Source organism: Centroberyx gerrardi, chromosome 8, assembly GCF_048128805.1.
Source record: "Centroberyx gerrardi isolate f3 chromosome 8, fCenGer3.hap1.cur.20231027, whole genome shotgun sequence".
Taxonomy (NCBI): domain Eukaryota; kingdom Metazoa; phylum Chordata; class Actinopteri; order Beryciformes; family Berycidae; genus Centroberyx; species Centroberyx gerrardi.
In genome coordinates, this window is record NC_136004.1 from 24931956 (window position 1) to 25064832 (window position 132877).

At 42.1% G+C, this 132877-nt stretch overlaps 10 protein-coding genes across 14 annotated transcripts in view; 6 read left to right on the top strand and 4 right to left on the bottom strand.

Annotated features, from left to right (window-relative positions):
- The window catches only part of pcsk5b (proprotein convertase subtilisin/kexin type 5b), a 91449-nt gene extending 78989 nt beyond the window's left edge, over positions 1-12460 (bottom strand). For both annotated transcript variants that reach the window (XM_078285110.1, XM_071920368.2), the window contains exons 1-2: positions 11835-12460; positions 5778-5882 (exon numbers count right to left, since the gene is read on the bottom strand). In XM_078285110.1, the coding sequence (XP_078141236.1) occupies positions 5778-5882; positions 11835-12014 (285 nt within the window). In that variant the 5' untranslated portion in view covers positions 12015-12460. The remainder of the gene's footprint in view (positions 1-5777; positions 5883-11834) is intronic.
- Positions 12461-21562: 9102 nt separating this feature from the next.
- Positions 21563-42170, bottom strand: LOC139928042 (ubiquitin-associated protein 2-like). Of its 3 annotated transcripts, none has more exons than XM_071920385.2 (29): positions 42118-42170; positions 40268-40405; positions 39501-39578; positions 39216-39326; positions 38660-38819; positions 37385-37462; positions 36279-36342; positions 35914-36002; positions 35443-35492; positions 35058-35119; positions 34659-34890; positions 33163-33421; positions 32539-32676; positions 31982-32118; positions 31278-31510; positions 30566-30818; positions 30380-30419; positions 29912-30041; positions 29594-29651; positions 28858-29092; positions 28582-28673; positions 27607-27657; positions 27141-27219; positions 26594-26794; positions 26064-26234; positions 24677-24781; positions 24136-24209; positions 23268-23459; positions 21563-22473 (listed from the first exon to the last, which is right to left on the bottom strand). In XM_071920385.2, exons 2-29 carry the CDS (start codon positions 40361-40363, stop codon positions 22378-22380), a joined length of 3564 nt encoding a protein of 1187 aa, XP_071776486.2. In that variant the 5' UTR covers positions 40364-40405; positions 42118-42170; the 3' UTR covers positions 21563-22377. The 3 variants fall into 3 exon arrangements, with proteins under 3 accessions (XP_071776486.2, XP_071776488.2, XP_071776489.2); XM_071920387.2 differs by having other exon boundaries at positions 42102-42121; XM_071920388.2 differs by lacking the exon at positions 24677-24781.
- Positions 42171-59543: 17373 nt separating this feature from the next.
- LOC139928052 (Rieske domain-containing protein) lies at positions 59544-62612 on the top strand. The gene is made up of 4 exons (XM_071920405.2): positions 59544-59806; positions 60362-60589; positions 60893-60927; positions 61456-62612. The coding sequence occupies exons 2-4, from the start codon at positions 60379-60381 to the stop codon at positions 61744-61746; spliced, it is 537 nt and encodes a 178-aa protein (XP_071776506.2). The 5' UTR covers positions 59544-59806; positions 60362-60378; the 3' UTR covers positions 61747-62612.
- Positions 62613-63351: 739 nt separating this feature from the next.
- Positions 63352-68340, top strand: gtf2h3 (general transcription factor IIH, polypeptide 3). The gene is made up of 13 exons (XM_071920389.2): positions 63352-63639; positions 63765-63844; positions 64427-64533; positions 64645-64787; positions 65210-65272; positions 65512-65541; positions 65659-65687; positions 65783-65857; positions 65964-66017; positions 66397-66465; positions 67059-67194; positions 67308-67344; positions 67563-68340. The coding sequence occupies exons 1-13, from the start codon at positions 63630-63632 to the stop codon at positions 67630-67632; spliced, it is 903 nt and encodes a 300-aa protein (XP_071776490.1). The 5' UTR covers positions 63352-63629; the 3' UTR covers positions 67633-68340.
- Positions 68341-69189: 849 nt separating this feature from the next.
- Positions 69190-71510, bottom strand: psmd9 (proteasome 26S subunit, non-ATPase 9). The gene is made up of 6 exons (XM_071920401.2): positions 71357-71510; positions 71088-71187; positions 70328-70521; positions 70074-70175; positions 69884-69972; positions 69190-69442 (listed from the first exon to the last, which is right to left on the bottom strand). The coding sequence occupies exons 1-6, from the start codon at positions 71480-71482 to the stop codon at positions 69415-69417; spliced, it is 639 nt and encodes a 212-aa protein (XP_071776502.1). The 5' UTR covers positions 71483-71510; the 3' UTR covers positions 69190-69414.
- A 547-nt stretch (positions 71511-72057) lies between these two features.
- LOC139928026 (rab5 GDP/GTP exchange factor-like) lies at positions 72058-77145 on the bottom strand. The gene is made up of 9 exons (XM_071920370.2): positions 76960-77145; positions 75886-76080; positions 75259-75386; positions 74677-74828; positions 74482-74551; positions 74256-74391; positions 74049-74143; positions 73648-73904; positions 72058-73533 (listed from the first exon to the last, which is right to left on the bottom strand). The coding sequence occupies exons 2-9, from the start codon at positions 76041-76043 to the stop codon at positions 73108-73110; spliced, it is 1422 nt and encodes a 473-aa protein (XP_071776471.1). The 5' UTR covers positions 76044-76080; positions 76960-77145; the 3' UTR covers positions 72058-73107.
- On the top strand, positions 76721-80776 carry LOC139928027 (uncharacterized). Its single transcript, XM_071920371.2, has 3 exons — positions 76721-76889; positions 78118-78177; positions 78833-80776. The coding sequence occupies exon 3, from the start codon at positions 78833-78835 to the stop codon at positions 80069-80071; it is 1239 nt and encodes a 412-aa protein (XP_071776472.1). The 5' UTR covers positions 76721-76889; positions 78118-78177; the 3' UTR covers positions 80072-80776.
- Positions 80777-81620: 844 nt separating this feature from the next.
- cfap251 (cilia and flagella associated protein 251) lies at positions 81621-89575 on the top strand. The gene is made up of 21 exons (XM_071920382.2): positions 81621-81676; positions 81761-81896; positions 82075-82215; positions 82408-82517; positions 82613-82721; positions 83405-83485; positions 83586-83663; positions 83758-83802; positions 84000-84202; positions 84300-84488; positions 84616-84866; positions 84975-85126; positions 85631-85804; positions 85922-86106; positions 86210-86324; positions 87143-87306; positions 87413-87503; positions 88041-88184; positions 88393-88621; positions 89202-89291; positions 89426-89575. Exons 1-21 carry the CDS (start codon positions 81621-81623, stop codon positions 89542-89544), a joined length of 2862 nt encoding a protein of 953 aa, XP_071776483.2. The 3' UTR covers positions 89545-89575.
- Positions 89576-90834: 1259 nt separating this feature from the next.
- Positions 90835-112093, top strand: mlxip (MLX interacting protein). Of its 2 annotated transcripts, none has more exons than XM_071920390.2 (17): positions 90835-91400; positions 95443-95549; positions 96360-96445; positions 96715-96804; positions 96921-96962; positions 99458-99698; positions 101139-101228; positions 101405-101499; positions 102365-102911; positions 103350-103453; positions 105458-105569; positions 105988-106115; positions 106487-106594; positions 106983-107110; positions 107215-107338; positions 108056-108185; positions 109465-112093. In XM_071920390.2, exons 1-17 carry the CDS (start codon positions 91084-91086, stop codon positions 109584-109586), a joined length of 2571 nt encoding a protein of 856 aa, XP_071776491.2. In that variant the 5' UTR covers positions 90835-91083; the 3' UTR covers positions 109587-112093. The 2 variants fall into 2 exon arrangements, with proteins under 2 accessions (XP_071776491.2, XP_071776492.2); XM_071920391.2 differs by having other exon boundaries at positions 96927-96962.
- Positions 112094-129581: 17488 nt separating this feature from the next.
- Positions 129582-132877, top strand: part of LOC139928038 (leucine-rich repeat-containing protein 43-like) — a 10814-nt gene continuing 7518 nt past the window's right edge. The window contains exons 1-4 of the mRNA XM_071920381.2: positions 129582-129668; positions 130554-130811; positions 131513-131623; positions 131890-132029. Of these exons, the coding sequence (XP_071776482.2) occupies positions 129582-129668; positions 130554-130811; positions 131513-131623; positions 131890-132029 (596 nt within the window). The remainder of the gene's footprint in view (positions 129669-130553; positions 130812-131512; positions 131624-131889; positions 132030-132877) is intronic.

A 132877-nucleotide genomic window follows, 5' to 3' on the forward strand; every position in this document is an offset into this window, starting at 1 on the left:
CAAAAGACAATATTGCCCTTTACTCTTGCCTCAAACACTTGTACCCATGTATCATTGCCTTTGCCTCAGCGCCAATTCACTGGCAGGCTTTGAGGCATGACGATTGGATCTGCTCCATTCTTTTAACTCCAGATGGGATGAACAGAGGAATGATCTGCCAACACCTGTACCTCTCTGTCACCCTCCTTCTCCCCGCTCTCTCACTTTGACTCGCTCTCCTATCTGCCTCTCTCGCTTTTCTCATCTCTCTCGCTCTCACTCATCTGCTTCCCTCTCTCTCTCTCTGTACGTCAGGTCTTTCTCTCTCTCTGCGGATGCCCATTTCTCTCAGTGATTGCCTGTCTCCCTCTTTCACTCTCTTTCTCACTCCCACTCCAACCCCCTCCCTCTCTCTCTCCCTCTCTCTCTCTCTCTCTCTCCCTCTCTCCCTCTGTGTATAAGGGTTTGCAGGTGGCTCTTACTGGCTGGGTCAGTAACCAGGGGAAACTGGGGAAGAGTTCACTTCAATAGAACAAATGAGAACAAATTGATCCACTTTCACTGCCGTTTTGTTGACGCCGTTTAAATTGCGGTCAAAGAACTGAAAGCTGGTAGTTTAAAAAAGGTCAAAGGCTAGTGTAGCAGCACAGCCGTTAACAACCCTTGGACTGACACGGGAAGCCGGTTATTCTACTCTTAAGTGCAATTCAGAGTCTCAGTCCCGACACGTCACACAGTTACAGGACTTTTCACGGACGGTTTGAGCCCCGCGGTGCCACGCTGCCCGCTGTAGGCGCTCGACTCTGGGCTTCAACTCTGCAATAGTTCAACTATTAAACGCAAAGCGAAAACAGAATCAGGAGGCTACACTAGAATTTCACTCATGCGATCAGGCATCCTGGCTTTATGTCAGTCTGTAGCTTGGGCTGGGTGGGCATGTGAGAATTAACCTTAAGGCCCCCGACAGGTACGCAAGCTCCGTCTGCTTCGTCTCCTCGATATTAAGAGTCTCTTTGGTCTGCACACATCCAGACCAAATGAGAGCAATGTGGGTTTTTTTTACGTTTTGGCTCTGTATTCTTATTATCTGGGATGTGAAATGATACTATGAGCCATAATGGATAAATATTCAGCAGAGCTAGAACACCTTCACTGATTTAATGGTGCAAAAAGAATTCATACAGATTAAGATTATATTCAAAACTTGATGTGACTTCTACAAGCCTGCAACCCATATATAATCATAAAACACTGATATCTCGTTTTCTCTTCACAGCCATTTTGCATTTGGTGTATCCTTCTGAGAATTCAGCTGTGGGCTACACCTGGCTCTCAATTATCCTGGTGCAGCATGGAGCACATGGCTGGCTAAACGGCTACACATAAACAAGGGTTTCGCTAAGTAAAACCAGACTGGGAACATCGTGCTCCTGCGACAGAACTTAAGAAAGGCATGGAGAAGTTTAGCAGTCGTTCCTCCCTACTAATCTCTGCATGGACTTCAAACGGACATGTACAAAGCAGAAACAACTGCCGAGTACTGTAATTCTTGTTTACAGCTAAACTGTTGATCTGGAATTGCAGAAAATACCTTTGAATTAAAGCAGACCGACTATACTTCAACTCATTTCACGCCAAAAACTAATAATAGTGCAGAGCCACAACAAAAAAAAAAGTCTGTTGCTGTCCAAACTGTGTTGGAGCTCCCTGTCTTCATGACTCATGGGCAGACGTCAGCATAGTTGTGCAGGGTTATGGCTCATGCTCAAAACTTCAAGATGATTAATTTATTCAATTAAAACCACAATCTGGAGGTTAGTGCTGCCAATGGTACTAAGATCGCCTCACTAATGGGTTTATTTATGTTCACTTCATTGGCTTCATGGCATTTTTTTTTACTTTGTCACTCTTAAATTGATTGACTGAGCTCATGATATAAGGAATGGTGTAATGTAATGTTTAACTTCGACTCAGTTTCAAGAAAAAGGCACCAGTTGGAAAAGTGCAGCTATCAAGATAAGGTCACAAACTGTTCCCGGGCCAATGGCCTTAGGCGAGTCGTTCACCAGCACCAGCCAGGAAAAATGAGCGGTCTTTGACCTGGGTGGCAAGTGACACGCCAGTTAGCCGGGTGCCATAAAGTGGTAATCAGTGCTGTGCTGCATCACCATGGAAACATGCGTGCCAATGAGTACTGTGGATGGCAGGGTGCGCCTTTCATGGCACCGCTACACCCATCTGACTCACTCACACACAAACACACACAGCTGTCATTATTACAAAACCCGATTGCAAAACATCATTAGCTGCATGCCAGACTGCGCCGGTGCCAAACTAGCCATCATGTTGATCCCAAACCCACAAGGAGAAACGACAGGTCCGCAGATTACGCTGTTAGCATAGCGGGTTGGGGGAAAACACTGACAGCAAGGGCCCTCTGCTCTCAGCTCCTCTCCACCCTTCCTTTATTTGGTTTCTCTAATCCATCCTCCCCTCTTCCCTTCTCCCTTCAGCGTCTCTCCACTCCCCTTCTGGTGTAACAGCTCCTCTCGTCTGCTCCCCTCTCTCCTTTAACCTCTCCTCTCCCATCTTGCCTTCTCAAAACCGCTCAGCCAGCTGGCATCAGGACACAAACCTACTTCTACTGTGGAACACTGTCAGGCCTGAAAGAGAGACTGAGAGAGAGACAGAGAAAGAGAAAGAGAGAGAGAGAGAAAAGGGGGAGGGAAGGATGCAAGAAAGCAGAAAGCAACAGTGAGAGAAGGAGGCAGGAGAAAGAGAGAGAGAATAGTGTTGACAGGTAAGGACAGCAGATGGACAGAATAAGCTGCGCAAACCGCAAAAAAGTACTGAAGAGAAGGAAAGAAAAGAAACGGAGAGAGAGACAGAGGACAGTGAGAAACACTAGATAGAGGAGGGTTGACGGCAGGCACTGTCTTATCTGTACTTTCTCCTTTTGCTTCCTCTCTTCCTGTTCTTTCTCTCCTTCCTCTTACATTATTTCCTCCTACAATCATTATGAACTAATGACCCCTTATCTATAAAACTGACGCATCATCATCGCTCAGCAGTCAGCATGAATTCATGTGCATGCACAGATACAAATGTACATATACACACTTGAATCCACTCCACAACACACACACACAGATTCCTTAGCAGGCACAGACACACTAACACAGATGTAGGCTCATTTGGATTCCACTGCGTGTACACACACACACACACACACACACACACACACACACAAGGCCGCTGCTATTGGATGAAAACGTTACATCTCCAAAAAGTCAATTTTTCAAGACTGACAAAAACCTTTATTTTCAGTTTGATGGTAATAGTTTTTGGGGGTTTCAATTGATTCTCAGAGGCATATGGGTCATCAAACCGACTCAGAACATCCGCAGGCAGGCAAGCTTCAATTCAAGTATAAATATGACAAAAACAAATATACCGGGAGACATGAGCATTTCACGTAACAGGAACGAGACATTCCTGAAAACTCTGTCTTTTACCTCGGAACCCATCTGAACCCATCCACTTTTCAGCGCTCCCCACACTCAGGCGCACAGTAAAAAACGAAACAAGACATTAGTCAAGACAGGGCTTGTCAAACCGTCTCCACCACCGGCCCCTGTGGAAGATGCCCCGCGTTTCATTTTTGCAACTCCTTCGGCTGTTGATCATGACACACCAAAATAATGGAATGAATTCCCCAAAACGGAAGGGGGCCAGGCTTCAACAGCCGGTCGTACACAGTGGTCAATTTGTTCCGGGGAGATAGAAGGCGGGTAGTTTTCCGCTTATCCCCAGATTGAACCGAAGATCTAAGTATTCGGTTGGTGCTGACAAGGGGAGCGAGTGCTATCCCTTCTTCACTTTGCACCTCACTGCAGTAATGTGCATATTTCATTCTGTTTCCGTTATGTCAGTCTGTGCATTTTGATCAGCGTCTCGCCGGGCCCTGTGCCCCGTGTATCAGCCCTGTGTGCACCATCAAAACGAACCCGGTCACCAGGCAGTGTGGTGTGAGGTTCTGGCTTCATCAATAATGCAGCCGGGGTTTGATGACCTGGTACGGCGATGTGAGGTGCGTCGATGGAGCAGAGAGGAACGGTTTACTTTAGGTCAAACTAAAGCTAGGCAATATGGCCTAAAATGTTATCATGATACATTTTGTCATCATCAGTCAACAGCAATAATTATCACAATATACATCATTATTACCAATATATTTTAGAAGACTGCTTGCGACTGCAGGGTGCGTGCACAATCAGGTGTCTTACAGAACAAAGCATTATCAGTGAGGAAGAAATAGCAGATATTGGAGGTAAATATTGGACTTTTGGACCCATAGTGCAATCGTTTGGCTACAAAACACTTGGATTGTGCTTCACGAGCTGGTTGGAGAAATTTGATGGTCATTTTATGCTTTTTTGGGGGGCTGTAAAGAGATGGCCCCGGAGGCTGAGATGCAACTTCGGCGCTAACTCACTGTGTGTCTGGTGGTCCTACGAACGTCACTGGAGTTTCGACTGACATAGGGGCAGGTAGATAATGACTTAATCTTCATTTTGGGGTGAACTATTCCTTTAAGCATTGTGGCTGCGGGGATGTTTCTTTCTTTGCTGTCGCTTGAACTTCAATTGTCCATCTTCGTCACTAGCAACTACTGTGGTGGTTGTGTACCTCTTTTAACGGTGCAACCTACCTTGTGTGATAATTAGCTTTATTCTAACCTCACAATGGACTCACTCAAACTTTTAGCACACTTTTTTCTATTTATATCAAGGAAAATTATATTTAGATAAATACTGTTAATGTTTTATCACCTACCCCTTTGATAAACACTGTAAAAGCTAACGTTGTTGGGTCTGAGAAGAAAAGGCTGGCAGAAAAGGCTCATTTATCACTATTTATCCATCAGAGCTGTGTTCAGGATGATGCAAAATGGCAGGGAAACAAGGCTCTCCAGTAAAAATGAATGAGTGCTGGGAGTAACAGGTCCACACCAGCTTGCTGAGTGTTGGCATTTTTGATAGATGTGATGCAACATGCAATGTAACAGTTTCTATCCCCATAAATTTGTGTCCCTGCAACAGCCCACTTGTGTGCAGATGCCCACACAAGCAATGTGGGTTGGAGAACAAGACAGAAGAGTCAACGAGTCTGAGCGTAAAAGTGTATTCCAAGCATCGTCCAGTCCCGCATGCCGTATACAGCGGGGAATTTGTTGTAATCTTCGGGATTGCACTACAACTTTTAGAACAAGTAATGAATTTAATTTGGTTACCGACATCTAATAAGTCATCACATTGAACAAATAATAATTTCTTAGCAGTAATCAGTAATTGCTCCATTTGTCGACAGAAATTTAGTTCATGTAAGCGGGCTTGAAAGTTTTGGGACTTAGCTTAGGGTTTAGTGAATTGACCCCCCAGGCTCAATTATTATTGCCATTACTAAACAAATAATGAATTTACTTCGGAAATTGGAAATGGCATTATTAAACAAATGTACAATTATTAATCAAATGACTATATATAGTGAATAAATATGCGGTCGCTGTCAAAAAAGTGGTCTAAGGAAAATACTTGTGTCCAAAACACCGGTCTGCAAGACAAGAAGTCTACCAACGAGCCCCATCGACATGTTGGAGAAATTCGGCAAGTTGCCTTGGCAACCACCTGGGGTCTCATTTAAGCTGCATTCATATGTGTTGATGCACAAAAAACACGCCTGCAGTGGCCCATTTTGGGTCCCAACCTATAATTTAAGAAATGGTACAATAGGCTTACCTTGGGCTCCATGGAGATGAAACTATGGCGACCGCGGCTGGACAAAGTGGACCTCTTGATGGTCCGACTGTGGAAGAAGTGGTAGTGGTCTCTCAGATCCCCGATCTGCAACACACACACACACACACACACACACACACACACACAGACTTACATTGTTATACATGTGAGAACACTGCATTTAGTCACAGTCATTCCCTAACCCATTACACTGTCAGTATAACCTTACAGTAACTTCAAGTCTAACCGTAAAAGTAATGGCTTTTTCCAAACAAGTTCCCCGAAAATGGTCATCACGAGTGGCCACTTCTCTGAGATTTATAATCTTGTTTGCATTCCGCAGTGAAACCAGATACCAAACACACACACACACACGTTATTACAGTTCATTACAGATTCATTAATGGACAGTTATTGGAAGATGCTCTCATCCCGAAAGACTTAAGTAAGGACAGGAGTGACTGTCTTCAAAAAAACAGACGAAAAAAACATGTGAATAGGGAGGCTGAAGGTAGGAAAGTGACATGGTTTTCTTTTTTTTGAGAGAGAGATTTGTTGTAGGTAAGTTGATAAAGTTTAGTTGGGCTCTTACAAGAACGCCAGGCGAACAGACAAAAAGAGATGGACTGAAAGAGGCAGACAGACAGACAGGCAGACAGGCAGACAGACCGATAAACAGACAATGACACAAAACAACAGAAAGGGCAGGCAGAGTGAAAAATCAGACAAATGTACAGACACACACACACACAGACAAACAAAGACTTTGAGTGGCGGGGAGATGAAGAGGAGAGAGAGGATACGCAGGCAGACAGTGACAGACAGCCAGCAAGCTGTTGGACGGTGATTACTTTAAATAATTGATAAAGACCATACAATCCCTCAGATGATCAAACTGTCATGGCTGCCAAGGGTCCTGTGGCGCGTCACTGATCCATGGCTGAGCTCCACCACCACAGGCCCCGTTAGATCAGCTTTCAGCTCAACGTTCACCCACGTACGCAAACACACACACACACACACACACGCACACAAACACACACACACACATTCTCTAACTTACTAATATAAAAGGAGAGCCAACCAGTGCCAGCCGGCCTAGCTGGATCACCTTTCAGCACACGCAAATCATTGGTTTAACACGCAGCCCACACCAGAGGAGGCTGGGTAATCTGGTTATAAGGCGCTCTACATATTGCGTGTGCGCTTCCGTGATAGGCGGCTGCCACCCTGGATGTTTGTCATAGCGTTAAACAAGTCGGTCCCTAACACACTGTGCTTCCACTGTGTCCTCAGTCTAATAAAACATCTGCACTGCCAGTCTCAGGACGCTCTGCCCTCTGGGCGGGGGTCTGGAAATACGTGGCGGCTGGCAAAGCTTTAGACAGTATTAAAAAAAAAAGCAAACTCCAGTCTGCACTCTCTCTCTGTTGAAGAGACATGGAGGAGAAGTGGCGCAACAGTCTCGGAATTCAAAAAAATTTAATCATCCACTTATTACAGTGTGACATTTTCACGTTCACAACCTTTGTCCGATGGTCTACTCGAGGTACAAAGACCCGAAACACTGGTTTTATTACCTCTTCAAGTTGTCCTGCGTCTCCCATTCAATGTGCAGCTCAACCCACTTTCATTCTAGCCAACTCATTCTAAACTCTAGCCTACTGACATGTGGTGACAACACTGGGTCAGAGGGACATGCAGGGGTCACCGAATTACAGTCCACAGCACTTCCCTCCCATGAATCACACTCAGCACAATCTTTGATTGCGTTACAGGGTTACTTGGGGTTATTATGTTGTAACCAGTTTGTGAGGTGCAACCGCTTGCACTTTAGTGACGCATAATGATGTCATGCATCTCCAACACTTTTTCACTGCCAGCAAGTACTAAACTTCAACTTCACCTGCACCTGATACAAACCACAGATCCAACCCGACTCAGAAATGCAATCAGGAAAAGCAGAAGAGGACATTTTTTTCTATGGAAATTCTGAAAAAAAAACTGAAATAAATAGCACTATTGATTATTTTTACTAATCATTATAGACTGTGATGATTAGTTTGGATAAAAATGACTGAGGTACAGTTGTGTTTTCTTCATAAGAGAGATATTTGTGAAAAAAGAAAACCGGTACCGGTATCTCTTAATATTGGATTTTAGTATTGGGGAAATTCTCCAATATACAATACCCTATTTGTCCAATAACTGATGTAGCATCAGTATATCTCTTATTGATAATGTCATAACTTAAAGTGACAATGAAACTGCATATTGAGAGCATCTTGCTTCCTTAATGTGATGTATTTCCTGTTGAAACAGGATGTTGGGGCGGGGCTTAACGCAGGGAGGGATCATTCAAAAGTGTGAACCAATGGGGTATCAGTTAGGAAGAGAAACGCAGTTTGATTTGATGGGAGCGGCGGAGGGGCGGGACTGTTCAAAAATATGTGATGGTTTTATTGGTTGGAATTTGTATGTATGCCTCCTGGTACACTATGACGTCATTACTAAAGATTTTCTGTTTTCCGGGAAGTAAAAGTAATGAGATTTTTTATATAGAAACACAATAAAATAACATTTTTGTAATTTTTTGGGCATAAATTGACAAATAGGTGCATGGTATGATAGTTAGAAGTTATTTTTCATTTGAGTGTGACTTTAAACATGTTGCTGTCCGCCTCTGTCCTGAGATCCTTTCTACAGCACAGAGTCTTCTCCCATCTCTCCAAAAAACACCAGTCTGAACAGATATCCACGTCTGCGGCCTTGTCAGCTGATTTAGACTCAATTTGGGCCAGTGTCTTAGTCTGGGAAGGGGGCTCCATGGTTAAGAGGATTACCCAGAATTCCCGAACGAGGTGCTCTCTCACTCCATGCCAACTCTTTTCATCCATCCATCCATCCATCCTCCCTTCCTTCCTTCGCTCTCTCCTCCTTCCTCCGTCCATCTCCCAGTGTGTGGTTATCTTTGTCTCTTCTCCTCTTTCCACCCCTGTCAACTAGACTATATTGTCCCTCTGTCACACGTTCTCCCGACCCATCCCCCTCTTTCTCTCCTCGCCGCTTTGCTTCCCTTCACCCTTTAAAACCTCTTCTCATTTAGCAGCCACATATTCCCCAAATCATTTACAGTGACGCGGGGACGGAGTGCACCCCACATTTTTGAAGGGGCACAAATTCACACATTCCTAGAAATGTTGCCATTTTTCGCCATTCACCTATTTATCATCTAGTTACAGTCACTTATTACTGATTACTGAAACACAGAGAAAGAGAGTATCTGCATAAGTGGTACATATGTACTGAATGAACTGAATACTTTTTATACTACATTTCCATTATTTAAATTGTATACGTTCATGTCAATTTTGTTTTCACTTTGATGGTATTATCACTTTGTATAGATATGAGACTATAAATGCCAAATAACTGCATTTTAGAATAACTTTAACAGCATAACTCAAGTGTGAAAAAAGTGAAGGGGGTTGAACATTTTCACGGCACTAAACATAAAAACAGTTACATCTACCCTGAAAAGAAACACATGAAGCTTCATTGCATCACAGGGAATTTCTACAATATTAGCTTTCGCAGGTTTCACAACCAATAAAACTCACATTTCCATTTGTTCTGTTGCCACTAAATATTTGGCGACTACACTCTACTTGCTTCCCAAAACACTACATCTTACATTTGTTAATCCTCATTACGATATAATCTCTCTGATCTTTGCCTCTTGCCTCACACTGATGAGTCACTGCAGTAGCATCAAGTTGTCTAGAATAGTCAAATGGAGGATACAAAGTTGACTGGGCGAGACGCCAATGGCTTCAAGCTGGTATAAACTGCAAAGGATGTTACAAGTGTATTTTTACTTCAAATAAACTTGTTAGGACTGTTCATGAGGACTGATGAGTAGCTTTTCTTTTAATCGATGCATTTTGTTTTATATCAGAATTGGACTGCTTGTGATACTTGATTCAAACTGCCAAACCACAGCAAGCGGTAACTAATCTACCTGTAAGTGTGAATCTTATATCCTTGTTATTTCACTTAGCGGTATGTATCCATTTATTTGTGTTTTTAATTTACGAGCACCTGTGTAGGTACAGTCTGTAATTTCCCACTTAATAACATTCTCAGTGCCTGTGCGAATGGCGACTGAAGGCCATAATAGTCGATTTAAGAGGGGTGGGGGGGGTGGGGGGTGATGATGGTGGGGGAGGTCAAAGTTCACATTAGGAGACCAGAGTGTGCTGTTATCGCTCCCACGGGAGCGTCTTTCAGCTGACCCCAAAACCAGGAAGTGAAGTAAACCTCTTGTCTATGAGGTGTCAAAGTCCAATGAACGCTCCATATTGAGATGGAAATGAGGGCGAAGGGCGGGGGTTGGGGGCAACGCCGCGCTCCACAGGGGAATTCCTATGGGGGTTGGTATGGGGGGAGGAGGAGGGGTGGGGGGGGGGGTAAACTGCACTACACATTAGTTCCCGTAAAAGAGAGGGGATAAACGGGGCCATTAAGGCCTACTCTCTGGGGAGTATAGTGGGTGGGCGGGCTGGATGAGGCGCGAGGGGGAGGGGGGAGAGAGAGGGGGGGGGGGGGTTCAATAGCTGTTGACTAGGCTACCCCACAACAACCTGTCAGAATGCCCCCCTCCGCTCCACGCTGCCTTCATGTTGAGTGCTGGCAAGTGCGGGCTTGAACTAGCCACCTATCTCGGTCAGCGTACTCCGGAGTGTGTGTGGGGTCCGGGGCTGCGCGGCGGCTTTCTTTTGTCCACAAAGGGCAGAAGGATTTCTCTTTAAACTTTTTCCAACAACACTGCTGAGTGAGTAGCCTACAGCCCTGCTCCTGAACTTGCACAGGCCTCTGTTGATAAATAAAATGACATGATTTCAAGAGAGCCATACAAGTCTCACGCCAGTGTTTTCCATAAATACATATATATTTTTTACAGCAGTGGTGGTTGGGATTAATTTTAGGCTTGGCTAAGGATCGGTTCCTGCTTCTGGCCTCAGTGTCAGATCAAGCTCTTCGACTGTTCTTTGTAGATATGCATATGCTTGATGATTTAAGCACCAATTGTAAAATATTGGCCCAATTTTATTTGTTGGTGAAAAGCAATGCGCTTGTTTTATTTAACATTTTCTTTATCAGTGGTAGCAGTTTTCTGGCTGTGGCGCCCCATCACTGCTGAATGAAAACAGGAGAAACAAAGCCTCACCCTATCTCTCTGTTAAATAGACATAGGAGAAAAAATGAGCATCAACCAAACAGCAGAACTAATCCTATACATGCAGGCTGAACTCCAGTGTTGTTTTGCAGCAGCTGACACTGCGGGCCTCGCTGTGGATGGAGGTGAGATGAAATCAAAAGGAGAATACTGTGGCAGCTTGGCACAGGGATTCAGTGTGAAATACTCAAGTCTCTGTCTCTCCCTCCCTGTAATGTTATAAGCATATTGCCAGATTATTCACTTTAAAAGTCAATGATGCCAAGCAAAGCAGGGCCATAACAGTCAGGGGGCGCAGGATAAAGGCCCCCCCCCCCGCCCCCCCAAAACTGCAATAACGAAGTGTTTCATTATGGCAAAAACACACTGGAGTGTTAAAAAGAGACAAGTGGGCTCCATAAGAGACTGTTTGACTGCAGACCTTTTGTTGTCAATTCCCCTAAACAAAATAGTGTGTGGCAAAAGGACCAAGAACAGGAGACTGTTTGGCTGTGAGACTTTGATAGTGAACTCCCTCTGGATCTCAAACTGGACATGAGCTGTGGAAACACAGAGGAGGCACCTGTTGTGCCATCGGCCTACTCTTGGTCTTCTGTCTTTGTTCACTGCAGACTATGTGTGTGTGTCTGAGTGTGTGTGTATCATTCATAGAGAAGGTATATGCCTCAGGCTTGGAGGGAGGCTCCGACCTTGAACCCCATATCGCCAGACTGTCTTTGGTAACCAAAAACAGATAAAAACGCCTGCCCTTGGTTTGTTTTTATGTGTTGGCACAAACAAGAAAACAAAAACTTGTGATGGAGCCACAGACAACCTACCTGTCCCATGTTCCTATAGCCATATTTTTCCGCTATCCGGTCGGCCAGATCGGGTCCCCCGGCTATCCTGACCGCCCAGTGGTTGGTGTAAATCCGAGCTTTGCACGGCGGGGACGCAAAGCCGAGACAGAGCACCAGGACGCACAGCAAGCCTCTTCTCCAAGCGGCGTTGCGGACCATCTTCCCCCCACTTTTAACCCGACTCTTCTCCTCCTCCTCCTCCTCGGCACGACCAGGCAAACAACCAAACTTCTCTTCTCGCCGAGCAAGACTCTCATAGAAACCCAACTGTCCGGGAAAAAAACACAGAGAGAGAGGGAGAGAGAGAGAGAGAGAGAGAAGGGGGGGAAGGAACGGAGCGCCGGATAGGAGAGGAAAAAAATATACCTTATCCTCAAGCCTCTGCTTTCCACATGGGAGAGAGTTGGAAGTTTGCGTTGTGTGCTCGCTCTCTCTCTCTCTCTCTCTCTCTCTCTCTCTCTCCCTCTCTCTCTCTCTTTTTCCACGGAGGAGGAGGAAGTGTGTGTGTGTGAGTGTGTGTGCGCGCGCGCGCGTGTTTGTGTGTGTGTGTCTGTGAGGAGCTCAAAGCTGATTTCTCTTCTCCCCCGAACAACTCGGATGTTGGTCGTTCAGCTCATCGGGCTTTCATGTGGCGAAATGGCTACAGCGCCTCCCCCCAAATAACTAGCTGACACTCCGGAGAGTAGAAACAACTAAAGCCGCGGGGTTTCCCTGCCGAGCTCCGCTGGGTCTTAAAGACACCCGGCTTGGATCACCATGAAGGAGGCTCCGGCAAGTGTGAGGCTCAAACGGAGGGTCCCGGAACCAGCTGGGGTCCCGTCAGGGGAGTCCTCCAGCAAAATGAAGAATCGTTGATCTAGAAATTAGCCCAGTTAGAGAGTGTTCAACTTTCTGTGGATAGTCCAGTGTGAATACTCAGCTAACTAATGAGGTGACAGAAGTAGATGTTCTGCAAAGTGTCACTTGCCTATATGGTGCATCTCTACCAGAGTTGGGGTCAATTAATGAATAAACTCATCAATTTTAATTAAAATGGGGGATTGGAATCGGAATTTGAAAAAAAAAAAAAAAACCTACAGGGAACTGAATTAGAATTGAATTGGAATTTCAGTAAGTTGAATTTAATTCAATAAAATTTTGTGAAATTCTATGTTTTTGTGTTTTTTCTTACCACATATCCGAGATTACAGGTAGTGTTATGTATTATCAATACTGAATATCATAAAATGTTCCCTTCAGGTGGTATTTGATGCATACCATGTAATTGTAATACATACATTATGATTGGATGTATTTGATTTGTTTAACTGTCTTTTATTTGATTCATAATGTTTGATTTATAATGTTTAGCAAGTCAAGACAAACTCTCTTAGATGTGGAATTTCATGGAATTTCACGGAATTCAATTCTATTCCAATTCCAATTCAATTCACATTCTGTTTCCTTGGAGCTGAGTGACATTCCAATTCCAACTCCAGGAATTGAACTGGAATTTACCATGCATTCTAAATTCAGTTCATGAATGGCACCAACCCTGATCTCTATAGCCCCCTTTCCACTGAAGGCCAAAAGCCCAAGAACTTTGGCCCAGGAACTCTAGCCTGGAACTTAAGCACTGGGCTAAACTTGTTAAAGTGTTTCCACTGACCAACCTGGTCCCTGCGTAACCATGACAACTAACTTACACAACTGCTTGTCATCAAACATGGCAGACAATGCTGCTGTCAAATGTACCATATAATCGTTAACATTAGTTTTAATTACTTTGTGGGAAGTTTTAAAAAAGAAGAAGGTTGCAGGATGAGGCTAACATCATTCACATTAAAAAAAACAAAGTGTCATTGCTGGGCAGTGATTTAAACGCCTACTGAAGGCATTAAAGTAAAAAAAAACTGCCTTGCCTGCGTAAGCAAAGGCAATTTTTTTCCCTTTAACATTAGTCCTTTACTACTGTGTGTGTCAAACTTGGAAAGCGAGTGATAGTAATTGGGATATTTTCTAGACAGCTAAATAAGACCAATGTTGGTTTTAATATACGGTATCAGGCTAAAAAGTTGTTTCCAACCCATAACAGTCTTATTTTTCTGTGTAGCAAGATGGGGTTTTTTTGGGTTTTTTTTTTTTTGGGGGGGGGGGGGGGGTCTAAGATAGCAGCTGAAAGTAATGTAGATTTAAGAATTAACATATCTAGTTTCGAACAGGTAGATGCTCATTAATGTAGGAATGGCTGCACTCAGTTACAGATGTTACTAAGCAACACCCCCTATTTGAAAAAATATAGAATGTGATGATGTATAAGAATCAGGGCTAACAGCTTTGGCCCTGAGGATTTGGAAGGCCCAAGTAGTGGGGCTTGAGTTCCTGGACTAGCCCTGTTTTGGCCTAGGCCAACCCAGTGGAAAGGGGTCAGGAACTCTGGAACTAAGTTCAAGCACCAGGTTTGGCCCTCAGTGGAAAGGGGGCTTATGTAACCCTAACCCTGACCTTAGCCTAACCCTAACCCTAACCTCTGACCCTGACCCTATTTCTTAACCCCATTTAACCCCAACCCAGACACTGAATATCTATAGACTGCTTTTCACAGTATTGTGAGTATCAGTTGAAACTCAGTAGGACTTTTTAGTGACACATTATAGTCACGTATAAGTGTAGAGTATCGGCATCAGACTATCCAAATAAAGTGTGACCAACTCTTATAATCACAGGTTTCGCTTTCATCACTGTTATCTCCCCATGTAAAGCGTAGACACTTCAATTCTAAAATCAACAGCAACCGAAAAAAGATGGGGTTCCCTGGGACAAAATCTTATGAATTGGTGGTCTGGTCTAACGTTTGTCTATTTTGGGGTCCATGGCTTGAAAACGACTATGGATGAAAAAATCCCTGCATCAATTTGCCACAAAAAACTAAGAAACCCAGTTACATCGTCTACATTTCTGGGGACAAAGTGCAGCAATGACTGCTGACTGACAAGATATTATTTGGTGAATATGATCAGTTATAAGATGTAGGTCACCAAGCGCACACTGCTTAGAGAGAAAACTGGTCCTGATTTTTTTTTAGATGTGTCTTCCAAATAGATTCATGCAATTAGCTATTTTTGCTTGGTCTTAGCTCTCCAGAAAACTTAACGCAACAAAGTGACTCTTTACCCAATTGATGCCCTGAGTACCCCCTGATACACACTGGACCCTCTGCAGGCCCTACTGACATCTCTCTCTCTCTCCCTCTCTCTCTCTCTCTCTCATGACTGCTCATGAAAACCAAAGCAGTATATGTATTGGCAAAGCAGTATAAAAATGTGTTTAAATTTAAAAGAGAAGCAAACAACAAACCACAGTTTATACATTAAACATATTGAGATGAATATTTGGTTTGAAAACATGTATCATATCATAGTAGACCTACACTCTCAAAAAGGTTGTGTCATTTTCAACACATCCATATGTCCAGTTTGGAACAATTTGTGTTACTTTTCAATATACGATTTGGTAATAATATAGGCTATATGACAATGGTGTCATATAGCCAACGTGTGTAGTCCCAATCTAGACTCACAGATGTGTTCAAAATGACAGCTCCTTTCTAAAAACTGGGCAGTACTGATTCTCTCTCTCTCTCTCTCTCTCTCTCTCTCTCCCTCCCACTGTGTGTGTCTGTGTGTGTGTGTGTGTGTGTGTGTGTGTGTGTGTGTAAATCAATAAATCAAGGCTCTTATTCTATAGCCTACAGAAGAGCTTATATTTTCAGTGCTTTGGAATGGACAGTCGTGCTGCTTTCTAACTTTTCTATACATCAACAGTTGTACTAATCTGTAGTGAGTGACTGACTACAGACATATTTGTGTCATATTTTGACATGTTGATACAAAGTAGTGCACAGGGATGGCAGTGGTGTTTTTTTTGCCCTGTTATTTCCACCAAGGCCTTCAGCTGACAAGGGGATGCATTACATTTTGGATACTTACCCCCAACCCCCCACACACACCCCTTCATGCGCCTCGACATCAGGTCTTGAATGCAAGCCTTGTCAGTCTCTGGGCTATATTTATATAGGCAGAGCGATGTAAAACGTTGGGTAAACTATGACCTCCACCTGTGGACATCATAAGGAAAACAACCACAAAAATATAAACAAAATCAAATACATATTCAGAAAAGCATGAATATATGCGTTTTCCCCCTTTAAAAGACCCAATCCTCATTCAACTTTCAGCAGTTGGATGCTACTTACACTTTGAAATTATGATTTATGGGTAACAATATGGGTTAACTCTAACAAAAATGTGGGTAAACGTGTTTAGGTGGACATGAGCTAAGCCTATATGTGTTTTTTTTAAATGATGAACCACCCTCACTGCTAACCTTACTGTACTATACCTTGGACTGCAGCCCACCTCTTCAAACTGGCTCACTACCACTATTTCCCATTAATCAATAAAGCTCCGCGTGGCTTGCCCCGCATCCCAGCACCGGTCACACTAGACTAAACGCTGTCATTATGGAATGCGCCCGGTATTATTTGCGGTTGAGCCTTTCATTCACGGCTTTTGTTGATTGATGGGTTTTTGTTTTCTGGCAGTTTCCCGGAGTAACACGGTGCATGTGGATGTGTATGCCGCACAGCGAAAACCCTGTTCTGCATGGGACACAAGCGCGAATCAGCATAATTGCACTAATTGCGGCCAATTTCTCGGTGAATGGACCCCGCTGTCAAATCTCACAACAAGCGGGGGGACAAGAACATCTCACGGTCCCCCAGAAGGAGATGAAAGGGGGTAAAAAAAAAAAAAAACACAAAAAAAAACCAACACAAAACAAAAAAAACACCCAGTGACCGTCCTGCATTCAGCGGGATGGACGGGCTTGTAATTTAAAGACTTTGGGGGAAAAGGGGGGGGGGGGGGGGGGTGCAACACAGGAGAAATTGATTTGAGTGCCCAAATCAAGCACCCAGGTCACGAGCCTGCACGGAGCACCAGGAGGGCCCCCCGCTCCATTCAGCGTGAAATGTCGCGATATCCCGCGTGACCGCCTCGCAGCTCCCCCGAGTTTCTCCAGTGAACCGAGTGAACCCCAACAAAACGTCTTTGTCAACATCTGAGAGCGGAGCGGTCGCGAGTGTCAACAAACACTCGGACATTCCTGCGTACATTCCTGCCCCTCTTCAATGAAATAATAGGGCGCATCGTGTGTTTAGGCCAAGCACAAGTTGGGGAAAACTCAACACAAACCTCCATGATACAGGACAATGGAAAGTCCCATCATCATACACCAAGGAGACGGCTAATTTGTTCATTCAACACCAAGGAACAAACGTAGAGTCCTCGCGCGCAAAAAAAAAACAAAACTCTATTGTTTATTTTTGGTGCGTCGGCTAATATGGACAATCTTGAAATAAAGATAGCTCGCACTCTGTTTCTTCTTATTTTATTTTTCTTTCTCTTTTGGCACGGACGTTTCGGCTGTTTTTATAATGACATCAGCATGAGTCATTGCCATAAGTGATTGCTTCAATCACATGTTATTACAACCAACATTATCAGTGTCACAATGTCGATGCTTTATTTACAAATTATTTTTATAGAAAACAAGTCAACTCAAACTCCTCATTTAAAACAATACCAATAAGACCAAGCCATGCTACCCCCAACTCATCTTTTCCATCGCTTAAAGAAGAAATTCCCGTATGATTTTCTTGTAGCATCGTCAGGAGAATGATCAATTTGTGCTCCTCTTGTGTTTTTCTAAGCATGCGAGCTGTCTGCCATTCGCTGCTGCTTGCTGTCTTTGCCCTTTCCTCCACTCCTCTCAATCTATCCATCCATCCACCGTACTTTCCTTGGCCTGCTGGCCTCCTTAAGGCGTAGTTATGTCATCTTCACCTTAACTGTCTCCTTACTCCTTTCTCCCTCCATCTCTAATCATCCCAGCCATTCCCTCTCTTAAATTTCTCCTCCTTCCCCTTTTACGTTCATTTCATTTCCTTTCCTTTCCCTATCTGCTTTCGTTCTTTTTCTCTGACACTGCGATGTCTGCATCCCTTCGTTCTTCCTCGTTTTACCTATATGTTCTGTTTTTCTTTTTCCTTTGACCTGCTTTGTATCTCTTCTTCCCTCTCCCTTGCGTTCCTGCACCTTTCTGTTCCCTCGTTCGTTTCCTTGGGCCCGGCCCTCCCTCCATCCCTCCTTTCTCCCCCCCATGACTCTCTCTGGGTGGGCTTCCAGGGAGCCAGGTTTGACCTTTCAACTTCACTTTGACCCTTGACCTTGTTGCTGTAGGCTCCTGCACTTTGGCCACAATAGCACCTGCCACTCACCGACTCTCCCTCCACTCTGCCACCCCCCCATCCCATTCTCTCTCTTCTTCTCTCCCCCTCTCCTTTCTCAGCCACATACCATTCATTCAGAGTAGAGAGAGATGTGATGTATGGGAGAGGTGAGAGAGAGAGAGAGAGAGAGAGAGAGAGAGAGAGAGAGAGAAAGATAGATGTCTAACTTACAGAGTAATATGGTTACTAATTTGTACCCAGAGTATTCATGGGAGTCAATTTGGAGGCACTTATTTATTCATTGCTTATTTATTTGGGTTATCACTTGGGTCAATAACATGAAACACACACACACACACACACACACACCACACACACACACACGCACGCACGCACACACACTAAAGTCAAAAGAAACACTCTGAAGTCAAATAATGTGGAAAAAAATGTGTGTCTGGGACGGCTTGGCATTTCACACAGACACACACTTCATCTACACACTCATCCATACACTTGTTTACGTGTTTTCTTTCAATTTATGTTTTCATTACCTGCGTTTACTGGATTTATTACATTTTCTCGTGACCCGAAAGTGACTCGCAACCTGCACACCTGTCAATGTGCAGGTTAATTTAGCCTGTTTTATAGGGTAATAACCTAGTAAAGTGGACACTGTTTTATTATCCCGGACCTAATGTTGCATACATTTGGAAAAGCTTTGGCAACATTACAGGCTTTATAGCCAGTACCTTGGGATAAGCCACCTCATTCTTCAACAAGAATTTGAGGACTTATTTATTTCTCCCTGCAAGCTGTGACCCACCTTTGGGTCGATCCCTTGTTTGGAAAACCACTCAGGTATGGACCCAACAGCTGGTAATGGTTTCATATGAGAGAAATGGCTATATGCCGCCATCTGGTGGTGACTGATGAGGTGACAGTTAGTAAGTTGCACTTGAATTGCATGAACTTCTTTTTGAAGTAGCTTAGTGGTAGTTTTCTTTAGCAATGTTTATCCAATTAAAAAAAAAACCTGAAATCCACATTTCAGAGATTATCACTATTTCCACATTCCTGTCCGGTTATCTTCTTACCTGTTGATTACCACTTCAACTCTTCTGTTTAACTTAACTTCTCTTTATCTATTCCTAAGCACACACCCAGACATCCATGCTGCCACCTTATGCCGAGTCATGTCTAGTTGTCAGGGTTGTTCCACTCATTGCAACAGAGATTAGATGAAAAATTGCCTTTTTAAAGCAGCAGCAGTTCATCAAATGAATGGTTTAACTTCTAAACTAATCAAATAAGGTTTTCCTAGTAGTTCCCCCAACACTGTTTGCAGCAGTGTATTTCTTATAGCCATTTCCACTGCAAAAAAATTAACACAACCATCATTCCTGGTCCTTACTCTGTGGACCTTCACAAAGGTCCTTAACATAAGTCAAATAATTATTTGCACAAAACAAAAATTCATACATTTTACCCTGCATAATATATGTATATGTATAATATATATATATATAGGGATTGCATATGATGTTTTTTGAACAACAAAAAACATAATTTTAAATAATTTGAACTAAGTTGAGGCCTTTTCAATTAAATCTAATACTAGAAAATGCACTTTTTAATTAAAAAAATCGCACAATTAACAGAATACATTTTCATATTGCTTCACTGTTTTGTTAATTTTGCCCATTTGGTCGGTGGCTATATGTTTGGATGTCTGAGGCTCGGAAAAACAAGGTTCTGCTCTACTTCCTGAACAGATGATTTCCTAGATGGAAGACTTCGCCCCTCTGCTCTCCGCCCTCCTGCATTACTGTTCCTTTCAAAATGACAAAGAGCGCGGATACTATCCAAAACAGAGGATGACATCATTCCTTAACTTCAGAAACATGCCATCATCTTTCCATGTCCATTCACCCTGCTTCTGCATGAAATACATACTTGTCTGTTGTCCTGCATGGGTGTGAGAGTGCTGAATCACAGTAGGAATCCAATACTGTCCAACTGCTGTTTTTCCTTTTCTTTCTTGAAGTTTACTTGGTCCTCTGTGTGTTGAGGAAATGTCATATACCAAGGAACCGTGACACCCATTCAAAATGTTCAGTTTCTTCTAAAATAAATCAAATAAAATAAGCATCACAAAACATAAATAAATGCGTTCCATGGGAAAAGGAGAAGTCATGTGATGGATTCTCTGTAATCGGAGAGCCACCTGTGTGTCTCACTCAAGCTGAGCTGCCATATGGCCAACTGGCTTGGCTGGAGAGTAACACATTACATGTAACGCTATTATGGTAATTGGATCACAAAAAAACATGTTAATTTCAGTTTGTGGTAAAAAAAAAAAACACAAACTGCACCATGTAACCACGACAACCTGGGTTTGAATATGACCCAAGACCTTTGTCTCATGTCGTCCCTGCCCCCTTTCCTGTCTCTCTCAACTGTAGCCTACTGTCTAACACAGCAGAAATGCCATGAAAATAATCTTTAAAAATATCCTTTTTTGAAAATAGGCGATTCATTATTAGATTACTCTGATACATTTCACACAACCTGAAATAATCTTTAAATCACAGTGGTAGAGAACTTTACACAACTGAGTTTGTAATTTGAATTGCAGCATCCTTTCAACTGCATATTCCATAGATTCTTAATGCAAGGCAATAAAAAGGTAACTGAAAGTAACTGTTAAGAGTGACACAGATTATATTGCTGATAAATATTTCAAGCAGATAATTACCAACTTAATTGCTTACATTGATGACCAGATCCTCAGACCACGGTCTATGAATTATGTAGGTCAAGACAGTGACCTCAATACTATCAGGCTTCCTTGAGAACAATGTAGATGTCCACTGGGACCAGAATTATGCTTTTGGACGACGCAGGCAAGCTGTTCCCATGCCAACCCATGACTTGTTTACTTTGCAATAGTAGCCTGAGAACTCACCAATAGGGCCATGTATATGTATCCCGAACCGCCGCTGTGCATAGTCTCCTCTCTCTAGCCATGTATCCCAAGTGAGGATTGATGTACATCCAATCATAACTTTGTTTTCCTGTAACCTCATACATGAAAACGGATACTAGGATTTCGAAGAATTGCAAAGCATTCAGATAACATGAAATTTACATGTTCCTGACTTGCTGGTGCTGCGTTTTGGTTTTAAACAGTTCTAAATGGATAGGTGAACGTAAAATGTGATGGAATACAGTGTGTCAACAAAGTAGTTGGATAAAATGCTGAATTTTCTGTATGTGTGATTGAAAACTTGAAAAACTTTTAAGAAGATTCTCTGACTTTTCCCATATGAAACAAAGTCTCAAAATCCCATGATACTCCAGAAATAACATCACCAGGATCTCTGGCGCACACAAACACACACACAAATATAACAAAAAAGGCTTGGACCAATCACAGTTCCAACTGCTCAGAACTTTTATTTGAGGGAAATGAGGGTTAAAATTAAATTAAAATATAAAATTTGAATGGGCAGGTCTGTCTTTAAAGGGGGGAGCCGACACAGGGGGAGAGAGGGGTCGGAGGAGGCGGCCCTCCGCACATCCAGAAACAGAAAAAGGGAGGGAGGGAGAGAAGGAGGGAGGGGAACGAGGGGGAAGATAACTACGGCTACAAAATGGAGTCTGAAGAAGATAAGAAGACAATGTTTGGGGGATGAGCCTGGTCACTCATGTATAAAAAAAAGGAGACAAATGCAGTTAGTTCATATTATAAACCCCCCCCCCTATCTGAAATGTCCTCATATGCAATCAGTGCTATAGCTCTCTTCTTTTCCTGTCTTTTCTGGTTTCTTCCAGGGAGTTTCTGATCATTTATCTGTCTCTCTCTTTCTCTCACACCATCATCATCATCATCTCATTCTATCTTTATGTAACGTCTTTTCCTGCAGTTTTGAAAAAGTAAACAAAAAAGTCCTTCAAAAATAAAATGCAGCAACCACATTTCATGTTCTACTATTACATATACAGTATATATATATAAATACATACATAAATATCTTACATGTACAACCAATTTCGAAAAGGGGGGGAAGAGAGAACCAAAAAGACTTATGAGGACTTGTGGAGGTGGGGGGGGGGGGGGAGTGGGGCGAGGAGGCCCGGGGTTGCTCATTGTAAGGGTAGTGTGTCGTTTTTTGTTTTTGTTTTAGCTTTACACACACGCAGCGCACACACACACAGAGCCTTTGGATGGGGAGGGGCGGGGGGCATTCCTCAGTTGGCCCAGTAGGGGGAGCTGCCATAGCTGGACTTGCTGCCTTGGGTCTTCTGCTGCATGCTGCTGGACTGGCTGCGCTGACCAGGACCGCCCTGCGGAGAACAGGCAGCACAGTCAGAGAACGGGAGAGACAAGGTCAGTGCCCAAAAGGTCGGTATTGACAGAAATTTTCCTAAATTGTTCAGAAGGCATGGGTATCTAAACCTAATGGCTATTTCCCCCCTCCCATTTCGATGGAATTTAAGGTCGCTGAATACTGTGGCTAATGCAGGTCAGCAGCCAAAAAACAGTGTCCATTGGTTGCTTCATCAAACCCAATAGACTGTAAAATCAAGCTTGGGTCACAACTAGGGATGGGGCAATATATCGAAATTCAATATATCGCAATGCGAAAATGTGACAATAGTATACGTATCGTGGGGCAGAAAAATTAATCGCGATTTTATTCTGCTGTAGTAATCACAAATGACAAGGCTTGACCATCACACTTTCACAAGCTCTCCACTGAAAATATATTATTTGCACTTTGTAATGACATTTCAAATTGTTGTTTATATTCTAGCAAGCCAATGCCATTTCTAGAAAGATTTGTGGCTCAGAAATATTCATAATCCCGCAATTCTGTCATACTCTGTGGTCATTGAACATTTATTTATTACATCCTATCATGGTTGTATCGAATCGTGTCGTGAGATAAGCATATCGTCCCTGGTCTCAACAACTTATTTTGAAAACCTGGGTTACTAGTAAAATGGCCAAATTCATTGATATGGCTGTGTTTTTCTCTGACCCAGCTTTTTCCAAACACTTCCAGTGACTTAAAACTTAATTTTGCGGGACACTGTGCAGGCAAAATGCACCATGTCTTTTATAAACTCAGCTTTACCTGTCCGTCCTGTGTGAGGTGATGGTGCAGCAGCTGGGAGTGGGGCTGTTGGTGGGGTGGCAGGATGTGCAGGAAGGGGGCGGGGGCGTAGCCAGGGGCGCCCCCAGGGTTCAGGGGCCCCGTTCCTCCAAGGGCCGAAGGCAGGCTGAAGGGAGGCGGTGTCCCCGTGTGGAAGCCCTGCTTGTCGAATGACTGAGGCGGACCGAGACGGGACAGGGGAAATAAACAGGAGGAATGGTTACAATCAGAACTACCAAGTCAACTTGAGCCTTTAGGTACACACATGTACAATGGATTTTGAAATAAGAAAAAAAAGGGCAAAACTGCTGAACTTCAGTACTTAAATAAACCGTTAAACATGCACAATTCAATTTGTTTGGCTTAAAATTCTCTACTATTGCCTATATCTGGTTTCTCCTACATCCAAATCTGTTTTGTCACACCAACGTACAGCTCCACTGAGAATGAACTGGAAAAGGTGACTGAAAGTATCTAGGGTGATCTAATGTGGATACATATACATTTTCTGGTTCTGATTGGTTATTACTGGTTTAAAATTGAGTTCATCCCACTCATTGTAAATATATATAAACCAGCCCAAGCTATACATCAGTGGCTCTTGAAAAAGTCTTCGTTCTAAATTTCTTCAAAAGCTTTAGGAGAGTTCAACGTTGATAAGTATTCATTGCTCCGCCTCAGGCTAATCCTTAAATTGGGTTAATCCTTAAATTGAATGCTAGTCTTCTCCAAAAGGGGGAAGTGGTCTAATCTATATTTCCAACCATTCCACTGTTGAGTTGGTGTCTTAAAATGTCAGTCCTTGGACATCAAGATGGACATACAACAAGACAGCAAGTAGAAGACTCACCTGTGTCTTGCTGTAGATTGAGCCTCCCATGTCAGGTACTCCTCCACTGGTACCAGACCCTGAAAGTCCTGGTGCTGGGCGGATGAGGAGAGGGAACGGGAAAGAGAGAAGGAAGAAAAAGATGGGGAATGTGAGGAGAGAGGAACGAACAGAGGAAAGGAAATGGGAAGAAGAAAGCGATGAAGAGGAGAGGAAAATCAAGGGGGAAAAAGAACAAATCCGTCACTTCAACACCAGTGTCTCTCCAATATTTCAGTGAATATTCAGCACTGAATGATAATTTCGATTGTTAGTAAGGGGGGGGCAGCCAATAGGAAGAAGCATAAGTGAGGAGGCGCACATCACATTCTCAATTTTTTTCCACCGCTTGTGTGTATTTATGCGCACATGCAAGTGCATCCACACGCGTGCATGTATACACACCTTTCTCCGGAACACTGCAGAAGCATCTATAATAATTATAAGTGCATCTGTTTTTCCCCATAGGCAACTGCTCACTGACTTGGTGTGTGTGTGTGTTGTTTGTGTGCGTTGCGTGTACCTTTCCCTGGGCCGCTGCCCGCTGACTTGGCCTGTGACTGGGCAGAGCCTCCGTACCCTCCCTTACTGTACTCCCCACCGTGGGCTTGAGACAGGTCATCAAAGGCTGAGAGGAGGAGGAGGAGGAAGAAGAAGAAAAGGAGGAGTATAGAAGGAGAGAGGAGGCAGGGCGAGCAGAGAGAGAGAGAAGGGGGTAGGAAGAGGAAGGAGATAGGGAAAGGATGAGGTGAAGAGAAGAAGCGAGAAGATGAAGACAGAGGAGGAAAGAGGATGAGGAGAGCGACAGAGAGAGAGAGAGAGAAGGAGAGAGAGAGAGAGAGCAGGAGGGGCAGGGGAGAGAGAAGCAGTAAGGTAACCTGACTAAAATGGCAGCCTGTGTCTATATTGAGCCGTGGCCAACTTCAGCGGGGGGTTTTGAGCTATGCATGCAGCACAAGCAAAACACACACACAGGCCCCAATACACACACATGCAGCATTTGTTGTACCTGTATAAAAAGGTCTGAAAGTTGTGTTTTTTGTCTCGCCTCCACACATTTTACCACTCATTTACTCACTCATGCCAGGGTCTCTGTACTTTCTGCTGCCATCTCCATACATACACTCCGTCTCTCAGACACAAACATACATGTTGCACAATACTTCTCCACTAGTAAAATGTCATGGGACCAAAACGTTACAATACTCGAGATACCAAAGACTGTTTCACTCTAGTATTATAATATTACAGTAGCTTGTGTTCTTGTCAGCACCAAAACATCTTATTGTCAGTTCTGGTTGTTTTTTTTAAGATTTTTTTTTTTTTTTTTGCATTTTCACCTTTATTGCATAGTTCAAAGTAGAGAGAGACAGGAAAGATTGGGAGAGAGAGGGGAATGACATGCGACAAAGGTCTTGGGCCGGATTCGAACCCACGACGTCGCGTTTTTAGATGGTATGCGCCTTAGACCACTGATCCTCCAGGATGCCCTCACTGTGAATATTTTAACAAATATGACAAGGTGAAGAAGTAAAAGTTGGCCAGTTTGTGTCATCAACCTGCCAGTGTTGCTGGGATTGGTCCAACCTTTGAATTAAATAAGGTAGTTCACTCGGCTACTTTATCTGGCATGTTGTCGTGACATGGCACGGTACTGCGATACTTGGTTTGGTATAGTGTTGTTAAGTGTGGTGTCAACTGCAGTGTCATAACCCTAATACACATACCAACACACACACAGAGGCTGGATCCAAATCAATCAATCCATAACTGTTGGATATGACAACCTTCTTTGATTTTTTTAAATCCTATTTGAAATTTGAACAAAATCTGCTTCTTGAATCAAGTGAAAGTAAATGAACTCGAGCCCAGGCAAACAGACAGAGTCCTTCCTCCTGTCCTGGTAATACCTGTGCCGTATGCATGTTGTCCATAGCTGGGCTGATGCTGTTGGTGGTACTGGTTGGAGGGGTTGGCCAGGCCCATGGCAGGTTGCTTGGCCGAAGCCGGAGGCACAAAGACGGTGGGGCCGTACTGGAAGGCTGAGGGAACACCGGGCACACCGGGGTAGTACGGCAGACCTGTGGGACAGTGGGTTTGATTAGAGAAATAATGCAACTGTGATGATACCTTTAAGAATCTTTAGCGATGAAGAGGCAATTTGTTACTGTGCAGTGTTATATGCTGTTATGCTGCTGAGTTCTCCTGTTACTATCCCTCCTTATTTCACCTGCCTATTTCAGTGCCCTGGCATATTTTGACAGGCTCCCAAATGTATTAACCTTTCAACAAAAAGGTAAAAAAAAACAAAGCAAAAAAAAAAAGATAGGAAAGCTGGAATATGTAAGTAAATGTGAACTGCCTGGCCAAATTGCCTGGAAAATACTGTAAATGTAGCCAACATCCTTGTTGACATGAAATATCATTTTCTTTTCCTTACCAGTGTATCCGTAGCCCGGGGGCAGAGGGGGGTTGAGGAAGGCCTGGTTCTGTGTCTGCTGACCCTGGCTCTGCCCCTGGCCTTGCCCCTGCGTCCCCGCCTGCGGTGCCTGCTGGGGCTGCGACTGCACCCCGGCCGTAGACAGGCTGGTGGGGGGAGCCGGGGAGGACGAATCCCCCCTGCCGAACTTGGTCGCCTCACCTAGACAGAAAAAGATGACAGGTGAGAGATAGTTGAAGTAGAAATAAGTAGTATAACATTCCTTTGTGGACTCTACACTAACAACTCACATCATTTGGTAAAGAGACCACCAAATAAAAAATATTACAAAGACTTTGCAAGTCATCATGTTGGCAAACACACTTGACCTGCACAACTGCAGAAATGTCTGATACAGCTGAAGTGAAATAGGAGCTATGTATAATCATCTTATGAGAAACAGGGGAATAATTGTGTGAATCGTACATCAGCTTGAGTCAAGACCATGTCTTGAAACTCACTGACACGTCAACTCACACAGCATAAAATGCAATCATGAAGATGTTACCAGAGTAGGGATTGTTGGCCAGGCCGTCTCTACCAGGCATGGTAGCCGTAGTACCAGGGAATGTCACACCATAGTAGTCCTACATTTAAAGAATGAGACAAAATCAGACAATTAGAAAAAAGGTAAAAGAGAAATTATAAGCAACTATAAACTTTCTGATGTCGCCTGCTTATCGCCCTCACTAGATCTGACATTGCTGCCCAAGAATTTTGATAATCTTGCATGCAAACGAAATGAGAAGAAGATTACTTTATTGGCCAGGTTACTCAAGGTAACAGGAATGTGACTGCATACATATCCCATGAAACCAATTCAAAACCCCACTGTTTATTTTATAAATAAAGCGAGTAAAGGAATTCCTGAAACGTTAAAAAATAAAGCAAGAAAAGGAATTCCTAACATGTTGCCCTTCATCCAACAGCAATAATATGAGTCGGGTTTCATGACGCTGAAACACGAAACTCACCATAGGGAGGCGAGACTGCAGCATCTGCAGGTCCTCGTATCCGTAGATCTGCTGTGGAAGCAAACACAACCCAAGAGTTCAGATAGGGACACAGAGGGAGTGGAGGGATGAACTGGAAATCATCAGGTCTACTTAACAACCATGTTGGAGGACGTGCTGCACTTTACTGTCGCCTGCAGACTCCATTTTACCATACAAAATTCATAAGATGTTGACTACAAAACAGGGCCACGCTACAGAATGAGGAAATTAATTGCCATTATCAATAATATCCTCTACTTTAGTCAGTGTCTCAGTTTGTTCCACATGCGTCATGTTTGATCAGAACCTACTAAAACACAATCATCATCGACACTGAAGGCAACATGGCATATGCACCTGGTCCTGAACAGCTCGATAGGTAGGAGTAGGGTGCCGACTGCCACAGTTAGGGGTTCAATTCCCACTGGGGTTCAAAGCCAGGACAGTGGTTTTTAATCCTGGTACTCAGGACGCAGATCCGTGCTGGTTTTCATTCTAGCCATCTAACCAGGGAGCTGGGAGGCAAGGTGAAAGCAGGTACCTGCAATTAACTGCCTGGTAGGACAGAAAACCAGCAGTACTCTGGGTCCTGAGGACGAGGGTTGAAGATCACCGTTATAAGACGGTAAAAAACGTACTTACTGTCCCTTTAACATAGATCAAGTATCTCAAATTACATCTTCCCCCAGCTGTCCAACCCTCGGTCAAAGATGTTTTAATATAATTCCAGTAGAAATTTGCTTAATTTTGATTTGGTGGCTCTGTTGGCAGTGAAGAGCGAGATTGCAAGTGAGAACAGAATTAACCCTCCTGCAGTGACAGGTGTGATTTTCTACATGATTCTGTGACATGCCCATTTTTGTGTACTTTCCGCGATTTTGTAATCACAGAAAACCGAGGGGACTAGTAAATACACAAGTGGGTAAATAAACGAGTAGGAAAGCATATAGTTACCGGGTAGGCAGGGAGCAGGCCACCAGGGCCCATGATGTACTGGTTGGCAAGGAGAGGGGGCACTCCTTGGGCCAGATTAGGGGGAGCTTTACCTGTGGAGCACATGAAACACAAGGGGGGTTTGATTTGGCAACTTTACTTAAAACAGGGAAATTTCAATTTCAATGCAGAACAAAATAAACTTTGGCTCAGATTTTGTCATAAGCACAAAATTTGTGAGAAAGAACCTTTTATGGATGAAGTCTTGTGTGATGGAAAATGGACCCATGAACCTACCGGAGGTGGCGAGTAGGGGTGCTGTGCGGCTGCCTGTGGCTGAGAGCGGAGTGTTGATGTTGTTGATGTTTATGCCGTTAGCAGTGAGTCCCGGCGCTCCGGAGGGGTGCAGGCCGTTGGTGGCTGAGCTGCTGACGGCCAGCGGGACTGAAGGGATGGCATTGACAACCTGGCTGGACGATGATGACGAAAAGGCGTGGAGACTGCTGCTGCCGCTACTCTCCTCACTGGCCATCTGATGGAACCAAGGAGGGGAGGAACGAGAAGAGTGGGGAGGTTGTAGAAGGAGAGAACCACAGAGCACAAAAAGGGCAGAAAGGGACAGGGTGGGAAAAGAATGGAGAACCATTTAGAAAAAAAAAAGCAGTACAGAAACAGATGATGGTGAAGTGCAAAAGAGAAATATATGGCACATTTGTTGTCATATACTACGCATCGTTTCGTATAGGTCAGAGTGCAGGTTAGGTTTTCCACCAATAAATATCACCAGTGACTTCTCAAAATAACATCCAGATTGTCCTTGTTCTTTTCAAAGCCAGTAGTCATGATGCTTCATAGAAACCTAAACCCTGCACACACACAACTGAACTTATCTTAGGTGTCTCAGTGTTTCAATGATATTAGATGATATCCTACTAAATAACCACACCTCCAGATTGATGTTAGCGGCACAGTGTCAAAACAAACCTGTGTATGTATGTTTATATTGTGTGTGTGCGGACATATGCATGCTTACCGTGAGGGAGGAACTTGTAACGAGAGCAGCTCCAGATGAGTGAGTACTGCTCGCGTGACTAGAAAGAGAGTAAAGTGATGCCGTCAGCCTGTTTTAATCTGATGAAGTAGCAAAAGCACTCCCAAGTCTGCCCAGGAACCATGGGCAGAAGAGATGGGAGATTCAGTCAAAGATATTTCCACATAAAAAGGGATTAAGATATGTGCTTGTAACCATCATGATCTCCAGACAAAAAAAGAAAAAAGCAGAGGGAGACGCAGAGAAAGAAAGGATGAATGTGCAATAAAGTAGTCATGGTGTGTTTGGAGCATCTCTTACCTGCTGAGGGAGGGGAGGGGTGTTGAATGGGAGGGTGTGACTGCGGGGGAAGGGATGTGGTGGGTGGGGCCACTGTCACTCGTCATAACGGGAGACTCCGTCGTCACCGTTCTAGACGTTGATGACGTAGCTGGTTATAAAAAAATAAAAAAAAGCGAGAGAGAAATCCATTTGGTGTGAATTTCCATTGTGTTTCGGTGTTTTGGCAACACTGCTGATGCAACACTCAAATGTTACTGACAGAGGGTGGAGCAATGCGAGAACGGCAAAAGGAAGAGATGATAAAACAGAACGAGGATGGGAGAGATGGGCTGAGTATTCTTGTCCTCATCTGACTTCATCTCAACTTCCACTGAATGAACATTTTACTTCCTACCGGATGCATTTAGCAATCAATATTCATTATATTCGATTTTAATGACCGCACCAGTGCAGCTCTCTACAACTGACAATGCTGAAAGTACTTACTGTCTTGTGTGCTCTGCGTCTTCATGCCACTGTAGCCATTCTATGAGAAGAAGAAAATGTTCAAACCTTTATTTTTATCATTTTATCAGGTATATAAAAAAAAAAAACATTCTGCTTTTGAGAAATAACCCTCTTTCCCATTGGGATCTTTTTGTGCATGCAGGTAGAAGAAGGATTCATCCTCACCGTGAGCGGTCCAGCAGCAGCGGAGGGGACATCTTTGCTCTGGGAGTAGCCCAGGTGGGGCGGCAGAGACCTCGGGCCACTGCTCTCCACCCGGCTGGCCACGGAGGGGGCTGTGGAGGACGAGGGCGGAGGGGCTGCGCTGGGCAGACCCAGGGAGGGGGAGGGCGTGGCGCTGGGTAAGCCCAGAGACGGTGAGGGGAAGCTGGGATCCGATACGGCTGAGGGTAGGGTGGGCAAGCTGCTCATGTGTTCACTGGAAGAACAGGACCAAGAGAGAAGAGATACACAAAATTGGACATATTGAGAACATGACAAAAGAAAAAGCAGGAACTATTCTTACTGGCTAAAATGCAACACAAACTGGGCTAAAACTATAAGATGTACAGAAGCCTTCCCTATTCCTCACATACAAAAAAACAACCCAAAGAATGGGCAAACTCCCAAAAAATGAAATGAACACATGCACCATAAACAACCAAGGCAGGCGGACAGTCACATGCACACACACAGCAGTCAGAGAAGTGGCCCTCAATGCCCAAGCCCCTTTAGGTCATGAATTCATTTTGTTTCTACTTTTGTTTCATGGCTCCATCCTGAATGGTTGCCAAAATATCTTGCTGAACAGATACACAAACACATGCACAAAATTAGAAAAGACAAACAATTCCTTGTGTAAATCAGACACACATGTATACATCCCACACACACTCACCCCACAGATCCTGGCTTGGAGAACAGGCTGCTCTGGGGCTGCTGTGTAGGAACTGGGGTCGAGACAGCGATGGGGACTGGAGCCGGGGCCGGGACTTGTTCCCTGGCCGACTCCGCCTGGCCCATATCCACCGCTCCACCGCTGGCCTCAGAGCCAAAGTCGAGAGCTCCAAATTGAACATTCAGGCCGGATATATCCGTCGATCCTGGCATCTCCACTGCAGATGAGGGGATCTGAGGGGGGAGAGAAGAGATAGAGAAGATCATTATTCATTCATTCCCTAGAGGAAATTTTTGTCCATGACATGGCTTTGTTATAACTTAGAGCAGTGATCTCCAGTCATGTGCCATGGAGGGAAGAGTTAAAGGTTTTCATTCCAACCAAACACTGCAGAAGCAGATTTCACTTATTAGCACTACTTCAACCAGAGAGGGGGAAACAACTAATTGGTTAAATCAACAGGTGTAGTGTTTAAATGGAATGTAAACCTGCATACTCCGAATGGGACATGGCTGGAGACCAAATACTGGGAGTAATGAGCCTCTAATGAAAGGTGAAAGGACACCAAACACTCAGGCAGTGCTTCCTGTCTGGTTATGGGTTGTGAATTTGCAGACAGGCAGCACACAGGAGGCAGAAGGAAACAAGAGCAATTCAGTGACTCACAGTCAGGTTGTACAGGTTCGGACACCAGAAGAGCTTACCTTTGAGGGAGGAGGTACTCTGCGTCTCTGTGTCTTCATCTGCCGCTGTGGGGGTTCTGAGATGGGGGGCTCCATGCCTGGCAGCTTCACTCCTGGGGAGGCTCCGTCTCTGGCAGGAGGGAGGGACGACTCGTGGCCTAACGGAGAGTAGGGGCTCAGTTCACTATACGGTTCAAAATATAGTACTAAACATACAGTACAGGTGAAGTTAGTGCCGCTAGCAGGGTGGTAAAGCCCACAGATACGGTAAACTGAAGACGAAAAAAAAACAAAAAGGGACATGTTCACACTACTACACCGCCCTAACCGTATTATGTGCTGATAATGAAAAGTGGATCGTGCGACACAGTAGCTGCAACTATTGGCAAACAGTCCTTAGGTACAACTCTTACACACTTGCCAGAAACACTCACAACCCTAACCCTCTTCATGATCAGACTACCAGCTACTACCAACTTTTCTATGGGCACTTTCTCCATTTTCATTCATGCTGTGGTGACAGTGAAATAGTATGATCGTTGCCTATGATAATACTTTTTAAAGTCCCTTCCCCCTACCTGGCGGTGTGGGGACCTGTGGCGCATGCGGCTGAGGCAGGACCAGAGGATCCACAGTGGGAAGGATGGAGGACTGCTGCTGCCTCTGAGCCAGCTGGCTGAGCACCGCTGACGGCTCTGGCTGTAGCTTCAGCTCCACTGGACAGGGACAAGATAAGGTGAGCAAAAATAGCATTATAATCGCCCGGTGTCCTGCAGACCCTCGTACCTCTTGCATCAGTGAATGTCAACACAAGTGTCAAGAGGAATGGTTGGTGAAGATGCTACAGTCATGCTTGTGTACCGCTTTGACCCATGTCTTTGAGTCAATTTCTGTGTTAGGGCTCCAACTTATAGGGGGTTATTACATCGTGATGTTATTATATCAGGCAAGGGCAAATTCATCTATCTACTCGCTGATATAATATAATATAATCAAGAGACATTGTTCTTTATTTCTGTCACTTTACATCACATTTTATACTTTGTTTCATGGATTTATAATCTACAAGGACCAATAATGTCTGCAGATATGAGGTGAATACAAAAAGGCTAAAATATTAATGTTCTGATGTACTGAATGAGAATGTGCCTGTTTATCTGTGAGAGCAAGAGAGAAGGAGATAGTGTATGAGTAAAACTCACAGTGTGGGGCCGTAACAGCGCCATTCTCCATTCTCTGAGCCTTGACTTCTGCAGAGGAGGGAGCGGAAACAGGGGCGGGACTTGGAACCGGGGGCGGCCCTGCTTCTTTGGCAACACTGCTGTTGCTGGTGGTGACCAACGTCTGATTGGCTCTCTGGCTGAGCCGCGGTCCGTTGAGTTGTTCTGGTATCCTGATGTCAGAGGAAGGGGCAGGCTTGGGCGCATTCAGAGAACCGAAACCAGACCCCAGGACTGAGGACTGGGATGGAGAGAGAGGGGGGGGGGGGGGGGGGGGGACAGACAGAGGTAGAGAGAAAAGCAAAACGTGGGCAGAATATTGTTAATCATTTATTTAAAAAAGAATGCTATACTTCAGTTTGATTGCATTATAACGCTGTGTCTGAAAAGCGTGACAGTGTAGTACCTGCTGATCAGTTGGCTTTTTTAATATATTCAAACATTTTGAAAATGCCAAGATGTGATACTCTCCCCCTGCCTTTTTGTTTTTTAACGCAGATATATACTTCAGCAGTGGCCTCTGGATGTGGGGGTGAACAGCTTCTTTACTGACCACCCACAGAAAGTCTGTGTGAAAGGAGCATTATTGTGCATCGTGTGAAAAGATTAGGGATCCACTCCCACCACGTTTCCTTTGTGACCAAACTGTGGAAACTGTCATGTTTTACATACCTACAAAAACACATTGATGATAAACTGACCTTTATATAACAGGTCTCTGGAGCCTGGCGCAGTCGACCTGCTCTACAAACATTAACCACTACAACTGCACTGTGATTTGTGTTCGTCATGTACTGTACTGAGTGTATCCTGTACTGTTTTGCACTGACTGTCAGGTGTGATGGTATTGTATCGTCTTGCATAGAGAGCTTTCAGGTGATGTAACGTGCCCTCTGGTGGCCATGTTGGAGGTCCACCGCTCCTGGGAAACAATGGCTGCGAGCAGCTGACTGCATTTCAAATCTTACAATTCAGCCGTCTAGCGGCTTGTGTTGCTAAATTAGCTTGCTTGCTAGCAAAGCCAAAAAGCAGCTGTTTAGTTTAACTGAGCCGACTCAGTGTTTTGGACCATAGGGGCTGAGGCTGAAGAAAAGGCAGGTTCATATCGCAATTCAAATCAGAAATATAACAAAAATAATCACCAACCAATCCCATATTGTGGATCCCTACTAGGTTGGACAATAAAATTGGATTTTATTCCATCATAATGAAGAACTGCTATGCTGTGTGACATGAATGATGCTACAGTTAATTAGGGATGATAATGTGATGCTAGACATGTGCCAGCGTTTGGACTTTTGACCGACTTGAGAGTTGAACCCTGAAATCGTCATGCAGCAGGTTGATATTTTAGAGCTCATACGTGCCTCACCAGTGCAGCATATTCATAGGCGACAAGGGTGTAACTGCCTGTGGGTGCTTGCACATAGCGATACGTGTGCAAGCATGTCCCTGTATGAGTGTGTGTGCGCCCGTACCAGTGCGGCATGTGCGTAGGTGGTACTAGCAGAGGCGGCGTGGGCGTAACTGTTGGCGGCGGCGTGTGCGTAGCTGTGTGTTGCGGTGCGTCCGTTGTGGTGGGAATTGGTGAACACCAGGCTTTGGCCCAAACCCTCGGCCGAGGGCGCGTCCACTATCGCCCCCAAGTCAGAGTCCAAAGACCCCCCTACAGCCACTCCCGCCTTGGGCAGTAGGCCAGACAGGTCCACACTGTGGGGGGGGCAAGAGACGAGACAGGAGGGGGGAGGACACAGAGGGGCAAGATGGAGAGGAGAGCCACAAAGGGTTAAAATAACATTCACTGTTGCTGGCCAAGTATCGATGGATCTTTGCTAACAGTATCTGAAGTTGTGTCCACTTTCGGCAGCATCTCTTACTTGTGTCCAGGTGCGACGTGGTTTCCGGGAGCAGAGGCAGTGAACACTTTGGTCTCAGACAACTGGGAGAGAAGAAAGACTTTTTTTTTTAGATGGTGAAACAGTGATGACTGAGCTAAGGGTATAAGGCAGAGTAAGAAGTACTGAGGCACTGTGTCTATCAGATTAAGAGGTATATGTACACATCAACACCACCATTCAGGGCCACATGTTGACATAGTTACGCCATTTAAATCAGTGGGGCCTTTCATGAGGTTTTCTGACAGTGTTCAGCAAGATTTAGTTATTGAAGTAAATACTCAATCAATAAAGACTGCTAAATATAGTAGCATTTTAAATACAAGGATTTGACCCGGATCAGATCATCATAAAAGTGCTCCCTTACATCCTCATTCCAGTCCTCTGTCCAATCTTCCAGATTGCCTCTCCATGTTCCTGACAGAAGAACAGAAGATCAGTTAAGTCAGTGTCAGCATATTCACACAAAGTCTTGCTACGTTCTTTGCAACCATCAATCACCCCAAAGCAAGAGACTTGGACAGTTATGAGTGTTACACCTTGATTGGTGGGTCATTGCATTTGGGACCTTGAAACCAGTCTGTGGATTTATTTTTCCATGCGTGCTTAAATTCTGCGTTTATCAAGCACCTGGCAGCCTAAAACCGGTTGGATGTGCCCAAACTGTTCTTGTACAGTTATGGCAAATCCCACTGATTCATAACAGAGTTTACATAATCTTACACACTAGAAGATTCTGACACAATTAAGCCAAAACAAAGAAAATTTAGGACATGGGTGAAAATGCTACATCTTAGGTTTTCTCGCAGCACTGCCAGGAAATTACTGATGCCCTCACCAGTTCCCTCAGCAGCCTCGTTGCCCTCTGTTTCCCATGCGTCCTGGCGAGCTCCAGAGTTAGCCGTGTAGTCCGCTGGATTGAAGGTACTGGAAGGAGGAGAGGGTGAAAAGAAGAGATAGGAGAGATGGAAAGACAGGTAGGAGAGATGGAAAGACAGGTAGAGAGGTGAGCAAAGGTGAGGGAATGTTATGACCACCAATAATAGAAAAAAAACAGATGGATAGGTCTGACTTTTCTTCAGCTAGGAGATTCAGAAATAGAGTTATTCCACAAATTTAAGTATTCAGCTATGTGCTTGTAACCATCATCATCTCCCCGTTCTGTTACAGGCTTAGGGATTTACACCACACACACACACTTACCCCATTCCCTGGGAGGAGAACCTGTTGACGACAGCTGCTCTTCCTCTCCCACGGCCCCCGACCCCTAAGGACACACATAAAACAACCAGATGACCTCTTTTTATTAACTTTCATTTAATTAACCGTTTATACTATATTTATGTCTTTCCATCTCTAGTTTTTTTTTTTCTTACCTACAGTTTTATTAAATGTGAGACTGCTTTAGAATTGTGCTCTATGAATGAACTTATATTACCGCAGTGCACACACATATTAGGAAGACTTGATAGGTGTTGGGATTAGTCACTGTTGCGTAGGTCTAAATAATCCAACAGATTTGTTCTTGGTGAGAGAATATCTTAAAGTTTAAAGGCAAGTTTTATTTTTTAAGAATCACTTTGGGCTCTGCTAACTTGTGATGGGCATTTGTCATTATTTTTGACATTTTATAGACTAAATGATTAATCTAAAAAAATACATCGATATATTAATCGATAATGAAAATAATCGTTAGTTGCAGCCCTGCTACGAATCCTGCTCAATACTTCTCCTTCCATTCCTCTATCGAGCCCCTCCCCACACACACTCTCAAGCAGCTGCAGGACTCTGTGCATTCCACACATGTTGAGTGCTGCTATAGCCTAATTGCCAGCAGACACAAATAGATATGTTGCCAGCTACATCACCAAAAACACACCCAGTGCTCTTAAGGCCACTGCCCCATTTACAGAGCATGGTTAACAAAATATGGGTACAAAATTGATAAACAAAATAAATTTTGCCAAAATGTAAGGACAAATATTTTACTGTATGTAACTGCTTACAACTATACAGAAGGTGGTAAGCTAACCAGGCTGTAGGAATAAGCACAACAGTAAAGAACTGTAGGGTCGCCCCAAAGTAGGGATTCATGATGTACAAGCATGCCTGTAAAGCAGGTACATACTAGGGCAGTGGTTTTCAAACTGACATTTTCTAAATGTTGTCTTGCAAACCATTTTGCTTTTTAATGTCTTGGTTTTGTGAACAAAATGCTTTTGCACACAACTTAACTTTGCATCTGGGCACAGTGCTTGAAAAACACTAATACACAAATTAAAAGAGGCATCATTTTCTGTATCACTCACCTCTGCCCCGCCCCCTGCGTCCACGGTCTCCCCCTCTCTCTCCAGGAGCCACCTCAAACCCATTCTCCTCTGACCGACCTGGAACCCAAGGGAAAACAAAGTGACAAGAAAATTAAGACATATTCAAAAGTCAAATATTATTAATTCTGGACTGAGAAGTGGCACAACAGAACCTTGTCAATCAAACTCATTTGGAATCAAGGCAAAACAAACCAGAGAAAAGTTCAGTTGGCATACCATGAACTACCAGGGCAGAGCTTCAAAAGACCATTTTAAAATATGAAGTAGGCCTGCTCACACATAACGCCTTATTTAGTCTAAATTTGTGGTCCAAATGCTTTAAATTTAATGCTTCAACAATCAATCTCAAATCATTAAGCTTCCATAAAGCTTCCACACAGGATCAATAGATTCATTTACTGTTCCACTCTGTTAGAATAGGCAAGACGAGTGATCCAAGCCATTTTGAACGGGGTTTATATTTTGCGCACTACAGTGTCTAGAATGGTGTGACAAAAACGATCCAGTCAGTGGCAGACGTGTGGATGAAAACACCCCACTGATGAGGTCCGAGAAGAATGGCAAGACTGAAGATTCAAGCTAACAGGCGGGCCACAAGTATGAAAGTAACAGCCCAGTACAACAGACAACTCATCAAACCTTGAAGCAGATGGGCTACAGCAGCACAGGAACCATGCCGAGTTCCACTTCTGTCAACTAAGAATAAAAAAATGAGGCTACAGTGGGACGTTTGAAGTGTTTGCCTAGTTTGATAAATTCTGGCTTTTACTGTGACATGCTGATGGCCGAGTAAGAATTTGGCATAAACAGCATGAATCCATGGATATATCCTGCCTAGTGTTAATGGTATTGTGACATGGTGGTGCCATAGGGTAGATAAGGTTTTCTTGGCACATATTAGGCACCTTAGTACCGATTGAACGCCACAGCAAACCTAAACATTGCTGCTGACCAGGTGAATCCCTTCATGGCCACAGTCTACTCTTTTTCAAATGGATACTTCCAGCACGATAATGCACCATGTCGCAAAACACTCATCATCTCAAGATGGTTCCAGGAAATTGACAGTGACTTTAGTTTTAGTTCCAGTTTTTGTTTTAGTAATAGAGAACCTTTGGAATGAGGTGGTGCAGGATGTCTGGGCTTCAACTGGGACACTCCAAGGAACATACATACACATCCAAACAATACAGACTCTTATCACTCAGAGAGGACAAACACACACACCTCTTCCTGTTTGTCCCCCTTTCTCACCTTCGCGGCCTCGGCTGGTGCCCCGGCCCCTCCTGTTGGACCCCCCGCGGCCGCGGCTGGCCTCCCTCTCTCCTCCTCTCTTCTCCCTGCTCTCCTTTATCTCCGAGGGCCCTCCCTCTTTCCCAAGGCTCCGTTTCTTTCCCACTGTCTCCCAGGAGTTCTGAGAATGGGGTTTAAATAATTGAGGTTAGGTTTTCTCTAAACATACAGGAATGTCAGTGAGCAATATGCTGTCAGCAGGGATAGGGATTGGCAAGTGGGACAAAAAAATACAAATATATCACAATTAAAATGTTGCCTGAGTCACGGCCCTTTAGTCTCTAGAGAGGCACTGTAATGACTCAAACCGGAGCTCTATGAGAGAATGTCTTGTTTATAATATAAACTGGCAGACAGTTGGTAGTTAAAAGTGTAAACTGTAAAGAGAGACTGAGCACCAGTGGTATTCAGTGCCAGAATGCCCATGTGTTTTGCCACGTAACAACTGAACATATGTGTGATATGTATATGCGAATGCGGTGTGTATGTTTATGTGCATGCATGCGTGGACCCTCACTGTGTCGGAGGTGCTCTCCAGCAGAAAATTGATGGCTCTGTTGACATCTTCGTTGCAGTCATGGAGGGCTACCATGCATTCGTCTTGAGTCTTCCCAGTTACCTCGATCAGCTGTTGGGACACACATACACAGCACGAAATTAGCATGTAAAATGATCAACACTTCATGCAACGATTGCGCCTTTGGCCGGGAAGTGACTGGGGCAAGACAATAGAGCACAAATGCAATGCCGACAGCAAATAAACGCATTTGTCTGAATGTGTGCACATGCACAAACACCCTACCTGTTTGACCTTGTCCTCAAAGTCTGCATCATTTTTGTCGTAGATCATCTGGGCCAGACGAATCTGTTCTGCTGTGGCCTGGAAAACGAAGAGAGGCTTGTTAGGAACAACACAACAGCAACACCAAGATACTGGGCTTCATTTACTCATTTCAATTAAGGATTTTTAAATGCTGGTCAAAGATGTGCATAATAATGAATAAATAAATAAATTGAATAAATGAAAATTCCATCAAACTGTGTGCTTGCTTTACAGGTATCAGCATATTGCCTCTAAAATGGGGCCCAATCTTTACATCCAAATTATCCTCCAACATGCAGGATGCACTCATTTAAAAATGGTGAATAAAAAGGTATAAACTAAATGCTACATTCATTATACTTTTCTCAATGTACATCAGTGTCATAACACTCTAGACTAAGTGAGTCCATCTTAGGCTGTGTGTAAGACACATAGACAGTCAAATGAGTACATGTGATTGCAAATGTGCGCCAGCGCACACACCAATTACTTTTTTTTCACACCATAAGATTGGATGTTTAATTGTATTGCACATCAAACAAATGGGAAGCAAACAAACAACAACAAACGAACCTTGGTGTAATTTTTTATCTCACACTCCTTCAATCAACTACTACACACCCACAAACAACATCTGACCAGATTCAGTATGATGAAATGGGCAAAAATGCTGAAAATCAAGACAGCAATAAATACTTTTCCACAGAACTGTATGCAACTGGGTATGTATGACAATGAAAACCCACCTGTATCTGTTTCTGTGGCTGTGTTGTTTGTGTGGTGGTGGGCAGCGTTCTGTCCCGAGTCCCCCGGGCTTGATTGCTGACCACCGAAGTCATCATATACAGTATATACAAAACAATGTATGTACAAAATAGAAAAATCTGGAGGAGGGAGACAGAGAGGAAAGGAAAGAAAGAGCACTAATGAGATATGTTCATATGTTACACTGCACCACAATTTCCAGCATAGGACTAATAAACTGGATAAGTGTCCAACGGCCTGTACAGTACACAGTACATAAGTAGACTAAGACTAACTGTTGTCAACCTTCCCATGTAACACTATAACCCCATCTGTCGCTTCCCCCCTCCCAAGTTAAATTTAGCCACCCCAAGAGGGGCCTGTCCAGGTGTCAACTTACACCCCTCTCACCCCCCTCACTCTCCCAGACACACAAACACATGGATATGCACCAGCATACTTATATGGCTGGTATGTAGACTACCATCTTTTCACAAGGCTGTGTCAAACAAATGGGATTAAACTCTTGTTTTATGCTAGCAATTTGTCTTTCTTACAGCACACCAATTAGCATCTAGTGTTTTTTATAGAGAGTTCAATGTCGAAAAACTGCAGTAGCTTTTTAAACAAGCCAACCATAACAAATAAAAACATCGAAGTAAGGACAACAATAGTCAATTGCTACTCGTTTACAATACTGTAAACGAGACTACTGCTAAATATAATGCATGTTGGCAACTAAAATGCCAGACCAAATCGTGTGTTCGGATGTGAAAAACACAAAGCCACCCTGGGTTAGCCAGATTGTTTTTGACATAATACAGACATTGTCGATTATCAGTGACATCTCGTCCGAGTGGAAACACAACAAATGAGATTCGCCGACTACGATCATGCTATTGTCTAGGCAAAATTATGTTGGCTGATATAGCAAAACGATAGATAACAAGACGAGTGAAACGTCTCTGTTGTTAAGTTACCCTTTTAAAAACACATGTACCGAGCATTTTCAGTCGTGTGCAACTAAATCATGAATGTAACGTTAGCTTATTTAAGTTACACGAAGCTCGAAAAGAAACATGAGCCGCCCGGCTAGGTGAACTAGCTGACGTTAGCTTTAGCCAGGCTAACCAACGTTTGTCTTTGTTCGTGTGATTGTCTTCAAACTAGCTGACTAGCTACTCGCGTAATAGTCAAATGCTTTCAACGATTGGCAAGATATTGACAATTTAGTCACCAAAATTAACCTATCAGCCCGTGTGCTTGCTGTCCGCACTTCCTGCCCGGGTCATGGACAAAAAATAAACAAATGTGATCAGGATGAAGAGGTAACGTTACCCTTTGTGTAAACCAGCAGAGAAGCTACTTAATTAACGTCAGTGGCATACTTGGCTAGCGCTAGCAGCACGCTAACACAACTGATAGCTGCCTAGCTAACGCCAACTACGCTACAGAAACGGACGAAACAAAGCTGGGTTGTGTTAGGTTTAATTTTGCTCCCGCTAATGCCTGATATTCGACAGTAGGAATATGATACTACTTGTATGTGTCTAGCTGAGCCGTGAGAAGTTGCCAAGAAACGCGTGGCCTGTTAATGCTGGGTATCAGCAGCATGCTAATTTCCTGGCATGTGAACGGCCCGTCCGCACAATGCAATGCTACAGTAAAGCAACTAAGCTGGCTAGCTAGCTACTTAGCTACTTAGCTAACCACCGACCAGGACGAGTGGTGTCACTGAATCAACCGATCGGTTTTCTTAAAATAATTATGGGATCATAAGATAGACGTACGAGTCGTTCAAACGGCATAAATATCGATAATTTTATCAAAACAAACCCTTTTCTTTCTTTACCTGCTAACACGCTTCGCTCAGCCAGCAGCAGATGCCGTCACGTGACCCACCGCGCCGTTGTTTAATGACGAGATGCCGGTTCTGCCAATCAAAACCCACCTAGTAGATCAGGTGGTTTAACGCAGTCTACTTACGTGCACGTTCCTGTCTGCTTCACGTACGGGAGCGAGCGTTGACGCTATGGATGATGAGTGCAGGTGAAAACGTCGCAGTGACAGGGCGCACGTGTTTTTCTCGCCACACACTTCAGTTAATTAGGTAGAATGACAGCACAGTCCTGTTTTCTGAAGTGAGAACAGATATAAATGTGATAGTTTGTGCTTACATCTTTTTTATCTAGACCCATAGTTACAAAGAATATTTCCCCTTGAGCCAAAATGACTTGTGTGATGGATCGGTTTACTACTAATGGTGAATGAGTTACCAAAATTTAGCGTAGCATACTGACTTCTGTATTGATTTTATTCACTCTCACAGCTCTGCTCAGCTATACTTTGTATGGACTATTCACCTTCTCTACAAATCTTTTATGTGATGTAGTCGACTAATTACTGAGGGCAGTTTAAATGGTTATGACATCTCATTCACCAGTAGATTTATGGGGAAACATACATTATTTGCAAGCTATCCCAAAACAAATCATCCACTGTCTAAAGTAAACGTTTCACCAGACAGAACACATGCTCAGATCTTCAAACAAAATAATTTAATTACATCTTACAGGTTCTGACCATCGCCACCTGTGTTCCAGTAAACCAGTAAACCACTCAGCTGAAAACTTAAAATGCTTTTACTAACTAGTGAGACATTCTCTCATTGCCAAGACTCAAAATGTCTTGCTAGTTTTACAAAAATACAAAACTAGAGAACAGTCCATGTGCCACCTGCTAAGTAAACACTTCAGCTGACTATCTGAGCTCTACTTTAAAGTAGGCTAGCAAAATATCAGCTGTGCATCTTTGGTTCAGACTGTCAGCTTATCCCTGAGTCAGAGTTGTAGTTTCTGTCGGAGTTGAACAAAGACCAGGTCTAATCAAGTTGAAGTTAAGACCGAGTCCAATGGGGCTGTGAGTCAAATACAAGTCAAGACATGAGACCAGAGGAACTGAAGTCAAGTCCAATATCAAAGTAGAATGCAAATTATTAAAAGGTGCACATAATAAGTGTTTTTCAGGGGAACAGAACACATTACTTGGGAAAGCACAATGTTTAAAGTGGGTCTTGTTAATTTAACTGAATTCTGCAAGATTTCTACCCAAGACCATAAAAAAATATATGAGATGAGACCAAGGCCAAGAAAAATTAGACAGGACAAAATCCCAAAACTGGACTAAAGACCAAGACTGGGCTTCAATACTGCAGTCCTGCCCCCCTGAGTCATGTAAGTTAAATGTAAGCATTAAAAGTAAGCAACTATTACATAATTTAATTTATAAATATTAGTCCTCCAAGTTTCCACAGCAGTGCATTACATTTCCAGTCAATCCTTAGATCAAATTAACAGTAAAAAAAAAAAAAAAAATTGAATGAATTTCATGATCTAATACATTAATTGGTGGCCGGTACACAGTAACATACGCATGGATGTAAGAGGAAGCACAGCCAGCACACACTCTCTAAAACACACACACACACACACGCACGCACACACACACACACACACATTATTTGTCCAAGTGTCCAGTGACCTCTAGTCTCTTAAACTTGTTCATTAAAAGTAATGGACTGGACTCGTAATGAGTATCGGCAATGAAAAGCGGTATTGTGCATTCCTCGACTGCATGGCTTGGAGTGCAGGCTGCACTCTTATAATGTAGAAACCTTTGCTCATAAACCCAGTTAATTCAGGTGGTTGGATGGTGGTTATCTCCTCTGTGCCGGTGGATGGACGGACTGGGCCGAAGGTACGGCTGCAGCTGAGATCTCATGCTCTGGACACAGCGAGCCTTCCTGTCCATGATCTCCTCCAGCCTGTGGACGTACTCCCCGAATGCCTGATAGACAGAGAGACAGACAGTTAGGCAACTGACACGGACAAACAGAGAAGTATGTCAATGCAACGAGAGACAGATGGGGAGGTAAGACAGGCAGAAACAGAGACAAGACAGTCATGTGAGACAGATTTTTTGCTAGAGGGGCATTTCAAGAAAGTTGACCTAAGTACTATTTTGTCCTTACCTTAGGTGTAATTAATCCTGCCACAAAGATTTCTGCTATGATCTTTTATTTAATAGGATATTTGGTTGCAATTCTTTGTTTTCATTTAGAGCCCTATTGTATTTTTCCAACAGTATCCCTCACTGAGGCTTTGGGCAATGTCTATTTTCCATCTGTGGACAATTTCACATTTACTCTCAAGGCTATGCAAAGCTGTTGATTGTGTTGAAATACATGTAATATAATGAAGATAAATCAGCTTTGTTTTTGGTGAAATGTCCCTTTAAATCCAGGAGGCCATCATATTTATGCCCCACATCCATTCTGCATCATGTTGACTAGTAGACAGAGCAGTTACAATTTAAGCCAATTCAGGCAATTAGCTGAAACTCTTATCCAGAGATAATTTGCATTAGGTGCAGCTGCTGAATAAGTCACATAAACAATAAGCCCAGAAATAAAAAAGTGAGAGATGTGACAATACAATGTTAAGTGCTATAACGTATATTTATTCTTTGGAAGCAAGGGATAGAGAACAGGGGAGGGAAACAGAAGAGGAAAGGCAAAAATAGAGAGCAAAGAGGAAGACACAATACAGCTGCAAATAACTGTGGTTTTGACTTTTGTTCTAACCATATCAGGTTGCTGGCACAGTAATGTCCCCTCTTTACGACACAAAGCCTCCATCTCCTCCAGCTGCTCCCAATGGGCCTGGACAACAAGCCACCTGAAAGAAAGAAAGAGAGAAAGACAGCAAGAAAGAAAAGAAAGAAAAGAAAGCAAGCGGGCAAAAAAGCAAGCAAGCAAGAAAGAAAGAGAGCAAGAAAGAAAGAAAGCAAGCAAGAAAGTTATTTATACTAATAGGCTCTAGATCCTGGTTACCCTAAAATGTACAGCAGCTTTTCTAAATCTGGCACCAAAGAGGTCTAAATTCTACATTTCTGTGGGATGAACAGGCCAAATTAGTGATGATTCTTTGATTTCTCAAAACTAAATGCTCCAGATTACTGTATCACCTAAAACATAATTAGAAATGTGTAACTTTGGATCATCTGTATGTATGATGCGGTGGCCTCTCAGTCTCAATTTGGACCATCACTCATTTGGGAAGGGGGGTGGGGTATAGAGCAAATTGTGAGTATATGGAGACTTGTGGTACTTACTGGGCGTGATCCAAGTCTTCCAGGGTCGACAGATGGATTATGGATGTATTTTGCTGATTTTGACTATTCGATTCTGTAGAACTGTTCACTGTGATTGAGCTGTGTGAGTTGTTGGGATGATTTGAACCTGCTGAGTGAGACGCTGTGCTCAACCGGCCCAAGTCACCTCCTGACTGGGGTGTTGAGATGCTAGAGGCCGGTTCGTTGTGGGCGTGGTGTGCGTGTTCTGGTGGCGTTTGTGTGGCAAGATGAGGCATTAAAATGTTTGGGGCAGCATCCCCCAAGCACCGGACAGAGTGTGAGATGGACTGAAGGAGAGACGTTTGTGTAGGAGGGTGTGGAGACGGTCTAAGGGGAGAAGCAGGGTTTTTGTTGCCCAGGACCTCATTCCCTGGTTGGGCTTGGGGTTTCAGACTGTTCCCTTGGTCCTGGAGGGAGACCAGGGTGACCACAGGGGGAGAAGACTTCGTTATATCTGATAGGTAAGGAAGAATAGAGAAACGACAGAAATAATGAATACATTTCTCATAAAAAAGCTTACACGTCTCAGCCTTATAGTACTATAGTAGAAAGTAGTAGAAAGTAAACTTGACCAGGGATTCTGGAGCACATGGAATAATTATTTATTAGGTGCAAAACACGACCCAGGCAGCATCTTCATTAGAAACAAATCTCTCACACCTAATAAATAATTATTCTGTGTACTCCAGAGTCCCTGGGTCAAGTTTACTTCCTTCACCATATATGAATACAATTGTTCATCCACTCTTTTTTCATGACTGGTAATTAATACACGCACATAAGCACTCACACTTACTCACCTACTCTGTGAAGATGGTGTGCGCCACCATGCATGTCTTTCTTTCGCTCGGTGTGATCATTAGCGATCATGGGCTTGGAGGTGGGAGCACAGTGTGTCTTCACTTTGAGCAGCTCCAAAAGAGACAGGCGAAACTCTCCATCCTCCTCCTCTACCCCTTCCCTCCCAGCCATACCTGCACATGATAGCTTCTCTTTTTTCACATCCCTTCTATTATCTCCTCCCCCCTCCTTCTCGAGGGGACAGGGGGAGGCGATGCTCTGTTCCCCCTGGAGGAAGGAGGCTGTGGCGGCCCGTCGGTCCACCTGAAGCAGAGAGAGGCTGAGGGGGTCCATGGTGCCGCTGAGAGAATCAGCAGAAGTCTCTTCTGGGGGTAAAACGGATGTTTTGGCTTTGACGTCTGGATGGTTGTGGACCTGAGCGCGAGGAAGAGACGCAATGAGTGCAGCTGATAGTATAGCTGGATCTTCAGAATATTTGTTGAGGGTCTTTGCAGGTATTTTACATCCAGTATGTGTGAAGAAAGTAGGGAGAGGGGGTGTTGCTGGTAGAGAGTTTGAAATTTCTCTTCTACCAGCCAATGATGATGCCTTCTGTCTGCCGCTGCTCAATGGTGTTCTCTGCGGGGCGTGAACAGGGTTGACATTTTGCAATGGTAGAGGCAGGAGGTTGGAGGTGTGATTGGTGTCTTTTGACTCAAGGGAGAGATCGTTGAGTTTGCCCGGGGTTGGGAGGGGGTCGGTGCAGTCACAGGCTGGGGAGAGGGGCCGTTCTGCTGGAGCCCGTTGATGCGGATGTGGATGGTCAAGAGGAGGGTGGTGGAGCTGGAGGTGGTGAAACAGGCTGTTATTGTCGGCGTTACTGTGTGCGGACGCTAAACCGTAACCGCCAACTCCTTCTTCTTCCTCCTCGGTGCTCCACTCTCCCTCAATCAGGATATCTGAGGCGTCCATTACTTCTTCGACCTCTTCTACTGGCCTCCACCTTTCCTCTGAATCATGGTTGGAGGATACCAGTGCCTCTCCATGAATCAACCTGTCTACTCCTTCTCTCTCTGTTGTTACCACCCAAGCCCACCTCCTCTGTTCGCCCTCCATCCCAGTTGGCCTCCATTCTTCCCTCCTTCCTCTTGCCTCTCCTTCCCCTGCTCCCTCTAATGGCCTCCTCTTCTCAGTTTCACCTCTCTCTCCTCCACCTCTTGTCTCCGTTTCTCCTCTAGGAACCCTCCACTCTCCACCAACACCACCTGTGTCATCGTGATCGTCTTCATCATTATTACTGTAGCTTTGAGAGGTCTCACTGTGCGAGGGAATCTCTCCACTGGGGCAATGCAAGTTCCCTCCACGAACATCAGCCCTAACCTGAACACTGGCTCTGTATGCACCTAGCACCTCCTCCAGACCCTGATAGGTAACGGGAGACACAGAGGAGCGGGAAGAGTGTGGGACAGAAAGACAGGAAGATAGAGAGACAGACGGAGAGTTAGAGGAAGAGAAAGACGGTGGGACAGAGTGTGAAGGAAAGAGATGGACAGACGGAGATGGAGAGGCAGATGAGGGCAGGAACTGCTGCAGCTGCTGGTGATACCACCTCAGATGCTTCTCTCTCTCCTCGTCCCTTTCTCCAACCCTCTGTAAATCCCCTTCCCCCATCCTTTCCAGTTCACCGTATGTCCCTCTATTCCTTTCCACTTGTCTTCTCTGCTCTCTCCATCTCCTCTCCTCTTCTGTCTCCCTTTGCCGTTTCTCCTTTTCTCCACGGCAGGACCCAGTTTCCCTTTGGGCTAAAGACAGTTTAACTGCACTGGCCGCTCCCTCTCTAGTCGTGACCCAAGAGTGAATCCGCTCTTCCGTTGGTTGTCTCTCCTCCAGCCCTGCCCCGGTATTTCGGTCTCTATTTGTGTGACCCGTACTCTCGATTCTACCGTGCCCTTCTCCATCTTCTCTTCTCCTATCTTGCCTCTCACCCGCTCCCTCTTTCCTCTGCCTACCGATTCCCAGGGAACCTCTAACTGGTGTAATATGCTCAAGTCCAATCTCTCCTTCTCTCCCCCCTCCACTTCTTCCCTCTTCCCCTTTGCTGTTCTTGGGTGTGGAGCAGAAAATAGCGCCGCCTGTCGGCACCCTTCTGGTAGGTGTGGTGGGGCCTGGAGCCTGTCTTTGTCTCCCCAACTTCGGCTTCTTAGGGGGACTTTTCCCTCGGGTGCTGTTACTGATACTGCTGCTGCCACCGCTGCTGCTGATGCTGGACTGGTTACGTTTTGGGGAGGGGGTTCTCTTGCATCTTCTTCCTCCTCTTGCTCCTCCTTGTCCCCTCAACTCCTTCACCCTGTGGAAAATGTAAACAGACATAGCAACTCAAATAACAGTCACTGATCGTTGCTACTACAACCACAAACACTACAATGAACAAAGAAAAAGCCTTTGTTTTTGCCAGTTTCTTGTTGTCCCATACACATGTCTTTATCAAGCACTGGGTCAGTGGCCGAAATTGGGTGAATGCAAGATGAAAATACATGTAGGTCAGCAAATGATTTTGGAGAGATTTGTATTTAAAACTACTGGCTATGTTATGTAGCCAAAGCCTCCCCAAGTCACATGATGTGAAGCAGACTGAATTACATCCAGTAGGGCTTTAGGTTGGTAGCCAAAAATAAAAATTGTGGCTTTGTTATGTTGCCAAAGCTTCCCCAAGTTGCTGCAATGTCAAGCAGGCTGAGTAATAGACTGTAGGATATGTTACTATCCAAAAGGTAAGCTTATGTTAGATTAACTGACTCAATAGCCTGCAAAACCAGTTAGGGGCTAGAAAAATGACTTGGAATTGGCTCCCAAAGAAAAAGTTTGAAAAACACTCGCTTAAACTATTTCATTGCTGGGGCTACTTGTGATGGTAGCATAAATATTTCCAGTTATTCCTGTCTTTGCACATAACATAAGTCTGCTAAATATCTAAAATGAAAATGTACTAACTCATAAAATGATTTCTTTGACAACTAAGTGCATATAGCGAGAGGTTATAGCTTAACTTTTCCCAGTTTTCCTATTATGCTCCAAACAGCTGACTAAACCTTTTCGACACTAATATCCCATCCTGTCCCATTACACATACACACAAACACTCACGCACACTTACCGGTCGGCGTATCTCAACGTGTTGAGTGTGTGTTCACTTGCTAAGTGACCTGGTGAAATGTTGGCAATCATGCATGTCTTTGAGTTACCGACAAAGGAGTCTTTCAAAACCTACAACGGGAACACAGCCAATCAAATATGGAAAGAAGCGATGAATGATACAGAAGATGAAGAAATATGTTGAAAAAAAACTGGTACAGTCAGCCATGCCATGTATGCTGTGCACTATAGTCGCTAATGTTTTGCTGTGTTAATGTCTGAGGTGTGTGGGTGTGTGTGTGTGTCTGTGTGTGTGTGTGTGTGTGTGTGTGTCTTTACCTGGGTCAGTTTGCTCTGTCTGAAGGGTGTGTGTGACTGCTCTTGATCAAGGGACCGGATGCATTCTTTAAGCTGAGACAAAACATTTACAAATGAGCAAACACCCAATCCCACCGTACATTTAGAAATGCCTTTGACATTAACTGTGATCTGTGTGTGTGTGTGTGTGTGTGTGTGTGTGTGTGTGTGTAACCTACAGCCAATAGACTCTGGTTGATCTCTGCTCCCTCCATACGACTCTGCCTGTCGGGCTCTCTGGTATCTGATGCCCTCTCACTACCTGCCAGGTCCACAAACCACATCCTACACACACACACACACACACACGATGAAACAGGTGATGCTAGCACAAGACTTTCTTTGTTCAATCATTTCGTGCTAATACCGCTTGGTTTATGTAATCTTATGACATAATGAGCGTGGTAATCCTTTAAGGAGAAAATTGAGTCAAAACTGTCAGTAAGCATACACACCATGACAAGCCCACGCTATAAAACACATAGGATGTTGCCACCGACCTGCCAGCTATCTGCTGTTCTGGACTTCTGAGCTGGATCTGAAGCAAGGCGTGGGAGCGAGAGGAGAGTGGGTTCACCCCGCTCACCCCCTGGGTGCGCTCCTCTGTACCCCATGAGATCACCTTTCAGGGCGACCGGGAAGGAGGAGGAGATGGGGCGAGAGGGGAAGAGGGAGAGATAAGGGACGGGAGGGAAATGGTGGTGTTGAGATTACACTGGACTGTTCCTTCTTCAAACGTATTTAAAAGCCTTTATTTTATGGGCTCATCTAGGGACATTTAAAAACACCTACACTCCAACATTTGAGAGTTTTTCCAAAGAAGAATGCCTTGGACTTTGTTTCATTTCATGATATACGTTTGAAGAAGGAACAGTCCAGGTACATACTCCAAACCAAAGAGCACATTCTTTTGAAGTTTGTTTTTGACATCTTGCACCATTTTTGTAGCACCTTCTGTTTTACTTCTTTGTATATCATGAAATCTTTCTTTTGGGTAATGTCCCAAGTATTTTTAGGTGCTCAGGACAGATGCAAAGGATTACCCCAATGAGATGTGAGATGATGTTGAGACTGACGTGTGTATTTACTGTATGCAACTAGTTTCTTTAATGCAATAGAAACACAACAAGACTTAAAAAAACAGGTGAGACATGACAGACAGGGTTTCATTCCAAAATGTTATATATTTCTTTTTTGGGGAAAAAAAATTCTAACTGAAATTCATCAGTTAATATTTCAAGAACATCAAAAGCATAACTATTTGGTAAGCAAAGGTGTTAAGATGGTTAGGTAGTAACCCATAATATTTTACTTTCAAGCCAGCAATCAAGTTTCTTGATATGGTGGACATCACGACACCACATAGCATGGAAACATAGCATGGGAATGAGGTGAGTTGTATGGACAGGGTCTAACCTCCAGCAGTGAGCTGACTGAGTCCACTTTGACCTCACTCAGCCCCGCGATGTGAACCACCTTCTGTCCATCCTCTCTTGCAAACAACCTACAGAAAGTTGGAGGAAAGGGAGAGGGATACAGAGGGAGGAGGGGAAAGCAATTGATTGCAACTGGCAAATTTAGACAAACATTAGATGGAAGGTATGAATGAGAAGGGTGAGAAAATGAATTCCAGCGTTATTATGAGGCACAAAATAACAGCAGGAGCTAAAAAAGAATGAGAATGAAAGTATACCCAAATATATCATACAATATGAAAATATACCAAAAATATGAAATATATGATATATATTTAGTTGGAAGACCAGCTCCAAGTCTCTAATAAAATAAAGCGAACAACATACTCAAACATTCCCTGGCAGCCATCTTAGGTTTTCTGGCCAAAAGTTCACTCAAGAGTCTTGATCTGAATAGAAATGTCTGTTCTATCCATCCAAAACCTAACATACACCAACTGCAAAAAGAAGAATTTATGGATTTTGGGATATCGCTATCATCAAAAGGAGGCCTCAAGACTTTTAAGAGACCACAGTGCCAAGAATGAGGAAAAAGAGAAAGGAATAGTTATTTTTCTCAAGTATTGGAACTGGATAAAAATGAAGTATATTAAAAGGAGAGGAGGAGACAAATATTTTGTGAATTTTAAAGTAAATGCCAGCAATATACTTAAATCATCTGTTTCCATCTTTCATAAATTGCAGTCAGGTCATCGTTTTATCTTTCCTAATTTCAATCTCCATCTTTTTTTTCTTTATGTAAAATACTACCTGTTTTTAGTTGTTAGTAGTATCTCTGTTTTCTACTTGTATGTGTATCTTATATTTTTTATTTGTTATTTTTTATTCAACTTTATTTAATTTAATTGTGGTACTTTTATATCACTGTCTCTTTGTGTTTTATTGTATGTAAAGCACTTTGTAAACATTGTTTTTAGAAAAGTGGTATACAAATAAAAGTTATTACAATTATATTATTATATTACAGTTATACAAACACACACCGTTTCCTGTGGTCCAACAGGTCGTACAGCTGGCCGCAGTAGATCTCAAAGAAGCTGACATACAGCAGCAGTGGTGACGGTGTGCGTGTGGCGGACAGGTGAGCAAAGATGTCCCGGGCCGCCAGAGCATACAGCCCCGGTCGCCCAGGAGACAAACCCAACATGGTGTGAGTCTTCCCTGCACCTGTCTGGCCGTACGCAAAGCAGGTGGCCTGGCCTCTGTGGACACACACACACACACACATATAGAAAGTCAGGAAGCACAAATGCATGCACACACACAGCCAGAAAACACAGTCCCCAAACTCCTGCAAGCTCTTACAAGCACGTATACACACATACACACACACACACACACACACACACACACACACACACACACACACACACACACACGTACATCCACATGCACACACAAAGCTCAAGGTCAGCCTAACACCAGTCATTGTATCATATTATAGTGTCACCGTTGTACACTGTAGTAGTCAAGTCAACACACTGTTGCTAGCCATTTACAGTATTGTGTTTCCTCCAACAATACTTTTAAAGTGCTTTATTCAATTTGAGCCTCTTGGAACATGAACAAATATATCATCAAGTATATGATAGAACCACAAAACTCAAAAATTACAGTGAACTAAGACAATACTCATAGTGTGTGGATGGAGACAGCACTAAAACGTGAGTGCATGCTTTTGTTTTGGGAAAGGAGCATTGAGTGTGTGAGACCTACATTGTGTAACCAGCAATATTGCTTTTCTTTGGTGTATACATTGTGTGACATTAAATTAAAACACACTGTACTGTAGTTAAAGGTATACACAGGCACATAGACAGTACCCACCACTTTCTATGGGCGTAAAACACATGTTCAACTTTTATCTTACCGACACTGAATGCATTTACATACACACAGTATTCTGAATCACAGCTCGATAATATAACTGCTAAAGTCTTAGTCAATCAATTGAATACTGTATGCATGAATAATCTGAATGTTGGGAATATTACCATGGAAACCCAGTTTATGCAGATCTGAAAAAGTAACAGTACATGAGATTAAGTTCCTCAGTATCCTCAGTAATACTGGTTTGTCCCAAATATATTTTTCATGTTTCCTTTAGTCAAGATAGCTTTTACGGGTTAAATATATTATTTACTCATGTCAACTCAAAAACTGAATACTTGATTAACCCAAGTGTTAATGGGGTATACGTCAAAACTTTATCTGCATATGGACACTGATATAAGCTGTTCATGCTATCTATCATTTGTAGTTTGCACATTATTATGCATCATTTGCTGTATATCAATATAGTTGTACTATTGTGATTGTGCCAATGCTGCTACCAACTTCACCAAGGCTGCTTTACTGGGAGAATAATTCAGCTGTGAATGTACTGTATACTTGTAGTGTATTTATTATTTAGCTGGGTGTTACACAGTGGGCCTCATGCAGCAACATTCTCTTAAATTTCTCTTATATTTTCTCTTAATTTTCTGTTAAGAGAAAAAATAAGAGAAGTCAACTCCAGATGCACCAAACGTTCTTAACCATCCAAATCTGCTCTTACCCAGGTGTGCTGAATGATGAATCCCACTTGATCATAAATTGGAGGCGCGTGGCCGATTGTTTGTTATTAGCATAGGTAACGCCCCCTAAACACCATATAAGGGCAGGTGTTGTGCCGTGTGCAAATACTCTGGCACATGGCCAAGAATTGGAGAGGTGCTCTTGGCAATCTGAAACGGCCTGGATGGCCAAAGCATCTGAGAGCAGTATGTAAGCCATTCAGAAGCTGAACACACGCAATATCATCCAAGGGTTTTTATAGTCTTAATTGGGATCAATGGACCAATAGTATTTCTTTAGCCCACAAATTTAATAATCCAATCATTATAATTACTCTAGATTATTACATATAATAATCTAAATTTGATTATATGATATTCATGCATTTTTTTATGTTCCTCAAATTTAAAACTTATGTTTCCTTGCGTTGGACAAACAATTTGTGGACTGTGAAAACGAGATGTTTTTTTCTTATCTTGGTAAGAGTGCTCTCGACCACTCGTAAAATTTTCTCTTACCTAAGAGAAGAGCAAAAATAAGAAAACATTGGTGAATCCCAGAAATCAATGGGTACTAACAAAATAAGAACAAATCGTGGATACGAACAAAAATAAGAGAAAATTTGTTCGTATATCGCTTCCTGCATGAGGCCCAGTATTTCTTATTTACACTGTATGTGAGGCCCTGTTACGTTTTGTCCTGCACTTACATGCCAATCCTATATAATGTAACAGTCTTCTAATGTGTCAGTGCCAGTTAACCAGGCAAAATTAAATAGATTGTGATCATAAGGATGGTAGGGTGATATTATACCCACCTCCTCCAGCACCACTACATCACTGCTACCCTACCCGTTGAGCATGTGCTGCACCAGAGGATAAGCCGTTCTCTGATACACTTCCTCGTTGGAGCTCTCCTCCCCAAAAACCTGGTCAAAGTAGAACCTGTGCTGTAGGGACAGAGGAGCAGAGGGGCGAGGCGTGACACAAACAGAACAAGCAGTACGATTGTCTTATTGTTGATGATTGTCTCCGCTCTGCGCTATAATCTACCTGAAGTATGTACTGTGTGAGATCCACAGCTTCTTTGCTCTCATGGACGATCACACACTCTCCGCTCTGAGTCGTCACAACATCTGCCTCTCCTCTCCTGTCCTCTGCACGTGTCAGAGGTCTTTTCCTCACACACACGCTGATCCGCTGCTCCCCTGCTTGCCTGCAGAACATACACACACACACACACACACATCAAACACAAAGATACACACAGTCAAAATCAGGATGACGGTGGCTGGAGGAAACAATCTCATATGCAAACTATATGCAAACTTTGTGAAATAAAGAGATGCAAACACATAAAAGAAATATATAAGAAGTGCATGTCTAGGAAATCTCTGCAAGTATAACAGCAATAGGAATACTTTAAATCAGTGTTTCTCAACCTGGGGGTCGGGACCCCCCAGGCGGTGTGAGGGGTCGCAGGGTCATGGGTTGGGGGGGGGGGGTCGCGAGATGATTTATGGGATAGGAAAAAAACATATTTCTACTACACAAATGTATTATTATGTATATTTTTTTCAGATATTCTGATAATTTTTGTTTTTGTCTTGTGAAATAGTCTGAATAGTCTCTACGCCTCCTCTGATAATTAATCAAATTAAACAACCTGAAAAAAGGAAAACCCATCTTTGGTTGAATTGTTCACCACCATGCAGCCTGTGACAAGGGATCAAGAGCAGGCATCACTTCATTTTAAAGGGTCCTGAGCCAAAAAGGTTGAGAACCACTGCTTTAAATGACTTTCTTTCTCAATAAATGCATAAATCATCACAGCCTTCTTCAGTGAGATATTCATTTTCAAACAGGGATCACTACAACTCACTTTTTGTTTGGAGCGGGAGGGGAACTCAGCGGTAGTCCGTAGTTGTAGCCAGCTGTTCTCTTTGATTCATAAACAGGTGTGGGTTTTGCCACGCGCCTACAAGTCCCACTTTCCTCTATCCTTGTGTCAGGTTTTGCCCTCCTGGAGACTGCCAGTCTATCTTTGTGGCCAACTGGTTTCGTGTTATACTTCGACGCTGCTGCTGCTGCTGCTGTGTGCCCGGGGTTCAGCTGGCGGACGGAGGCGTGTCTCGGTGATGATCTGGTTTGAGAGCTGCAGATGGGCAACCGTCTCGTAACGTCCGGCTTGCCGTTTGCTCCTGTGTGATGATCGGATGTGTGATGATGGACGCCCGGTCTGTGGTGGTGGCAGCTCCCTTTGCATCCACATTTAAGTACACTTTCATTGTCAAAGTCCAGCTGCAGAGGTATGGCTGACACTTTGGCCTGGACCGACCCATCGTTTCTGCCAGAATTATGACTTGCATAGACATTAACAGCACCGATGGGGCCGTGAAAACGCTTCTGATGACGATCGACTGTTTCACAGCCGAAATCAAGTCGTCTGCGTACGGTAGACGGTCTGGAGGAAGAGGCTGCATGTAGCCGAGTCACATCATCATCATATGCATCTTCCTCATGACCTCCATCCTCACCATTGACGTTAACATCATCAGCATCATAAGTAAAGCCACCGTCCTCTTCATCGCCGCCATCCACTTCATAATCATCATCATCTCCGTATCCGTGGCCCTCCAGGTCGAGAGTTTTGACCACCTGGACCAGATGGAAGAGGCGGGTCCTGTCCTCCATGCTGCGGATCCCCAGGACGGGATAGTCCTCCATGGTCAGCGCCGAGAGGTGAGCTGCTCGACTCACACCCATGGAGGTAAATCTGACAGAATCAGAGGCAGACAGAGAGAAGGAGACAGGTGAGGGTGAATCTGGATCCCCTGTGTCAACATCTACAGTATGTGTGTGTGTGTGGGTGGGTGTGTGTGTGTGTGTGTGTGTGTGTGTGTGTGTATCTTTGCTTCTACATGTGTGTGTGACTCACCTGGCATAGTGATGCTCCAGCCCGACCTCTCTCAGACACTCATACAGGCACAGCTTCATTACCTCCCCTTCTTTTTCCTCTTCTTCTTCTTCTTCTTCACTCCTCCGACCCTGAGCAGGACAGAGATGTTGCTGTCGTCTCTCCATCAGTTGGTCTAACAAAGACACCATGAACAAGGAATGACTGTACAACACTCACCTATTTCACCCTAAACCTACACTAAAAGCAACTCAAACTTGAATCCACACGAGACAAGCCCTCTGCTGCAGTCCACTGCATCCTTCCTTCCTTCCCTCTGTGATTTCTGCCACAGACTGATGGCCAGTATAGCTGGTCACTGTGTTACTACTACCACACTGCACTGTTGTGGTGGCAGGCAGAGCGCAGGACACTGGTATGATGCTGAAACTCGACACTTTCCCAGGATGGAGCTGGGGGGGCAGGCAGCACAGTCGCGCCGCATTGCTGTACGGCAGCAAATATGATAAATATAGCAGGCACAGGCTCAAGCAACAGTTGGCTTGTACAGTAGACTGGCTGACAGCTGCAACAGTGCGATGTGAAGTATTAGGATGGAAGTATGAAATGAAAGTATGTGCATGACAAGGTCAGACAGGGCTCAAGCCCCTACCACTGATACAGACTGTTTATTTAAAACAGGGCATTATGTTCGTGAATAAAGTACACCACTGAAAAAATATCATTCCACTCCTAGCCTCAATGGTTCTAAGTTAGGCGTTTGAGTCAATTTTCCTTTTGCCTGAGCCGCTGCCCCCCACAGTGTCTGCGCAGGATCCTGCAAGCATCACATGTTGGGATTTCATGCTCTTGTTCCTGTAACTGATTATTGTCAAGAAGCGCAACAAAGACGGGTTGTAGTGCTTTTTAAATTACGTTTATGGCTGCTGGGCGTGACTAAAAGCTTTACAGGAAAACAGAATATAAGTTGTTCACACCTGATCATCACGGGAGCCGATATATTGGTCTGTTGTGTTGCAGTTTATCAATATTATAACTAATCTTAACTCCAAAGCTAAAAACAACAAATTGTTCCAAAGCCGTAAGCAACGTATTTGCGTGCATGCATGAATTAGCAGTTAGGAAGTTTTGCCTGTTAAAAGTCTTTTATAGGCTTAATCTCATCAAGACTTACCTGTTTCACTCCAGTTAAGACGTTATAGCAATGGAAGACGTAGGAATGAGCAGGACGGTTTATCCGGCAGGTAAACTGAAGTGACAAAATGCATTAATTTTTCACAAAGTTGCTAGCTTGAACAGTATCCCCGTTTCCGTACACAGAAGACATCTCCATAACGACCAAAACGGGTTTGAGTGGGCGCACACTTTCCCGCTGGTTCTGCCGTCCTATGAGAGTAAAGATACTCTCTTTTAGTTCCTGACAGACCCACAGGTGGTAGAAATTAACAAATCATATCAGACTGGCTGCAGCATTTTCAGCCGGACAGCCGGTCAAATTATCTTAACCTCAGCATGATAGAGACTAATCCGTAAGACAAAGCCTATTTAGACTAAGTAGGTGAGATGGTCCCATCAAGGCAGTTCCACAAGAAACCCATTAAGTTACCCGCATTGCCTTGCAAACGACTGTGAAATGTAGATAGGCCTACTGCTGCTTTAATTATCATGGTGGAGCTTTAGGCAACTGTTTCTTTTCTGGGCTCGTTTATGATAAAATGGAGAGAAATTATATGCTCTTCATATTAGCCAGTCTTAATTTGTATTGTAGTGTACTGCATTGCTGGCAATTTTGTTGGTTTACCATTATGTTACAGGCCATAGAACCAGACTGAAGAAGAAGAAGAAGAAGAAAGAATGGACAGCAGCCAGAAACAGATAGATAGATAGATAGATAGATAGATAGATAGATAGATAGATAGATAGATAGAAAAACAAGACAAAACAATAAAAAGTCAGACATGAAGTAAAAGTAGGGTTAAATAACAGGAACAAAACAGCTGAAACTACTGTATATAAAATCTTGTTTAGGCTACTTGATTCAAAAGATGAAACTATTTCTGTTTTGTCAGCTATGTTTACAGCGACTAGTGTAGGGGTATCATGCAAGATTAAGTCCAGTTAAAACAGTCCAATATAATGACTAATAGTTTAATCTCACTGTTTCTTCACTCTCCAGATGTTGGCACAACAGGAAAATGTATGGCTGTCTTGACCCTAGGTTGCACTCTTCTGTTTCCTCCCCATATACAGAATAGACAGTTGGGTAGTTCTATACTAACCCATATTCAACAATAAACATCTTCTTAGAGGGTTTCCTCAGGACAAAATCTTATTGTGTCAGAGGCCTAACTGCTAGTCTGTTTAAGATTTATTCTTTTTCTCTTTATGAAATGTCATGTTTGGTTTTCATAATTACAATAAGATTTTTTTTTTATTAATTTGATTATTCTGTCACCAAACCTTCATATCCACAATTGTTTTCTCATGTAAAACCATTTTTGTAATTTTTATAAAGCATTTTAACACATCTCCACCGTTAAAGCCTCTTGTAATGCCAAAGCTGTTAAACTATAAACCTCTGTCATCATTTTAATCTGATATACTATGCCACCTATACGTTTCTTTCTATTGCGTTTTCCACCCAGTTCTATTTGTATACACTCTGTATACTTGTTTACACCTTTAGTTTGTAAAGTATTTATTCATCTTATCTAAAGGTGAGCAAGCAAAAGGGGAAGTGGCTTATTGAGCGCTTGTTTCATTACGGACTTTAATTCGACGTAACACACAACATTGGCTCTTCCATCTTCCTCAGGCTCTCCAAAGCCCCCTGACTTTCTTGAACTGTTGATACTAGTTAGTGTTAGTTTGCATTTTATGATTTCAGAAGTATCCAGATAAACACAGTCGGCCTGTTTGATAGAGATAATATACTCAAGTGGAGTATGTTTTAGCGAGATAACAGCTGAGCTTTTTAGCGAGATAACGTCTAGATAACAACTGTTAGCAGCTAGCTTTAGCCGTCAGTTAGGCTACCGGACGTCATGTGACGGACTACTATGGTAACCAGAGAATTTAGAATATGACATAAATGAAATTCAGCACCAGGGATGCAACCAGGCTACATAAAAGGTAAGTTTGTTTCATATTTTGACTGGGCAGTTAAGTTTAAACGTGTAGAAATAAAAGTAAAATAAAAGATGAAAAGAAAGAGCAGGATTTATTTCCTCACCTCAGAGTGTTCCTATGTTGGATTCATGCCTACCTTTTCGGTCTTCGAACTGATTGTATGTCTATCTGCTTTGGGCCGCGTGTTCTCTCTCTCTCCCACTCACTCCCTCTCAATCTCAGTCAGTCAGTCACTCACATGTTTATTTTTACACAAAATAAGAGATGCAAAAATTATTTTACTCCTCTGTGGTAGGGATGGTATGGATATGCTCATGCTCACAGGTCTGACCAAATCCAGTTTCAAAGTTGATAACAATACCACCAAAAATTAGAATTTGGCAATGTTATTTCTAGGATAATGTTTGTCTAGGCGGATTTCCAAAGAGCCACTTGGAGACTCAAAATTGACACTTGGTAACCAAGTGACAAAAAAAATCTGTTTTTATTTTTTATTTTTATTTTAGAGTGTGTTTCTTGTTACCTCTCCTAAACTATATACTCATCTTCATTTACCAGGAATCCTGCTTTAGGAAATGCTCAACATGACTTCTGAGGAGAAGACTTCCCAGACCTCCTCTCCCTCTCCCCCTTCCTCCTCCTCACCTCCCCCTGCCTCACACTTCATAGGGAGGAAAGAGGACATAGTGCAGGCCCGGCGTGTGACCAAGCTGGTGAATGGATGCAGAGATATACTGGTCCTGTACCACCAGGGGGAGCTGCACGCTATGGACATGCGCTGCTACCGTAAGCTGTGTGTGTGTGTGTGAGTGAGGGACTGTGTTTTTGGTCATGGTTATGTGCGTGATGGCTCTAATTAAAGCTCCAATTATAAACACTGTCTTCATTTGCTTCCTGTTGGAACATTTTGGATAAATGTTAACATTCCTAATGCCATATTTTCTCTAAGTGTGGTGTAAATCTGCTTTTTGTGGTGGCCTTCTACTGCTAAATGAATTCAAAAGAAATATTGTTGAGTAGAATGACATTGATGTTTTTTCATTGTTTTTTGTTTGTTTGTTTTTGTGTGTGTGTGTTTTCCATTGGCAGATTCAGGTGGTCCGTTACAGCAAGGAGACATTGAGGTGAGATGGCTACTGTTTTCTCTATCAAAGGACTAGTTTACCAAAAAAAAGAAAGTTGTCAGTCATTATCCGACATCTATCCCAAAACTGGAATCAGTCTTGCACAAATCCATTTGGTTTAAGAGTTATTGAGAGTTTTTGAGTGTGAAATTGTCGACGCTTCAGCATTGGAGCACCCTGTACTTTTGTGGTGTTAATTATAGCATTATGAAAAGAGCACAAAGTTTGAAACCAGGATACAATAAAATTAGGACCACTTTGTCATGGGCTACAGCATGAAAGACAAATGGAAATATTAATAAATCACATTTGTACAGTAAACAATGATTCTGACATATCAAAAGGCTAAGGACAAGCTCAAACAAACAAAAAGTGTGAGTGAAATACAGATGCATGGATACAGCAGTATCTTTGCAAAACACTGTGTAGAAAAGTGCTATACAAATGTAATTCTACTCGCACTGAGACTACCACGATTACTTCTACTCTCTCTCATCTCTCATCATCTCCATCCTGTGCCGCTGTCAGGAGTTTGACGGGCGGATGTGCATCGTGTGTCCCTGGCACAAGTACAAGATCACGCTGGCAGAAGGGGAGGGGCTTTACCAGGCGGTGGACAATCCCACGGCCAAACCGCTGAGAACACGCTGGCGCTCCAAGGGTGTCAAACAGAGGATCCACAGGGTCACGGAGGTCAACGGGGACGTGTACGTGACGCTGAACGACTGCGGCGAGTCCGTCGAGTCGGACACCTACCAGACCGAGAGATACAGGGACGTGTTGCTCAAGAATCAGCCAAAAACCAAGCCCAAGAAATAGCCAGAGTTGTGTGATAATTGTCATTTTCACCTTTATTAGACAGTTTTTTTTTAAGTTGAGAGAGACAGGAAAGAGTGGCAGAGAGAGGGGGATGACATGCGGCAAAGGTCCTGGACCGGATTCGATCCCAGGATGTCGTGTTTACATGGCACACGCCCCAGACCACTTAGGCACCAGGACGCCCCATGGCAGCTTTTCTTATAAAGTTTCAAGGCCACTTGTGATGTTTTTTTTGTCTTTCAGTGGGAATAGTGTCAAGGTGCCAAAGGACAAAGTTTAAATGATCTACTTGGTTGCAATGATCCATTTGTTAATTGTTCTGATTTGACTGTTAATCGGATTAATAAGAAGTCTGTGAGAATGTGCATTTAGCTACATTTATAAAATAACTGCCTGTAAGCTTCTTCTTTTTTTTTTAAAGATTATGTTTGGGCATTTTTCCTTTATTAGATAGTTGATAGTGAAGAGAGACAGGAAAGTCACGGTTACTGTATGTGCCTTAGACCACTGAGCCACCACCTGCCTAAGCTCTGAGAGTCAGTCTAGGATGTAGGAGGAAATATGTGACAAAAGAGTGTCTGTGTTTGGTAGCAGAACAATGGGATGAGGAGAAAATATGGGGCATTTCAACAGTCTGGTCACAGGCAGAGGACATGTGCCCTTGATCAGTCCGCTTCATTCGGACATTCAGAGAAATCCTGAAATCTGGTCTCCTCAGCTATACGCTATTGTTTGGTGCTTTGCTCTATGATTGACATATTTCTGTGGTAGCAAGATCAAAAAACAGAACGATACTGCAGACATTGAGAAAATCGATAGTCATATGATGTAGCACTTCCAGCTATTTAACAATTAGAAAATTATTATAGGACATTTTCTTTGGATTTACAGTATTTTGTAAAGTAATGTGTATTCCTACAGAATATTAATGTTGATAATAGTAGTAATTCCATAATGTACTACAAATACACTGTTTATTTTGGTAGCAAAAAATGACTGAGCATTTTTATGTCCCGCCTCCATTGTACATGGTATGTGGGACGTTATTTTGTCATGGTGACATCTTTGTCTGTCTATCTGTCTGTCTGAGCACAATAACACCAGAACAATATATATCATAGAAACTTCTTACTTACACCACAGGTTCACCCTATAGAGGAGATGATCTGATTAGATTTTGGAGCACCTTGCTGCAGAAATTAGCATATTAATTAGGGAAAAACTGATTTTATTCAAACCACTATAACTCCTTATTGCTTTAAGAAACGGAGTTCATATTAATAATATTATAGGGAAATATCCAACAGGTATGTGTGATTATTGTCAGGAACAGGAAACAGCTGAGCATGTTTCCAGAGGTGCTGGAGACTGGAGAACAACAATTTACAATGAAAACAGCGTTAAAATGAGCAGAGAATGCAAGGAATTGTAGGGTTTTGATTGGTTTCTTGAAGGATACATGTTTAGTGGAAAGAATTGAATTACTAGTAATGACATGATTAGTCATTTATGAAACCAGTAGATGGCAGTAATACAACGAATACCGGTAAAGCTGACAAAAGGAAGAAGGGTCGCAGTCTGATGACGTACCAAGAGTGGTGCATCCATTCAAGTTCGTGTGCATCACTAGCATCAGCAGCCGAACCGACTCTGTTGGCATGGTTAAATCTGGTGTTCATAAATTTCACCGAGCAGTTTTGACGAAGCTATATGTTGACAGGAGATCCAGACTTTTGAAAAGCAGTCGCGCCCCTGCGGATGTTTTTGTGTAAAGTTTTGAAGCCATCAAAGATGGCAGCTGACAGATAGAAGATCAAGATCCTGGCTAACAATAAAATCACCTTTCTGGGATCCTTCTTCATATTAAACATTATCCACTCGTCATGGCATCGGGTATGTTATATCGGCTAATGTTATGGATTTTAACAGTTACTTTTCTGTACGCTGTCCCAGAGACGAGCTTACTGTACATTCAAGTTGACAAGTGAATGAAGTTGTGATTTCCACTTTCTCTGCAGAGGATGAATTCAGTCTGCTGGTCATCGTTGTGGATGTGAACCCCATATGGTGGGGCCAGCAAGCTCAACGGGAGCCACAGGTGATACTAAGCTGCATGTTATTATAACTCATGAATCGGCTCCAGACTGAGGTTTGTGATACACGAGCAAATTTGGGGCAAAATTTGCCGGGAGTGAGTATGAGCAACTAGGTAATGGGCAATAATAACTGACAAATTTGACAGTTGGAGGAGTGAAAATGCATGAAGTAACGTACTGCTGCAATCACTGCCATCTTGGCCTCCTCTTTTCTACTGGAAATGTAATAATTTAATCATTTTATCAAGGTTAACCACTGGAACTTCATAACATGTGTATTATAGGCTAGTTAGCTTGCTAGATAAAATGTTATATAAAAAGAATCAGCTGTTCCTAGTTGTCTAGCAGTTGGACCATTTCTGAAATATTTTGGGCTGAGGACAGGTCACCTGACCAATTTCCTTGTCTCTGATTGGTTGATGTTGAAACCTTGCCAGCAAAGCCTGCTCTCCTATCAAACTTGGCTAGATTTCAAATTTATACATTGCTGTCAGTGAGAAATTTATATTTGCCCTAAAAATATGCCTGTGTATCATCACCTTAAGAGTCTAAACAACACCTGATTCCCTCTTCTCTCCTTCCAGTTCACCCTGTCCAAGTGTCTGGATGCTGTCATGGTGATGGGAAACTCCCATTTGGCCATGACCAGAACCAACAAACTGGCTATCGTTGCTAGCCACTGTCAAGACAGGTAACTCTCCAGTACAGCGGTTTCAGAGGTGAAATGATGACTGTCAGTGCTGCATGTGCGTTCACATCAATACTTTTGTGTTTACATCTCTCCCTCTGCTTCTCGTCTCAGTCACTTCCTGTATCCCTGCAAGAACTGGAGAGCCGGGGACGGCTCTGGGGACGACGCCTCCTCCAGCGGGGACGGGAAGTATGAGCTTCTGTCTGTGGCCAATAACCTTATTGCTGAAGAGATCAGGAGTGTCATGTCAAGAAGTGAGTACAAGTCTGTTTTATGCTTTGGTAAAATTATCTTAAAATATATGAATATTACTTGCTTAACATCAAGTAAGTGATCTATTTTATGAGTGTACTGCTTTTGGGGATGAGCTTTCTCAATATATTAATAGCAAAGCAAAAGGGGATACTTTTATTACAAAAAGTTTTATTTATTTTGAATGTGAAAATGACCCTTGTATTGTCTGTGTAGTTAATTTAGTTTTACTTATGTCTAAATTTTTATTCACAATTCAAAATTTACAATCTAAACGCCTTGCTTCTGCTTGCTTCACATTCTTGTCAACTTTGATAAGAGACGGCTTATTTCAGAGTTGTGGGCTGTGTTTTATTGTGTCGTCTAGTTAAATGTCTGTTGTCAACCTCCTTTGAATTTCTTTATGTCTCTAATGTGTTTACAGCTGAAGTGAAGGGACACTCCACAGATACTTTGTTGGCTGGATCCCTTGCCAAAGCTCTCTGCTGTATCCTTTCCATAAAATGTCTAAGGATAGGTTGCACTGTATGTGCACGTGTGTCGGTGAGAGTCTGAGGGAGGATGGAAGTTGTGTTTTTATATGTTGTTACTGGACTGGAGGAATTTCCCTTGCTTGGATAATAGTTTCCCTTGGCTAAGCCAGATTTAACTGTTGCATCAGGTTGTAATTGTTTTCTTGGCTGAGCAGTGTTTTTCATAAATGTTCCTTGAACCTTCAATATTCAGATATTCACAGAGTCACAAAGGAGCTGGAAGGTAAATTGCAAATTCCCATTATTAAGCTTAAGTAATTATTTTGTTCATTTGGTCTTTATTATTTATGTTTTTAAAACTCTCACAGGTTTTTCAAATGTATCCTGTTTCTTTTTTCAGCTGGACAAGAGATGAAATCAAGACTATTGGTAAGTCCTCAATGGTCTAATTAGAATATTTGTAAGCCTTAAATGGTCTAATTAGAATAGCCTGGTCTAATTTCTGTATTGTCTGTACTTGGTAGGTGATAAAAGCAGCAGAGGACTGCGCCCTCCAGTACATGAACTTCATGAATGTCATTTTTGCGGCCCAAAAGCAGGTAAAACAGCTGATCTTACTTCTGTTTTACCACTTTGTTCTCAACTAATATATACATTTCATTCACTAAAAAAAAGTTTCCACTCTGTTTTTGTATTTTGACGTAGAATATCCTGATAGATGCCTGTGTGCTGGACTCAGACTCAGGTCTCCTTCAGCAGGTACATTTCTTTATAGCTCTATTAAGACTGTCACACCACTACAGTTTTACCCTACAATACTACACCCGGCAAAGTGTCATAATACCAAGTACCATCCCAAAAGAGTACCAAACTACTTGATTATGAGTATTAAATGGGTGGAGCAGTTCCAGGTAGTAGAACAAACTTGCAAGCTAACAAGCTCTCCCACCAGTTTGTCTTGTCATTCTTTAAAATGTGGATATGGTGAGGCATCTTTTTCAATATATTAATATTACCAAGGGTTTGGTGTTGTGATACTGTGGTTGTACTGTGCTTTCCTAACCTGTATTCAAAGTGAACATCGGTGGTTTTCCTATGTAGTGCCAGGTTTTCCACCTTCGCCTGTTTGTTTCACTAGGCTTGTGACATAACTGGAGGATTGTACCTGAAGATCCCACAGAAGGTCGCCCTGGCACAATACCTTTTGGTGAGAGCACGATGTAGTTTTACACATTTTGAGAATATGGTTTATGTTTTTTTATGGTTCATTTTTATTTGTCTCTTCTCCATTGTGAGTTTGTTTCTATGTACTATTGTCAATACAGAGACGATTATCGCTGGTGTAACTTTACATTTCTAGCTGTGATTTATTCAATTTTTTTATAGCCTGTAGTTTTTTTTTTCTTTCTAGTTCTTTCTCGATTCTTGATATTGGATGTAGTGTATAAATTTATGGATGTTGCTAATCATTTTTTGATTGTTGATTAGATGATTTTTGACAGTCATACCCTGTCACCTGCATGGACCTTTTATCTCCTAGGTGTTGATTTGTCTCATTATAGAACGCGATTACCTTTGCCCTCTGATTGGACCGTTTTCCTTCCTGTTCACCTATACACAGTATATACAGGCCCCACTGAAGTGTTTATTCAGATACCTGACCAAAACATTGTGTCTTTAAATAAAGCTCTTGTAAGTTACGACCGTATGCGGGAGTCTACAGCTTTTGAGAATATGGTTTATCTCATTTTTATGGAAGAAACGATTTGATTTGTGTTTGTGATTGTGTTTTGTGAACAGTGGGTGTTCCTGCCTGATTCTGACCAGCGCTCCCAGCTGGTGCTGCCGCCGCCCGCACACGTCGACTACAGAGCCGCATGCTTCTGCCATCGCAACCTCATCGAAATCGGTTACGTCTGCTCAGTGTGTTTGTCAAGTAAGTGTGATTCCAAGTTAAATTAACGAAGGAAAAAAAAAATCATACTGGCAAAACTGAAATTATGTTTTGTGATGAAACTAAATCTTCCTCTCTCTCGTCTTCTCCTTAAGTATTCTGCAACTTCAGTCCCATCTGTACAACTTGCGAGTGAGTATTATTTTTCTTTTCTTTTAAAGAGGTACACCACACCTTAAAGCATTAACCCTCAATCCATTTTTTTTTTAATCTTTAAACACTACTGGTATACATCTGAAATCATGAAGTCTACTTTCATCTCCTCTGTTTTTAAGCTCTGTGTGTGTGTCAGGCTTGCTTGTGGTTTATTTTGGTTAATAATATCTAAATTGTCTTTTGTTTGTTTGTAGGGCTGCCTTCAAAATCCAATTGCCACAGATGGTGAAGTCAAAAAAGAAGAAACTCAAACCATCCACATGATTTGAGTTGGGATTAAACTAATATGCTGCATTTCCTATTTTTGATAGTACTAAGTATACCATTTTTGTCTGGTATAGTAAACTAAGTTCAGTGTTATCCTGGATATGCCTTCGAGGCAGTAGGGCTAAATGAAAATGTTGGTTTGACTGACACCGACTGCCTTTACATGCAGGCTGATAATCCAGTTATCTGGCTACTCTGCTCTTATTCCAAATTAACTGATCTCAAATTAATATCTCAAAATCTGACCTCATCTCTCCAAAACCCAGTTAATTCCAACCCGACTGAAATTTCATCCTTGTTGAAACAAGTGGGGTTTCCTCTGAATAATCCTGAGGATATTAACATAATAATAACATAACATAATGTAAAAGCCTGCACACAAACTCTTTATCCTCATCACATTATTGCACTTCTGCGCAAGTGTTTTCTTCCTAAACTTTTCATACTGATCTCAAATAAACACCGTAAAGGAAAACTGGTTATGATGTGCGATTATATTTCTCATATTATTTAATATAAACTGTAAGTGCATATCATAGTACTTCAGTGGTGTTGGGTAAAGATAATCCACTTACAGCCTATATGTAAATGTAGTTACTGTTTTAGAAACAACACTGCAACTCTTGGCATTTTTTTGTAATGTGAATTTTTATATAATTAAATAATTTTCTTGAAATAAATTTGTATTATGTCCCTAATTATACAATATGTTTCAGGATACGTCTTCCACAGATCTTTTGTTGCTGTTCTGATAGGGAAGGCCTCAACAATGACATGTAGAGATGTAAATATATTACTTGTGTTAAGTTTTACACCAGAGTTTGTTACTCCTCAAGAAAATTACTCAAGAGTTTGCTCAAAATGGGTGAAGTACTGAATTACTTGTGTATAAAAAACATGAAGGTTATGTTCACGTCCCAAAATCTAAGATTCCCCGATTTGGTGTGGCCCTTGCATAAAATTTGATGGGTCATTATCTGCCTGAGATTTGTTAATGGTCCCTTTTTAATGATGGCAACAAAGTTCCTATCAATATTTTTTAAAAGTCTTGAGTGACTTCTGTTACTGTAAGTAACATGTCATTGAACTCACTATTAACTAAAGGAGTAACTACTAAAAATAACAAGTAAACAAGTAAAAATACAGACTAAGTTAAAAAAAAATATATACACAGAACAGTACTTACGAACATACACTAAATGCCACTGTCTTAATAGAGTGAAGGTGAGCAATTTTGCAGCCAACTGTGATCAACAGTATTTTTTCATTATAGCCCATTGTCCACATGAAATTTGCCCCATTTCCCTTTCCCCATCCTGGCTGAGAGCAACATTGTTCATTATCACTGGCTTCAAGCATCGCCCATGTACTTACTATGCATCAAAGCAAAACATTTACTGAAGCTGTCAAAAAAAGCAGATATGCCGATCAATCAGAGCCCTGTAGCCTACTGTGCTGTCTTAGAGTGCTGAACTGGCATGGTGACATAACCTCGCAGTGCCTTCCACTTGGTGTATTCAGTTGTTATCAACAATGAGTGAATTCAGCATGACATCTATAACAGATGTAACTTTATTTTCAGACATCCCTCTGTGAGGATTACTCGTTTATGCCGAAAATATTTCAAATAGTGCTTTGGAATAAGACATGAAAAAATGAGGCAGTTGGAAATTTATGTGCATTGTGTTTATAATCTAGTAATTTCTTTGAAACAATTAGCTATCCAGAGCTAAGACAGAATCAGTGTTCCACAGTTGAATCCTTGCAGTCTCATGATGATCATCTTGGGATGGGAACAATGTTGCATCTGAGAAAGAGGACAAGGATAGGATTGTGACGGGTGCAAATCAGTTTTTACCAATAGATAGCAACAGACAGATATATAAATCACAAATCATGCCCAACAAGGTGGATTGGCATTTAATGCTGGAACTACTTTAAAGCCATGAAATTATCAAACATTAATGCAAATCTATGCAGCCAAGCAAAACCAAGTTGTATCTACCCAAGACGTGGTATCATGTCAAAACAGCAAATTATACACTTCCAACATGTATTGAATGTTTCCTGTAAAATGACATTCTATTCCAGGACATAATTGACTACGCATTTGAAAATAGCTTCAGTACAAATGACTGACTCTGTGCCATAATGCATGGATGTCCTGAAGGCCTTGAAGGGTAAAATGTAACAAATTTGAATCACTCACAGTTAAAAACATGTTAGTGGTTGTATCAGTAGCACTCACCCCAGCAGACCCCTCCCTGCCCATCGCTGTGGAGTCAGGCTCATCTGAGCTCGCTGGCTGCTTCGGATCACTGCCACACGTAATGGTTTCTGTAGAGTAGGAAAACATTATGATGCAGTTTACACTCTAAAATTAAAAATGTTATGAAGATCAAAATGTAACCAAGCTGTGGTTCACTCCAATAGCTTACCCCTTCACTATGTTGGACCACAGACGCAATATTCTGGAGGCTCTGGAAGTTCCCCGTGTTCACAGTCCCAAACTCGATGATTTCATCACCGACTCGAAGGCCCTGCGGAAAGAAACAACCAAACACTATACTTACAGGAGCAAAGACAGCTACTTTAACTTGACTTCATGTCACGTGAATGTACAAGAAAATCAAGTGTTCATGGTTTAGCATATCTGAAACGAATATCAGATACAAAGCCATAATTGACTCACAGCTCCACAGGCGGGGGAGCCTTGTGTCACAGCGTCCACTCGTGCAAAGGGAGGAGGCAGAGTGACTTGATGGTCCATGGCCTCTGCCTGGGCTTCTGCCTCATCCTGCTCACGCTTGGCTTTCTCTCGGGCGTGCAGCTTGTGCAAGGCTTCTTCTATCTCCACCATGATGGCCTTGTGATCATTCTGCAGGCCTGGTAAAATTGAAAGAGATAATCTACATAATAGGTTTAAAAAAAATGACAGTGGGTTGAATAAAACAATGAAAAGGTTGGTTTCCTGTGTATAAAAGATCTAATGTCACATCCAAGTGCCCACACAGTCACGATGAAGCTAGACAGTGTCGATGCGCATTCTGCTTTAAAATGAAAACGGGGGCATGGTTTTTGTATTGAAAATGTATCAGTGTGAACTTTTAACCTTACATAGCGGTGATTCACACAACAGTGGCGCCCCCTTCTAGAAAAATCTATAGATCAAATGAAAATTCATCATCTGGCCTCAGTGGTTACCCCAAACAAATGACGACACATAAAAATACCTGAATAATCATAATAACCATAACACACATATCAATACCTGAATAACCATAATAACCACAACACATAATACCTGAATAACCATAACACACATATCAATACCTGAATAACCATAATGACCGTTAACAGGCAAGTTATTGAAACTTGTACTGGCAGTAGGACGAATAACATATAATACCATATTTACCCTCTTCCCCTTGCTAAAGTATCACATTTCTTACAAGAAATGTTGTGTCTTGCTGATCTGATCTGGTATAAGTTGACATCGTCTCGTGGATAGCCTTCTGCGTCCACCAAGGAACCTTCAACTCCAACGCCTTGCTGTGAAGAGAGGGACAATTCATGTTTACACACACAATATTACCTAAAACTGTTTATGAACGACAACTTCAAGTATCTACTTGACATGCTAGCTAAGACGGTTTAGCTAGCTTAGCGTTGCGCAGCTCTAACGTAACCGATATCTGACCGAGCAGCTCGGCTAACTTACATCTTCCAAGACGTCGTAATATGCTTTTATCTGCTCTTCAATTTCGTCTTTCTTCTTAATAAGATTTCTAACGTCATCCATCGTTATTTCCGATTTCCCATCACTGTTTTCTTCTGTTAGCTTCATGGCAGCTTAGTTGTGTGTTTACGTTCCATGTAAATTACAAGTACGAGTCGTGCAAAGGTTCAAAATACCGATAACGAGGAAGACTGATGTAACGGGTACAGCAGAGGAGCCCTGATGAAAGCCACATAGTGCAATAGAATAAGAGCACTTCATCTGAAAGTTTACTAAATCAGTGAAACAATTGACATTAATCACACAGGTACTTTAGGATTAGAAGTGTTGCGTTTAAAGTCCTTGTATTTCAGGCCAATGAGGGTCTCCAACTCCATTCATTAGGTTGCTACACTTGTTATTTTATCTTTAAAGTAAGATGCATTTGCAACAGGTAGATAAATGCATCAGAGAGAAGTGTAGATTGTTTCCCTTGACATTGTGGAAAAAGGTACATTCTTTATACCATTTACTCGAGAAAAGAACATAAGTTATAATTAAACAGCTTATCAAGCAACCATAAAAACCTATTGGATTACAACTCGCAAATCCGCTAAAACTGAGCTGTAGACTAAATGCCCCACAATGAATGATCTGGTCACAGATGACAAATGAAAAACACTGGCAGTATTAAATCATATAATTCAGTGATTTTAATATAGGCTAACATATGATACAATCATTGATCGTTACGTAAACTCCTTCATGGTCTTCAGAAACTTGAACTTCAGAAAGTTGTAAACAAAGCCTCTACAAAACACAATCTTCAAAATATTGTGTTGCTACTATAGATGATCTGGTTCAATTAGTTAACAGACACAGTAGTTAGAATACATTAGAATTTTTTCTTGTCACTTCATCTTTGTACAACTACTGAAGGCAGTATGTTATTTACAATTACACACCGTTGAAAAACTTGACCAACTTGGCTAGACTAAAAAGACCCTCTGACTTGCAGTGGTCCAAGTTGATCACCTGACATTATTTTTTCCTCTAGCATATTTATTACATTTCACAGTAGTCTAGTTGTAGGCACAATTGTGTATGCTATTACAAAAAAGTGAATATTAAATCAATAAACTAAAAGAGTTGGATGATAACCCTGGTACAGTAAGTGCTGTCTAACCTGAGTGCTTGAATATTACTTCTGAGCATTGTTTACTTTTTACTAGTAACTGTTAACAAACTGGCAGTAAATAACCTCTAAACAAAACTGGAATGTACAAGGAATTGCCTTTTTTCTCAGACAGCATACAAGTGCAAATCTTTCTTATAACAGCAAATAATGTAGATTAATAATATGTACGTACTGAGTATTTTCAAATAAGTTCTGACCTGGGATTAGTGTAACATTTCTATGTCTTACATTAGTCCTCCTATTCTTCGATGCTTTACACTCATGAGCTCTAACAAAGTCATTAAAAAGTCTGACGCTTTCCACACACTGTGATACCAAATGTGAAAACAAACTTTCCTTTTAGTTTAACAACAGCTTGCTGTGGTCGCATTGTAAGTTGTGCAAACTTGACATTGAAATATAAATTTGTGTTTGTTTGGCATCTTCTCCATTAAATCTGTAGTTCCTCTGAAATACTACTTTTATATCCTATGCAATCTACTTAACTTGCTCTTGAGAATTACAAATAAAAAACGGCCAAGTACCAGATCAAACAACTGTCTTACTCTTCATATAGCTAACAGTCTGTGTCTCTTGGACAGTCATCTTGGTCCCGGAGCACCAGCACCGTCTGCTCTCTGACGTCATCCTCCTGCAGCGCTGCATCATCAGATGAAGATGAATAACTTTGTGACAGCTCCGTCTGAGCCGTTATCTCCTTCTGTACCAGAGCAGACTGGGCTGTTGCCTCATCCACTTGTGTCTGGACTGCTTGCACCCACTGCTGTAGCTGCACCTTGAGAGCGCCCATCCCTTGGTCCAGCTTTTCCTGTCTTCCTTTTAGCTCTTCTAGCAGGTGCTGTGTGTCGCTGGCAATCTGCTGCCTCTCTTTTCCTGTCGGGGCAGAGGGAGCGCGTCGCCGCAGCATGTAGCCCTCAAACTCTTCTGGACTGAGGTTGAGCGCTGGTCCATCCAGCTTTTCAATGAAGGCCACAGCACAAGACTGAAAAAAAGAGGACAAAGACAGAGGGATAAGTAATATACAAACCTCTTAACAAGGAATCCATTGGTGTTTGCTGGACCAGTACATGTTTCATTATAGATGCAATAAACTAACCAAATTTGTAAAATAGTAGCCGCTCTCTCCTGCCATCAGACTGTGAGGGAGACCAAAGCGAATCACATATTGCATGTTTGAGTGGAGTCGAGGCGGGTTGGCCTTAAGCACCACGTAAATCAGGCCAGACAGGAAGTCATCAGCATTAGCCGGTTCACTGTTTGAGGTGGAGAGAGCTTCAAAGACGTGCTGACTGCATTTGGACACACATGCAAGTTTATCCTGGGGCGCTCGTTTGGCATCCATCTCAATTATGGCTGTTAAAACAAATGGTAGAACACAGGTGAAACATTAAAGGTCAGCATTAAGGCCATGGTGAAGATGTTTACAGCATGTGTGAAACTCATTACGTTATGAGAAATGAGTCTTGTGTCGGCTTAAGTACTGAATTAGTGCATCACCTGTTATTGCAGGCAGAAAGGGGTCACCTGCGACTGCTGTCTTTTTATCAGGAAAAGGTACACTCAGCATCTGCGGAGTGACCCAGTTTAAGGACCTGCAAAGTTTATAAGACATCAGTCAACAACAGACAGGGATTTTGCTTAGAGGTTTACATTAAGAAATGGATTCAACGAATGAAGAGAAAATGTAATTTATATAAAAGTTACCGTATCCTCCTCTGGAGAGCCAGGTCCTTCTGTTCATCATCACAGCTGTCGTGGCAGAAAACCCATTTGTGCAAACGAGTCATAAGTAACTTCTCTATGTGCTCCATTATCTGAGAGACCTGAGCCTCAGAAAGACCTTGAATATAAAAAATAATAATTTGATATTTTAATGTTTGCAGAATGAAATGTGGACTGCCACAGGAGTGTTGAATTGGTCTATACTCACTGCTAAAAAATTCAGCAATATTCTGGTAGAAATCTTGCACAAGATCAGACTGCTTCTGTACTTGTAGATCCTGTGAAATGATAATCTACAGTCAGAACGGCTCAAAAATATCAAAGAGAATTTATGAGAATTGTAATGCGGTGGGATTATCATCTTAATGATGGTAAAAGAATAAAATATGAAATAGATAATTACATGGTAAGCCTCCATAGTATTGAGGAAGGCTGTACAGCGGGACTGCAAGCGCTGGGAGGGAGGGCTCCGGAGTAGCTTTAGGAAACCAGTGAAGTCCCCAGGCTCCAGGCTCTGGTAGGCTTTTAAGGCATTTGCATGGCTTTCAGAAGGCTCTACAATGACAAAAAATATTCAAGATAGAGTAACAAACTGTGTTAAACTTAGTATCCATCCATATGTCAAGCATAAATATCCTAAGCCCCAACCTCTGTTGAAACACTGTTGCTTCCTTCACTGGATTTGTTATTAAAATAGCTGTTTTTCCTCTTTTCAATTAAGGATTTTTCCCCCTCACTTTTTCAACAATTTTGTGCTCTGCTTTGCCACAGTTGGTGGTAAAGTGGTTGATGAGGAATTCTGTCACCAAGACAACAAACTCATTCCAAATGATGAAGCAAAACAAGTAGCCAATTCCATTTAACTGCTGCAAGCAACTTGTTGCAAAAAGATTAAATGTGTTAATTAATTAATGTGATTAATGTGTCTGACTTGATGCAACCGAGGATACCGACTTTCTTAAGTACAGAGAGCAGAGCAAACTACCTTGACGTTTTGGAGGCGATGGGCCACCCAAGAAAAGTCTCCTCATTGTGTTAATTCGACGACCCTTCTCCGTATTCTTCTTCTCCTCAAATTTGGAGAAGGTGAGAGGACTTCCATCGTTGCTTGGGCTACAGGGAATGACAACAGGCATAAAAACGTAAACCCTGTTTTAACAAGAGACACTTGAGCTGCCTATTGTCCCGCCATAATAACCATGATATATTAAACATAATCAGTTATGCTAATTAGATCATTGGATTAGACTGGGCTACTTAATGCATTAATTAGCAATTATTTCTATGTCAAAATGACATAACACATAGGTAGTATTAATGTGAACCCCTTATCTTAAAGCATTAAAGAGTTATAGTAGTTTTTCCTCATTAACATGCAAATTTATGAAGCAAGGTAGTCCAGGATCTAATCAAATCATCTACTCTATAGGGGAACCTGTGGTGTAAGTCTGAAGTCTCTATCATATATTGTTCTTGAGTTGTTGTGTTTCCAAGAATGTGTTGATCTACACACAGACAGACAGACGCCACCATGATGAGATAATGTCCCGCATATCATGTGCCATGGTGGCAGGATTAGAGTCAAAATGCCTATCATGACCTGGGTCTTTACCTCGCGTCCTGCCTCTGGGCTGCAGCTGCACGGTTTCTCTCTCTCCAGCACTTGGAGCAGAAGCCTTGCCATGCCGGGTTTCCATAATACCCACAGGCGTTCTTGCAGAGCAGTTCCTGCTGAGAAACTCTGATCCCTCTTTGCTTGTCTGTCCACATTGTAGAGCTCTGTCTCGGTCTCTCCTATTACTCCCACCTGTTTGGAAACAACACTCAAATTACAATCAGAGCAAAGAGGTGTGCAATAGCTTTTCAAAACAAAATTGCATGTCTGTCTCAAATAATCACTTCACAAGTTAAAGCTTACATAAGTGGCAGCTGAAAATATGGCCATGGGCAACCAGTTTGCCCAGTGTTTTTGACTGCAGGGAACACAGGTGAAGGCTTCTCAACACTGCTACTGTACATAGCCTTCTGTTGTTGTATATATCATGATGTTTTAAACTGACTCATGTTGTTTATTGTGGTTACGTTGTTATTATTTATACAGACTTGCATACTGTTTTTGCCTCTTGGCCAGGTCGTCATTGTAAATGTGGATTGGTTAACTTTCTTGGTTAAATAAATAAACCTGGCTCTGCTCGGATTATGCATAAAACTCGGTGCTGCAGTAAAGCATATTTGAACTAAGCTCTCCTCTGCAATGCTCTTTGACTGCACTGATGGTCGACTTTTTGTTGCCTTTACGTCTTTTGCACCGCCTGTATGTGACGATAGTCTACAGTTTGTATCTCCCACTAAACTCGTGCTGGGATTGGGAAACACATTTCTAGGGGATACAAATTTTGACACACAACATCTCACGCGAGCAGAGGCAGTTGGTTGGATTTAATGCTTGCGAGCTAGGAAGTGACAGACTGTCAGCTGAGCGGATTGTCGAGAGGAGTGACCGCAAATAAGCTAAGTTAGCTAGTTAGCTGGCTAACTTAACGTTAACTTACTTAGCTTGTTTGCTGACGACGGACATTTGACATCTGCTTACCGCACAAACTAATTCATTAGCAGGTTACATGAACAAAACGTATTACTTGTGTGGATAACAGTGCCGCTTGTAACACCGTGTCAACTTCCTCACCGGTCAGTCGGTGAATTCCTTATTCTTCATTCCTTAACAGTCACTTCTTTACCGGAGTCCTTATTCACTTTAACGTTACCGTGTTTGACCCTCCGCAGAAATCTAACTGTAATATCTAGAACCGAATTCCTTGACACTTCAAAGACTTTGATGTAGTTTTTGAGGGTGAAACAGAGTTGCCGAAAACGCGGCCATCAGCAGATCAGCTGCTTGTTTGACGCAGCCGGTGACACCGGAAAAGCTTGCTGAGGGGGGACAACTAACTTAGCTGCATTTTTGAGAAAGGTTAATATAGAACCTCCTTGGGTATGTCAGGGTGCATTTAATGCTTTGCACTTCAACACAGTCTATCACATTTTTTAAATCGACAGGATCAGACAGCGCCTCTCAACTGCAGACAATCCAAAGTTTGGATTGGTTTTTGAGAAATGTGGTGTAATTTTATCACCTGTAGCTTCAGGTAGTAAGCTCCCCCTACAGTTTCCAAGGTTACACAAACAGGCTGTTGATGCATGGAAGTTGGCATTTAGCAATTATCTCCCTATACAAGTATCATATGGAATAACATGTGCTTCTCAGAAACAAGCTTATATTTATGAAGGAATGGTATGATAAGGGTATGATATTTGTTTCAGATTTGATAAACACTCATGGCGAGGTTATTGGTTAGGAGGATACAACAGAGTTGTGACCCTAAATCTTTCTTTTAAATGAAGCTAGGCCTTTCATTTTCAATGTCTGTCAAAAATAGAGTACCCTGACACGTTTCTGATACCCAGTAAAGTAAAAAAACGTTTTGAACACATTTTACTGGAAATGAATGGTTTTGTTGAAAAGACAGTTAAGCCTTACAATCAATTTTCAACTTATCTTTATAATGTGTTTTTGCATGGAGGGCAGGGCAGGAGGTCGCCCAACAGAATAACATTTTTAAAAGTATTTAAGGATCAGAAACATTATTTAATGTTTGTAAAATCAAAAGTCTTGAAGGATCAAGATAATTAATAAATGTATAATTTGTAGAGTGCATAACCTCCACAACTCTAGATGGCGATAGTGAGCTAGCACTGAGGTTCAGAGTCAGTGGGTGAGTGACATGCGGTGACATGGATATAATACTTCCGTGTCGTTGTTTTTGTTGTTGTTGCATGGCTGCAGCCACATGATACTAGAGTGAAGACACTGGGGAGAAATTTTCGAGGGCTTCCCTGCCGAAAGGTTAGTGATGTTAAATTACATATTTGAGAAGACAAATGTCCAATTTCCCACGTTTACACAGATATCAAGACATTTAAAGACAACCAATTTGGAGCTTACACCTCAACAAGAACACCCCGTAGACTGTATTTTTTGTAACTAGTCTCAGTGGAGAAGAGGCAGAGGAATACGTTTTTAGTCAACATCTATCGTATCATCTATCTAAGTCGTGTAACAATGAGGGAAAAGGTTCAGGACGGCAACTTGATCCCTTCAGTCATCTGTGTTGGCCTATGTGTTTCATCAGCTGTGCGTGTGCCTAGTGTGGGATCTCCATCAACAGCCGTTTAGCAGTTTAAGTTTGTTTAATTGTTAGTGTGTGAAATAAAGTAATAAAAAAATCGCAGCCCCATGCATTTTAGATATCTCACATGTTAAATAAAATTTCAATCTGGTTAATCGTGCAGCCCTAATTCAAGATTGAGGAAAGTGTTAGGCTAGAGAAAATGAGAGACAGGGCTAGGAATTGTTGTCATGCTGCACTCTGTAAAGGTTAGGTGTATAGATATGTGTGTGTATGCATGCATGGTTATTTTTCTGCATATGCTATTAAACTGTTTGGTTACGGTTAATTCCCCGTTCCCACAGTACAGTTACCGGATTTATGCATTTGCAGATGCCTAACATCCGGCAGATGGCCAAGAGGGAGAGGAAGACGCAGCAGTGGGCCCCGGCAGCAATGGAGCAGGCCATCGAAGAGGTGCGGGCGGGCAGGTGCAGTGCCAGGCAGGCAGCCAAGGTCTTCAAGGTGCCCAAGTCCAGCCTGTGTGACAGACTCAGTGGAAAGGTGACTTCTGGCTGCCACATCGGCCGGAGCACCTACCTGTCCACTGAAGACGAGAATTCCCTGGTGGACTACTGGTTGTACTCCGCCAGCCACGGGTTTCCAGTGACGAAGCCACAGGTCCTGGCCCACGCTCTGGCCATCTACAACCTCCGCCACCCGGACGACCCAAAGACCACCCTTGGCCAGACGTGGTGGATAAATTTCCGGGAGAGGCACCACCACCGCCTCGGGACCCTGGACGTCATTGACCGTGGTAAGGCGGCCTGCACCAAGACGGGACCCATAGAAGACTACTTCCACCTGCTTTCCAAAATCATGGAGGAGCACGGGTTGAGGGAAAAACCCCGTCAGATTTACAGCTGTGACAAGACAGGGTTTCTGGTGGTTAACGTGTCCCGGGCGACAAAACATGCCAACAAGCTGGTTGAGGAAACGAGGGAGTGCATTACTGTCCTTGCCTGCTTCAATGCAGCTGGGGAGGACGTCCCCCCTTTTATCGTCTATAAGGGGACCTACCCAGTGGGACCATACAACAAGGAGGGCGTCCCCCACTCCCTCTATGGGAAGTCGCCGGCAGGACACTTGGACTCTACACTCTTTAGGAAATGGTTTGTCAAACATTTCCTGAAGTATGCCACACAGCAGCGCCCGCTGTTGCTCGTCTTGGACGGCCACCAGTTACACCTGGATCCTGAGCTGGTCCGGGCCGCACAGAGGGAGGGAGTCTTCCTCCTGTGCCTGCCGCCTTGTACCTCTCACATCCTGCAGCCGCTGGATGTGAATTTCTTTGTACCCTTGAAGACAGATTTCGTCAGACTCATGGGACCTCTGTCTGTTGTTTCCAAGAAGGACTTTTCAGTGGTTTTCAGACACTCATACCAGAGGGTAAAGGATCGGCGGCGGGTGGAGGCAGGATTCAGGAACTGTGGTCTTTACCCTTTGGATCCCACGGCCGTTGACTGTTTGCAGGTCAAAGAGGACGCCTCTCCAGGCCCGCCTGCTGCTGCACCTTCACCCAGGCGTCCACCTGTTCCAGTCGAGGCCCCACTGCAATTATTTTCTCCTTAGTTGGGTGTCATTTAACATTTTCAAATTTCATATCATTGTTCTTCCATGTGGTATGTTAATGGTTTTTTTTACTCCTCTCGCAAATATCTTCTACCCTTCCAATGTCACAAGTTTTGAATCACTAGGAGACTACAAACACACTCAATAAGTCACTAGAAGTCCATTCATTTCCTATAGAGCTGAGCAACCAGGGAAACTTGTCTGATGTGTGGATGGTGAACAAGCTTGTCGACCAAGAAAACTTGGCCACAGCTGAACATTGGCCGCCGAATCAGATTTCCACGCTTTCTTGTTTCTGTACCAATGTGATTTAGTTTCAGTGAGTAGTTTTAGTGGAAAATAGTCAATTTTTGATTAATACTACCCAATGAGTGCTTGCTAGCTAACTATATTAACTCGATTACATCAAAGTGATGTAATGTTACCAAAGGCAATATCAAAGCAGCAAAAATACATGATTTGACTGTCAAAACTTTGTAGCTGCAGGAGACGACTACATAGATGCAATCAGAGCCTCTCACACCGCCTTCAATAAGTCAGAATAGAGCCACTCATCAACCAGTTGCTCGCAGTGTGAACGCACATCAGTTGTCTAGTAAGTTAAATACGATGATTTGGTGCACTTTTTGGTGATGTCCACCTTCCTTTCTTGACAAATGCTTTATAGTGTACATTGTCTTTGTGTTCCTCTGCATTTCTACAAAAATCCTATGTTCAAATAAAAAGTAATGGACGCATATTTGGCTTGCTTTTTTCTTTGATCTCTGTTTGGCAGGTGACACAATGTATTCAGAAAATTGACATTTGTGTAAAACACATGAAAATCCTAGTCAAAACTAGGTATACATTTTTTTAATAATGAAAAACAAAGCTGTATAGTTTTAGTCATTTTAAACATCAAAATATTTAATTATACAGTGAGTATTAATAATGTATATAAAAATGTATGTCTACTTTTGAAATAGGCTGTATATGGCATCTTCTAAAGGTCTATATAACTACACATATATGGGTGAAAAGGACATTTTAGGAAAACAATTTTCTTTTCTTTTACTATTCTTTGTTTTCACTTTAGTACTAATCACAACGCTTCAAGGGTTCGTCAATAAGGGCTTTATTTTGAAAAGTTTGACCGGAAGACGTATTTTTTTCTGGCTGACTTTACACGCGTCCTCCCCTCTGCCCAGCAACGGTAACTAGGCAACAAGATGCTTTGCAAAAGACGTGGAAGTGCTGGTTGAGGTTGATCCCATACATACCTAGCTAGATAGCTTTGTAAAATCTACTATTTTAATCGAACATTAGAATTTAGCGCATTACGGAAGCGTTGATGCTGTATTAATGGTTTTTTGGTCAATTTAATATTTTAAACTGTTGTAACGTTACTTTTTACTCTTTTGCCATGCATCTGGTTAGCGTTAGCCAGCAGTTAACTTAGCTAGCTAACATAGCGAACTTAGCATTGAAGCAGGGTAGTCAACTGAAGAGCAGCAGAATCAGAAACTGTGACATTAATCGGTCCAAAAGGTGAAGTGTGTGGTTAGTTATCATGTCAGATGCTGGAGCTGAGAAAAATGAGCCATTGACAAGCCGTGAAGAGGAAGAGCAACAAGACACAGGCAGTGTGGAGGAGGGCAGGCATCCAGACAGCGATGAAGAGGAGCAGAGCAGTGAGGAGAGAGAGGAGAGTGTTGGAGGGAGGATTGGGGAAACGGAGACAGATCAGCCCAACATGACCGGGGATTCAGTCTCTAAAGTCTACACTGCAACCACAGAGACACTGTTGCCAAAGGAGAAGATAACTCATGCTAGAGCACACGCATTGGTAAATAAGTATATCTTGTTATTGTCAGTTCAAGCTAAAATGTATGTGTAAATTTGTATCTTGACGCTGTACAGAGGTCCAGGAAAGAATTTCACCTCAAACAAAATGCCTATCATAGCAAGCTATATTTGGCCTTTCACTGGCTTGTGACTCAACTGTGAATTTGTTAATCGTCCAGACACTGGAATGGGTCTTTGGGATGAATCACGTCCTTCCTGTCTTCAGTCTGCAGGACCACGATCAGCTAGTGATCCTGTATGCCGGCACCCATGTTGGTGTCATATACAATCACACCTCAACCTCCCAGCACTTACTTCAGGTAAAAATCACCTTCAGCTTCAGTTTTTTGACTTGCTAAACCTGAGGAATCTGTAATTAGAGGGAGTTCCGATTGAAGTCAGTGCTATGGATAGTCTGCATAGTTCTGGATAATGATTGATAATCACAATGTGTGGGTGTCAATGTAGATTTTATATAGCCTATACTCATCGTTAGAAATCATTCTCTGTAGGGTCATGGCAGCCCCATCACTTGTTTGTGTGTGAGTGAAGACAGACGCTGGCTCGTAACAGGAGACACAGGGCAGAAAAGCCTGGTTATCATCTGGGACTCCTACTCTGGGTAATGCTCGATTCTACATTCTACATTCTCAATTCGATGCTTTATTTATACATTTTTGTTCTTGATTCTAACCACACATATGACAAATGTTCCAGTATTCCTGTGCATACGATGTTTGATTGCCACCCTGAGGGGGGAGTCGTAGCTTTGGCGTTGTCAAAGGACAGCAAACATCTGGTGACTCTCGGGGCCGGAGAAGTTCAGGTGAGTGTGACAATATGGCTGGTCTAGACAGATTCACTGAAATACTTAAAACAGTGTAAACACCAAACAGTGTTGACATATTTTATTTCTGCTCTTGTCTTAGTTGCATAGTTTAGTCTATATTTGTGTACATAAACAATCAAGGAACAAAGTGAGTCAAGATTATGATCGGTGGTGTCATCAAGCAACACTTTTTGATCCTGCTACATTGATGATGAATAGAAGACAGACTTTGTGGACTCTGACAGTACTTACAGTGATTTTGAAGTGGGGTCCATACTTTTTCTCCGGAGCTGTTCACACCTCCATAAAATGAATCTTTTTTGAGTGTCACAGCACCAGCAAACACTGTGTGACTGCATAGTTTCTTACATTTTACACGGGACAGTTCCAAAAAGTGTCTCTCATTCACAATATTGATTGAACTGTCCACTATCAAAGGGATAACATAGGTGAATTCTATTGTAGAGTGGAATTAATGTTAAAATTATTTGAATGAAACTCACTTCAATTCAGTAAGCATTAAACAGTAAACATTATGTACTTTATACACTTCTCTCTTCATTACACACTTTTGTCTTTCTAGAGCAAAGCTTTTTAGAGTAAATTTTCAGTGTTGACATGTGAAATGCCTTACATACAGTATATGCTAGTTGATAGTGACCAGAGTGATCTTTTCACAGCGTGTGTGTATTTGGGATTGGACAAATGGAACAGAAAAGCCTCTGTGGTTTTCTGAACTCAGTTCTAAACATGGTTTTCAAGTAAGTCATATTTTTATCTTAGTTTTACATTTAATTTTCATGTAAGTGTGTGGACATGGTGTCCGTGAGATGAAATGTTCTGATTTGAGTTTTTTTTCAGAATTACATCATTTTTAATCCAAATGATAGCACTCAGCTGCTCAGCAGCAGTGATAGCCAAGTGTTGTTTTACGAAAGGGTAAGTGCCACTGTTCTCTTCCCTTTCCTTTGTGGGCCTAATACAGTTGTTAAGTGTTTGTACAGAGTGCAATAATCAGCCATTCTATTTTCAGAGCCAGGGGAGTCTGGAATACTTTGCCCCGAGCCTTGACAACAAGGTAGATATTCATCAAAATTTTATAGAAGATGTCATTGAATTGCCAGAGATGGTTTTGTCTTTTATGGCAATCAGTAATTTCATGATTAGTTTACTCTGTTCCATCTGCCCACCAGTGCATTGCAATGATGCAACCACCAATGGATTTGTTCTCATTAACTCACCCTCTTCACTGGTGTCTCTCCTGACCTTTCTCAGACTTTCAGCAGGGTTGTGGGCTCACTCAGCCAGTCGGTGTTTCACTGGAAGCCGCTCCAGGCCCTGACAGCCACTGCAGCAGGTAACCTTGTGCTGTGGGATATGATGAAAGACTCTGCTGCAAGCCACAGCCTCATCAGAAAGGCCATTAAGCTCGTCCCCCTCCAGAGAGATCCGATCACTGTGCTCACCACAACTGACAGGTGTTCAGAGACAGAAATGTTCATAGTTAATGCATTGTATATGTACCATGTAAATATTGGTCTCTAATCTTTGCTTGTGTGTTCTTTAATTTCACAGCTGCATCGTAACAGGTGACACACAAGGCCATATAAAATTTTATGATGAAAACTTCAAGCTCCTCAGCTGGTACGGTGAATTCAGCCTGGACGCTATTGCATCCATCTCCTTTTCCAAAGAGTGCGCATCCAGTTGTACACAGGGATACCTGGGGGACTGCACTCTGGAGGCCAAACCATTCGTTATCAGGTATAAGAAATATACCATGTTATGTCGCCAGTATAAACTGGCAAAACTGTATCACACAGCAAAATAACCAACCCCAAAAAGTGCTTGTCACCAAACTTACTAAGCTGACCCCTCTCTCTTCCTGCAGGAACTTTGTTGTGTCCACAGTCAGCTCAACAGTAGTACATGTGAATGCAGAGGGTGGCGTGCCTCAGATCCTGTTACATGAACATTGTGAGCCTCTGCATGCAGTGGCCTGCCATCCCAAACAGCCAGTTGTTGTCATGGGCAGCCACAGTGGCATTTTAAAGATGTGGGACTATAACAGCAAACTGACCATCACCAGCAGGGTCTTTGAGACAGAGAAGGAGATTCAGTATATCGCCTTTGACCCCCAAGGTAACCCTCCATATGCTTCTGTTTGTCTTTGACGTTACAACAAACAAATGGCATTAATTTATCATTACATTCTGCAATGTAAGAGCCACTGTCTGTGTCTCTGAACAGGATTTTACCTGGCTGTTGGCTTTGGCAGTGGAGCTCTCCACATACTGGATCCTTGTACTTTACAGGGCGATTCAGAAGAATGTTTCAGTTACACTCAAGACAGCATCCATCACATCGCTTTCTCCTTAGACTCCACTTATCTTGCCACTGCGGTGAGCAAATCCTTCTTATTTATTCTAGACTTCCGTCAATGTAATAGGTCTGAAATTAGTTACTGGCTTTATTTGCTTAGTTGATTTGTGTGACGGGTTCTGATTTTGTGAGACTGAGCAATATCTCCACAAAGATGCACATGCTGAAATCTGAGAAGATTTTGTTACAATAATACAGTGCAATAGAATTTAGTAACAACAGTATCGACAAGCTTTCTTGCAGTTCTGAAAAACTATTTGTTCAAACATGAGGTGTTTAGCAAACAAAGCTGAACAGACAGTGAATGTATGCCACAGTAATCAATACACTTGAAATTCAGATTGGGCTCAGATTGTGTCACATTAGGCACTTTGCAGGACTTGTTTAGGATTTAGAAAACGGGTTGTTGCTCTGATTGTAGATTGCAAAACTATAGCTATATACAAATAATATACTTTGTGAGTTTTCATAACTTAAAGTATGACATATTTGATTTTTTGTCCTTGCTCTGATGCCACTGTCAGGATGCTGGGAAAGCAGTGACGGTGTTGCGCTTGCAGACCGATAATGGGTTGCTGCGCTGGAAGTATGTAGGCAGACACCACTCCCACTACAAGCCCGTCACAGACCTTCTGTTTGGGGTGCACCTGGACAGCACCCAGCCCAGACTGCTTTCTCTGGGTACGGACCGCAGACTGGTGAGTCCCCTTTAGGACTTTGTGGACTCTCTTATGCCTTTGTTCTTTATTCCAACTAGTCAGCACGCACCTAGTCTGACATTTCTGAATCTGTGTGTGTGTGGGACTGCGTAACAGGTGGAGTATGATCTGGACCACAGCGATAAGGACCAGCTGCTGATCTTAAGCTCAGAGCACATTGAGCAAAGCGCTGTGCCCACTTGCATGGCTTGGTACCCGCCCCTCACCACAGAGCAGTTTCTCCTCACTGCCTCGGACCAATACAAGATGAAGCTTTTCAACAGCACTACCAAGATGTGCAGGTCTGTCAAATGCTTCAACAAGATAATCATTTATGAGTAATGCAGTTCTCTGATTCTCGCCACTGTCAATACTAGAAAAATTGATCTTGTGTATTTTTCACAGAAAGACTCTCCTTGGCCCAACATATGGCTCTCCAGTTGAGAAAATAGTGGTTCTTCCCATGTCTAAGGAACATGACACAAACTCTTACTACCTGGCGTACATCACAAAGGACAAGGTCGGTGTTTTTTTAACTAACCTGGTTCATATAGTTCGAATTGATTTGTTATTCAATTGCTCGATTATGGCTCAGTGTCGTGGTCAGTTGAGTATTTGTGAATTTAGTCAGATTGAATTTAATACATTGTAATTTTAATTGAAAATCAAAATAGAAGTAGTAACTTGAATTTCTATTGAATGAAATCCAAATTAAATTTCAGGGAAAATCAAACGATTCATTAGATTATGGCATCCACACCTAGAAAGCCTCTATAGGTTAAGTCAGGGAAGTGTGAGGGAAATGTGCTAAAATAAATAAATGCTTTTTAATTTCCATAAATTAAGTTGTGCCTCCTTAAAGCAAAATGGTGAAATGTCAATATTAGGGATGGGACGATATGCTTATCTCACGATACGATTCGATACACGATATTGGTTTCACGATTCAATACAACCACGATACGATGTAATAAATAAAAGTTCATTGACAACAAAGTATGACTGTGCAGAATTATGTTTATATGTGAGCCACAAATCTTTCTAGCAATGGCATTGGCTTGCTAGAATGTAAACAACAATGTAAAAATGTCATTACAAAGTGTATATAATCACTGGAGAGCTTGTGAAAATAATTATTGTCACATTTTTGTATTGCAATATATTGAATTTGGATATATTGTCCCATCCCTAGTCAATATCAAAATGAGTTGGTGAACTGAACTGGAATTTTCAGTCATATGCACAACTCACTCCTGTATTGAGCCCGATGCTGTTCCACAAGACACAGTAATTCTGATTATTGATGTTATGAGTCAGAATGTTTTGTTTTTCTTCAAGGTGGGTCTCCAGGTTTTGCCCCTCGACGGAAACCCCTACAAATCCAGTGCCTTGATTTGCCATCCGACAGGCGTGTCTGCTGTGGCCTGCTCCTACGACGGTCGATTTGTTTTCACCGCCGGGGGATCCGACTCCACCGTCTTATCGTGGGAGATTAGCCGAAAGTAAGGGTTAATGTACCAACCTGGGAAACAGAAGGCATGTACGGGCAGCTTACTCATGTTTTCTGCAGTTAATAGTCTCTAAGTTGTTTTCTTGTTGTGAACACAGTGCTTTGGAGGCGGCAGCCACCCTGGGAGGAAAGGACCTGGTGCCCTTCTACACTCTTTTAGAGGGAGGGAGAGAAGGGGAGTTCTACAGAGTGAGTCAAAACTTTCTCCATCACATTTTGATCGCTATTAGTTTCATATTGGAACTGGTTTAATCCCATTCCCGAGAACAGCTGAGTCTGTTTTATTGAACAGCCACTAATTACTCCCATAGCTAGAAATTAGAAACATTTGTCCTATTTCCTAATCTGGTTATGGTTGTGCATTAAGTGTTTGCATTTTGATTTAGTTTGTTTTCAGAATTAGTTTCTTAGTTTTAGATTTGTTTTTTTCAGAAATATTTGGTTTTACAGAGTTTAGTTTCAATTTACATTTTAGTATTTCAGCGGCCAATGTGCTGATAGAACCTGATTTCTCTACACACTGACAGAGAATTACATTTGGACTGGTATAATATGTACCAGTTAGTTGATCTGATGTTTCCAGCAATTTATGTTGATTTCTGTTTTACTTCTATTTGTTTTGAAGGCAAAGATAATAGTTTCAGTTTTGTCACTTTGTCACTCTGTCAACTTTTCAGAGGCATTTCTGTTGGCAAAGCCTTTGATTCTGACCTTTTCTGCCTTTAGGAAATGGAGGACTTTTTCTATTACTGCCAACTACGTAATCAAGGCATCGACTCCATGGAGGAGCGACAGGTGTCTACCAAAATTCCCCTGGCACAGGTGCCTTTTGTAATGAGGGCTCTAGGCTTCTTCCCTACGGAGCAAGAGGTACAGTGTGTATAAATGAAGTTGAAGATGTGCTTCTTTAGCGAATCTGTCAGCAGAGTCCTTTTATGTAACTTCATCTGACCATAAAAACAGATTGTAGTCTAACTTTTCGCACCTCACTTATGTAATAATGACACTCAATACATTCACAGAATACCTACAAAAGTACATCATCGTAGTCAATGAATCTTCATTTTATTTTCGCCAGCTAGAAGACATGCAGAATGAGGTCAAGTTCAGCAGGTATGCCGAAACTGGACAATACGTGACCAACATAAACCTGGAGGAGTTCATCAAGCTGTACGTCAACCACCGGCCAGCCTTCGGCATCTCCAGCGACGAGCTCAGTCAGGCTTTTCACGTCCTGGGCGACTGCGATCGGACGGGAGAGCCTGCGCTGCAGAGACACCAACTGCTGGAGCTTCTTCAGGTCAGAGGTACGCTGCGAGCCAATAAGTCAGAACAGGCGTGATTTAGCTCAGTCTGCCTGTTTTCATGTGGGAGGCTGAATTTCTGTGACACGATGACCGCTTTTTAGTCAGATTAATCAGGATCTTCTATTCTCACGTCAGCATACAGCAGAGGTGTGACCAAGTCAACTTTGCTCGAGTCCCAAGTCAGTCTCAAGTCTAAATGTAGAACACCAAGTCAAGTCCAAGTCAAGTCCATGTCATTAATGTCAAGTCTCAAGTCTAAATGTAGAACACCAAGTCAAGTCAGAACATATCAAGACTCCAGTATCAATTTAATATCTTAAAGAAAACAAAATATCTAGGACTTTTCAATGCAATATGGTTTTAATAGGATAAAAACTTGGTAAGAGCATCATGAAGTCAAAGTCAAGTCCGAAGTCACCAGAACCCAAGTCAAGTCTCAAGTCAAGTCTCAAGCAATTAAAAATGTGACTTGAGTCTGACTCGAGTCCAAGTCATGTGACTCGAGTCCCCACCTCTGGCATACAGACCATATATTTCATTTTAAACTGCAACTGCATCATTTCGATATGGTCTTCGACAGGGGAACACATGACCGAGGATGAGGTGGCGGAGTGTTTTACTACACTTTTAGGCCTCGGTGCAGAAGGCGAAAGATCTGGGCCTGACGCCAGTGGATTGGAAAGTATGTAAACAATCAGTAACAATAAAGTCATAACCTAAATATTTAGATGTTGAAATCCATCCATCACCTTTTGATGTGTGTGTGTTGTGTGTGTGTGTGTGTGTGTGTGTGTGTAGACTCAGAATATTTGCTGGAGAGTGCTATCCCAGATGAGATATCCATGGAGACATTTACGAGTCACATCCTGGGCTTCCTGTCCTGTGCAGAGGAGGAGAGCAGCGAGTCGTCGCCTCCAGAGTGAAGGAACGCTGATGCTCTGCTTCAGTCTCAGAGCTGACTTGTATTCATGAATAACTTTTCAGGTGTTTAAATAAATTTCAGGTGTTTCTTTTCATAATTTGCCATCATATATAAGTTGGCCAAAGAATGATGTATGAGTGAAAAAAATCAATAAAGGGATTTAGTTGAACATGATGTTATTACCTGTAAGAAAAATGAATGGAACAAACAAATAAACAAAGAATAAATACATACATACAAGATAGATACATGGTGTGTATGGAAGTAGAACAAAATGGTTATTGTTTTTTTTAAAGAGGTGATCCAATTGGCATAGGCTATATATTATTTGTGCACAACTAAACAAGTAAAATAAAATAACAGAGCTCTATAGTCTGTATAATTATTCTCCCCCTTAGCTTCATATGGGTAAACTGCCACATTGAAACGTTGTTCAACATTCCATATATTGTTATATATACATAATTTTTAGAGGTTTTGAACAAAAACTTTCATAATTGTTATAAATAATAAATAATTGTTACCCTATCACCACTATATGCAAAAAAATATAGAGAATATAGCGGGTATCTTTTCTGTTTTTTTTTTACAGTCTGTGGGTTTTTCTGTTTAATTTTATAACAGAAGTCACTGGAGAAATTGGACATGAAAAGCTCAGACACAGGCTTATCACATCAAGTACTAGAAGGGCACTCGGAGAGCGCAGACCTCCGCCAAGGTTCGTGCTATTATTGCTTGTTCGTGAGTCGGATCCGGATCCGCTCCAAAAATTTAATGGGTTCTTCCTTGGCCCATGCTACACCCTTCCACGAAGTTTCATGAAAATCGGACCAGTAGTTTTTCCGTAATCCTGCTAACAGACAAACAAACAAGCGGCACCGAAAACAACCTCCTTGGCGGAGTTAACTATTCAAAGGAAGCCGTGGAATGTGGATTCCTGAGACTGGGATACCCCGCCCCTCCTCCGCCCCTTCAGAAACATAATATAATATATAGAGAAATTGGGTCAATATGTTTACCGTTAAATTTCGTCATTTGCATCACTGATATACAATTTTGACACTCGAGTCCACTTTGAGCTATTAACTTTTCTCCTTGTAAACAGGGGCAGGGTTGTGTGCGCTCGGTTCGAGACGCGAGTCGCCCCGTCGTCGGGGTTATTTTGAGTTCTCGGGGTGGGTGTAGCTCTGACTCTGACCAATCAGCGACGCTTCCCAACACAGGAAGTTCCTGCTCTTTAGAGGTGCCTGCAGCCTACTTTTGTCAGCTGGTCTTTCCGATAGCTAACGTCAACTATCAAACAAGGCAGCAACAAGTTGAAGAGGGTTACTTATTTCATAACAGTTTCGTTTTTAAATGAGCGAACCGAGGATTGTGAGTCGATGGCGCAAAGACGTCAAACTGTAACAAACCCGGACGTTAGCCGCAACTGCGTTTTCACACAGTTTAGCAAGCCTCATGAACGGGGGAGTTTTATTGCCTTAACGTTAGACAGATAGTTAGCTTGTTGGCTAACGTTAGCTATTTGTCTGGTAACGACATGGCCACTAGAGAGATGCGACAGAAATATCGACGTACGCCGGTAAGCATAAAGCAGGAGCAGGACGACGACTCGGACGCGGAGGAGCCTCACCTGGGACTGAAGAAGCCGGACGGACGGGAATCCCAAATAATTCACAGCGGACACTTCATGGTGTCCTCGCCCCACATCGAGCACCCCCCTAAGAAAGGATATGACTTCGACACTGTCAACAAACAGACCTGTCAGACGTATCATTTCGGGAAGATGAGCACATCGCACCTGTCCATAGATGCTTCGCTGACGAAACTTTTTGAGTGCATGACCCTTGCATACAGGTAAACACCTCGCAGTCCCTTCAAATGGGAAGCGTTAGCATTGCTTTCACTTTTGAGATTTTTTTTGTAATGGGTTAAAATTTCTCAGCCAGCTCCACCAGCTGACCAGAGTCTTCTATCCTTTCCAGTGTGCCCAGTACACGCCCAGAGTCAAGCATGGGACACATGGGTGTGAAATTGTAGTCACGAGTCTCCATCTGATTTTCCTGTAGACCACTCATTCAACTCAAGTTAACCCCCGTGTTTTTTTTTTTTGGTTTTTTTTTTATCAACGTCCCACAGCCCTTTAAAACTCTTTATTAGCAACCATAAAACATTAGAGTCCCACCTCATGCTGTAGTGTGTTACACCTTTTAACCAACTTAATTCCTAATCATTATCACAAGATATACACTTGTTTTCATAATTTACAATCTCTAGCCCACATTTAACTGAAATGATTCCAGTCGTTTCTAAGAAAAATAACCACAATCAATGTATTATTGTGAATATAGTGAAGACTAGAGGAAACTATGTTGATTTATTATCACAACCTGGCTGGGATGTGTCACGGTTTAGCCAGGATACTATTTTTGAAACTGTGTCATATGTTGTATGGCTGCACATAATGACATCTGTTGATGCCAAGTTTAAATAAAACCCCTACCCTTCACTAAAAGTTGTGAACAATGATTTTTTTGTGTTCTGATATCTAGTGGAGGATGTCATGAAGCCTTATGGCAATCAGATAAAAGAAACCATATTTATGACAGCAAAAAGTTGTAAATTGGTCAGATTTACAAGGCAATTATGTTTTAAATATAATTGATAATGAACCAAGCATCAAAAGGTCAACCATATCAAAAACACTGGGCTTACATTACACTCAGTTCTCTGTTTATGGCTGTAGTGTAGTGAGGGTGAAAAGCCAGCTGTTGTCAGAGGATTCCCTCTCACTTGGACTGGGTAGGAAAACTATTTATAGAGCAGGGAGGCACTACTACCACCTAGTAACTGTTCTCCTTTAATCATCCATCTTAAAACGTAAATTCATTTAGTACTGAATGCATGTGGGAACTTTACTCACACGAGAAGAACATTAGTGGATTTGCAGACCCCCCCCTCACCCACCCACCCACTTAAAACCACTGAATGCCACTAAATATTTTCTTTGGAAATAGCTTTTCGTATGCCCGAGGACAGTTGGGCCTGTATCAGAACACATTCACTATCGTCTCCTATAGCCAGAAAGAAGAGTGAAGAGTTTTCCCAAGGCGCTCCATAGAGAATTAACCTAAAAAGACAAAAAAAAAAAAGGCAGGAGAAGCCTGTGAGAAAACCTAGGACAACTTTCTGGGCATTGTGATACATTTTCTGGAATTGATAGCACCACTATAATGCAAAGCTCGATTAGATGTTAAAGTTAAGACAGGCATCCTATGAGTCCACAAAGTGGAGGAGCTCCAGGCCGTTAACATGGCATGACATCACATACCGTAAACTTGACTCTCCGGTTTATAGCTTCGGAAGGGATTTGTTGATGTTCACAAATACTGAGTGGATCGTCCCAAGGCCACAGGAATATCATTATGTAAACACTTAAATTGGGTGGTATTCCCCTTTTTAATCCTGAATCTGACGTAGCTACAGCAGCGCACACTGATGAATCCTCCTGATGTTGCCTTTACATTAGAACAGACATCTGTCTTGTTCCCACATTGCTCTCTCTCACACACTCCTGAATTACACTGCCAAAGACAGAGATGTGCAAAAAATAAACGGTGTCAGATCAAACAAATACTGGTTTTAGGCCAATAGTGAATGTAGTTCCTTTTTTTTCAGACTCCTATGGCCTTGGTGTCTGTTATTCAGTGCTTCCTCTACCTGGTCTTCTTCCAGTTTCTTCTCCCAATAAGGAAGTAATTAAAGTCCACTGTCCAAGGCCTTAACAATGATATATGTGAATTGCGTGACATCTTCCTCTAACAATAGACACACTAAAAATTTATTTTTTTCCATTATCACACACCTTTTGCCATTGACAAGCTTTCTTTTTTGTGTAAATATGTTTTGCTTTCTCTTGGTTTACTTCCTCTTGTCAGCATACCACACTTTTAACTAGCATTGTGCTCGACCTTGGCAGATTCCTGCTTGTTTGCTTTGCTTTGCTTGCTTGTGCAGAGTTGGCACAATAGCTTGCTAGTGTTGGTCAAGTTGACCTGTACCTTGTTATTATGTCATGCACTTGGGTTTCTCGTGGAAGAATCCAGCTTTTCCCTGTTCCTATGGCAAGAGACAAATCACCCATGCAGTCATTAAAGGGAATTACCGGTCTCATTTAGTTACAGCCCATTTACTTCTGTCTGCCATTTGGCAATGCATGCCGTGTGTAATTAGATTTTTAACATACTTGTTTTTTGGCATTTTTAAAATACAAACTTTTTCCCCACGGCGCAAGATCAGTCAGTGAGTCATCAGACACTTAACTAGGGCTGCAGCTATCGATTATTTTAGTAATCGAGTATTCTACCGATTATTCCATCGATTAATCGAGTAATCGGATAAGAAATACTTTTGCTTTATTAAAGAGCAATAGTAAATATACAAAAGAGAAAAGCTGTCCGCACGAAGCTGTCCATACGACACTGTGATTTACTGAAAACGAGGTGAAATAATTATTATTATTGATATTTATTACTAGGCCTAAATATCATACAAGTTCATAAGACTGGCTAATGTACATTTATTTACTATGTTGAAGGGTTGCCCTACACCTGCTGACCCTACTCACTGCAATCAAACTAAACTGAATATACCTGCTGTATTGGACTGGTGCATTTTAGGCTCCAATTGCTACTTACACCACCTGATATTTTGCTTTCTGGGGTATTATATGCATCACTGTGAGGGGAGTAGGTGTGTGTGTGGGGGGGGGGGGGTGTATGTGTGTGTGACTATCATAATAATAACATGAATGAAGCTCAGGCTTTCACAAATTGACTGCAGCATTTTATTTTCTGTGGTTATTTTCTTGAGCAAAACTTAGCTAACTTAGGGACATCATAACTAGCCACCATATTGATTTATGTTCTTAACTAGCCATTACATATAGCCATAATTAACGTGCATTCTTTACTGGCCTTCATCTCATCCCGTTTTAATATTAAGTGCTGACTCCGCCCACCCGGGCCAGTTTCGGCGTACGCCGGTAGCAATTACAAGTGGACCCTATCCTACAGTCCCTGCTCTCAGCGGAGGGAAGGAGCTACGCTGTGTGTGGGAAGCGCTGTGACCGTCAGACCTCTCTGGATTAGACAAGCAAGTAGAGAAAACCGGCATCAGCCGAACCAATTTATTGCCAAATGCTTTGGGATTCAACACATTAACATTGCTTCCCATGGTCAGAAAAAGTCGGCAGATTTGTCGCTAGTCGCTTTTGAGAAATAAAGTCGCCAGGGGGGTCTGAAAAGTCGGCAAGTCTAGCGACAAAGTCGCCAAGTTGGCAACACTGGATCCGAAACTTTGGACACTTTCTGTCGTTTTCTCTGGCCTGTCTCTTCTCTTCGCCCCTCGCTATTTTCTCTCTCTTTCTCCAGCGCGTTGTGCAACAGTAATAATCATCCGTGCGAAACACTGAGCGTGTATATAGTTATATGGATTAAACGAAGCTTCGATGCAAAGAATTTGCATCGATGATTTTTAGTAATCGAGTTACTCGAGTTTCTCGAGGAATCGTTTCAGCCCTACACTTAACCTTATATACCAACAACCAAGATATACCGGCAGTGCTACAGTCTCACTAATGTGTGTAAGCTGGGGGGATTTCACAGCATCTGTACTTGTTATGGATGTGACGGTAAAGTTTGTAACATGAAAACACTTCACTCAGGAACAACAGAAACTTTGACAAAACCAAACTAAGGCTTCATGTTTACTGTGATGCTTATCTAGCTCGGGCAACTTTCAAGTCTGTGGGAGTTTTTGATACTGTACAAGAAAGAATCAGCGTCTCTCACTTGAGAAATTATTTCACAACATGTTTTTTTCCCCTCTGTCTTTTCAGTGGTAAGTTAGTATCTCCCAAATGGAAGAACTTCAAAGGCCTGAAACTGCTGTGGAGAGACAAGATTCGTCTCAACAACGCAATCTGGAGAGCCTGGTATATGCAATGTAAGAGTTCGACCTTGCCTCATTTATTTTGTATCAATATCCTGGTAGTATATATATTACTGTCATGATGTAGCGTGTATATGTTAATACTCTGTGAGCTAATGAACAGTCAAACCGTGTCAAGAGCTGGTCCAAGTATCTGTTGTTGCCAAAATTCAGGCTTTAATCTTTGTCATTACACTAAATGTCATACTTTCAACACATGTATAAACTACAGCGACACAGATCCTGATACTATGTTTTTTGTGGTCTTCAAGCAACATATCATTGGCACAATCCTTGCAACTAGTTAGTAATGGTTTGTTTGTTTACATGCCATGAGCCACTTGTGGCCGTGACCAATGGGAGCTTCATGTCACAAAAATAAACAGCACTAACTGGGTCAAGTTCTTCATGAGCTGTGACTGTTGACCTGGAGTCATTCATGTTGTCAGCGGTGGCATTGCTACAGTTTGCATACATGATAGAAGAAATGTGATTTTTAGAATAGGTTCTCAAATGTGCAAATGAATAGAAAGAGGCAAAAAAAAAAACAGAATGGGGAAAAAAAACTCTGAATGTCAGCAGAGACTTTAATTCTCAGGGCAACTGATAGTAAAGCCTGACTGTTTTTGAATTAAGGTGGAGGTTTGTGAGATAAAAAGTGCAAATGTTCTGCCAAGACGAAATGCTGCTTTAACCACTGTTGTGGTCTTAAAACACTTAAAACACACAGAATATTATTGTTTTTTTTAACACCAGTCACCAATATGAAAGAATATGAATTGTGTATTCTCAGCTGTGGGTGATTTTGTTTTTTTCTACTTCTAGATGTGGAGAAAAGGGAGAATCCTGTCTGTCACTTTGTGACTCCACTCGATGGCACTATGGACTCCGAGGTCCATCGTCCTGCAGAGGTAAGCATACGAGAATTAAGTAGTATGGGACTGGATTGGTATATAACCAGCAACACTGACTTCCAGATGTTTCTCTAGTAATCATATTTTTCCCTTTTTATCATTTTTTATTTGCGATCCCACTTCAGCTGAATTATTTTGTCATTGCTAGTCCTATGTTTTCCCCACTCTGTTGCTCTGTTTTTATCTTTTTCTCGTCTCATTCTGTGTCCCGTGTGTTTAATTGTCGCTTGGTCTGTCCTTTCTCCGTCTCCCTCTGCCTTCCACAGGCCATTGCCACAGAGGGGAAGTACTGGAAGAGAAGAATTGAAATTGTCATAAGAGAGTATCACAAGTGGAGAACATACTTCAAGAAGAGGGTAGCGTATTGTGCATAATTTAAAAAATATCTTAATGTTTCAGTTTGATTGTTTGATTCATCATAATTTATTGTATAAAAGATGCATCTATGTTGCACTTATAGACTCCTTTATAGTTACAGAAGCACAAGGATGACGACCTCTCAAGCTTGCTCAAGGTATGCAAAACAAAATTCTATTATGCTAAACCTGTCAAAGTGCTAATAGTGTCAACATCTGCTTTACAAGGGTTAAAATAAGGATTTGGAACTAACCCAGGCTAACACAGTTACCTTCTTTGATATTTAAAGGATAAGGCTGGTGTTTTTTAATGCTTTGCTTACCGTCAACAAATCCTATGAAAATAACAAAATCAACAATGCGTTTGCTCTACTCCCGTTACTTTCTGACTTCCCACGTACCGTTTTTAGCCTTCAACCCGGAAGTCATTGGCTCCAATTGTAAGCTAAAAACCTTGAAATACAGCTCACAAAGACATAGTTTCAATTTTAAAAATCGCTAACTGTTACCACGAAAAGTCAGACTGTTGTAGTTATTACCAAATCAAATTCAAATGGGAACAAATTCTTCATTACGCCGGGGACTATTTTCGGTGCTACGGAACTACTTTCCTGAGATCGCAAAGTGTTTACAGCCGGCTTATTAAGTTGTTTGAGGAAAAAGTCGGCTGGCCCGGTGCATCGCGATGATGAAATATGTTGCCCAGAGCAACGGCATGGCTCTTTGAGGTGTTTTTAACCGTTTTTTTAATACAATGGAGTTCTATGGCTGCTGGGACATGGCTGCATTGGGCACCGGCTACATGGACGAGACTTGTTGGCAAAACAAAATCATTGCTGATTTTGTTATTTTCATAGGATTTGTTGACGGTAAGCAATGCATTAAAAAACACCAGCCTTATCCTTTAACATCAGAGTTTCCATTATATACATTTTGCAGCGGCGGCCCGCCACTGCAAAATTATTGCCGCCGCTGCTTCAGAATTTTATGAAATGTCATGAAGTCGTAATTACACGACTCTGCAGAGGGCTTTTAATTTGAAACGACGGATACAGAAGTGGCGACACGTGGCGACACCCGGCCGAGGCGAGAGGGAGGGAGAGAAAGAAGAGAAAAAGAAAGAGAAGAGAGAGAAAGGTAGATTAAAAGGCTGCTTCACACATAGCGTTTTTTGATGTGGAAAAAGCGCTGCCTGGAGCGCTTTTTGTGAGGAGAAATAAAAAGCGGATCACGGCAACCTCACCTGATGTTAGCTGAGCAGCTGCTAGCTCACTAACCAGCTGGTTAGCACTTCTAGCAGACAAAACAGTGTTGCGCAACAAGCAAAGGCTTACCAGATATAATCCATACTGCCTTTAAGATCGCTGTTGCGGTAACGGAAATTCACTTATTACAACTTCCAATTTCTCCACCGGCACTTTCACTTTCTCAATATTTGTTGTTGCTATGGGAAACGACCAGCATCTCTGTCATCGTGATTGGTCGGCTGGGAAAAAGCGGTTCATGTCACCCAGCGCTTTTCTGAAAAGTTGGAACATTTCTCAACTAAAAAAAAAAAAAACATTTCTCAACTTTTGAAAGCGCTCAGCTCTGCCGGCTGCAGCGCTTTTCGGGAGCGGCCTTTTGTGTGCCTTGCGGCCGCTTCCCATTGCTTTTAATGAGAAAAGGACGGTGGCAGTTGGGGAAAAAACGCTGTGTGAACGCAGCCTTACTTCAATAAACTTCGGTAAAATAATTGCCAACGATGTTTATATAAGCAATGTATTAAAATATTCCTGATTGCATTTTCAGACGAGTTTGTTAAAATATTTCTCCAAGAAGAGAAAGATGCCTGATGTCGATGAGGAAGATAGTCAGGTAACACTAAAGTGTGAGGCTACCTGACTATCTTCCTCATCGACATGGAGGGAGGGGCTCAGGGTTCTTAGCTATGCCCCGAAGTTTTGAAGGGAAAGAAATGCCTTCTGGTTCTAAAATATGTAACGTTAGTGGTGGCTACTACAATATTTTAATGTTCTTACTGGTTGCGTGATCAAATATTTGTGATGTGAGAGAATTATCTAACGTTACTCATTCTCAAATGTAACCTTATTAGACAAGTAGACAGGCAGGAGTAGTGGAGGCGAGTGGAGCAGGAGAGCAGAGTGAAGAGAGTGGAGTATGTTCTAAAGTTTGTTTCGCAGTCAAGTGTCAATTTATTTTAGATTTTTTAATTACCTATTGATATTCACTCCGACCGCGCGCGCACCACCCAGGTACAACAAAACCCTTTCTCCCCGCTGCTAAAAAAAAAATCCTAGAACTGAACATTATTTGTATACTTTTTAATGCAACTAATTGCACCTAATTTCAGTTGTTACTGGGTATGTGTGTTTGCCTGTTACCAGATAAATATCATTTAAGATATTAATATGATTACGGTATGTGTTTGTTTAAAACTACTACATGAAGTGTGCAGCTGAGTTGTGTTGTCATGGGATTGGAATTCTGTGTTGCTGCCGTCCTTTATTTTAGTGCCATCCCAATGTAATTCTGTGTTTTGTTTGATTTGTTGTAAACTTTTGTCTTTCCCTAACTTCTGTCACTCTGTACTCAACACTGCATGCTTTTGCGTCATTAACCGGCCTGCCTGTTGCATTTTGAACACTCGAAGGGGCCGGAGGAGCAGTTTTCACTGTTTGGGGAAGTGTCTCCAGACATGCTCCGTGTCTCCTTTTGTCAGGACGAAGACACTGCTGCACGTCGCGTGCCTCGTAAGCATCATGACTCGCCTGTCCCCATGGAGATGGACCCGCTCTTTGACATGGATGTTCTGATGTCTGAGTTTTCAGACACGTTGTTCTCTACGTTGGCCTCGCACCAGCCCATAGCCTGGCCCAATCCAAGGGAGATTGGTGAGAATCATCAGCTGTCCATTTTATGCATTCCTAAACAAATTTTGAATATTTTCTTACTCATTTAAAACTCAATAAACTGATTTGTATCCAAGCTACTACTTCTGTCTACTTTTAACTGGATCCAGCACCCCAAATTAAGGGTGCTCCGATCGATCGGCCACCGATCGTTAATCGACAATTTGCGCCGCTAAAAGGGCGTCACCGGTCTGGCAGTTCTACCAGGTGTCTGAAAAAGACTATAAATTTGCAAAAATGTTAGGGAGAGACGAGTTGGGAAGAGATCCAAACAGAAGTAGTCTCTTTGTGCGGTCTGTCTCTCTCTCTCTCTCTCTCGCTCTCCCTCTGTGTCGCTCTCTCTCTCTCTCTGTGTGTGTGTGTGTGTGTCGCGCTCTCTCGCTCTGTCTCGCTCACTCTCTCTCTCTCGCTCTCGCTCACTCTCTCTCTCTCTCGCTCTCTGTCTCGCTCGCTCACTCTCTGTCTCACCGGACCCGTCTGTTCGCCTCCCATTGCACACGCGGGCGTGAGGGATATTTTTTTTCCATGCCAAGAAGACGACCGGCTGAATTCCCAAAAAGAAGAACTAAAAGGGTTATTAACGTTATTCGGAATACAGCTGGGTTTCCGAGACTAGCAGATTAGCTGTATACAGGCTACTGTAGGTGCTAGTCAGTATCCACTGAGTGGACTGAAAACGTTAATATTTACTTTTTAACTCTGACTCTGAATGTTTGCTCCCTCAATCCAGATTAATATTGAAAAATATTTTGTTATGTTGCAGTTTTTATAGTCTCTAAAGTTGGAGTAAATTGATAAAGGCCCATCTATTGGAATTGATTTTTGTTGCCTCAGTAGGCCTATATATAATTTATTATTGTAACTAGGTGTGTTGTGCACATTTAGCTTTTATTCTAATTTTTATTTTATAAAATTGTATTTATTTTATTCCACAGGAAAGCTATATTTGTTAAGCTCTAAGCTGCTCCCAATAACCAAGCGTACTCTGCTATGGTTTAAGTTGTGTCTCTAAGAGAGAGAGTGGAATATGTTGCACATGTTGCCTGCCAATAAACAGTTGTCAATTCATGATACTTTCTCATCTCTTAATTTTAATACTTAATATACAGTGTTGTTAAGAATAGTGAAATAAATAAATAATGCTACATGATGAATAGAAGGCTTCAAATAGACCCCGTGATCGGTATCGGCCGATACTGCTTCCAGCGATCGGTGATCGGCCCCAAAAATCCTGATCAGAGCACCCTTACCCCAAATTATTTCTTTTCTCTTCAATTTTTTTGTCAACCACGCTTGCTAAATTAGTTAACATGTGAATACAAGTACTTCAGGGAGCTGGATCCAGACACTATCTATTTGTCAAAATGCTGTCATGTTTTCCCCCTGCCCTGCCTAGTAGCTGTGCCTCTCTGCCTTCCACAGCTCATGCAGGGAACGCGGACATGATCCAACCAGGACTGATCCCCTTACAACCCAACCTAGACTTCATGGACTCCTTTGAACCGCTGCAAGGTAGCAATAAGTCACGACCTACAGTATATAGCTACAGTAGTACTGCGCACACACTAATGGTGCACTCTTTTACAAGATCCAACCGCACATGTTCTAGTAACTCTACTACAGCAGTCTAACACTTAAAAAGTAGTGTGGTTTTACTAACCTCTAACTAACATAGACTCTTGTTCCAGACTTATTTCACAGCCTCCGTCAGCCCGTCTTCCCCTCTGTTTCCCCCACTGCATCATCTGTCACCTCTCTACCCAGCAGCAGCTCTCAGTCACAGGTAAACAGCAAAGCTTAGTCCCTAACTCACCCCACCATGATACAGAGGTTGTGCAAGCAGTGTTTGTTTTTTTCTGGACATTAATCAAATTCAATTTCAGTTTGTGGGACAAATTATTAGAAATCACACCATGTCTTTTACCATTTTCAGGGTTAATTACACATAAACCTATGTACAGTGTCATTTTGTGAATGTTTTGCATTATTTTAACTATTTCAAAACAAAATAGGCCTATCCTAAAGACTAAATAGACATGCATTGTGCAACTGGCTGAATTGGGCAAATGGAAAGACAGAGGTGCTTGCACACATACTAATTCAGCTAATTAGACGAAGAAGTTTCTGTCCACACTGTCAAAGGCTTCCCCTTCTCATTAAAGGGTCAGGATTTAGGGTTAGTTACTTTAGGAAAATAATTGTTTGAAAAAGATACATTTTCTTCAGGTCAAATTTCCTTCCTTTCTCCAAAATGCAAACCAGTTATGAAAATGTAGGTAAACGGCAGCATCAATACTTGACAGACAGAAAAAACATAAAATGTATACATGTGTGTTATTAATTGATTCGTGTTTGCCTATAGTTACGTGCACATCGACCTCTGACATTATCATTGCTGACAAGTAAATAGGCTATAAAAAGGTTTTGGGATGTCCATTACAGTTGTGAAGCCTCATCTAGTTATGAGGTACCACAATCCTTTTAATAGACTTTAAAGACTTTAATCAGCTTGACCAGCCAAAAACAGGGAATTACTAGCTAATGTGAACTTTGCCTTACACAGCTGCCGCTTTTCCTATATCATATTGCACTGGTATCAAAGGACTGTGTGTTTGTTCTGTTTTCCTTTTTTTTTTATCCCTTGCTAGGCCCAGTTACTGTCCTCCATGCACCTGTCAGCTGACCACATCTCCTCCCCCGGCCCCATGGCCAGTCAAACCAGTGGGACAGGCGGGGACGATTCTGCCTATGTGCAAAACTACATGCCTCTCTTCTCTGGGCAGGTGACTTCCAGCGCTCAAGCAGGCGTTTCCTCAGTCTCTCAGTCCTTAGCCCATGCTCCGCTGGCACACTGCCTTCCAGGTCAAGGTATGGTGCCATCGCCCCTGGACGGTGCCTCAACACTGGATGAGAGTGGAGCGCCATCTGTGATTACACACACCGCTTCATCCACTGTCACGCCCAGCGACGCCGCCGCCACCTTTAGCCACGGCTCAGAGTACAGCTCCCTTTCCACACAACCTCCACCTCCACCATCCCACCTCCAGCCCCTGGCACCTTTGCCGGCCAACCCCCTCCAGCACCCTCAGACTTTTGCCCTGCCTCGCCCCATTCAGTCTTCCAGTACCAACAAAAACCGCCATGTGCAAAGGATTGTTCCTAACACCCTCCCCTCCCCTCACCTCATCCTCACAGGTCTGTTGTTTATCCCCAGATCAAGATATTTATTCTGTATCGAGAGAAATGTATTTTTGTTAGTTGTTTAGAAATGTAAATACTTGAAGGCTATTCAGATGTAGAGGTAAATATTGTTTGTTGTGGTACCGTACCAAGGCTGGCACCGCTGATAAAGAAACACCTAATTGTCAAATAGTGTAAATGGGAATTTGTTTTCTTTGCACATTCCCCTGGGGAAAAAAATAGATTTACATATGTGTGTCACCACAAAGATCAGAGCATAGGGTCAGTGGAGCTGTGTCACTAACTGTTATTACCACAAGATAGCGCTCAAGCCTTTCTTTTTTCGTCTGCTAAACCACATGCAAAGAGGTGAAGGAAAAATTCAGTATATATCAGGTAATGAGTCATCATTAGTTGGACACTCCTCCTGACTAATGATGTTTATTCCCTCAGCTCCTTTCCCAGGTCCCAATGCAGTGATCGTTACACCCACATCTCTGAAAGGAGATGTGGTCCAAAACACAGGAGTGGTCATCGCTTCTTCTCGTCTTGGAGCGGTATGTTTTCAGCTGAGGCAATGCTGGCTTCATTGTTTTCTATTTTTTTTTAAGTATATTGGTTATTGAGTCACCATGGTTCTTGAAAAAATGAAAATTGACAATATAAATTATAACTTTGCAACTTTGAGATCCCACCAAACTCAAGGTACGGGCTCATTTTGCTCTGATGTGTACAATTAATGCGAAGTGCTACCAACCATCTTTAGCTTTAAAATACATTTAAAATTCAACTACTAGTTGTCTCGAACCCAGTCAATTGTGTTAAGAGTTCATATTCGAATGCAGTGGTTCTCAACCAGTGGGTCACGACTCAAAAGTGGGCCACAGAGCCGTTCTAGTGGGTCGCAGATATTTTCCAGGGGAAAAAAAATCAGACTACATGAATTTCTGTTTGGTCACAGGATTTTGAAATGCGTCCAGTTGTAGCTTTTTAGCTATTTTTCCGGTTCTAGCTTCATGCACGACCAAAGTGCACTCGCATAACTTCAGAGCGTTGCAGCCGCCTTGCTCTATAAGCAGCTGGTCTTTAGCTAGCTGACAACACAATTCATGATATCCACAATGTCATCAGCTAGGTCTACAAGTTAACACAAGTATTAGCCCGAATATATTAAATATGTGTTTACTTGCATGGAAGACAGACAGGGTGAGAGACCTCTGTGTGTTGTATACAGTGAAGCACGAAACAAAGACGGCAGTTAGAAACTAAACAGTCAAGCCACACACTCAACAAGTGTGTGGCATGACTTTTTTTAAATTTATTTATTTATTTTTTTAAAGAAACTTGCACAACCCGAAGACATCACAAAAAAAACATACCAACTGCATGTACAATACAAGAACAGGCCCTTCATGCATCTTACTGTGTTGCACAATGTATTGTAAAATGAAAGAAAGCCCATACGCTGTCCAGTGACAGCGTGAGGAGGAGAACCCATGACATGTCAGATTTCATGAAACGACAGACTATGCATCTTATCAAGGCAAATGACTATTACATACTGCAACTTGCATGCGGAGGTTTGCTGGCTTCTGAGGGGTAAAGTGCTGTCATGCTTCCATGAACTGAACAGAAATTGCAGCTTTTCTCTCAGAAAACAACTCGCCTCTTGCTGATCTGTTTTACAGCGATATATGGCTGACACAGGCAGCTTATATTGTGGAATGTTTTTGAGCAGCTAAACATCTTGAATGTGTCTATGCAAGGAAGGGGACAATCCATTTGAACAGGCAGATAAAATTGATGCATTCAAGAGAAAATTATTCGTTATTGTGGGAAAGTTGCGTTATGGAAGATTGCACGCTTCCCTGTGCTTGCTGCGAGGCACAACAGCTGGACACTGCACAGAAATACACTTAAGAAAATAATGAAGGCAAATCTTATGAAACTTCATCTACAACTACATCTTGGCAAGTTTTCAGACAAGACAACAAGTGGATCCGTTTGGAGTGGAGATTGAGAGCGGCACATTGACGAGCGACATGGAAAGCTCTCGTGTGACCGCTTATACTGCTGATATTCATATAGCTGCTCTGTTATTGTTCTGTGCTCCATTATTGTAAGTCCTGTGGTTGTAATGTTGTGTTAAATTGCTATAATGTGTCAATAATTACTATATTGTGTCAATAATTACTATTACTGACAGGCTAAATTGCACTGAATTCAGCAGAGATGTGTTTAGATCATTTTTTTACTGGATGTATTTTATTTGATTTCAGGGGTCTGCACCTCATTTCCTTTGCACTTCATGTTGCATGACATTTTCTTTGTACCACAATGGAAAAAAAAAAATTAGGCTAAATAAATAAATGAAAGATGATGATTGATGTTTTGCTGTGTGTAATGGTGGTTTGGGTCACTGGTTGAGAACCACTTTTCAAAGAAATAGAAACAAAGAGTGAATCATTTCGACACCACAGTTAGTACTCTAACTGGTCTGATTCTGGATTTGGGCCTTCCCATATTTCTTATGTATTTACTTTCTACATTTTGTCTCTCAGCCTCCTGGATTTCATATCGTGTCTCAGACGCACAAGTCTCCCCAGCCGATTGTCCCCAAAGAAAAGACTTATTCTTCCAGCCGCAAGAACCAGAAACCCTCCTCTAGTGTTGGTGAGACATTTTCCAAATAATTTTTTCCAGTTATTTGTCCACATGCACACACATGACATGATGCTGTCCATCTTGAAAATACAAAACACTAGGAGTTATAGAGAAACACAAATGCATATCATTTATGGTGTGTTTTAAGACATACTACTACTTTCTGAGCTTGGAATTATAATCTTCTACCTGAGTTTATCGAGTTATCTACATATTCAGGATCGTTGAATGTTACTTTATGCTTGTGGTGTTGTATTTTTTTTAAAAGAACCTTAAAAAAAAAAAAAAAAAATTAAAACAACTGAAAGTACATAAGTTTTGCCTGCTTGTATGTCAAAGTTTTGATGCTCATTGAGCTGCACTCAGATAGAACCTCATAATTCCAAGCTCACGACTTGTTAAATATGTATTTTGTATATCATATCAGTGCACAATCGGCAAGGTTCAGGTCAAGGGTCACCGTGTGGGTCAGATCAAGTCCCGAGTCCCCAGTCGCCCCTCAGCAGCAGCAGTGGCGGCAGCAGTAACGCCCTGGCAAAGAATGAGCCAAACCAGGTGTGTGTGTGTGTGTGTGTTTGTGTTCACGTATTTAAGTGTATTTTAACGTAACACATTTGCATTTGTGATCTCTGCATCTTTGTGAACATTTTATTATTTTCTTGGTATACAGGGCTTTCACAGGCTTTGGAAATCCTTGAAAATTTTTGAATGAAACGACAATTTAAAAGTTAATGAATATAGATGGAAAGCCTTGAAAGCACTTGAATTTGATCTGGAAAAAAAAAAAAGAAATGCATCCCTTGAATTTGATGCCTGGGCAAATGTGTAACCCTCTTTATAATATCGGTGCTATTGTTCCTTTTCTAAACACTCTAACATCTGACCCGGTCTCAATAAGCTTCTACATGTTGTCTGTTGTGTGACAGAGCCGGAGGGTGACCCACATATCTGCTGAGCAGAAGAGACGATTCAACATAAACATTGGCTTTAAAACACTCTGCAACCTGGTTCCCACCCTCAAGTCCCAGTCAAACGTAAGGCTTCATACTTGTCTTTCCTTTATATACTTTCTGTGGGAAAAGTAATGGGAAGCTGAAGTGAAATTGGTTGTTTTTTTTGTGGTTTGAATTGCTGTTTAAAGTATAAAAGGGTTGTGTCTGTAAAGGTATAGGGTTGTCCAAATTCAATAAAACAAGGAAACATTAAAAATTAAATATCCAGCTTCATAAAACATCCATACAGATTCAGAAATTACTTTGGTGTGGCTGTAATCTTTACTTTTTTGGTTCATAGTTATCCTCCATGAGTTTAGAGTGCAAATAACATGTCAGTTTACTACCCCTGTGATTACTACACATATAATACTGGATATCTGCATTGCCTTCTCCAGTCCAACCATATTTATTAACTGTGCTCATTCAGATCAGTAATGCAGCCACACTGCAGAAGACAGTCGAGCACATCGGGAAGCTCCAGCAGGAGAGGCAGCAGATGCTGGAGGAGGCCAAGAGACTGCGAGAGGAGATCGAGGAGCTCAACACCTCCATAAAGTGCGTTACTGCATCATATTTCTCTCCACTCTCTTCTGATGCACAGCCATGTATCATATCATGTCTCAACTCATGTCACATTTTATGCCACTGCTTAACCACAGCTTGTGTCAGGAGCAGCTCCCTGCCACAGGGGTGCCCATCACACGCCATCGCTTTGACCACATGCGAGACAAGTTCGACGAATACGTGAAGAGCCGCACTCTTCAAAACTGGAAGTTCTGGATTGTATCCTTTTTAATCCAAGCGCTCTTGTAAACAACTCTTTATATATTAATGATACAGATTATACTGCAAGATCACATTTGGCCCTGATTTGGGAAGCTCATGTCTTTCGGGGTTCTTTAGAAGCTTTTCTTTAGATCAGATTGCGAGATTAGATCCTCTTGCCGTGCGAAGCTTGCACCAGAATGTAAAAGTTACACAACTGAAACATTGTAAAGCTTAGAGTAAGCAGTCTGTATCACTTTTGAAATGTTTGGTGTTTGGACACAAAAATGTTATACTATTAATGCACTTCAACTATTTTACCCGACAAACTGCATTTTAGAATGGAAAAGTACTTGGTTTGTTACTTGGTCCTGACCCAGGACATGGCCTGAAGCAAATCCAGCTATCAACAATGATTCAGTAGCCATGTATTTGTTATCATCAGCACTAATTATCTTTTACAGCCTTATATACACAGTAGATTCCTCAAGCAGTATCCAGTTACGTCAGGTCAGACCAGGGACTGTATTTTCAAAAACTTCCCATGGTAGAGGTGTTCATCATAGTCTATAATAGATTTTAGTCATTGCACATTTTTCAGTAAAGGCAAATCTCAAGGGAAAATAGAAAACAAAAGCAACAGCAGTTACAACAGTCAGGGGCTGCCTCAGGTGGTCAGGCAAGTTGCATTTGTCTCACCCCGCTGCGTAATCGACCCTTGACCGTCCGCTCCAGTTCAGCATCATTATCAAGCCTCTGTTTGAATCGTTCAATGGGATGGTGTCGACTACAAGCAAAGCAGAGCTGTGTCAGACCACGCTGCAGTGGCTCGACCGTCACTGCTCCCTTCCTGTGCTCAGACCGAGTAAGTAAAAACCTCTCCTTCTTAGACATGCACACACACACACACACACACAGACAACTTACCACGCCAGTTCACCTCTGCTATAGTTGTAACTCTAATGAAATAGGCATCAATATATGGAACAAGTGCAACACAGCAGGGAAATTTTGCTACATGCATAAGTGTTAGATCACTACTGTACAGAAATCACTTACGCCAGACTTTTCTCTTTACTTATCTATCACTAATCTACACCTTTTCTTTCCTTTCTCCTATTCTGGTGTAGTGGAACCATGACGAGAGGAAATTTAAACACGCATCACAAATGCTTTCCTGAAAATAATACATCTCTGGAATCCCTCGAAGGAGGGAACAGTGTTGATCAGTCTTTCCGACTAGTGTTTTGTCCTCCCACTTGTTCTTAATAATATGCCTTTGTTCCTGTGTCGGTCTGCCTCTAACAACTCTGCCATAGAAGGGATGTGACGATATATAATGTGACGTCAGAGATTTCTATCATGCACTCACTGATTAGCAGCCTACTGGAAGTTGAATCTGTGATGCTGCAGAAAATTGCAAACGGCATTAACAAGCTTATCACTCCAGCTTTTTCAGTCCAGGGTTGTGCAGTGCACACACAAGGATAAATTATAAGCCCTGTAGCTTCAAAATAATAGGTTTTTACAGATTTACTTTACTTTATTGCCACATCAACTAGACAGTTGTTATTATTGCTTGTTCATGAGTCGGATCCGGATCCGCTCCAAAATTTAATGGGTTCTTCCTTGGCCCATGTTACACCCTTCCACGAAGTTTCATGAAAATCGGGCCAGTAGTTTTTCCGTAATCCTGCTAACAGACAGACAAACAAACAAACAAACGGCACCGAAAACATAACCTCCTTGGCAGAGGTAATAACACAAGATAACACAACAAAACAGACTCAACAAGCCAGCAAACAAACAATAACAAACATCAACAAAACAAGACACACTAAAGGGTAATGGATAATAAGTAAGAGAGCAAACATCAGATACAAATACAGTGATTTTAAAAAAGCAAAATGAAAATTACAATTCATGGACAAAATTTAAGTTAAAATCCAGTACAATGTAGTAGGCTGGAAAAAAGTGACTGGTGCATTGGAGAGAGACTAGATCTCAGCTGAAGTGCTTTAAGTCATTCAGAAAACAGTTGCATAGGTGCTTTTTCTGAACCTAGAGGTGCGGGTCTGTAGTGACCGAAGTCTTGTAAAATAGTCAGGTCACGGCTGACATACTGTGGTTAATTTGTTTTTCAGTGGTGCTCAGTACCCTTCGCCAGCTAAGCACAAGCACATCCATTCTTAATGACCCGTCCCTGCTGCCTGAAGAAGCCATCCAGGCGGTCACAGACACCCACGAGCCTTGTGGAGACTTGTAGCCTTGCTCTCAGGGGAGGTGAGGTGTCCTGGACGCCGCCGCCGCCGCATCAGGTCGTGATGAATCTTGTAAAAGCAATCGTCAAAGATGATGTATCACTGGTTTACCTTACAGCCATTCAACAAAGTTACTCTGTACGTCTTCCACGCATCCATTACTTCCCTCAAAAATGCAAGCTATGTATGGCTCTCTTTCACTTTATTCACCTCACAGCGATGTATTTGTACTACTGTGTAGAATGGTCATTACTTTGTCCTCTTGTACATTGATTCTTAAGAGTCATACACACAGAGAACCCTGCCTTCAACATTGCTTTTATCATGATTTCTAAAAAAAAAAAAAAAAGCAGCTTTTATCACACAATATATTTTAATGACAACGGCACTACCTATTGCTTTAACTTGCTTTAAATACTTTATTGGAAGGTGGTACTTGTGGTTTGCTTTTAGAACAAAAATATGTTTAAATGGGAGTGTTTTTTTGTTTTTTTTTATGCAAAGATACAACGTGAGCATTGTGTTTAAAAGGGAAATATTAAGTGCTTGTTCATTTTATGTTCTCAAGATGTATACAGTCTGTAGGGACGGAGCTCGTTTTCACAAGAAGAGATGAATGTAGGATTCGTTAAGATTAGCTAGCAATATGGTTTGTGTTCTTTGGAGGCTCTGAAACCGTAAACTTCACCCTAGAATCAAAGCGATCACTTGAGAACGTGGTAAAGTTGATCGCTCATGGGCTTGTCTATACCTAATCAATGCCAGGAAGACGTGCCCTGTCTGCCTTCTATGAACCATACTTTGTTTCCCTCATTTACTCAGGTGAATGCAATATTTTGGCAGTTAATGGTAGTAGTATTTCCGGTGATTCTCTGTCCATTTTGAACATACTGTATGTTCCTTCATATTGTGCTTGCTCTGCCCGTTTCTTTTGGGCTAAACTGTGCAAATTGTATGAGAAAGCAATCATCTTGGGTCACAGCATCATGGATATATAACGCTTGGAGCCTTCACCAAGCCACATAACCGAAATATCAATATAGATGTATATACATGTACAGTGTTACAAGAGCTTAGCTGAATGCACAGTAGCCGTAGCTTCCTTTCTTGTTCCTTCTTGTTCACTCAGGGCTGCGCTGGTGAGCGTAATTATTCTTTTCCATTTAATGAACAAAACAAATCAAGTCGGGATCCTTTTTGAGGCAAGACGCATCGGCTGTAACAGTACAGGTTATATATCACACGGTTTGATTTTCCAATGTTTTCCATAATTACGTTACACTAATTTGTGATGTGTGCTAATGACAGACCGATACTAGCCTGAGAAGACTAGCTGTCTATTGGTCTGGAACTTTGTTTATATTGAAAGACACAGTACATTTGAAACAGGTCAAAAGCCATATCAAAGAGTAGTTTATTTACCTGTCCATTCAGCTCCTCGTTTTGTTTTATTTTTGTGTTATTTACTGCAAATATGACAAAGCACTGTTGAAGGCTTAAGAATTGGACACGGTTTAGCTTGTTTAGGGTTAGGCATAGGCATGGTCAAATAAAGTGTTGCGTCCAATTCTTGCTAACGCGTTTAGTTGTTTGTGGTTCAGCACTCCTCAGGCAGTCTTTAATGGAGCTGGTGCCTTGTGTTACTCTTTATTTATTTCTTTTCTGCAGAACAACTGAGTTTACTATGAGTTTCACTGTAGCAAAAAGTACCTTTTGATAGTGATGGTTTTGTTTTCATTTGATGAATTTGCAGGCTTTAGTGTGTAATCTTTCATTATTGATTGCAGGTACCTTTTCAAAGGAGTTTTACTTTTCTAGAAGATAATAATTTTATCACTGAAGATTTACCTGTCCATGTATTATTGTTACAATAAGACTAGGATGGAAAGTCAGCAAAATTCAGCCCTTGTAGCCTACATACAATGCTACTCAAATATTTTTGTGGCAAGTGTAAAGTTTGTGAAGTTTATCGTAAAGGTTTTACTACTACTTTAAGCAAATGAAAAATTCTAAATGCACGTATGAATGTCATGGTTGTATTTTCATCTTTTGTTTGCCATGCTCTAATGTGTGGTAAAAGGTTTTGTGTTCTGTCTTTTCAAATAAGCATCATGACATTTAACTTATAAAACAAAGTCCCTCCTTCAGCTACAGCTTGGCATTTGTGTGGTGATTTTACTCATCTCTTTTCCAGTGATTTTAAAATGTTAGTCATGCGAAAACCCAAGTTGACTTTCCTCACAGGTAAATGTTTCACGTTTTCAAGAAGAGGTTTTTGTATGAGTATTGGATGATGTACAATATAGCATTGCAGGTTGGATCTGCCCATGTTGGGTCTCCCCAAATTTAGTATTGTACATATTTCCTTTGTGTTGAGAAGTAAAGATATTTTCTTATGCTGTATCTGGGTGTTTTTGTTGTCTTCCAAAGTTTGCTCCTGTCTTCAGCCAGCAAGTTTTAAAATGCCTCTCATGAGTCTGAATCACAAAATAAAAGCAATGATTCTGATCAACTTTTTGATATTGATATTTTTATTTCTTAAAAGTTCATTTTGAATAAATATTACTTGGTTATCAGACACTGATAACAGTTGCATGACATCTGCAAAGCAACCTCCAGAATGAGTTTATATTAATATCCAGGTAACACAGTTACATTGAATTATGACTTGGCACTCCAAATGTGCAATAATTTAAAACACATGCCCTATAAAATTTATAAATACAGTATTCATGCCATACAGTAAATCAAAGGTTATGTTTTCCCAGCCATTTTACAAAGAGCTGCAGCAGACACTTGACATAACGAGGGTTGTCAACGTCATTATTAAAGCTGGGGGCGTTGCAGTCTGTACAGGTGATGTTATCGTGACCGGACATCAGCCCCCCCAGATCGATGCTGTACTGGCCGATGACACTGATGTTTTCTGGCATTCCCTGGGTCTTGCTGGATACCTGGGTCATGTGGCAGCAGAAGGTGGCGAGGTGCTGGGCCGTGAGGAGCTGCTGCGGCTGCGGCTCCTGCAGCCCGGTCCGCTCCATCACGTTCATGTCCACGCAGGAGTTGGTCGGCACCACCGCAGGGTTACTCTGCCAGACGGGACAGAAGACAAACAGCTGGTCATAATTAACACCCGGCACCAGTGCAAAGCTTTGTGCATTGATTGCTTTGTGCACACTACTGACATTTATCATCTAACATGGGGAAATCCCAAATGGAGGCCTGTAGGCTGTCTGCCCAGGCGGATGCACAATACAGCATCATGTAAATCCACATAAGCTGTTTTAATTGGCGGATACCCTTACAAAAAAAGTCACGTGAAAACCCACATGTCAGTGCTTTTTGGACACATGTTGGGTTTTTCTTTGTGGTAGGTGAGGCTGTGTAGAATAGGTAGGCTGTTATGTCTTGTCTCTAAAATCTGCTTTTCCTGATGTTTGTCCCATATTCTGTTCTATGGCTGATTGTTCATCAGTTAGATCTAGGGTTAGGGTTAGGCTCATTCTCTGTAAAGTCCTTTGAGACATGCATGTGATTAAGGGCTATAAATAAACAAAGCTGAACTAGGGATTTTAATGATTAATCGACGATCGATTAATCACCGTTAATAATTTGATCGATCAAGCATATATTAATCGATAATGTACGTCATGGGCTATTTCTCATTTTTTTCGGAAATGATTTACCGCCACAAGGGCGCAATTTAACTTTCGCCGCCTATACAGAGGAAGAAGAAAGCCAAGCAAGCGGGCGGAAGCATTACACCCGAAAAGACAACAGTGTTCATTGTAAACATCGTAATACAAAGTTGAAATACAGCACCTCTACAAGCACAATGAAAGAGAATGCATTCCCCCGGCTGGTGAAGTTGGCGCGACACTATTTGTGCCTCCCAGCGGATGGACTGACTGTCACCAGGCTGCGCACTGGACTCATCCCTATACATAAATCCCTAATACATAAACTGTGGCAGCGCCACAATATCGGCACGGCCGGCACAACATAATCTAATTATCTAATGTGCGCATCACGTCATGTCTGTCATTTGGCGATGCAGTAGCTCTGTACTCAACCTGACAGTCCGTCTCCCGTTCTGAAAACGTTCGTAAAAAAATATAAAATTCCACAGTTTCTCCTAACTCGCATGTGTTGTAACGGTAAAGAGTAACTTGATACTTTTCAGTCGGACAATTCTAACGCTGCTCAACACTCAGAAAGTTAACATGAGTGCAGTGCAGAGACTTCATTGCATATTCCACCAGCTGGGTTCCGTTGGACACAATGTAAAGACAATTTAAAATAACGAACCCTAAAGAAAGTACATTTTCAGCCTGTGGGAAATACTGACGTCCGTTGTCAGGGGTCCTGACTCTTTTGAATTATGCTTGGTTGAGTAACTTGTTGAGTAGGCCTAAAGACAGGTGTAAAAACATGTATTTTGTATTTTCTATGTCATGACTGTAGAGGCTCATGCACACCTTCAGTTTCTTGTAGACAGGTGCGGAGGAAATGTCCATAGGCAAGAGAAGAGATAATTCCCGCACACTGTCTTTTTACTTGCAAAAAACTTTATTACTGATACAACGTTTCGGTCCTTAGACCTTCATCAGGTAAAACTGAGGAACAAAGAACATTCCAGACAGATATAGCCAACACCTCCTCAGGTGAGGCCAATCAGGGACCATGAGCTGTCAGGCAATCAGTCCCACAGCATTTAGCCAATCAGAAGGCACAACCCACCATCAAAAATGACATTTCACAATCTATGATGGACGGCAACTACACTATTTTCTATGTCAAGAGCTGTTTTTTTACATAATGATTAATCGATTAATTAGTCATTAACATGACCGACGATCGATTAAGGAAATTTCTGAAAATTTGCATCCCTAACCTGAACTTTAAAAAAAAGTCACGTTGTATTCTGACATCACATATGTTTTTACTTCAGATGTGAAAATTTTAACGTGAACATTTTTTCAGGTTTTAGCCTGCCAGATATGACAATACTTGTTTCACATGTGAAACCCTAATTTCACATGCAGAGAGAGAGTTCACAGGTGAAAATGTCATTTTCACATATAGGAGAAAGGGAAATTTCACATGTCCACATAGGCTATATGAAAACCTACATGTGTCCAAAAAGCATATGTGCTTTGAATTCACATGCGGGTTTTCACATGCGGCTAAGGTTATATTAATCAAAACATAGCTCACCAGATGGGTCAGAGTGTCCTCTGTCAGCTTCTGAATCTCCGAAATCATTATTTTCTCCCGGCCATATGTTGTGCGTGTGTTTGTAATAAACCCACTGGCTGGTTGGGCAGCAAGGAAGGCCAGGAGGATGAAGACTGCTGAATGAAAAAACACAGATTAGATTTGTTTAACACACACACACACACACACACACACACACACACTATAATCACCAGCCATCATCACTCAAGAGGTATTGAGCAACTGTTTGCCTGCAGAAGTTCAAAAGTTGTCTCTCTCTCTCTCTGTCTAAGACAAGAACAGCCAGACTCTCAAATCAGACTTCAAGATGCTTACCAGCACGCAGATCCATGACAAGTGACAGAGTATTGATTGATTAACAGCGTGAAAATTAGGTCAGCAGGAGACTCTCTGATGTGACACTTTCTCATATCCATCTTTCAAGGGGATCAAGTTTATTATACTCTCAGATAAAGATCAACATCTGAATATTTTCCTCTGCGTCTCAAAGTGCTGAGGCATTAGTAATAGCTAATAGCTGTCATAGAAAAACATTCATGGCTCAAGTTTACTTTTTGGGGATTTCCTTCTAAAAAAACCAAGAGGAGCGTTTAAGGAGATGTGATGTCACTGTCAGCTGATGTAATTTGTGGGATTTCTTAGATAGCAGTGTGCCTTCAGTAATAACACAAAGTCAGCCAAAAGTTCAAATATGCCTAAAACAAAAAAATGAGTATACTTTGAATATCAATATTATATGTACTCAAGAAAGCACGCTTCAGTAAACACACTGAGAATATAATTAATGGTACTCTTACCCATCAGTTTTGGACCTGCCCAAAATTAAAACCCATTCTGGACTCTTGTATTTGATTAAAGCCTTTAACAAAACTATAGTGCTTGATCCATTACAGGTTATCTTTGGTTCGGTTATAGATAATCCCTTCATCAACAAGTAGGAAGGGCAAGCTACTGTATCTCTCTCTGTTCTCTGTTGGTCAGACTCCTTCTCTTCCCCCTCATGCCATCCATGGCTTATGGATCTTGGGAATGTACAATATGATATCTAATGTACTATATGGAGAGATTCAGATTAAATTCTAATGGAAGGATACCTGTATCAAAGCTGAACCACAGACTGTCTCCCCATGCACCTGAAAAATATAATTTGTGTATTATCTCTAAATGGTACATCCACTCGCTCTGTATTTTACAATGGCTGTCATCACTAATAATTCCTCGTGTTGATTTTTTTTCTGTTGATTTCGGGGTTTTTTATAACGTTAATCTAAGACATTCCCTATTCTTCATCTAGTTACTTCTATCTGAAGTTTTTCTGTAATTACTGTCTATTAGTTTTGTTTGCTATTCTTGAAAACAATAACCAGAGTGATAAAAAAAAAAGAATATCATTAAATAACAGTCTACAACTTTGTTGATATAGCCTGACACAAAATGATAAATGTTGTCAAGGGAAGATGCCCCCTACTTCATTAGATTATATTCAAATCAGACTTACTTTCTTACTTAGCTCAACATAAATGTTACATTGTGGCGGACTCTATAGACATTATTCACCATAATCTGTGGTTTGGGTATGTTTAACACACACAGTTATATTGTGTGCTTCTCAGGGTTAAGGAGACACGGTCCCTTTAAGAAAGTCTGGTTTTCTGAGTCTGACGTCAGCTCGACATACGTTGTGTTTTTGAGCGCCACGTAAATTGTCTTGCTCTGTGGTTAAAATAAATGACACACGAGTTGGTGTAGTCAACTAGAGAAGTTTCAACTTTCCTGCCACTTCTGCAACATCAACATAAGAAAATAATCTTTGTTTTCATTACTTTTACTTTATTACTTTTCAAACCGAGAGTGTCACGGGGATGCCCGATGCCCTATATTAACATACACCGCCAAACATTACCTGCATTAACTTTCATTTCTTTACCATAGATTACATCTTGGCGCCACTAAGAGATGTTAGTTAAGTGTTACTGTGTTTTGGTTTTGATTGTTAGATTCTCGCATTTTCATTGTAGTCTGTGTCTCACTGCAGTGTTCCAGCCATACTGGGAGGCCTACCGGCATTGGCGTTATTTAACATTCCCGCCTGCATTGACGCAATTCCGCAATCTTTATACATTATATAATTAATTCAAAAGTTAAATAAAGAAGCGAAGACATTTCATTATTTATCATGTTTAATGAAACAGTTTGCAGATTACTCTTACCCCGTGTATTTTTTCTTCTCCTGCACTTGGCAGTTCCAGTTTTAGACCCAGAGTGCGAAACTGAGGCGGAGGGGTCCAACCTCATTTGTAGAGAGGGGTGGCAGTGGAATGTGCCAAGTGTGGTTGAGATAGGGGGCGTCCAAATTGATAAAAGTATACATCTATATTTTTATGCATCAGACTGATGATAGGGTCATTGCAATTTATTATGTGTGTCACATAGTTATATCAATGTAATAATAATTGTATTGAATCAGACCCTTGATGTATTGTTGCATTAATTGAAGACTCATTATGTTTTGTCTTCATAGGAGGGGCTTAGAGTATATAGGAGGCCAGCACCCATGGGTGCCCGCTCACTCTGCCTCGCTCCAGCCAGGAATTGGGACCAGGACTGCTGGCCTAATAGCATAGGGCCCACGTCAGGGGCTTAGCCTATGTTTTGGTTTATAGCTTAGTTCTGCCTTTGTTATTTTTGTTGTTTTCTTGATTCATTATCTATTTCTTTATTTTTCTTTTCAAAACATTTTGAGTATTTTCCATTTTTGTGTGTTTTTTTACAGCTCATCTTGTAAATACACCTGGTTTCTCCACAATAAATCCCACGTGGTGGTATTGAAGCCTGCCTCAGCCTGTGCCTTCCTCTTCTACCCACTCGCCATCCTAACACTTGGTGTCAGAAGTAACGGGTCTTGTTGGGATGCCTCCGAAGAAGAATCAGCAGCAGCAGCAGATGGGGCCAGAGGCTGACGATGGAGCGGCTGGGGGTCCACTGGAAGAAGGCCTCCATTCCACCGTCAACACAGAGGTCGCTGCTGAGTCTACCCTCACAACCCTGGCAAGAATGTTTGAAAGTTTTATGCATCTCCAAATGGAGAGGGACAAGAGGCAAGACAAAGAGGCTGCAAAGCAGGAGCAGAAATTCAGTGTGCTTAACCACCAGATTACTCAGCTCCAGTTGGACCTAGAGTCGGCGAGGGCTGGTCGGCCTACTCCACGGACAGGAACTGTGCCAGCTGGGGAACCCAAATTGGTGAGGCTAGAAGACACTGATGATATTGAACATTTCCTGACTACATTTGAGCGTCTGGCAGCAGTCTACAACTGGCCAGGTCAAGAGTGGGCTATCCGCCTCATCCCGCTGTTGACTGGTAGGGCCAGGAGTGCCTTTGTTGCCATGGACGCCACCCAAGCTGTGAACTATGAGATGTTGAAAGATGCAGTGTTGAGAAAGTATGAAATCAACAGAGATACGTACCGTCAGCGGTTCCGCTCCCTTGATGCCCCGCTCGAAGAGTCTCCTCAGGAACTGTACACCCGCCTCAAAGACTTATTCTGCAAATGGGTGGAGTATGAGGCCTGCACCAAGGAGCAACTGATGGAGAAGCTGGTCCTGGAACAGTATCTCAGAGTGTTGTTCCCGGAAGTGAGAGCCTGGGTCAGAGAACACAACCCAGGGACTGCCGCAGATGCTGCCAAGCTGGTTGACACATACGTGACTGCTCACCGAGGACCAGGGGCCTATCGCTACGCAGGACAACTACGACAAGCCAGGGGTGAGTCTGTTGGGTTGGGGAAAGGTGGTGGTTCGCAGAAGTACTCTCCCAGTCAGCCCAGGTTCACCAAGCCCCTAGTGGTAGAATCCTCCAAGTATAGGTCTCAGTCAGGCAGTATGTCTCAGTCAGACAGTAAGGCTGAAGTTGTCTGTTATAACTGTGGGGAAGTGGGTCATACTCGTCCAGTCTGTCCTGTCAAAAAGCCTAACGCTACCAGTTTGTGCTATGTCCCCAGACCTGAGGTCATTTCTCTCTCTGAGTCTCCTGAGCCACTAACAGCTACTGTTTTGTTAAATGGCAAGCCTTTGTCTGCACTATTAGACACAGGCTGTGGACAGACACTTGTCCAGGCTGAATTCATCGCCAGGCAGACATGGAATATGGAAGAGACAGTGCCAGTTATCTGTGTTCATGGGCATAGTGTAGATGTCCCTACTGCTGAAGTCTACATCGAGGTTCACAACCAACCTTACCTGATGAAAGTTGGGGTAGCCACTGAGTTACCATATCCTATTTTGTTGGGAACAGATCTGCCTATCTTGCTAGACTTGATCCAAGACACAAAAAGGCGGTTGTGTGGAGTTGTGACACGGTCTAAGGCAAGGCAGGGCACCATTCCACCAGTCCCACAGGAAACAGTCTCAGCTGAGGTAGATCCTGTAGTACAGCTCATTACCCCTGTCTTCATTCAGCCAACTCCTGTCATGCCTGTCCCTGCTTCTGTGACCACTGCAACACCAGAGGCAGAGGTTAGTGATAGTCAAGTTGCTGATATGCTTGTTGCTGATGAGTCAGTTGCCCATGCACCAGCTACCAATCCAGACACGTTGCAGTTTTTGCCATTTTATGAGGAGGAGGTAGATGGGATGCCCACAGTCACACAAGAAGACAGGTGGACCAGACGTAGAGAGCAAGTGGGGGAAACAATAGCTGAGTCAGTTGACCAGTCAGACCAAGAAGTCGAGGCTCCAGAGCTATCTGCTGCAGATGTCCCTTTCCCTGTTGACCTGGCCCAAAAGCAGAGAGAAGATCCCAGCCTGATGGAGTGTTTTAGGCAGGCAGAGGAGGTCACTGGTGGCAGTACTCTTAAGGACTGTTTTGTGCTGGAGAATGGACTGTTGTATAGACAGTCAGAATATGGCAAGCAGCTTGTCCTCCCACAGGTGTGTAGAGGGGAAGTGCTGAGGGTAGGCCATACAATCCCTTGGGCTGGCCATTTAGCCTTCATGAAAACATATATGCGCGTAGCCAGGAGATTTTATTGGCCAGGAATGTATACTGAAGTCAAGGAGTACATTAAAACATGCCCAGAATGCCAGCTCACTGCAGGAAAGCAGACAGCCCCTGTACCTCTCATCCCACTCCCTGTCATTAGCACTCCGTTTGAGCGTATCGGTGTAGACATTGTTGGCCCAGTGGAGAGAAGCCAGTCAGGCAACAAGTTTATTCTGGTAATTTGTGATTACGCTACCAGATATCCAGAAGCTTTTCCCTTGAGAGAGGTGACTGCTAAGCAGATAGCAACAGCAATGCTAAGGTTTTTCTCCCAGGTAGGCATCCCCAAGGAGGTGCTCACAGACCAGGGCCCAAATTTCATGAGTCGAACACTCTCCCAAGTTTATCAGCTGTTAGGGATAAAAAGAGTGAGAACCACCCCTTACCACCCTCAGACTGATGGCTTGGTCGAGCGTTTTAATCAAACCCTCAAAGGCATGCTGAGGAAGTTTGTTTCAGACACTGGCAAAGACTGGGACAAGTGGCTGCCGTTCTTGCTTTTTGCATATCGTGAGGTTCCACAAAGCTCTACTGGTTTTTCACCCTTTGAGCTCCTTTATGCCCATCAGGTCAGAGGTCCCCTGGATGTGCTGAGAGAGACCTGGGAGGAGTCGGACAAGCCCCAGAGCATGAACATCATTTCCTATGTCCTGAAAATGAGAGAGCGGCTCATGAACACCACAGCCATGGCCACAGGGAACCTGCTGAAATCGCAAGCAAGACAAAAAGAGTGGTATGATCGTTCAGCCCGGAAGAGGAGCTTGGAACCTGGTGAGGAAGTCCTGTTGCTTTTGCCAACGTCAGACCACAAGCTGTTGGCTAAGTGGCAGGGCCCTTATCAGGTCAAGCAGAAGATGGGTCCAGTGACCTACCAGGTATACATACCGGACCGAAAGAAGCCCCTTCAGACCTTCCACATTAACATGCTGAAGAAATGGCACCCTCGCAATGTCCCTGCAGCGCCTGCAGTCCATGCTCTCTTCATTCGCGCTGTACAGGAAGAGGAGGAGCCTGTGGAACAGTATCTGCCTTGTCAAGAGGAGGGTAAGAGACTTGATTTAGACCATCTAGCAGATGAGAGGAGAAAAGAGCTCCTTCAGATCTTACCACTTCACCTCTTTGTTGAGTCCCCAGGCAAAACCAGTGTTATGTACCATCACATCACCCTGAAGGATCCAACACCCCTCCGGCAGCCAGTGTACAGAGTCCCGCTGGAGATGATGAGAGAGCTGGGGGTGATCGAGCCTTCCTCCAGTGAGTGGAGCAGCCCAATCATCCTTGTCCCTAAGAAGGATGGCACACTGAGGTTCTGCCTGGACTTCAGGAAAGTCAATGGGGTCAGTAAGTTCGACCTGTATCCCATGCCCAGGGTGGATAACCTGGTGGAGAGGCTGGGCAGCGCCAGCTTCATCAGTACCCTTGACCTGTGTAAAGGCTACTGGCAGGTTCCCCTTACTGAGGAGAGCAAAGAAATCACAGCCTTCAGAACCCCCTTTGGTCATTTTCAGTTCACTGTCCTACCATTTGGTCTTCACGGGGCTCCAGCAACATTTCAGAAAATGATGGACAAAATCCTGGGGGGCACTGAATCCTTCGCTGCAGCATACCTAGATGACATTGTCGTGTACAGTGGTAGCTGGGAGGAACACCTGTGTCATCTAAAGGAGGTGTTGTCACGCATCAAAGAAGCTGGACTGACAATTCGCCCTGACAAGTGCTCCCTGGCAAGAGAGGAGGTCCAGTACCTAGGATTTGTGCTGGGAAAAGGTATGATCCGGCCTCAAGTGGGGAAAGTGGAAGCTATCAGGTCAGCTGAACGCCCCAGGACCAAGTCCCAAGTAAAGTCCTTTATGGGCCTTGTTGGTTGGTACAGCCGTTTCATCCCCAACTTGTCAGCACAGGCAGTGGCCCTGTCGAACCTCACCAAAAAGAACCAGCCCAACAAGGTGCGGTGGACCAAGGATTGTGAGGAAGCATTTCAACGCTTAAAAAATTGTCTGTGCACTGAACCACTTCTTAAGAGCCCTGACTTCAACCAGACCTTTACGGTTCAAACAGATGCCTCTGAGTTTGGAATTGGAGCGGGACTGTTGCAGGGAGAACCAGAGAACCTCCAGCCGGTTGCCTACATAAGCAGAAAGCTTAAACCACATGAACTTAGGTACTCAGTTGTGGAGAAAGAATGCCTGGCCATCAAGTGGTCCCTGGACTCTCTACGATATTACCTGCTGGGAAGACTGTTCTTCCTAGAGACTGACCACCGGGCATTGTCATGGCTGAAGACCATGAAAGATACCAACTCCAGGATCACAAGGTGGTTCCTTGCCTTGCAACCCTTCGACTTTGAGGTGCGGTACAGGAAGGGTAAGGAGAACTGTACTGCTGACTATCTCTCCAGGACGCCACAAGTGTCGTCTCCAGAAGGGGGGGGGAATGTCACGGGGATGCCCGATGCCCTATATTAACATACACCGCCAAACATTACCTGCATTAACTTTCATTTCTTTACCATAGATTACATCTTGGCGCCACTAAGAGATGTTAGTTAAGTGTTACTGTGTTTTGGTTTTGATTGTTAGATTCTCGCATTTTCATTGTAGTCTGTGTCTCACTGCAGTGTTCCAGCCATACTGGGAGGCCTACCGGCATTGGCGTTATTTAACATTCCCGCCTGCATTGACGCAATTCCGCAATCTTTATACATTATATAATTAATTCAAAAGTTAAATAAAGAAGCGGAGACATTTCATTATTTATCATGTTTAATGAAACAGTTTGCAGATTACTCTTACCCTGTGTATTTTTTCTTCTCCTGCACTTGGCAGTTCCAGTTTTAGACCCAGAGTGCGAAACTGAGGCGGAGGGGTCCAACCTCATTTGTAGAGAGGGGTGGCAGTGGAATGTGCCAAGTGTGGTTGAGATAGGGGGTGTCCAAATTGATAAAAGTATACATCTATATTTTTATGCATCAGACTGATGATAGGGTCATTGCAATTTATTATGTGTGTCACATAGTTATATCAATGTAATAATAATTGTATTGAATCAGACCCTTGATGTATTGTTGCATTAATTGAAGACTCATTATGTTTTGTCTTCATAGGAGGGGCTTAGAGTATATAGGAGGCCAGCACCCATGGGTGCCCGCTCACTCTGCCTCGCTCCAGCCAGGAATTGGGACCAGGACTGCTGGCCTAATAGCATAGGGCCCACGTCAGGGGCTTAGCCTATGTTTTGATTTATAGCTTAGTTCTGCCTTTGTTATTTTTGTTGTTTTCTTGATTCATTATCTATTTCTTTATTTTTCTTTTCAAAACATTTTGAGTATTTTCCATTTTTGTGTTTTTTTTTACAACTCATCTTGTAAATACACCTGGTTTCTCCACAATAAATCCCACGTGGTGGTATTGAAGCCTGCCTCAGCCTGTGCCTTCCTCTTCTACCCACTCGCCATCCTAACAGAGAGATCTAATTAATTAATTGAGCAAGGCCCTTAACCCCAACTGCTCCAGTGGAGCTGCTCAGTGGCCAGCAGATTAGACTGTGGTTGTACTGATCAGCTTCCAGGTGTGAATGTGTGTGAATGTGATCAGGGCGTTCCTGAAAAAGAGAGCATTGCTCTCAGTGAAACTCCCCTGAATAAATAAAGGATAAAAAAAATATATATATTCTCTGAACAAAGCTAGTTTGCTTTTAGACTGATAAAGTACATTTCTCACCACAGCTGTTTGTTATAATGATATTATCGATTACTGTCCCTTTGCATTACCCTCCCTTTACATATGTACATCCTTAACAAAAAACGTGTTAATGCTTATTTCTTAATATAATTTTTTTTTAACTCACCTCACCTGTTTCTTTGGAAATGCCGTCTGCCAACACTGAGGTGAGCCGACTGTTGCCACCCAAGAAATCAAGTTTGGCCCATTCTAGTGGTCATGAGATGAATTATTGAATTAGGTGTGTGTGTGTGTGTTTATAAACCATGCACTCAGATTTATTTACTTATTTTGTTAATTTATTTGTATCGCATTTTTTTTTGGATAAAGAATAGACTTAGGCCCAATAAAGTTCAGAGATCAAGTGCTTAAATGTTCTGGGTACATCAAATAATATAAAACGTCAAATAATTGAATGTCAAACCAAGACACAAGCAAAATAATTCAATAAAAATGCTAATTAGAAACATCTTGTTTCATCATCTGTAACGAGAGAGTTTAAAACTTCACTAATCTACTACTACAACTATCAGTAAAGTTGATTTTTCCTGGCAAGATTAATTGTTAATAGTTGCACGGATTCTGGGTTTTTACATGGTCTGCTGTCATTTTTTGTGTGGAAAAAACACCTGTGTGGAATCTACATGCGTTTAGGGGAGAGTACAATTACAATTAATTCATAGGTCAGCAAGATGAAACAGGAAAACAAAGTGCAGACTTTGACAGGCAACATACACTATACAAGATTACTAAGTACATTCATCTGATAAAGAGATGTAGATTAATGTGTTAATAAGTTGTTTAAATGCTTTGAGTCATAGGCCTGTAGGCTCTGTTTCCCAAAAACATCTTCTCATAGACTTTCTTTCTTCCTTTCTTTCTTTAGCATCACAAATTACCTGTCTATAAAAAGAGTTACTTCTTTCGTGTTCTTGCAGTAAAATAAAGGAGGAAACAACTGAAGCTGAATTGAAACCTTTCTTTATTATTGATATATTAGGGGGAAACAAAAAATCAAGTTCACAGGTCAGAGCTGAGCAGCGCAAGGCTGACAATCAATGTGAAAGAGACCATTCAAGATAAATAAAATAAATACAAACAACAATTGATACATGGGGAAATGAACGGGTCAATAGATAGATAGATAAATAAATAGTTGACATAAACGTTTTAAGCGGTTGTCAGAGATTTCTGGAAGCCCTCCATCCACTGCCTGACTGAATGTAAGATCCTGTAGCCCATTTCCTTCCTGTTGAACCCATTTGTAGGTTCCTCATACGGGACGCTGCACTGCGCCGGGATGCCGGTTGAGTTTCGCATGTCAGCAAACACAAAAATCGCTTCTCTGAACTGAGTGTCAAACTGTGTGGTGTTGATGAGTTCATTTGAGTCCGATGGAATGAACTCCTTGATGATTTTTGGAAAATGAGTGCCAAGGTAGACGCTGATCGCACAGGCAGAGGCACAGACTTCTTCGGTGGTGTTTGTTTTCACAGGCAGAGTTATCCCAGCCATGGGCTTGAGCCCGTTTGTGTTTGGTGTTACTCCTTGAGACTCCTAGAGAGGAAATTAGTCTTATTATTATTAATTGTATTAACCAGAGGTGGAAAGTAACTTAGTACATTTACTCAAGTACTGTATATTTAAGTACAATTTTGAAGTATTGGCACTTTGAGTATTTCCATTTTGTGAGACTTTATACTTTTACTCCACTACATTTCAGAGGGAAATATTGGACTTTTTACTCCACTACATTTATCTGACAACTGTAGTTACTAGTTACTTTGCAGAATAAGGTTTTACATGCAAAACATACAATAAGCTCATAAAATATGCTGCATTGTTAGAGCTTAAACTCCCCGACAGTATATGGAGCAGTTAGACCTACAACATGAAAATACTTCTTACAGGTTAATGAATCAATAATTTTACACTCTGAAAAGAGTGTTCTTCAGAATGAGCTGGTGTTAGCTGTTCTCAGTGGGCTGAAATGTTTACTCAACCTAAAGTGGAAAGGTTGCTGACTTTGTAGTAACTTTATATAATATCACAATCACTGGCTAATTGCTAAAGCAGACTTCACTGTCATCACATTCAAATGCGTACATCCAAAACATAAAGTACATTGTGTTTACTTACTACAAATGTATTTTCCATATTTTTTATATTGATCAAGAGCTTCCGTATGGTCCTGTTGAGTGCTTCTGCCTGTGGAGTGGAAACTGGGAACGAAACTGTGATGCACATCTGTAACATCACTATACAGGCAAGCAGGAGCTCTGTAAGTTAAAACACAAAAATATTAAGTTATCCAGCCTCCGGTTAAACTGGAATCAGCATCAGTGAGATTATACTTTGAGAGGAAATAATAGACTGGAATATACTAGACTATAAGGCCTTTGGTCCATCCACTACCCTTAGTTTTGAAATGTTTTTTAGATGGTAGAAGGCTGATCTTGTGAGTTGATTGATATGGCTCTTAAAATTTAGATCGCCGTCTATGATTACACCCAGATTTCTAGCTTCACTTTTGCTCTCCAGAGACAGAGAACTGAGATGAGCTGCAATTTTCTGTCTCTGAGCCTTTGCACCAAAGATGAGTATTTCTGTTTTGTCTTTGTTCAGTTGTAAAAAGTTCTCTGACATCCATAGATTAATATCATCAATACACTGAGTTAGGGAATGTATGGGATCTAGGTCATCATGAGATAGGGATATGTGAATCATCTGCATAATTATGGTAATTTATTTTGTGTTTCTGTATAACACGTGCGAGTGGGAGCATATAGAGATTAAATAGTAGTGGTCCAAGAATCGAACCTTGGGGTACTCCACATGTAATACCCACTCTGTCCGAGGCAAAGTCTCCAATGGACACAAAGAACTGCCTGTCCTGTAGGTAGGTTCTGAACCAGTTCAGAACTGGGCCGGATAGGCCGACCCATTTTTCTAACCTCTCTAGTAAAATATCATGGTCAACAGTGTCGAAAGCGGCACTGAGATCCAGGAGCACAAGAACAGATAGTTTATTAGAGTCTGTGTTTATATGCAGATCGTTCACAACTTTGATAAGTGCTGTTTCTGTGCTATGGTGAGATCAAAAACCTGATTGATAAGTGTATAGAAGGCTGTTTGATGTTAGATAGTTATTAAGCTGAGAATAAACTGTTTTTTCAAGTATTTTGCTGAGGAATGGTAAGTTAGAGATGGGCCTATAGTTAGCAGTAACTGTTGCATCAAGGTTGCTCTTCTTCAGAAGTGGTTTAATGACAGCTGTTTTAAGTGCTGCAGGAAATATACCTGACTGAAGAGAGCAGTTAATAATTTCTAATACCTCAGGTGCTAAGCAGTTAAAAACAGTTTTAAAAAATGTGGTGGGGAGAGGATCCAAGCAGCAGGTGGAGAACCTGAGCTGCCCAACAATATAGTCTAGTTTTTTTAGGTCTAGAGGGTCAAAGTGAGACATGGCACAAGTAATATTCCTGGAGAACTGGAGGATAGGTTCATTTATAAATCTTGAGGCACTAATGTTCTGTCTGATGGCAATAATTCTGTTATTGAAGAATGTGGCGAATTGCTCACATTTTTCAGTGCGACAGCATCTCTGATGGGGTTGGAGATGGTGGATTAATAAGTCGATCAACAGTAGAGAAGAGCACTTTACTATTGTTGATATTTTCATTAATGATTTTGGAGAAGAAGGACTGTCAGGCCTGTTTAATTTTTTTGTTGTAGTCATTCAGTCTATCCTTGTAGATTTCATAGTGAACCTGAAGTTTTGTCTTTCTCCACTGTCGTTCTGCCTGGCGACACTTTCTCTTAAACTGCCTAACAACCACTCCATTTCTCCAGGGGGCTTTTTGTTTTTTTATGTTTTTAGTTTTAACAGGTGCAATGTTGTCAATGATAACCACTTTGGTGGTTTTTGTAACCAATCAAGTCGATTTTAGACGGTACTTTCCCTGTAGACTTCACTGTCGCTCAGTTGTCAGGCTGCCACCATGAGGAAATAAATTGTTGATCAAGTAGGATCACATCTCGACTAATTCACATACATTCCTGACAAACACATTTGCAATACTCCTAAAGACACAATACAATTACAAATGTAACTTTCAAGCAATAGAAATAGATGCTGAGAAGCTCCTCCATTTTCTCAATCTTTGCAATACAAGGATAAATAAATTGTATTATTTTGGTTTGGAAAAAGGCTTACCTTGAGTGAAAGGCATGGCGTGATGTTGTGCTCGTCAACCGTTGTGTTAACGCTCACACGTTTGCCCATACTTATGTCCAAAAATGGGACTTTTCGTTGTATGGAATCGGTGTCAGATGACTCAATTGGCATTATCGTCCGAATGATCTGGTAGTAAATGTTTCTGTATCATACATTTTACCACAATATTGGTTTTTCTGTGGGGAGGCAATGCAAACTGCCAAGAAGTTATCGTGGCAAATTTGATGTTTATCAGTAGGATGACAAAACCAGCAAAGTCCTCTGTTTGAAGAGGTCTAACTGTCGTTCACCATACCATCTTAAACCCAGAAAATCAAAAGACTGCGGCAGTTAACTGGAAATTATTGTTGTTAGGCCACTTTGAGATAATTTGGGATTCAAAAAACATTGCTTTTTTATTTATTTGCCAAGCTTTTCTCTCTGATCATTCTCTGGTCACAGGAATATTGCTTTGGCTCTGACCTTTGCACCTTACTCTTGGTTGTTTGTAAAATTGCTGATGCAGGAATTTAAGTTTATTCTTCTGTTGCACTCATTGGAAGTTGCTCTGGATAAGACCATCAGATAAATGTCAACAACAACAACGTTTCTCCAGGTCTCCCACATCAAAATGATAGAAATGTAACAGAGAAATGAAATCACTCTGTGCATACTTTTACTGCATAACAAAAACATAAGTAATCACTCAAATCACAGCCTGGGTCATGCACAAAATATTGTTTCTTTTTTTTTTTGCCTTTTTTGTTTCAAGGAATTTTCACCCAAATCTTGGCTGTCAAGTCAAATCGTATTGAGATGATGTCATAGATTTTTTCATTTTGAGTTGAGACTTTTATGTAATGACTTGATATCTAATTTCTTGGTAGCTCAAGTTTAAAGTAATTACTACATCTTTTTGCATTTCAATACATGATGACAGTTTGTTGTAGTTTGGTAGCCAAAGCATCATCATCATCAAAGGCATTAAAGATAACCATGGATCACTTTCACACTTGTCATAATGTCATAATTTTTTTGTAGATTTATTTCATGGTTATCTGCTTTATTAGATCTTTTAGAGTAGCAGGAAACAGAGGAACCGGATGATGTACCACAACGTTTTTGAGCCTTATTTAGGCGGCCAACATGAGTACATGGTGTGAACCTTAGCCTGCTGATCCAGAGAGTCCCAAGTTATGGGACGCTCAGAATTTGCTAAAATAAAAGTGTCTTACACAGATCTTTGGGTGGGGGCCCGTCTGTCCCGGCCGCCAGGGAGCGCCAGGGAGTGCAGATCATACGGGTGCATCTGATCTGGACTAGTGATCCATGATGCGCAACTGTTCATCAGATAGAGTGCCGGTATCCTCAAATTGAAACTGTCTGTCCTTCAACCTCAGAGTCACTGTTTCATTTTGCATCCAAAATAAAGAGCTGTGAATCAAATCAGGAAAATGCATCACTGTCGAAACAGACTGCTGCGTCAACAGTATGAATACAAATCTGTGCTGTACTCAGGAAACAAACAGATCAAAGTGGTTTCTGCCTCACAGACGCAGCCCGGCCCTGCACAGAGCCTGAAGTCCTGACATGGTGTAGTGTTCCTGGTGTGAGCCCCAGCTGTTGCCAGGCAACAACCGTTTGTAAACAGCCAGCAGAGACCTTTTAAGTGACAAAGACTGAACAATGCACCTGAGCATATATATTAATTACATGGCTAGATACTGTGTGTTTCTCTCTGCATTTCATGGGAACACATCCATCTGAACTTCTCTGTTAGTAAGTTATGGGCTCCCAGACACTTTCTTCTGTGTTGGAGCAGCAGCTTCGCAGCCTGTGTCTCAGCGACTTTCCATGTGGACACGGCAGTTGGGTGAGTTCATTTCAACTGTAAAATTTGCTGTAATGTTTTCTTGATTAGATACTTTGCTTTGTCCAATATATAAGCATACAGAAATGCAATAAAAAATAAAAAAAAGATGTAAAAATACCAAAAACAGAACACATAGACACCCCCCACCCACTCCCGCCTCCCCAGCCCACCCAACACAAACACACCAACAAACAAAATGCCAGATTACAAATGAAGTATATAACATGGATGACTGTTAATTGTCCATGCATGCCAGATTAGGCCGTGTCAACAGAGTCCATAGCTGCCACAACAGAATGTCCACAAGATCTAAAACTGTCCTTGTTACTAATACTTTTACATACATACATACATACTATACATTACATACTGTACATATAAGCACTCCTTTGTCCCCCTGTCCTTCAAAGCTCTAAACAACAACTAATCCCACACATATGCCAATTTATGAATGTATGTAGCATATATATAGACATGTACACTACCAGCCAAAAGTTTGGACACACCTGATTGAATGTATTATGTTTTTCATTATCTTAAAGCCATTTTGATCTAAAGGCTTATGCTTAAATGCTTGAAATTTGGACAAATATAAATAGTGAAGTCGATGCCTATGTATGAATTTCTTTCCAAAGCCTTTGCCTTTCCATCAAGGCAAAGGGCGACTACTTTAAAGAATCTAAAATATAAGATAGTTTTGATTTGTTTAACACTTTTTTGGTCACTGCACAATTCGATTTGTTTTGTTCTAAAATGTGGAAAATAGTAAAAATACAGAAAAATGTGGTGTGTCCAAACTTTGACTGGTAGTGTATGTATGTATTGTATGTATGTATGTATGTATGAAGTAGGTACAGCTCAACACACAGTGGGTTTTGTTGTCAGAGGAAGACCAACGGCGGTCGATCTAAAGAAGAGAGCTGGGGCTATGCGGAGCGGGACGAGGGCAGAGCGGGAGCCGACAGCGAGGAGCCGGACGCCCTCGTCGACCTGCTGACCTGCCCTCGCTCCCCCTGGCACCAAGAGGCGTCATGGAGCCCCGAAGCCCCGGCCCTCAGAGAGCTGTGTGTGCTGACGCCTCAGCGCCTCGATGGGGACTTCATCTTCAAATACTTCAGCACTCTGCGCATCGTGGACAAGGGTGTGAGTGTCCAGATTTCACTTTTCTTTACACCCAAATATAGAAAAAAAAACCTCAATCAATCAATCAATCAATCAATTGTATATGTATGACATAGTATAGGATGTATATGATATGTATATGTATGATGTAGTATGGTATATGACATGTATGGTATGTGAAGCCCTTGACTGTGATAAAGGGCTATATAAATAAACAACAAGACAATCAATCAATCAAAACTTTATTTATAGAGCACTTTTCCTAAAAATTAATGCAATTCAAAGCAGATAAGACAGGGAATGGATGGAGGTTGCAGCAATAGGGTCCAATGCACAGAACAGTTAGAGGTAAAACAAAAGAATAAAATAACACAAATAAGAAGAAATAAGATGGTATTAGCACTTTCTTAGTCTTTGCACTTTATTTTATTACTACTGTGTGTACAGTATGTGTTTCCTGTGTTTTTATGCTGCACCTGAATTGCCCTTCGGGGACAGTAAAGATTTTTTTAATTGAATTGAATTGAATTGAATTGAATTGAGATGAGCTAAAACATTACAAACATTACACACTTAGTTAACAGTCAGAGCAAAAAGGTAAGGTTTTGAGCTGGCGTTTAAAAATGTAAATATTATCCACTTTCCTCACTCAATAAATACTTTGCTGCTTTTGTATGATTGTGAAACTTTGTAGTTATTTGATCTCTGTGCATGCGGATCAGGTGTCAGTCATCGACGATGGCCTGTTGAAGTTCTCCAACCTCGAGGAATTGGTGCTGAGTGCCAACAACGTCTCAGAGTTACCTGCGGGGCATTTTCCCCACTCTCTGAGAGTGAGTCACATTCCTACACAAGCTGGAAATAACAGTTACCTTGAATGAGCTGTACACCCAGTCAAAGAGATAAGGTTCACTGACGCCGTAATGATTCAGTTCCATCAGTGCTGATGTTCACAGGGTCTTTGGCATTTTCCATTAATCAGTGAGAAATTAATCAGTTTGTTGTTGATTGTGAGGAGTAGTAGTTTATCAGATGATCAGATTCACCTGTTTCCACTGCAAAATCCTTGTCATAATTAGCACTTATGTGCCTGTCACAGATTTTGGAGCTTCGTGCCAACCGGCTGTGTGGTCTTGACAGTCTGAGCAACCACCAACTTCCTCGCCTACAGTATCTCGGCCTTGGTTCAAACAATCTGGGTTCCCTTGAAGACATCCACCACCTCACAGGAAAACACTGGTTAGTCATCATGCACATAACGGAAACTGCTACCCCTCCCCCACAACTTTCTTTTTATTGGGGTTTTTGGTACAAAACAGACACCATCCCCATACATTTCCTCCAATCCGAAAAATAAATAAATAAATATATATTGGATATCTTCAAGTGCTCAGAAATATATAAATAAACAAATAAGATTAAAAAACAAAACAAAAACATGGATTTATCGCATTTAGAAAATGTTGCCATATTGCATGAAACCTCCCTTCATTTCCCCTCAATGAGAACTTAATTTTAACTTAATTTTTAACTGATCAGGGCTGAGTAAGTTGCTTGTTTCCAGTTAAGTAATAATATCAGTCTACTTGCTAAAAGTGTAACAAATTCAATCATATTGACTGTTTGAGGGAAAACGGTTTTATTGTTTGTCAGATAAGATAGTTTCACATTCATGAGTTTTCATTGTGGGTTTTTGCACCTATGTGATGCATTCACTACTATCTACTATCACGCCTGTAGAAACAACACTATTTCTTTTGTTAGTGATGAAATGGAATACTATTAAGTATGTAGTGGGCAATTTCTGTGGAAACTGAAATGTAGAAAATCTTTCCCCTTGATCCCACCTACAAGCACCACATCTACTAGAAATTGGTTTCAACGGGAGCAAAAGTCAATTTCTGAATTTGTAGTATGAGACCAACATATCACATATCATGAGTTGGTACCCAAAAAAATTGAGCCAAATATACTGGAAGGCAAATCAGTTTCTAGGGCTTTACAACTCCCCACATGTAAAAAAAAACAAACAAACATGTAAAAAAAAACATAAAATACAAAAACAGCTTTATTTATTTTATGTGTAT

Bases quoted from the DNA above. Each gene is read 5' to 3' on its own strand.
- LOC139928042 (XM_071920385.2), bottom strand. From the start codon at position 40,363: ATGATGACTTCGGTGGTCAGCAATCAAGCCCGGGGGACTCGGGACAGA. The intron at 35,493-35,913 runs GTGAGGGCATCA...TTCTTCTGTCAG, and splicing joins CGAGGCTGCTGAGGGAACTG to GAACATGGAGAGGCAATCTG. The intron at 28,674-28,857 runs GTAGGTTCATGG...TGTGCTCCACAG, and splicing joins ACCCCTACTCGCCACCTCCG to GTAAAGCTCCCCCTAATCTG.
- LOC139928052 (XM_071920405.2), top strand. From the start codon at position 60,379: ATGCTCAACATGACTTCTGAGGAGAAGACTTCCCAGACCTCCTCTCCC. The intron at 60,590-60,892 runs GTAAGCTGTGTG...TTCCATTGGCAG, and splicing joins TATGGACATGCGCTGCTACC to ATTCAGGTGGTCCGTTACAG. The intron at 60,928-61,455 runs GTGAGATGGCTA...TGCCGCTGTCAG, and splicing joins TACAGCAAGGAGACATTGAG to GAGTTTGACGGGCGGATGTG.
- gtf2h3 (XM_071920389.2), top strand. The intron at 65,688-65,782 runs GTAAGTCCTCAA...TGTACTTGGTAG, and splicing joins AGATGAAATCAAGACTATTG to GTGATAAAAGCAGCAGAGGA. The intron at 66,018-66,396 runs GTACATTTCTTT...TTGTTTCACTAG, and splicing joins ACTCAGGTCTCCTTCAGCAG to GCTTGTGACATAACTGGAGG.
- psmd9 (XM_071920401.2), bottom strand. From the start codon at position 71,482: ATGAAGCTAACAGAAGAAAACAGTGATGGGAAATCGGAAATAACGATG. The intron at 70,522-71,087 runs GTAAGAAATGTG...CAATTTTACCAG, and splicing joins AGCAAGACACAACATTTCTT to GCCTGCAGAATGATCACAAG. The intron at 69,443-69,883 runs GTGAGTGCTACT...CCTCTTTCTCAG, and splicing joins GCAGGGAGGGGTCTGCTGGG to ATGCAACATTGTTCCCATCC.
- LOC139928026 (XM_071920370.2), bottom strand. From the start codon at position 76,043: ATGTGGACAGACAAGCAAAGAGGGATCAGAGTTTCTCAGCAGGAACTG. The intron at 75,387-75,885 runs GTAAAGACCCAG...CATTCCCTGTAG, and splicing joins GCCCAGAGGCAGGACGCGAG to CCCAAGCAACGATGGAAGTC. The intron at 74,552-74,676 runs GTAATTATCTAT...ATCATTTCACAG, and splicing joins ATACTATGGAGGCTTACCAT to GATCTACAAGTACAGAAGCA.
- LOC139928027 (XM_071920371.2), top strand. From the start codon at position 78,833: ATGCCTAACATCCGGCAGATGGCCAAGAGGGAGAGGAAGACGCAGCAG.
- cfap251 (XM_071920382.2), top strand. From the start codon at position 81,621: ATGTCAGATGCTGGAGCTGAGAAAAATGAGCCATTGACAAGCCGTGAA. The intron at 82,518-82,612 runs GTAATGCTCGAT...CAAATGTTCCAG, and splicing joins ATCTGGGACTCCTACTCTGG to TATTCCTGTGCATACGATGT. The intron at 84,203-84,299 runs GTGTTCAGAGAC...TTAATTTCACAG, and splicing joins GTGCTCACCACAACTGACAG to CTGCATCGTAACAGGTGACA.
- mlxip (XM_071920390.2), top strand. From the start codon at position 91,084: ATGGCCACTAGAGAGATGCGACAGAAATATCGACGTACGCCGGTAAGC. The intron at 105,570-105,987 runs GTGAGACATTTT...ATATCATATCAG, and splicing joins GAAACCCTCCTCTAGTGTTG to TGCACAATCGGCAAGGTTCA. The intron at 108,186-109,464 runs GTAAGTAAAAAC...TTTGTTTTTCAG, and splicing joins CCTTCCTGTGCTCAGACCGA to TGGTGCTCAGTACCCTTCGC.